The sequence below is a fragment of the Erinaceus europaeus genome, chromosome 2 (assembly GCF_950295315.1).
Source record: "Erinaceus europaeus chromosome 2, mEriEur2.1, whole genome shotgun sequence".
In the NCBI taxonomy this organism is placed as follows: Eukaryota; Metazoa; Chordata; class Mammalia; order Eulipotyphla; family Erinaceidae; genus Erinaceus; species Erinaceus europaeus.
Window position 1 is genome coordinate 91,933,949 of NC_080163.1, and position 114,449 is coordinate 92,048,397.

The 114,449-nt window shown below is 35.9% G+C and overlaps 1 protein-coding gene and 1 non-coding gene across 2 annotated transcripts; both read right to left on the minus strand.

Moving 5' to 3' along the window:
• Nucleotides 1–11,664: 11,664 nt before the first annotated feature.
• On the minus strand, nt 11,665–95,503 carry LOC103114806 (probable ATP-dependent RNA helicase DDX60). The gene is made up of 38 exons (XM_060171615.1): nt 95,239–95,503; nt 93,029–93,098; nt 90,656–90,845; nt 90,028–90,369; nt 88,657–88,779; nt 87,279–87,449; nt 85,670–85,828; nt 83,266–83,407; nt 81,552–81,707; nt 79,825–79,927; nt 73,304–73,416; nt 71,466–71,632; nt 70,584–70,836; nt 67,815–67,992; nt 65,423–65,429; nt 65,050–65,184; nt 63,826–63,975; nt 59,242–59,361; nt 58,658–58,753; nt 53,822–53,937; nt 50,140–50,279; nt 49,254–49,363; nt 49,060–49,164; nt 47,939–48,064; nt 44,377–44,504; nt 41,986–42,144; nt 38,650–38,794; nt 35,779–35,925; nt 34,900–35,004; nt 33,864–34,064; nt 30,444–30,548; nt 30,155–30,299; nt 27,100–27,221; nt 18,917–19,064; nt 15,418–15,560; nt 13,889–14,040; nt 12,635–12,697; nt 11,665–12,535 (listed from the first exon to the last, which is right to left on the minus strand). The coding sequence occupies exons 1-38, from the start codon at nt 95,501–95,503 to the stop codon at nt 12,427–12,429; spliced, it is 5,409 nt and encodes a 1,802-aa protein (XP_060027598.1). The 3' UTR covers nt 11,665–12,426.
• Nucleotides 71,036–71,142, minus strand: LOC132537162 (U6 spliceosomal RNA). Its single transcript, XR_009548625.1, has one exon. It is a non-coding gene; the product is annotated as a U6 spliceosomal RNA (small nuclear RNA).
• Nucleotides 95,504–114,449: the final 18,946 nt, after the last annotated feature.

The following is a 114,449-nucleotide window of genomic DNA, read 5'->3' on the forward strand; positions in this document are numbered from 1 at the left end:
GTATAATAGAAGATTAAAAATTAAAATTATTTCATTAATACATTTTCTATTTAAATGAGTCATTAATTCCCTACAAGAAGATAATCTGTTTACACCTGTTCTTAGCATTTTTATTTTGAGAGCAAAGAAAGCACACTATATGCTATTCTCTTGGAAGAATTTTCAGAATTTTAAATTAAAAAATTCAAAACAGCTAGTGAGAAGCCCGGCTGTGGTACACCATGGTTAAGTACCAGTGCACAATGATCCAGGTTCCAGCCTACTGTAGTGAGACATTTAATAAACAGTGAAATAGGTTTGCAGGTGTCTTTGTTTCTCTCTTCCTCTATCGTTCTCTCTCCTCTCTCAATTTCTTTCTGTCCTATCAAGTATAATACAAAAGGAAAAAATGGCAACTGGGAATGGTGGATTCTTGTGGTTTTTTTTTTTTTTTTTTTTTTATTTCCCTCCAGGGTTACTGTTAGGATTTGGTGCCTGCACTATGAATTCACTTGCTATTATTGTTGGATAGGACAGGAAGAAGGGGAAGAAAGAGAGGCACCTGCAGGCCCGCTTCACCCCTTGTGAAGTGACTCCACTGCAGGAGTGGAGCTGGGAGCTTGAACTGGAATCCTGAAGTTGGTTCTTAGTTTCCTGCTATGTGCACTACCAACTGACCCCAGTAATGGTGGATTCTTAGTGGCACCACCAAGCCCCAGTGATCGCCCTGGCAGCAGAAAGAAAAACAAACAAACAAAAGATACAGTTAGTGAAAATTGAAAGCAAAATGCAACCTGTTATATGATTGTGAGGCTTAGACATATAAGCAACTTGGATGTCAAAACAGCTGTGTGTCTTTGTTCATGAATGTATGTGTATTTGGCAATATAATTTATCTCTAACTAATTTGTGTGTTCAAGTTCCTACTTTCTCAAGCAGACAGATCAGCCAGGCATAAAATCAAAAGGAAAATAAGAGAATTAAATGAAGACATAGGAATAGTTTAGACCTATTAGACATTTTCAGAACTCTTCATCGCACAAAAAGTGGAATATATATATATTTTTTTCTCAAATCCACATGGGACATTCTCATAGAGTATATGCTAGAACACAGAGAAAATAAAACAATGAATTCAAGTACATTAAAATTATGACAATAATAGACTACTTAACAATTAATGAATAATAAAGAAAATTAAAATGTTCCTGGAAACAAATGAAAATGAAGACATAAGGTATCAGAATATTTCGGATACAGCTAAAGTAATATTAAGAGAAAATTTATAGCTATACAGACACACATTATGAAATAAGAAAAAACTCAAATAATCTAACCTCACACCTGAAGGATTTAGAAAAATAACAAAGGAAACTGAAAGCAAGTAGAAGGAGTGAAATAACAAAAAATCAGAGCAGCAATAAACAACATTGAAAACAAAAAATCTCCATGCAGATTAATGAAGTTAGAATATGAGGTTAAATCATTTTGATAGATTTCAAGAGGCAGGGCTAGGGACCAGCAGCAGCTATGTTTCTCTCTTCTCCTCTCCCAGGTCAACTAGGAATACCAAAGGAGACACCTGGGAACTCAAGAAGACAGGATTACAACTACTTCAGGAACCCACCAAATCACTGGTGAGAGCAAACACGTGTTGCTCCTGGACAGAGAGGACCCTAGGGAGAGATTAAGTGGCTGCTAAGAGACCTGCAGTTTACCAGTTGAGACACCACCTCCAGTCTCAAAAAGACAGCTGAAGAGAGAAGGTGACTCCCCTAAGACACAACAAATGCAAATGTGAGTCTCCATTGCTATTGCCCTCAAAAGCAGTAGCAGCAGAGGGGAGGCCCTGTGCTGACACCAAGGGACAGGGAACTAACATGGAAACTCAGAAGATCTCTACCTCAGGGGCCTAGCAATGGGGTTGTGAGAGTCTCTTTGCATAACCACTGGATGATCTCTGCTCCACCCTGTGTTATCTTTTGGTCAGGAGTCAGTGATTAAGCTAAGAAGCCTATTTATAGTTTAAAAGCCCTCAGACTCCCATAGCCTACTGGGAAGAAAAAGAAAAAAAGAGGCTTTTAAGCCACTGTGCTCCAACTCAGGGATTAAAATAATATTGAAACAACTGTCAATTTTCACAATGGTGAACCCTTTAATTACCTTTCTTAGACACAAGTCAATCTAGGCAAGAGTGATAAGTAATTTGAAAAGTACTGAGAGAGGGACCTCATTACATACTATATAAAATGGTTAAACCAACAAGAAGAAATATTGGAGAAATGAAGCAGGACAGAGTCCAGCTAAAAGCCCCAAAAGGTTGAAACACAAAATAATGAGGTCAATATCCAAACACTAGTGAGTAAAGAGTTTGAAGAATTTTCATCAGAAATGCAGAAACAACCAATGAGACTCTGGAAGAAAACACTAATTATCTCAAGGTTATTAGCTGAAAGCTGAAATAGCTGAGGTAAGAACACAACTAGCTGAACAAGCTAAAATAGTATCAGAACAGGATAACAAAATAGATGAACTCCAAAAAATAGCAGAGAGAATAGAATAAACAGGGCAAAAGACAGAATTAGCAAGAACAAGGATGAATTAGAGACAACCAAAAAAGAAACGAGATCGGGAGTCAGGCAGTAGCACAGCGGGTTAAGCGCAGGTGGTGCTAAGCACAAGGACCAGTGTAAAGATCCCGGTTCGTGCCCCCGGCTCCCCACCTGCACGGGAATCGCTTTGCAAGCAGTGAAACAGGACTGCAGGTGTCTATCTTTCTCTCCCCTTCTTTGTCTTCCCCTCCTCTCTCCATTTCTCTCTGTCCTATCCAACCAACAACAACGAGATCAACAACAACTACAACAATAAAACAACAAGGGCAACAAAAGGGAATAAAAAAAAAAGATTAAAAAAAAACAACAAAAAAAAACTTAAAAAAAAAAGAAACAAGAGATCTCAAAAAGAGATTAAGAGATACTGAAAACAACAACAGAGACCTATGGGATGACTTCAAAAGAAATAATATAGGCATTATTGGCTTACCAGAGGAAGAAAGAGAGGGAAGGGAAGAAAGCATTCTTCAGGCCATAATAGCTGAGAACTTCTCTAGTCTAGACAACATCAAAGACATAAAGGTTCTAGAAGCCCACAGGGTCCCAAACAAAAGAAACCCAGACTTAAAGATACCAAGACACATCATACTTGAATGGAAAGGAATAAGGATAAAGACAGGATCCTGAGGGCCGCAAGAGAAAAACCAAGAGTCACCTAGAGAGGAAAACCCATAAGATTAGCAGCAGACTTTCCCAAACAAACACTACAGGCCAGAAGAGAATGGCAAGATAACTATCGAGTACTCAATGAGAAAGGCTTTCAACCAAGAATACTGTATCCTGCTAGATTGTCATTCAGACTAGATGGAGTCATAAAAACCTTCTCAGACAAGCAACAGTTAAAAGAATCAACTATCACCAAGCCTGCCCTGAAAGAAGTTCTGAAAGTTCTCCTATAAACAGTAAGACCAACATAAACATGACATATTAAAGAACACTCTAGAAATCTATAAGAATGGTGTTAAAATATCTTCAATTTTTGATATCAATAAATGTCAATGGCCTGAATTCACCTATAAAAAGGCACAGAGTAGGAAGATGGATCAGAAAGCACAACCCAACAATATGCTGTCTACTGGAAAACCAGCTATCTCAACAACACAAACACAGACTCAAAGTGAAAGGATGGAAAATTATCATACAAGCCAATGGCCCACAAAAAATTGGCAGGAGCAGCTATTCTCATATCTGACATGATAGACTTGAAAATAGATAAAGTTAAAAAAAAGATAGAGATGGACACTACTTAATGCTCAGAGGATCAGTCAATCAAGAGGACTTAACAATTATTAACACTATGCACCCAATAAGAAGACATCTAAATACATCAAACATCTACTGAAAGAGCTATGGCAATATACTGACAGCAATACAGTCATAGTAGGGGACTTCAACACCCCAGTCTTTCAACTTGACAGATCTTCCAGGCAGAAAATCAGTAAAGACATGAGGGAGCTAAATGAGGAGATAGATAAATTAGAACATTTTCAGAGAGATACATCCCAAGAAACTGGAATACACATTATACTCAAGTCCACATGGGTCATTCTCAAGAATAGACCATATGTTAGGCCACAAAGACAGCATCAGCAAATTCAATAGCATTGAAATCATCCCAAGCATCTTCTCAGACCAAACTGGAATTAAACTAACACTTAAAAATAAAAGATTAGTAATAGCCCCAATATGTGGAAGATGAGCAGTACACCACTTAACAACTACTGGGTCAAAGAGAAATTAAGGATGAAATCAAAATGTTTTGAGTGTTCAATAAAAATGAAGACACAAGATATCAAAATATTTGGGACACATTTAAGGCAGTGCTGAGAGGGAAATTCTTAGCTATACAAGCACACATTTGGAAACAAGAAAAAGCACAATATAAACAGCCTGAATAAACAGCCTGATTGCAAATCTTAAGGACCTGAAAGATGAACAAAGAAACCCTAAAGCAATCAGAAGGACAGAAATAACTAAAGTTAGGGCAGAAATAAATAACACTGAAAATAAGAAAACCATACAAAAGATCAATGAAAGTAAATGTTGTTTCTTTGAAAGAGTGAACAAAATCAACAAACATTTAGCCAGACTCACAAAAAAAAAAAAAAAGAAGAAGACCCAAAAGATCGGATCATAAATGAAAGACGAGATATCACAACAGACACCACAGAAATTCAATGTATTTTGTGAGGCTTCTATGAACAACTATATGCCACCAAACTAGAAAACCTGGAAGAAATGGACGATTTCCTAGATACTACCAACTTCCAAAATTAAGTAAAGAGGAACTAGATAACATGAACAGGCCCATCACAGCTAATGAAATTGAAACAGTCATCAAAAGCCTCCCCAAAAATAAAAGTCCTGGACCAGATGGTTTTACAAATGAACTCTACAAAACCTTCAAAGAAGAACTTTTACCTTTAATTTTAAAAGTATTCCAGAAGATTGAAGACACTGGAATATTCCCTTCCAGCTTCTATGAAGCCAACATCACTTTGTTACCAAAAGCAGACAGGTACACACAAAAAAAGATAACTACAGACCAATATCTTTGATGGATATAGATGCTAAAATATTGAACAAAATTCTAGCCAACCAGATACAGCAGTCTATTAAAAAGATTGTTCATCATGACCAAGTGGGGGTTATCCCAGGCATGCAAGGTAGGCTTAATATATTTAAATCAATCAATGTGATCCACCACATCAATAAAAGCAAGACCAAAAACCACATGGTCATATCAATAGATGCAGAGAAAGTCTTTGACAAAATATATTATCTGTTTATGATCAAAAAACTACAAGACATGGGAATAGATGGAAAATTCCTGAAGATAGTGGAGTCTATATGTAGCAAACCTATAGCCAACATCATACTGAATAGTGAAAAATTGGAAGCATTTCCCCTCAGATCAGGTACTAGACAGGGCTACCCACTATCACCATTATTATTCAACATAGCGTTGGAAGTTCTTGCCATAGCAATCAGGCAGGAGCCAGGAATTCAAGGGACACAGATTCAAACTCTCCCTATTGCAGATGACATGATAGTATACATAGAAAAACCTAAGGAATCCAGCAAGAAGCTTTTGGAAATCAGCAAGCAATACAGTAAGGTGTCAGCCTACAAAATTAACATTAAAAAGTCAGTAGCATTTCTCTATGCAAACTAAATAAGAAGAAGATGAAATCCAGAAATCAATTCCTTTAATATAGCAACAAAAACAATAAAATATCTAGGAATGAACCTAACCAAAGAAGTGAAAGACTTTTATACTGAAAATTATGAGTCACTACTCAGGGAAATTGAAAAAGCCACAAAGAAGTGGAGAGATATTCCATGTTTATGTGTTGGAAGAATTAACATCATCAAAATGAGCATACTACCAAGAGCCATATACAAATTTAATGTTATCCCCATCAAGATTCCCACCACATTTTTAGGAGAAACAATCTTGAGAAGAAAAACCAGAACTGGAGGAATCACACTTCCAGATCACAAATTGTATTATAGGGCCATTGTCATCAAAATTGCTTGGTACTGGAACATGAATAGACACACTGACCAGTGGAATAGAGTTGAGAGCCCAGAAGTAAGCCCCCACACCTATGAACATCTAATCTTTGACAAAGGTGCCCAGACTATTAAATGGGGAAAGCAGAGTCTTTTCAACAAATGGTGTTGGAAAAATGGGTTGAAACATGCAGAAGAATGAAACTGAACCACTATATTTCACCAAACACAAAAGTAAATTCCAAGTGGATCAAGGACTTGGATGTTAGACCACAAACTATCAGATACTTAGAGGAAAATATTGGCAGATGTCGGGCTGTCTTCACGAGCGGAGAGAGACGACTGGGGACTCATGGCTGGGTTGTACACAGTATCTCTTTATTCATGCAGGATCAGCACAATCTAAACCAAGCTATGCTAAAACTAAACTAAAAACTAAACTAAACTAAAAACACAATCCTATATGTACTTGCCAAGTAGAGCGGAAACAGGATGTGATGCAGAGAGGATGGAGCGAAAAGTGACTGGTACAAATCAGCATGTACTACAAGAGGGGGCGGAGCAAAAAGACATCATGAACCAGCGGGGATTAAACCAATGCCATACAGGCATGTTGGTGCTTAGTTATGTAAATAGAATAGTGTTAAGCAGGGGGGATTAAACCAAATGAAACAGAAGGGGTTTTTAGAAACAGAATTAGAAGCATACCAACAGCAGAACTCTTTTTGTCATAAATTTTAAAGACATCTTCAATGGAATGAATCCAATTACAAAGAAGACTAAGGCAAGCATAAACCTATAGAACTACATCAAATTAAAAAGCTTCTGCACAGCAAAAGAAACCACTACCCAAACCAAGAGACCCCTCACAGAATCAGAGAATATCTTTACATGTCATACATCAGACAAGATGCTAATTATCAAAATAAATAATAATCTTGCCAAACTCAAAAACAAGAAACCAAATAACCCCATAGCAGCACAATTTGTAATAGCCATAACCTGGAATCAACCCAGGTGTCCAACAACAGATGAGTGGCTGAGCAAGTTGTGGTATATATACACACTGGAATACTACTCAGCTATAAAAAATGGTCACTTTACCATTTTCAGCTGATCTTGGATGCACCTTGAAAAATTCATGTTAAGTGAAATAAGTCAGAAACAGAACGATGAATATGGGATGATCTCATTCTCAAACAGAAGTTGAAAAACAACACCAGAAGAGAAAACACAAGCATAACCTGAATTGGAATTGGCGTATTGCACCAAAGTAAAAGACTCTGTGTTTTTTTTGGGGGGGAGAACACAGGTCCAAAAAGTATGATAAAGGAACTAGTGGGGGATGTATTGTTATATGTAAAATTGGCAAATTTTATGCATGTTGAAACTATTGTATTTACTATCAAATGTAAAGCATTAATTCCCCACTAAAGAAATTTAAAAAAATTAAAATAAATACATTTGATAATGCCCTGACCAAACTCACTAAAAGGAAATGGGAGAGGATCCAAATAAACTGTATCATAAATGAAAAAGGAAAGATCACAACAGATACAACAGAAATCCATAACAATTAGGCAAGTTAATCTAATAAAAATTATTCTGATTGAAAAAAAGTGAAACTGATACTATTTGCAAATTATATGATTGTATTATAAAATTTCCTAAACAACCTGGTAGAAAATTTCTGGGAATTATTGAACAGTACAGTAAAGTGACAGGCTACACATCAATATACAAAAAGCAGTGCCTTTCCTCAATGCAAACACTAAACTAGAATACATGCAGAAATCAATCTCTTTTATTATAGCAGCAAAAACAGTAATAAACTTAAGAAGAAAGTTAAGAAAAATAATGAAAGAGTTGTATACTGAAAATTATTAGTTATGCTTCAAGGAAATAGAAAGAGATACAAAGAAATAGAAAGATATTCCATGCTTGTTAATAGGAAGAATTAACATCATTAAAATGACCATGCTTCCCAGAGTCACATCCAGATTTAACATCATCCCCATCAAGATACCACCAAATTTATTTAAAGAAATAGAATAAAAGCTACAAAAATTATTTGAAACCAATAAATTCTTTGGCAATTGCCAAAGAAAGAAAGAAAATAGGCATCACATTTCCTGACCCTATACCATACTACAGAGTTACTATAATCAAAACTACATGGTATTATAAGCAAATTAGAATTACAGACACATGAAATTGAATTCAAAGTCCCCAAATGAGCCCCTCCCTACATTATTGGTTAATTCAGTTTTGATAAAGGGTTCCAAAACATTAAATGGAGAGACTGTTCAACAAGTGGTGTTGGGGAAATTGGACTGAAACACACAAATGAATAAAACTGGACTACCACATGTCAGCGTGCATGAAATTAAACTAAAAGTGGATCAAATACATGGACATTAGACCATAAAGAGAACGTTGGCAGATAACTTCATTTAAAAATATATTTATTCATTTATTATTTGATAGAGACAGAGATAAATTGAGAGGAGGATATAGAGGAGAGAGACAGAGAGACACTTGCACCCCTGCTTCACCACTCATGAAGCTTTCCCCCTGCAGGTGGGGAGCAGGGACTTGAACCTGGGTCCTTGTGCACTGTAATGCATGTTGTTAACCAGGTGTGCCACCACATTGTCCTGACAGAACACTTCATGACCTATGCTTCAAAATAGTCTTCAAACCGTCACACTTTAATGATGGTCCTTTTAGTCACTACAAGGCCATCCCATTATCTAGGGTTCTAGTCAGGGAATCTTTGGATATTATGGGCCTAATAGATCTAGACCTAATAGATCCCTCTCTTCGCCACTGCAACAGGAACATCATCATAAGCCCTCTTGTGGGCCTCTATTGGACCTTACCTTCAATGTAGGACAGCAATGTTAGGGACTACCCCAATCTCCAAGGGAAGTTAGGTCAACCTACTCTGCCACTCAAGGAAGACTGATCCTGAAATGAGTGCTCCCTAGAATGTTCCTAGAGGTGACCATAGAATGCAAGCTCAGACTGACAGTGATGCAGAGGCTCCTGTGTTAAAAATGAATGGATATGAACCCTAATTCAGATTGATGGTGGAGTTATTGCTTCTACAATTGCTTCTCCAAGGAGCATGGACATTTTCAGGTTGATCCATACCTCCAGTCTGTTTCTGTCTTTTTTTAGTGGATAGGGATCTGGGGAGGTGAGATTTCAGGACACATTGGTGAGGTTGTCTACCCAGGGAGATCAGGATGGCATCATGGTAGCATCTAAATGTTGATGCTAAAAAGCATTAAGATATAAAGCAGGACAAATTGCTTAATAATCAGGAACCTAAAGGTAAGATTAGGGCAGATGGAACTTAGGGTCTTCATATGGGAAGAAACTAGAAAGTATATTATAGGTATATTCCAATGGGTCCATGACTTTACTAATTTTTGCCTGAGTCCAATAGCATACTACTTATCTGTTAAAATGATGAAGTCGAGAGTCCCGCGGTAGTGCAGCAGATTATATATATGTGGCACAAAGCACAAGGACCAGCATAAGAATCCTGGTTTGAGCCCCTGGCTCCCTACCTGCAGGGAAGTCGCTTCACAAGCAGTTAAGCCAATCTGCAGGTGTCTGTCTTTCTCTCTCCCTCTGTGTCTTCCCCTCCTCTCTCCATTTCTCTCTGTCCTATACAACAACAGCGACATCAATAACAACAATAATAACTACAACAATAAAACAACAAGAGCAACAGAAGGGAATAAATAAATATTAAAAGAAAAAAACTTAAAAAAAAAAACATGATGAAGTCTTCTCCCTTGCATCATGCTGGATAGAACTTAAAGACCTAATGCTAAGTGAGGTAAGCCAAAAAGGGAAGGACAAATACCAAATGACCTCACTTATAAGAAGCTTCTATTAAATAGATACATAGAGTGAGAACACAAGTGAAATGTTGATAGAGCATAGTATATATTGCATTAAAACAATGGCCTCTGGAAAAAGAGATGAAGGAGGGGATATAGAGAATTTGCATAATGGAATTATACTCATGTGTCAATGTCTGCACTGTAAACCATTAGCTTCTTCTCAATCAAAAGGATTTTAAAAAGATAATTCAGGAGTCAGGCAGTAGCGCAATGGATTAAGCGCACATGGCACAAAGCGTAAGGACCAGCCTAAGGATCCCGGTTCGAGCCTCCGGCTCCCCACTTGCAGGGAAGTCACTTCACAAGCAGTGGAGCAGGTCTGCAGGTGTCTATTTTTCTCTCCCTCTCTGTCTTACATTCCTCTCTTAATTTCTCTCTGTCCTATCCAAAAATAATTACAACAGCAACAATAATAACCACAACAATAAAACAAGGACAATAAAAGGAGGAAAAAATGGCTTCCAGGAGCAGTGGATTCGTGGTGCAGGCACAGGCACAGGCACAGAGCCCCAGCAATAACCTTGGAGACAGAAAAAAAAAAAAAGAAGAAAAAGATAATTCAAAGCCACACATAAGATAACTAAATGCAGCCTGATATGATTGTGATACTCAGGCAAATAAGCAACTTGGAGGTCAAAATAGTTGTTAGCTGTTTGCCTGTATTCGATAATATATGTGTATTTGGCAAATATTCTGTACAAAGACATTTTTTGCTAGCAAATTTGTGTGTGTTAGTGCCTGACCTGTCACTTGTTTAGACATATGAGAACCATTACTTTTTGTTTATGTCTTTACTTCATAATATCAGTATCCAATTCTTTTGTAAATTATTTCATATCCTGTATCATCATTAGACTCTGTGCTTGAGTCTCAAGTTTCAAGAGATCAAAAGCAACAAAGAATACGATCACTGATGTGTTGGAGGAAAATTTATATATTTTAAAGTCCTTTATTTAGTTAGTTTTAAATAGTATATTTATTTTATTTCAATGAGAGAGAGAAAAAGAAAGTGAGATAGAGACTCTGGCTTATGGTAGTGCAAGGAATTAAACCTGGGACATGGTAGCCTCAGTCATGAAGCTCTTTATATAATCATTATATTATCTTTACAGTCCAGAATTCATGTTGATGTTCCAGTTAAGTCAGGTAAAGGTGATGGTAAAATATAGACAATAAATCTACATGAACTTGTGACTTTTATAGGAGCACTTTATTCCACAAAGACTTTTTTATTTTTTCAGTAACGTATATGTAGACCATCCTGCATAGATCAGCTGATCTCAGGAGAATCAAAATGTTTATCTAGGAACTGCTTCATAGGAGAAATAGTTAGTACGGTATACTTATTACAGAATGGTTGGGTTCATCCTGAAACACTTGAGAATAACTAGACTTCTGAGATCACTTTGAAGATTTTACCTTGAAGCTATGTTTTAAAACAGTATATGCTTAATATTTTAATTTTTACCTTTAAAATCATTAAAATTTTAAATCAAAACCAGAAATTTCTTAAGTCATTTAGCATGGATATTAGACTAGATAAATTCTGAGAAGAAAAATGTTGAATGTTCTTTTATGAATTTAGATATTTACATTAAAATTTTCCATAATAGGACTTATTTCTATAAACTCTTAAATTGTGAGATCTATTCTTTATCTAGGTAATACACAATTTCTTTGGTATAGCATAAGTCAATTAAAATATAAATCTAGACATAAATAAATGGGGAGTAGTGCAGTAAATAGAAAGACCTGTCTCAACACAAGTAATGGGCAAGGGTGAGTAAGGGTGAGGTAAACACATTGAGGATTGACTTTGAGATTTGCAGAGTTTGCAGTAGTCAGCCAGAAAGATCTTTAATGTAAATGGCTAAGAAAACTAAGTTGGGAAGAATCAGGAGTATTTTTTGTGGTAGTGGAAGAAAAAAATTGAGAATTAGTGAACGTATAGTGTAAACAGACAACTGACCTTGGGATGTATATATGTATGTATGTATGTATGTATGTATGTATGTATGTATGTATGTATTTTCATTGGTGTATAGTCCTAGTGAGACTAAAATTAGAGTTGACAGTTATCACATACAGTTGTTATGGTAATGTCTCCAGATAGTTTTCAGGAGGAGTCCAACTATACTCAGGAATGTATGGGGAAGGGAGAGACCTAATTAAAATTTGGTCAATAGGGTTTGCTTTCCTGATTGGTCAGCAGGGGGGTCTGCTTCAGCAAATCATTCATGAGAAAAAGAATAGGCATCTGGAAGGTATGCTGAACATCCTTGTATATCAAGGGCATCAGCTTCAAATCTAAGTGATAAAAATGTTTGGTTCTCTGTAAATAGCCACCCCCTGAAATGCACAAAAAAGCAGTACTCTTTATAGGAGCAAAATTAACATTGTCAATATCTTCTTTTTCTCCAAAGTTTTGCACTGAATGTTTCACTTAGTTGTTTAAATGCTAGTACAACATTGTCATCTTCATCATCACATAATTCACTTAATGAAACCCTGTAAAAGATAAAATGTTAAACTTTTGTCAATCTTATTTATATTTAATGATACTTAGTGGGCTACATGATCTTCAAATACAGAAAATGTTTACTGTACCTGATGGACTGAATCACTAAAGTAAAGTCTCTGATTAAATTAAAGGCATCACCCATATTCAACCTATTAAAAGAGAAGACAAAGTAAAATTTTATACATAAGTCTGTTTTTTGTAGTGTTCTTATTCTACAGTAAAGGGAATAATGAATTACCTGAATTACTGACCTTTCCAAGAACAAAATTAATCCAAACACAGAATGACTGTAAAAAAAAGTGTTGGGGGTGGAGCCAAGATGGCGACTTGGAGACAACACCTGGTGTGAGCACTGCAAAGAAGCTGCTTTCAACCTGGGATTATCAGTGAGACCATCAGGTTCCAGATGCTACTGTGATGCCAACCGGACTTCCCTGGGCAGGGCAGATGACCCCACCAATGTTTCCTGGAGCCCCACTTCCCCAGAGCCCTGCCCCACTAGGGAAAAAGGGAAATAGGCTGGGAGTATGGATTGACCTGGCAACACCCATGTTCAGTGGGGAAGCAATTATAGAAGACAGATCTTCCACCTTCTGCACTCCATAATGACCCTGGGACCATACTCCCAGAGGGATAAAGAATAGGAAAGCTATCAGGGGAAGGGATAGGATATGGAGTTCTGGTGGTGGGAACTATGTGGAGTTGTACCCCTCTTATCCTATGGTTTTGTCAGTGTTTACTCTTTTATTATTTTTTAAATTATCTTTATTTATTTATTAGATAGAGACAGCCAGAATTCAAGAAAGAAGGAAGAGATAGAGAGGGAGAGAGACAGAGAGACACCTGCAGTCCTGCTTCACCACTTGCAAAGCTTTCCCCCTTAGGTGGGAACCTGGGGCTTGAACCCTGGTCCTTGAGTCATAGGACATCACTGTGGAAACTAGGTGTGGCATCTTTAAGTGTTTTATCACTTTCTTCTCCTCTTGACTTGAACTTCCACTGTTCTGATTTGTGTCTCTGAGAACTGGATGCCAGATGTCCTGAGTTTATGTGTTATCATTAAGATGATAACCCAAGAGTAAGTACTGGCTTGTTAAAGGATTTCTGCAAAAGGGTATGGTGTATGTAAGCCAAATAGCTATTTTGTACACATCCATGCCCAAATACTCATTCTGGCAAGTGGTTACTACAGTCTTCTTGTCCAGGCCTGAGTCAGAGGGAGGGGTCAGAGAGAGAGAGAGAGAGAGAGAGAGAGAGGAGAAGGGGAGGGAGAGATCATTACATAACACAACATTTAACACAAATATCAATAAATAATTTTAAAATATAAAATGTCATACCAATTATCCAAGGTCAGAGCAGAAAGGGAACCATTTTTGTAGAAGTTCAATGCATATGCATTCAGTGGAAATTTCCTGTGATACTGATCATATTTATTCATATAAAAGAAAGGGACATTCCTGATAGACACATTAATTGTACGTAACATAACCTGAGAAGATAAATTAGATTTATAGAAAGTTAGTATTTTTAAATGTCATTTAATATATTACTAAAATTAAATGTTGTATTTAGGTAACTTAATCAACTCAGAATAGTTTAATAAATTATGAAATATCAAAATAATATACTAAGGGTCTCAAATAAATAAATCACTACAAATTACTATAATTTGTTTTAATAAATAAATTAGATCTCTAATTTATTTGCTTTTTAGACATCACAACTATACTATAAATACTTCCTATTTCCATTTTCCTTGAAAAACTATTCTTTAGTTTACAAGCACATATTGCTTGTAACATAACAATAATACTGTTTATTCTTCCCACTTCTTAACATATATTTATTTTTTTTCTGTCACTTTGAAGATAATTATCTAATTTTGGCAATGACACATTCAGTCATTATATATATATATATATATACATATATATATATATATATATATATATATATATATGTTTGGATAGATAGAGAGAAATTCAGAGAGAAGGAGATATAGAGAGAGACAGAGAGACACCTGTAGCCTTGCTTCACCACTGATGAAGCTTTCCCCTTGCAAGTGGGGACCAGGGGCTTGAACCTGGGTCTTTGCATACAGTAATGTTCCGTCATTTTCTATAAAACATATTGATATTCTTTTTTTAGTATTTATTTATTTATTTATTTATTTATTTATGAGAAAGATAGGGGAAGAGAGAGAAAGAACCAAATATCACTCTGGTACATGTCCTGCCAGGGACTGAACTCAGGACCTCATGGCTGAGAATCCAATGCTTTATCCACTATGCCACCTCCCAAACCACTGTATTGATATTGTTTCAGGGATTAGGTTCACTATTTCCAGTCATGGGCTGTAAACAATGTGATTTATCTATTATTTTTAGAATTTACAAATGTCTGATACAAATTTCTTTTTATTTTATCTAAAGCTCTTTTACTTTAGTTAACATTATATTGTAATATTATCTAAATTTGAGGCTTTTAGTAGTAAACTTAACGTAGTATATTCTGTTTTCTATATAAAATTATGAACACACAAAACTTAGATAATGTTATAATATAATGTTAATTAAATTAAAAGAACTTTAGACCAACTCAAAAGTATCGTCAATAATATCTGTACCATCTGCCAGAAATGCTCACTCTTGAGAATCATTTCAGGAACTACTGAGTTCAGAAGGCACTTGGACATTAGGGAAGCCCTGCGGTATACCATCTGAGCGCAGTCTGTGTTGGCCTTCATTTTTTTTTTTTGATCCCTTAAATATATTTCGTGATAGTGTAAAAGAAGTCAATTGTACAGTGAATTTATCTTAAGTGAATACATAGGATAAAAGAAAGTGTCACATCAAAATTCACATACATCATTTACCGCATTGATATCAAATAAATCCTGATCAGTTATATTGGACAGGCAAGCAAATGGGGAAATACCAGTTCTGCTTTCAGTCCCAGGCATCAAATGAGAGATCAGCTCTGAATCTTCAAATTCTTTTCCTGAAAATTCTAATAAATAACAAATTGGACAGTCAAGTTAGAAACTAATTTTCTTATGAAACGTAAATGACTTAAAGCAAGTCATACTGGCTTTTACTATTATTACTAGATTAAGTCCTAAAGCTTTTTTTTTTCCTAAGCATGTAGTCAGATCATCACCGAGAAGACATTTTTCCTAAACAAAGCTAATTCTGGGAGCTGCTCATAGTTCTATTACTTATAGTCTATGAATTGTTGCAAATGGGAGACTGCATGTGAACACAGAAATTAGATGATATCATTTACAAAATGAGAAACATGCTTTACCGAGTATCAGTGGATCTTAGGATACCAAGTCAAATAACAAAGTTATTTACATATTCTTTAGAATATTTTTCTTGTTAGGCTGGCCAGATAGCTCACATAAGTAATATAACTGCTTTGTGCTCAACAAGACTCATATTCTAGCCTGGTGTCCCCTATACTGAATTTAACACTGATGCTCTGGTATCTTTCCCCTCTTTCCCTGTATTTCTCTCTTTTTCTTTCTGTGTGAAAAAGTCAGTGCAGAGTAGTGAAACTCAAGCAATGACAAAAAAAAAAAGACAAAATAAAGTTTCACTATGGGAGATGACTATGGAGTAGAAGTTCTTTCAGATTGTACTCTGTATAAAATAGAGGGAAGAATCACTTGAAAATTCAATGAAATACAACCAGGATCTCTCCAGAAACTCACTAAGCCACAGCCATCAAGTTGCAGATGCTACTATCATTTCATCCTGAACTCTCTGGACAGACAACCCCACCAATGTGTAGCTCTGCTTCCCCAGAGCCCTGCCCCACTAAGTGTTCTGGTAGAAAAAATAGTGAACAAGGATACAAAGAGAAAAAATTAGAGGTAGAAGCAAACATATAGACAAAACAACAGTGTGGACAACAGGGCTGGGGTACCAGCAGCACAGCTATATGATTGAGTTAGTGGTACTTGTCTCGTTCTTTCACTGTCTGTCTCATAAAAGCAAAATAAATAGTTTTAAGATTATTTATTTACTTTTTTTTTTTTTTGCCTCCACGGTTATCGCTGGGACTCGGTGCCTGCACTATGAATCCACTGCTCCTGAAGGCTATTTTTCCCATTTTTTTTTTTTGCCCTTGTTGGGCTTGTTGTAGTTGTTATTGTTATCATAGCTGTTGTTGTTGTTGGATAGGACAAAGAGAAATGGAGAGAGGACGGGAAGACAGAGAGGAAGAGAGAAAGATAGACACCTGAAGACTTGCTTCACCACTTGTGAAGCGACCCCATGCAGGCGGGGAGGTGGGGGCTTCAACCTGGATCCTTATGCCAGCCCTTGGTGCTTAGTGCCACGTGCGCTTAACCCGCTGAGCTACAGCCAGGCCCCCTACTTTTGTTTTAAGCAGGGTACTATTCAGTTCCAGTGGTGCCAAGATTGAACTTGAAACTACTGTTTTCCCAGCCCCAAATACATACATCTTTTATTATTATTATTGTTTAATTTTTTTTAATTTATAAAAAGGAAACATTGACAAAACCATAGGATAAGAGGGTACAACTCCACACATTTCCCACAACCAGAACTCTGTATCCTATCCCCTTCCCTGATAGCTTTCTTATTCTTTAACCCTCTAGGAGTATGGGCCCAGGATCATTATGGAGTGCAGAAGGTGGAAGGTCTGGCTTCTGTAATTGCTTCCCCGTTGAACATGGGCGTTGACAGGTCGATCCATACTCCCAGCCTGCCTCTCTCTTTCCCTAGTGGGGCAGGGGTCTGGGGAAGTAGGGCTCCAAGACACATTGGTGGGACTGTCTGTCCAGGGAAGTCTGGTTGGCATCATGCTAGCATTTGGAACCTGGTGGTTGAAAAGAGAATTAACATACAAAGCCAAACACTGTGTAGTTAGAGCTGTATGTGTTTCTTCTAGAGACTGTAGGAGAGAAATTATTTCCTGGTTTTTCCAGATTCTATAGTCTGCTAAACACCCCTTTACATGTGACTCTAAATATTGGAAATAAAAGACTAATCATGCCTGTTAGCTGTCAGAGCCAATAAACAGAGAGGAAGATGGGGGTGGCAGTGGGGAAGGCATAGAGTAATACAAGGTCTGAGAAACTACTTAGAAAGTGATTTGCAGAAGCAGCTTACTCTTGGAATGTCAAGTTGCTGCTGCAGTACCCAGGAATCTAATAAAACTGCCATTTTTACTATTGAAACCTCTGCAATGTTTTTTGTTTGTTTGTTTGTTTTTGTATACAAACTTTGATACATTTTCAAAGTTGGGCTAGATGGCATACCCATCTCTTTCATTGATTTGAATTTCTCTTTCTTTCATTTAAAAGCATCCTTTATATTACACTAGTTATACCCAGATAATGTAAAATTATCTCCATTACAAGGCTGGTTCATTAGAAAACAATTAAATCAATAATCTTAGCTCTCCTGTTATTACACAATGCATTTACACATTCTCAGGATTAAGATTCAGACATAGAAATTGCTCCTGAAAAGTAGAGTAGATAGATAATATATTCATATCTCCAACTCCCAGATGTAAGCAATTGCCTAGGAATACTTAAATTAATTTTTACCTTCACTTGATTCATTAATACTAATTTCTCCTTTCATAATTGAATGAGCTGGGCTGTTCATTTGTCATTTGTCCTTCATAAGCTTTCTACATTTCAATATAATAAAATATAAATTAATATGAGTCAACTAAATCTTGATTTACTACTAAATTTTTTTTCTCTTAACCTCTTATAAAGGTAAGAGTAAGCAGAATTCAGCAACCTTCACATTTCTTTGTTAATGCTTCCCTCCCCTCAATTTTAACCCTAGAGAACCAAGTATGTTATCTATTATATGCTATTTTCCTTTTCATTTGTTCTGTCTTTTCATCAAAGCCATGAGCAATGTCTTGACTTCTCAAAGTGTCCAATAGTACTCAAGAAAATACAATGTATACATGGCAATTAATAAATGCACCAGTTACTTATATTCCCAATTTACTCGGAAATTAAATTTTAAGAGTGTCACTATCTACTAAATGACAAATAGCACAAGAGAAAGTATATTTTAGAATAAAGATAGATAAAAAAAAATTGATTTGTCAGCTCTTAGTGACACTAGAAAATACAGAAATATTTCAAGATTTAGTGTCAATTCAGACTCATGGGGGCTCATCTAGTTCCAGATTAGACATTTTTAGTATATATTTTCTACAATATAAATCTGGGAAACTATGGTAGATCCATAAATAGCTTATTATTTTTTGCAATATATATGTTTTAATTTTCTGAAGATTAGATTTACCTCAAAACATTATGTATTTTTACTTCACATTCTATTCATGCCCATTCAGAATCTTACCAATTTCTGAGAGAGGTAGTTGATATTCTTTTTTCATGTCAGCCAAGTTAGAAATTGTTAGGAGGAAAGAAACAAAATTTTTTTGAATTCTGTTGTTGTATTCCTCTACCACTGTAGCAAAATCTTTGGGAAGATTATCTAAAATTACCTAAGAATAATGAAAAATATTAATTACATTATTAAAAACAATAAGATTACTGAATTCTGTGAGACACAAGGTTGTAGTATCTTTAAAAGTTTTGATGACAATATATCTCTAAGTATATATTCTATTATGTTAATCAAAGTATAAATACAATAATTAAAATCACTCACTGAACACTCAAACACTAATTGGAAGAAATATATTTACTCTATGTTAATAGCTGCATTATTCACAATAGCCAAAAGAGTGGAAGCAGCCTAAAGTCCATCAACAGATGACTGGCTAAAGAAATTATGATACATATACATATATACGCATCATAGATTATTACTCTGAAATAAAAAAGATGATATTGTATCCTTTGGGACAAAAGAGATAGAACTGGAGGTGATAACGCTTAATGAAATAAGTAAAGAGATTAAAGATGAAAAACAACTATAAGATGGTTTCAATCATATGTAGAATCTAAAGATCTGATTTACATGTACCTGAAAAAAAAAAACCCAGAAAAAAGTCATATGTAAGACTTGTGAAAACTATGGTAGTGATCTTTGAGAGGCTGGATGGTGGGGATATGGAACTTCCTTAGTAGGTGTGGTGTAGAATTATACATTGTAATCTTAAAATCTTATAACAAACTATCAATAACAAATAAAAACATTTTAAAAAATCACTTACTGATACTACCATTAAAGGTTATAGATTCAGTGTATATAATTTCCCTACATTGAAAACTCTTCTCTAAAGATTTTATATATTTATTGTAATGAAAAAGAGAAACCAAAGGATTAGCCATTTCTAGAATATGCATTTTATAAATATAGTTTGCAAGTGATGACTCACTAAACTATTATTAATTTAATAATTTTCTAGTTTTACTTTGTTAGTAACCAATCATTGCTTCTGTAAGTAACAATAATTAGGAAAATGAATGCTAACACATAACGACAATTTTCTGTATGTCAAACACTATTTTAAGTACACTGTATATATCAGTAATAAGGCAATGATCTGAAATAGGTATGTTGTATATTCTAATTTACAGATAAGAAGGAGTACTGAGTAAAGTGACTTATTTAAAGATATTCCTGTATCAAGTGGCAGAGTTGGGGAGGACCCCAGAAATCTGGTTTCGCTTATTTTTATTTTTTTAATTTATTGACTAAACACAGAAAAAAAGAGATGGGAAAATAGAGGAAGGAGAAAGAGACAAACCTGCAGCACTGTTTCATGACTCATGAAGCTTTCCCTCTGCAGATAGGGACTTGGAGCTTGAACCCAGGTTCTTTTACATTGTAACATGTGCATTCAACCAAGTATGCCAGGAATATGACTTGAAAGTACTTTAAGATTTGACTTCCGGAGGCGGAGCTACGAGCAGCAGATCGCTTTCTCTCCTCTCCTCTCCTCTCCCGGATCAACTAGGAATACCAAAGGAGACCACCCGGACCGAAACAAGACAGGACTAGAATGACCACAGAAACCCAGTAAATCACCCGTGAGTACAAACACGCGTGGCTGGTGACAGAGAGGAGAGAGGGGCTTAAGGAGAGATTAAGTGACTGCTAACAGTTCGACAGTTTGTCAGTGGAGACACCACCTCCAGTCTGCTCCACCAACAAGGGGACAGCTGAAGGGAGGAAAGGACTCCCCAGAGACTCACCAAGTACAACTCTGAGTCTCCATTGCTACTACCCTCAGAATCTGGAGCAGCAACAGGGAGGGACACCGGGGCACAGAGATCTAACCGGGAAACTCAGGAGAAGACCTAGCTGAAGGGCTGTGAAAGTCTCTTTGCATAACCACTGGATTATCTCTGCCACACCCTGCTTTATCTCTTGGTCAGGAGTCATTGATTAAGCCAAGAAGCCTATTGATAGTTTAAAAGCCCTCAGGCTACCATAGCCTACAGGGGGAAAAAAAAAGGCTTTTACACCACTGAACTCCAACTCAGGGATTGAAAAAACTGTTAACTTATATAAAATGGTTAAAACAACAAGAAAAAATAATGGAGACTCGAACCAGGACAAGAGTCCAGCTAAAAGTCCTCCAGAGGGCGAAGCACAAAACAATGAGTTCAACATCCAAACATTAGCTAAGGAAATAATAACAGGAGTGAGTAAAGAATTTGAAAAAATTGTAATCAGAACTGCAGGAACAACAAATGAGAATATGGAAGAAAATTCTAATAATCGCATGGTTATTAGAGAGCTGAAAGCTGAAATACCTGAGCTAAGAAGGCAACTAGCTGAACAAGCTAAAACAGTATCAGAGCAGGGCAACAAAATAGATGAACTCCAGAAAGCAGTAGAGGGCAGAGAGAATAGAATCAATGAGGCTGAAGACAGAATTAGCAAGATTGAGGATGAATTAGAGACAACTAAAAAAGAAGTAAGAGATCTCAAAAAGAGATTAAGAGATGCTGAAAACAACAACAGAGTCCTATGGGATGACTTCAAAAGAAACAATATACGCATTATTGGCTTACCAGAGGAAGAAAGAGAAGGGGAGGAAGAAAGCGTTCTCCAGGCCATAATAGCTGAAAATTTCTCTAGTCTAGACAACACCAAAGACATAAAGATTCAAGAAGCCCAGAGGGTCCCAAACAGAATTAACCCAGACCTAAAGACACCAAGACATGTCATACTTAGATTGGAAAGGAATAAGGATAAAGAAAGGATCCTCAAGGCTGCAAGAGAAAAACAAAGAGTCACCTACAAAGGAAAACCCATAAGATTAGCAGCGGACTTCTCCATACAAACACTACAGGCCAGAAGAGAATGGCAAGATATCTATCGAGTGCTCAATGAGAAAGGCTTTCAGCCAAGAATACTATATCCTGCTAGATTGTCATTCAGACTAGATGGAAGCATCAAAACCTTCTCAGACAAGCAATAGTTGAAGGAAGCAACCATCACCAAGCCTGCCTTGAAAGAAGTTCTGAAAGGTTTCCTATAAACAACCAGACCACCACAAATAGAACATATATCAAAACACTCTAAAACTCTACAAGAATGGCGTTAAAATATCTTCAATCTTTGATATCAATAAATGTGAATGGCCTGAATTCACCTATTAAAAGACACAGAGTAGGAAGATGGATCAGAAAACACAACCCAACAATATGTTGTCTACAGGAAACTCACCTAACGCAACAAGACAAACACAGACTTAAAGTGAAAGGATGGAAAACTATCATTCAAGCCAATGGCCCACAAAAAAGGGCAGGAACAGCTATTCTCATATCTGACATGATAGACTTTAAAATAGATAAGATTAAAAAAGATAGGAATGGACACTACTTAATGCTCAGAGGATCAGTCAATCAAGAGGACTTAACAATTATTAATATCTATGCACCCAATGAGAAGCCATCTAAATACATCAAACTTCTACTGAAAGAGCTACAGCAATATATTAACAGTAACACAATCATAGTAGGGGACTTCAACACCCCACTATCTCAACTTGACAGATCATCCAGGCAGAAAATCAGTAAAGACATAAGGGAGCTAAATGAAGAGATAGATAAACTAGAACTATTGGACATTTTCAGAGTCATTCATCCCAAGAAACTGGAATACACATTTTACTCAAATCCACATGGATCATTCTCAAGGATAGACCATATGTTAGGCCACAAAGACAGCATCAGCCTATTCAAGAGCACTGAAATCATCCCAAGCATCTTCTCAGACCACAGTGGAATTAAACTAACACTTAACAATCAACAAAAGATTAGTAACAGTGTCAAAATGTGGAAGCTCAACAGTACACTTCTTAACAACTTCTGGGTCAAAGAGGAAATCAAGGAAGAAATCAAAATGTTTCGAGAGTTCAATGAAAATGAAGACACAAGCTATCAAAATATTTGGGACACAGCTAAAGCAGTCCTAAGAGGGAAGTTCATAGCTATACAAGCACACATTAGGAAACAAGAAAAGGCACAAATAAACAGCCTGATTGCACATCTTAAAGACCTAGAAGAAGAACAACAAAGGAACCCTAAAGCAACCAGAAGGACAGAAATTACTAAAGTTAGGGCAGAAATAAATAACATTGAGAATAGGAAAACCATACAAAAGATCAATGAAAGTAAATGTTGGTTCTTCGAAAGAGTAAACAAAATCGACAAACCTTTAGCCAGACTCACAAAACAAAAAAGGGAGAAGACCCAAATAAATCGGATAGTAAATGAAAGAGGAGATATCACAACAGACACTGCAGAAATTCAACATATCATGCGAGGCTTCTATGAACAACTATATGCCACCAAGTTAGAGAACCTGGAAGAAATGAATGATTTCCTAGATACCTACCAACTTCCAAAACTAAGTAAAGAGGAAGTGGATAACATGAACAGGCCCATCACAGCTAATGAAATTGAAACAGTTATCAAAAATCTTCCCCAAAATAAAAGTCCTGGACCAGATGATTTTACAAATGAATTCTACAAAACTTTCAAAGAAGAACTAATACCTCTACTTTTAAAAGTCTTCCAGAAGATTGAAGACACTGGAATACTCCCTGCCAGCTTCTATGAAGCCAACATCACCCTGATACCAAAAGCAGACAGGGACACAACCAAAAAAGAAAACTACAGACCAATATCTCTGATGAACATAGATGCGAAAATATTGAACAAAATTCTAGCCAACCGGATACAGCAGTATATCAAAGAGATTGTCCATCATGACCAAGTGGGGTTTATCCCAGGCATGCAAGGTTGGTTTAATATACGTAAATCAATCAATGTGATCCACCACATCAACAAAAGCAAGACCAAAAACCACATGGTCATATCAATAGATGCAGAGAAAGCCTTTGACAAAATACAACATCCCTTTATGATCAAAACACTACAAAAAATAGGAATAGATGGAAAATTCCTGAAGATAGTGGAGTCTATATATAGCAAACCTACAGCCAACATCATACTCAATGGTGAAAAACTGGAAGCATTTCCCCTCAGATCAGGTACTAGACAGGGCTGCCCACTATCACCATTACTATTCAACATAGTGTTGGAAGTTCTTGCCATAGCAATCAGGCAGGAGCAAGGAATTAAAGGAATACAGATTGGAAGAGAAGAAGTCAAACTCTCCTTATTTGCAGATGACATGATAGTATACATGGAAAAACCTAAGGAATCTAGCAAGAAGCTTTTGGAAATCATCAGGCAATACAGTAATGTGTCAGGTTATAAAATTAACATTCAAAAGTCAGTGGCATTCCTCTATGCAAACACTAAGTTAGAAGAAATTGAAATCCAGAAATCAGTTCCTTTTTCTATAGCAACAAAAACAATAAAATATCTAGGAATAAACCTAACCAAAGAAGTGAAAGACTTGTATACTGAAAATTATGAGTCACTACTCAAAGAAATTGAAAAAGACACAAAGAAATGGAAAGATATTCCATGCTCATGGGTTGGAAGAATTAACATCATCAAAATGAATATATTACCCAGAGCCATCTACAAATTTAATGCTATCCCCATCAAGATCCCAAGCACATTTTTTAGGAGAATAGAACAAATGCTACAAATGTTTATCTGGAACCAGAAAAGACCTAGAATTGCCAAAACAATCTTGAGAAAAAAGAACAGAACCGGAGGCATCACACTCCCAGATCTCAAACTGTATTATAGGGCCATTGTCATCAAAACTGCTTGGTACTGGAACATGAACAGACACACTGACCAGTGGAATAGAATTGAGAACCCAGAAATGAGGCCCCACACCTATGGACATCTAATCTTTGACAAAGGGGCCCAGACTATTACATGGGGAAAGCAGAGTCTCTTCAACAAATGGTGTTGGAAACAATGGGTTGAAACATGCAGAAGAATGAAGCTGAATCACTGTTCACCAAATACAAAAGTAAATTCCAAGTGGATCAAGGACTTGGATGTTAGACCAGAAACTATCAGATACTTAGAGGAAAATATTGGAAGAACTTTTTTCTGCATAAATTTTAAAGACATTTTCAATGAAACGAATCCAATTACAAGGAAGACTAAGGCAAGTATAAACCTATGGGACTACATCAAATTAAAAAGCTTCTTCACAGCAAAAGAAACCACTACCCAAATCAAGAGACCCCTCACAGAATGGGAGAAGATCTTTACATGCCATACATCAGATAAGCGTTTAATAACCAACATATATAAAGAGCTTACCAGACTCAACAACAAGACAACAAATAACCCCATCCAAAAATGGGGGGAGGAATTGGACAGAATATTCACCACAGAAGAGATCCAAAAGGCCGAGAAACACATGAAAAAATGCTCCAAGTCTCTGATTGTCAGAGAAATGCAAATCAAGACAACAATGAGATATCACTTCACTCCTGTGAGAATGTCACACATCAGAAAAGGTAACAGCAGCAAATGCTGGAGAGGGTGTGGGGTCAAAGGAACCCTCCTGCACTGCTGGTGGGAATGTCAATTGGTCCAACCTCTGTGGAGAACAGTTTGGAGAACTCTCAGAAGGCTAGAAATGGACCTACCCTATGACCCTGCAATTCCCCTCCTGGGGATATATCCTAAGGAACCCAACACATCCATCCAAAAAGATCTGTGTACATATATGTTCTTGGCAGCACAATTTGTAATAGCCAAAACCTGGAAGCAACCCAGGTGTCCAACAACAGATGAGTGGCTGAGCAAGCTGTGGTATATATACACAATGGAATACTACTCAGCTGTAAAAAATGGTGACTTCACCGTTTTCAGCCGATCTTGGATGGACCTTGAAAAAATCATGTTGAGTGAAATAAGTCAGAAACAGAAGGATGAATATGGGATGATCTCACTCTCAGGCCGAAGTTGAAAAACAAGATTAGAAAAGAAAACACAAGTTGAACCTGAAATGGAATTGGAGTATTACACCAAAGTAAAAGACTCTGGGGTGGGTGGGTGGGTGGGGAGAATACAGGTCCATGAAAAATGATGAATGAAATAGTGGGGGTTGTATTGCTAAATGGGAATCTGGGGAATGTTATGCATGTAAAAAAAAAAAAAAGAAGTAGAAACGCAAAGCAGAAATTGACTGAGTTTGGAGTATGGCACCAAAGTAAGAAAGTAGAAGTATACTAGAGTTTGCAGTGAGTACCTCCCTAATACCTCCTCTCCACTTTTACAAGCTTTGGGTCCATGATTGCTCAACAATTTGTTTGGCTTTGTATGTTAACTCTCTTTTTAGTCACCAGGTTCCAGGTGTCATCAGGATGCCGGCCAGACTTCCCTGGATTGAAGACACCACCAATGTGTCCTGGAGCTCAGCTTCCCCAGAGACCCATCCTACTAGGGAAAGAGAGAGGCAGACTGGGAGTATGGACCGACCAGTCAACGCCCATGTTCAGCGAGGAAGCAATTACAGAAGCCAGACCTTCTACCTTCTGCAACCCTCAATGACCCTGGGTCCATGCTCCCAGAGGGATAGAGAATGGGAAAGCTATCGGGGGAGGGGGTGGGATATGGAGATTGGGTGGTGGGAATTGTGTGGAGTTGTACCCCTCCTACCCTATGGTTTTGTTAATTAATCCTTTCTTAAATAAAAAAAAAAAAAAAAGAAAGTACTTTAACATAGTCCATGTTCAATCTATCTACTTTCCTAATGATTATATTTCACTGCCATTTAACAAATATTAGAATTACCAGAATAACATTTTCAAATAATTGTTAAATTGAACACTTACTATCTTCTAATTTCAAACATAACTGTTCCTTGAATATTATTTTGTAATTAAATGTGATTTTGTTTGAGAACATCCTTGGTGAAATAAAATGAGACAGTCCTATTACTATCTTGCAATCATCTCTCCCAGGAATAGAATTTCCATTTTTAAAACAAGATTTCTATGTTGTTTTCCTCTGCGAACTCATTGTACATATTAAGAACTGACTAAGGCACAACAAAGAATAAAGTCATGAATAACAGAAAACCTGGCAATTGGGAAAGTATGACAGCACTGCATGCTGTAATAGAAACATTTTGCATTTACTTAGAATTGCAGTATACAGTTTCCTTACCAATGTATGAGTGGATTTCTTTGCAAAGTTATTCACAGAAGGAGAATAATATCTTCTTCCAAAAAGATTTGCTAACACCACCACTAATTTCTCCATAACTTCTTCAGAAAACGTCTTTTGGCCTATTTAAAAAACAGTAAGTTTTCAAAATATTAGGTAATAAAATCCATCATGCTGGAGAAGGACTTGTAGACCTATTTCATAGGAAGATGAGAAATTGTGTCTTGGTATCTTGGGCAGGATAGATAGCATAATGGAGACTTTCATGTCTGAGGCTTTGAAGACCCAGGTTCAATCAATCCCCTGTATCATAAACAAAAGCTGCTTAGTGCTCTGGTAAGGAAGGAAGGAAGGAAGGAAGGAAGGAAGGAAGGAAGGAAGGAAGGAAGGGAGGGTAGAAAAAAGGAAGGAAGGAAGGAAGAAAGGAAGGAAGGAAAAAAGGAAGGAAGGAAGGAAGGAAGGAAGGAAGGAAGGAAGGAAGGAAGGAAGGGAGGGTAGAAAAAAGGAAGGAAGGAAGGAAGAAAGGAAGGAAGGAAAAAAGGAAGGAAGGAAGGAAGGAAGGAAGGAAGGAAGGAAGGAAGGAAGGAAAAAAGGAAGGAAGGAAGGAAGGGAGAAAGAAAGGGAGAAAGAAAGGAAGGAAGGAAGGAAGGGAGAAAGAAAGGGAGAAAGAAAGGAAGAAAGAAAGAAAATTGTGTCCATGTGACCACTGTCCTACAAATCAATATTTCCCCAGTAAAACAACTTGGAAAAAAATCCGTCATTCTAGAAATATATTGAGTTTGTTCTTAATAACTGAACTTAAAATTTCAAAATAAGAAAGATTTGAAAATGTCACTTTTCAGATGTTTGGTAAATTTTTAATAAATCACAGTGCTGCTTATCATGTTGCAAACTGATTGACCTGTCTACCCCATTGGCATAGATAGTTTGTATACTTGAAATCACTCATACCTAGAAGAATCTGAAGGAAAAATAGAGGGAAAAATATGATTTATTGCTGGTCTTTTTCTGGTAGTGATTTAATAATAGTTAAAAAAAAAAGTAAGTGTGAATGGGTAGCTAACTCTGTTATATCTAAGAACTTGCATGTCCAAAGCTCTGAAAACTACAGGTTCAATCTTTGGAACCACCAATTATATGCTATAAGTGATCATTGCTCTAGTTTTTCTCTCTTTCTTTCACTAGAAGCAAATAAGTACAAATTTTGAAATGAGTAAATAACAAAAATCTACTGTAAGAACTTGAGAATAGGCTACTATTGTTTTATACTACTGGAAAAACGCAGAGCATGAAAAGTGAAACCTCTAACTCCCCATAAAGAAATTTAGAAAAAAAGAAAAGTAAAACCTCCAGACTTTTTAAATAACTTTGACTGATGCTGTTATCGCAAACTGTTTTCAGTTACTTTATTCCTTAAGCATATAGTACATTAATAACATTGATTTATGAAATATGTGAACTTCTGTGAAGATACCTGCTAATGATCATTTCATGAAAAAATATAGGGTCTTATTAATTAAAAACTTTATGGTTTAACTGAAAAAGTATTCTAAGAATACAGAATATTTAAATTATTTTATATGATTTTAGCAATAATTAGAAATTATAAAGATTTATAAAAATATAACAGTAGAAAATAAAATGCAAATTTCAGCTACCAGTTATCTTCATTTGAATTTGTGTCAGATGAATTTATTTATTTATTTTTAGTTTGCATTTTATTGATTTTAACGAATACAGTGAGCAAGACGGGTATCAGAGAACTATTTTCTTTGGCTTATGGTGATTCTGTAGATTGATCTAAGGACCATGAAGCGTCAAGTATAAAAGTATTTCCACAACCATTATTCTGTTTTTCCTGACCACGACTTTCTTTCTCTCTCTGGGTGATGACATTGTTATAATTATAGAAAAAGAAAAAGAAAAACATTTTATAAATATTTTAAAGGACTTTATTACAAATTACTATGTTACAAAGAAATTATACTCCTGTGGTTTGCATTGAGCACTGAACTGCTACCTTCATATTTTCCTATGATACAATGAATAATTAGACTATAAATATGATATCAAAGGTGGCTTTACTTTTAGCACAAGTATAAATTATTTAGGGAGTAAAGGCACACACCAAACATAGAGTGTGGGCTTGACCTTGAGAGGTAAGGGAAAAACATGACATTGAGCTGTGTGCAGAATAGAAATATATTTATAATAAAGAAAGGAAAGAATACACACTCCGGTCAGATCCTGAGTGTAACTCACAGTAAAAAAAATTCAGGTCTATATTCATGTCAATGAAAATAAGTGATTTACATATATTATTTCAACATATATACACACATATAATACTTTGTGATTTCAAAAGAATGATAGTTACTATTTAAAGTGTACAGTTTATACATCTGAAGCATGTCCAGTGGTCACTAAAACTATTCAAATGATAATTCTATACAAATGTACATGCATTTAGTATTTTATAAACATACTTAATGATAAAAATAGTGTTTAAAATTTCATAGTAGTGATATAAGTAATATAAACTGACATGAAAAAATGTGCAATACAGAAAAGACACCTCAAAAAGGGCACACCATTCACAGTGACTTCTCTTCTGTGGAAATTGTGACTACATGTAAATAAAAGTGTGGTCCCAGGGAGTCGGGCTGTAGCGCAGCGGGTTAAGCGCAGGTGGCGCAAAGCACAAGGACCGGCATAAGGATCCCGGTTCGAACCCCGGCTCCCCACCTGCAGGGGAGTCGCTTCACAGGCGGTGAAGCAGGTCTGTAGGTGTCTATCTTTCTCTCCCCCTCTCTGTCTTCCCCTCCTCTCTCCGTTTCTCTCTGCCCTATCCAACAACGACAACAACAATAATAACTACAACAATAAAACAACAAGGGCAACAAAAGGGAATAAATAAATAAAATAAATATTTAAAAAAGTGTGGTCCCTGTTTCATGTATATGTATGTATTTGTTTACATGTATATATAATCAGACGTACATGCTTGTACATGCAACTTAATGAGTAGAAGTTTAGGAATGAAATATTTTCTTACCATCTACAACGACTGGAATACACAATTTGTGAAATAAACCTTTCACCAGCAAGCTCACAAAAACAAAATTTGCAGGTTCATGATAGTGCAAATGAGAAACAAGTCCCGAATATCCAATAGGTATACATTCTTGGTTCAGGTATCCCTAAAATCAGTTTTAACATGTTAATCCCACTGTCTAGATCTCAGAAATATAAAATAAAGCATAATGAAGTAGATTCCCATACAATCTTAACTTAGTGAAAATAAGTTTAAATATTACCTCTGTTATCAAAAAGTAAAATCTTACCTCTGTTATCAAAAAGTGAATAGAATATATAAAATAAAATTTCATCATGCAATTTATCTTGGGTTGCTTGAAGGAAATCAATGAATATTGGAGAACTGATAATGCCTATATAGCAAAATATCAAGTTAGACATTAAATAAGATTGATAGTGAAATTTTCAAAAAATATATATATATAATGGTTATTTTACATATCAAATTATCCATTACGTGTTTTACATAAATTTTAATTGTAGTATTCATTAGAGGTAGCATTCCACAATGTTTTCTATATATAATTTATTTTTAATATTTATTTATTCCCTTTTGTTGCCCTTGTTGTTTTTTATTGTTTTAGTTATTATTGTTGCCATCGTTGTCTGTTAGGACAGAGAGAAATGGAGAGAGGAGGGGAAGACAGAGAGAGGAAGAGAAAGATAGACACCTGCAAACCTGCTTCACCACTTGTGAAGAGACTTCCCTGCAAGTGTGGAGCTGGGGGCTTGAACAGGGATCCTTATACTGGTCCTTGCTTTGCACCACATGCGCTTAACCCACTGTGCTACCACCCGGCTCCCAATGTTTTCCACTATATGTGAGTATAATAAAGATGTTAAGGCAATGGTTTGGATTCAAACCCCTGCCAACATGTAACTCTGTAATATAAAAATAAAAATATGTTAAGAAATATTTAGAAGAGAATATGATTAATTACAAATCAATGAATAAAACATACCTGAATAACATTAAGGTGTGAAAATATAGATCCAAGAATTAAAGACATTTGTTTTTTACATATTTCTAACCAGTCATTTCTGTGAATTTTGTAAAATTATTTTAGACTAATTACATTAAAAAAGTTGATCTCACTCATAAGAAAAACTTGAGAAAAAAAGAACAGAAAGGGAAAGGGAAGAAAAACAAGTTAAAACTTGGACTGCAAATGATGTATGGCACTAAAGCAAAAGACTCTGGAGAAGGAGATATAAGAAGGGGGCTGGGTTAGGGGGACTTCAGAAACCTAGTATATGATGCGATAAAGGCACCCAAATTTGGAGTTAGAGTGTTTTTCAAACACATATTGCAGGAAGTTGAGAAATTGTGCTAATGTACCAACTGTATTGTGATCAACTAATCCCCCCAAAAAGAAAACAAATAAATTAATTAATGTCTATCAACTGAGGAAATAGAAGAAAAAGCCTCAGCTTTCCTTTACCTTCCCTTTTTGTTTTGTCTCCTTCCTTCTTTACTTCCTTCCTTCCCTCCTTCTTTCTTTCTTTCTTTCTTTCCTTCCTTCCCTCTGTCCCTCTCTTCCCTCTCTTTTCCCTCTCCCTCCCTCCATTCCTTGCTTCCTTTCTTCCTTTTGTTCTGTTTTCCAAATACTTCACTCTAGACTGGCTTTTTCAGATAGAAAAAGAAAGAGGTGGTATCTTAGTGTTGTCTTAATTTGCATTTCTCTGACAATCAGTGACCTAGAGCAGTTTTTCATGTTTGTTAGCTTGTTGGATCTCCTCTGTAGTGAATGTTTTGTTCATATCCTCTGCCCATTTTTGGATGGGGTCATTTGCTTTTTGGTGCTAAGTTTGCTGAGCTCTTTATATATTTTGGTGATTAGTTTCTTGTCTGATGTCTGGCATGTGAAGATCTTCTCCCATTCTGTGAGGGGTCTCTCTGTTAGTTTAATAGTTTCTTTGGATGTGCAGAAGCTTTTCAATTTGATGTAGTCCCATTGGTTTGTTTCTGCTTTAGTCTTCCTTGCAATTGGGTTTGATTCATCAAAGATGTCCTTGAGGTGTAGGTGGGAAAGTGTTTTACCAACCATAACCATAGGACTTTTCAAAGTTAACCCAATTACCAAATAATGTGATGATAACATTAACTATCGATTATCTTTTTGAACCCTAAGACAGCAGGAACCTCACATCTCCGCTATAGAGCCCCTACTTCCCCCAGTCCTGGAACCCTTGCATAGGGCCCACTTTCCCGTATGCGTCTCCCAATTCATACCAAATAATATTGCATCCGCCAATCACAACCTAACCAACGCAACGATTGCCACCTCAACATGCTTCACCTCAGGCTGTGTCCAGAGACTTCACGAGTGGAATGACAACCCTTCAGCTTCATTACTCGGGTGAGACCTTTCCTTTTATAGTACACTCTAATTTCATCTCAGGTGGTTCACTTTCTAACAAAGTCCCATAACCTAGATATACACCAGTTTCTGTGAGAGAGAGCTTATGTTCACACGTATCCATAAACTACTGCAAAATATATACCTGAAAGCATAAGTACACTAGAGTTTGTAGTGAGTACCCCCCTAACACTTCCTCTCCACTATTCCAAGCTTTGGGTCCATGATTGCTCAACAATTTGTTTGGCTTCGTATGTTAACTCTCTTTTCAATCACCAGGTTCCAGATGTCACCAGGATGCTGGCCAGGCTTCCCTGGATTGAAGACCCCACCAATGTGTCCTGGAGCTCAGCTTCCCCAGAGTCACACCCTACTAGGGAAAGAGAGAGGCAGACTGGGAGTATGGACTGACCAATCAACGTCCATGTTCAGCGAGGAAGCAATTACAGAAGCCAGACCTTCTACCTTCTGCAACCCTCAATGACCCTGGGTCCATGCTCCCAGAGGGATAGAGAATGGGAAAGCTATCAGGGGAGGGGGTGGGATATGGAGATTGGGTGGTGGGAATTGTGTGGAGTTGTACCCCTCCTACCTTATGGTTTTGTTAATTAATCCTTTCTTAAATAAAAAAAAATGTGAAAAAAAAGAAAGAGAGGGAGTAGGGGTGGGAAATGATACTACAACACTAAAGCTCCCTTCCATGCAGCGGAGGCTGAGTTTAAGCCTAGGTAATATTTATGGCATAGTAGATGTATCATGGCTGTGAGATATCTTGCCAACGCAAAATGTTCTTTTCTCATTAACCTTAACCTGTGCACCTAACCTGGTGCTCCACTGCCCGGCCCCTAATTCTTTTCTAAAGTATTAAGACCGTAAGAAATTTTATTTATTTATTTATTTATTTATTTATTTATTTATTTATTCATCCATTCATCCATCCATTCATTCATTCATTCATGATAGAGATAGGAAGACAGAAAGAACCAGACATCACTCTGGTACATATGTTGCCAGGGATTGAACTCAGGACCTCATGGTTGAGAACCCAGTGATTTATCCACTGCTCCACCTCCCAGACCAGGAGCATAAAAAAATTTTAAGAGCAAAATACTGAGCTTCATTTCCCATTTGTTTTAAAATGTAAAATTTGAGGCATGTTTTTATGGTTAATAAAAACATTGTAAAATAGAATTGAGTGTTATAATGTGTGTAGTGCATTATTGTATTCACATCAGCTTATGTAACATTATAGAATTTTAGCTAACATAACTATGCATATGACAATTATTTAATAATGTGAAATTATACCTTTGCTTTGGCATCCTCTTTGTCATCTGCTTTGGCAACTAGAAGCATGAGTCTAAGAATCAAGGATAAGCTGAGAGGAAACTGACCCTTCAGTTTGGGCACATTAGATTTTAAGAGTCTTTCTATCTTAGGTAATGGAATACCATAGAAAAAAACATTTCCAATAAGGTCTTCTCCACGTCTTCCTGCACGACCTGACATCTAAAGAAATAACCATGTAACTTGTAAATAATTTCAAATGTTGCCACTATAAATGATTACTTAACTTGCCTACATCATTTGTAACATTAAACTTTTAAAAAATCCTGAAATAGGTGATGGATGGTGGCACACCTAGTTGAGTGGGCACATTACAATGTGCAAGGACCCATGTTCAAGTCCCTGGTCCCACCTGCATGGGGAAAGTTTCACAAGTAGTGAAGAAGTGTTCCCCCCTCCCTTTAGATTTCTGGCTGTCTTTATCCAATAAGTAAAGATGATAAAAAAAAATTTTAAATCCTTAAAGTTTAAAAAAAATCCTGAAATAATTCCTTTTTGGCTTGTATTTTAGTATTAATAAAGTTTAAAACAATTTATTTTGTAAATATGTTATTAAAATGTATCACTTTTTAATAATGCTATATTTATGACCATTGAGAAAGGGCCATATCGGCCTTATTTACAATAACATTTCCATTAACTGAACCAAAAATTTGTAGACACCTAATTTATAATCCATGGTACTTAGCACAAGCTAGATACTCAAAATATATGGTTATTGTTTCATGTTATTTTTACTTTAATATTTATCAAAGCAAGAATTCTCAATAAAAATAATTTACTTAGCTAATTTATGATAGTTTATAATATCTTAAATATATTCATGAGATGTTATATAGTTATATAGCATGAGTTAATTTTCCAGGATCTTTATAATGATCAGTTACAGAATAAACATAGTTTATTTTTTTATGGCCTACAGAATGAATGTTGTAATTCTTGTGTATATATATATGGAACAAGAGTCCTGCAAATATATATATATATATATATATACCTGCCGAAAATGCAAGGCATCCAAAAAAGCAGAATCTTCTGTAAAAACAACAGATTTACATGGCATATTAATTCCCAAAGCAAGGGTTGAGGTAGCTGTTACCACCTATGGATTAAGGTAAAAAAAAGTCAGTGAAACAAACATTGCACAGACTGTATAGATCTATAAATAAGTGCTAAACTTTGATTTATCTATACCACAAGTCATTTTTCTTGATCAAAAAGTTTAATGTATTGTGTTTTGTGAAATACGTAAAGAGATGAAAGACAGCTACCAGAGGGTTTCGCTCATATGTGGAATTTAGAGATCTAATTTGCAAAAGCTTGACAACTACCAAATAAACAAAAAACAACCAAAGAAAACTATTTGTAAGACTTATGAGAAGTATGGTGGTTATCCCTGGAAGGGTGAGAATATGGAAGTTTGGTGGGAGGTATGGTGTGGAACTATACATTGTAATCTTACAATCCTGTTAAAAATTATTCATAAAAAATAAAATCAATAAATTTAAAAAGTTCAATGGAATATAAATATCACAAAAACGCAAACTTTTTTCACTATAAGCCAGTCTCAAATAGATTTGAATTTACTTTCTTAATTTTTCTTAATATTAAAATTATTTAGTATTTTCAGATTGCATACAATATGATGTAAAATCAAAGGCATTCAGTAAGTATTCAACTTTATTTTTTGCACAGGTAAATGTAATCGTTCACACACATAGGTGCATACACAGTAACAACACAAACACACATGGCCATTATTCAACCATGAGAAATGCCACCATATGTCACAACATGAGTGGACATTGAAGGCACTATGCTAAGTAAGATAAATCTGTAGGAATCAAAGAGATGCTTTTAGAAAAGTCTCACAAACCTGGATGTGCTTCAGTCTGAAAAGCGTCTCTACAACTTGTCTTTGCTTGTATTCCATTGAGGAATGATGATAGCCAATACCCCTTCGTAACAGACGATATAGCTTGTAGCTTTGTCTTGTTCCTCTCAGTCTACGTAAGATCTTTATATCAGTATGAAATACCAGATTTTAGTATCAGATTAAAACACACATCACTCATTTAGACAATGATGCTACATTTTTTAGTGCTTAGAAATCATTATAAAATGATAGACTGCTCAGAGTTATAGCTCCAAACATATGTGCTTGGGCCTCAGACGCTTCGAGTTTAATCACTGGCACTGTCAATTTACAGTGAGCTTCTTCCATCCTAACCATTCTCTCATAAATAAATATTTTTAAATAAATTTACAGATTTTGACACATTTATGTAAAAGAGAAACTGTGCTTTAGAACACAGAGACTATTTGAACTATCAACATAAGATGTTTGAAATGTGGTGTTTAAATGGAGCAGTTCCATATGGCAAGGCATTCACGCATAATTTCTGATACAGGCAAATGTAATGCAACTTGGTGATTCTTTCATTCATTTCTTCAGTGGGAAGAGTTTATTTACCCCTATCCACTGAATGGTAGAATACTGACATTATTTCCAAACATTTTATTGCTACTTACATTTCTAATGAACTAAGTAGAGAAGAGAGAGAGAGAGATAGAGAGAGAGAGATAGAGAGGATAGCAGAATAGCACTGTCCAGCTCCTGGGGATTGAATCGGGGACCTCAGATTCTTAGGCATGAAGATCTCTTGCATAATCGTTATGCTGTCTCTCCAGTCAATTTTGTCCTACTTTCCACTGGTTAACAGTATAAAACAAAAAAACAAACATGACGTTTTTGAGGTCAAGCAGTGGAGCACCTAGCTGGTTAAGCACAGGCATTATAGTGAACAAGGAACCAGATACAAGCCCCTGGTACCCACCTGCAGAGGGAAAGCTTCACATGTGGTGAAGTAGAACTGCATGTATATGTCTGTTTCTTTTCCTCTCTATCTCATCCTCCTCATCTCTCAATTTCTCTGTTTCTATTCAATAATAAATAAATAAATAAAATATTTTTTAAAAGCCTGAAGTTTTCCTCAGTCTGAGGAAATCAAGAAATAAGGCTATAAAGGGTCTGATCTCATGTACCTGTAGGTACATCTAGATGGTAAAATCATGCCCATTCATCAAGTTTCCCCTTTGTCCTTCTCTGTTTCTTTTCTCTTCTTCATGTTTCTCCCTCCCTCTGAAACTACACGTCTATTTCAGCACATTCCTTCTTTCTTTCTATATGTCACTATTAGTATTTATATTTCTCTTTCTTTCCATTTTCCTTCCTCTTAGTCTACCTCTCTCTCCTCTATAATTTAAGGAAAGAATACAGCATAAACAAGTAATAACTACCATCTTTTTCTGACTGAAATTGAGCACCAATTGTTTAAGGAGTAGATTCATGTTATAGAATTAAGTTTGGAATGAAGTGAGAGTAAAGAATAAATATAGCACAATAATGACACCATGGGTTCCACATGGAAGAGCTAGGTAGATACAGAATAGAGGAAAAAGAGTTTCCTGAAAACACACACATCTTAATTTTGAGATTGTGAAGTTTTGAGACTTTGAAGTAAGTAATGTTAAACTTGTTACTAAGAAAAGGGACTTTATATGTGATTCTTATATCTATCTACACATAAAGGAATAGATAAAATTAACTTCAATAAATGAAAATAAGTTGACAAAGCAAAAAGGCTGCAGTGGTTGAAGGTTTACCTTTACATTAATATTTAAGTTATTAGTGATAATGATATAAACTTACAAAAATCACCTTATTGTTTATAGGCTCCAAATTTATTCCTATCTGATGTTTTAGATTACCATTGTGTTGTACATCTTATAAGTCATATACTACAGTATAGATGTACACACACACACCCTGTGTGAGTTTAATTTTGTTGGTCCTTAAATGTATGTATGTATGTTTGTATGTATATGTTTGTATGTATGTATGCATGTATGTATTTTTGTCTCTAGGGCTGTCACTTGGGCTCAGTGCTGGCACTACAAATCCACTGCTCCTGGAAGCCATATATTTTATTTATTTATTTTTAATTGGATAGGACTGAGAGAATTTGAGAGAGGACAGGGAGATAAAGACAGACACCTGCAGACCTGTTTCACCACTTGTAATTTGATCACCCTACAGGATCCTTGCTTGGTCCTTCATTTTGTACTATCTGCACTTAACCATGAGCGTCACTACCAAATCCCACCTTAAATATTTATATAAAGCCTTTGCCTCTAGCTTTTCAAAACGAGACTATATTTTATGAAAGTTTCCTTAAAAGGTAATTAAATTTATAAATAAAATAGTTGTAAAAAAAGTGAACTCTAACCCAACATGAAGAATTTCAGAGATAGAAACATACATCAAGAAGAAAACATGAAGATACAAAGAGAAAAATAAAATCCAAGGGCCAGGCAGTGGCATACTCAGTTAAGTGCATATAACCATGTATAATGAGTTCTAGCATCTAGTCCCCACTTAAAGGGGAGAAGCTTCATAAAGAGTGATATAGGTGTCTCTTTCTCTCTCCCTCTCTAACCCCCCTTCCTTCCCAATGCTCTCTTCCCAACCCTTTCTCTCTCTGAAATCTGAATATGAAATCCAAAGGGACCAGAATGCAATAATAGATCCCAAGGCCCTTAGGAGAAGGATCCCGCCCTGCTAACACACTGATATTCTATCCTTCAGAATTGTGAGAAAAGTTATTTAAGTTATATATCCTATAGTAATTTGCTACTTCACCCCTACCAAATCAACACATACAACAAAAGTATTTTTTCCTCTTACCTGAGTATCCACACTTGTACGAGCAGCATAAGTACAGTCTGCAGGAATATCGTTATATTTTTTCAACATTCTCTTTATTTCCTTTATTTCAGCAAATCCTAAAATCAATCTTTGAATCCTAGCACCTGTCCCTGAATTTGAGAAACTGAAAACAAAATATCCTGTAAGCCAGTGAATAGCATGTTGATCATTTTGCATTTCTTTATATTTTAGGTTTGAGGTCATAGGTGTAAAAACTAAAAACACAAACACTAATGTCCCTATTGGAAGGTATTCGTCTGGTTTTAATTACCCCAATTGTCTGTGTATCCACTTACTTTTAATAGCACTTAAATTTAATATGTATTTAACAGAAAATAGGAAAAAATTCTAAAACACACATCACAAAAATTTTCTGGGGTTAGGCTGTGGTGTTCATGCTAGAGTGCAGATACTACCCCAGTTCAAGCACCTGTTCCCCACCAGCGGGGAAGTCTCCACTTCATGAGATGTGAAGCCATGCTGCAGATATCTTTTTAGCCCTATCCTCCTCCTGTCCCCTCTCAATTTCACTTTGTCTTTATTCATGTTTAAAAAAAATAAAAGGTCTTTGGGAAGTAGTGGAATCCTGGTGCAGGCACTGAGCCCCAGAAATAACCCTAAGGTAATAACATTTTAAAATCTTTCCATGGTTCATAGAATTGCATTTCTGATATTAAGCTGCTTAAAAAAATCATGTTTCCTTAAAATTGCATATGAATTTAGATTTTTAGATATAGTTAGAGAAGTATAGAAAACTTTATTTTAAGGACTTTTGTTTTTACTTTGTTTGGGTCTTAAAACTAAGCTGGGGGAACTTTATGTAAGATAACAAAAAATATACCAAGAAGAGCCTGGGTATTTGTCAATCAGTAAGCCATTTCTTTGGTAAAATGGCTTTCAGAGGAAAAATGGGCAGCCTGCTAGATTCAGAAAAGGCCAGTTTTCAGCCATCACTGGTAGAAACTGAGCTCTGTTTTTTGTTTTTCCTTTTCAAAAAAAATCAGCTGTGTGCATTTTCACTCTTTTTAGATGTAAACCTAACTTATAAGAGAACCCCATCCCAGATGTGTACTAGAAACAGAATACGTTAACGTAACACATTCTTATATTCTGTTTCTAGAGATTGCCACCTCAACATGCTTCACTTCAGACTGTGTCCAGAGACTTCACGTGTGGAATGACAATCCTTCAGCTTCACTACTCGGGTAAGACCTTTCCTTTCATAGTATACTCTAATTCCATCTCAGGTGGTTCACTTTCTAACAAAGTCCCAAAACCTAGATATACACCAGTTTCTGTGAGAGAGAGCATATATTCTCACGTATCCGTAAACTACTGCAAAATATATACCTGAAAGCAGAAGTACACTAGAGTTTGCAGTGAGTATGCCCCTAACACTCCCTCTCCACTATTCCAAGCTTGCGTCCATGATTGTTGAACAATTTGTTTGGCTTCGTATGTTAACTCTCTTTTCAGTCACCAGGTTCCAGATGTTATCAGGATGCTGGCCAGGCTTCCCTGGACTAAAGACTCCACCAATGTGCCCTGGAGCTCCACTTCCCCAGAGACCCATCCTACTAGGGAAAGAGAGAGGCAGACTGGGAGTATGGACTGACCAGTCAACGCCCATGTTCAGCAGGGAAGCAATTACAGAAGCCAGACCTTCTACCTTCTGCAACCCACAATGACCCTGAGTCCATGCTCCCAGAGGAATAGAGAATGGGAAAGCTATCAGGGGAGGGGGTGGGTTATGGAGATTGGGTGGTGGGAATTGTGTGGAGTTGTACCCCTCCTACCTTATGGTTTTGTTAATTAATCCTTTCTTAAATTAATTAATTAATTAAAACGATTGATATTTTTCTCAACAGTAGCTAAGGTAAATGTTAAGAATTTTGAGTGAGGTTATTATGAATTGTGCTGCTATAAAAATATATATTTTTGGATAGATGTGTTTGACTCCTTAGGATATATCTATAGGAGAGATATTACTGGGTCATAAGGAAGGTTCATTTCTAGTCTTGTGAGGATTCTCCAGAGTGTTCTCTACAGGAGTAAGATGAATTTACATTCCCACCAGCAGTGTAGAAGAGTTCATTTGTCCCCACAACTTCTCCAGCATTTGTTATTGTTGTCACTTCTGGTTCCTGATATATGACATTCTCAAAGGGATGAGGCAGTATCATCATCCAGGGACCTAGTCAGGGAATCCTGGTAGATTCATAAATATGATGAACCTAGACCTTTAATAGATTACATTTCTCCATCATCATTGATTATTTCCATCAGAAACAACATCATAAACTCTCTTGTGGGTCTCTGCAGGATTTTGCCCTCAATGCAGAACAACAATAGTAGAAAGTTCTCCACTCTCCGAAAGGAGGTTGGTATAACATACTCTATCACTCAAGGAAGATGGGTCCTGAAATGAGTGCATCCTAAAATGTTACTAGTTATGACCACAGAATGCGAGCTTAGACCTACAGGAATGCAGAGGTTGCACAGACTCCTGTGCTAAATATGAATAGACATGGGCCCTAGGTCAGATCAATGGGGTTCACAGTTAACAGTATTTATATAATTTTCCAATTTTTAGGAGCTACTCTCTGCCCTGATCCAGCTTTCTAGTCCTATTCCCAACCCCTACACCATCTTCCCAGGCAGTATTTTTAGCCTACCTTCATGTTAGCTGACAGACTGAGGCAAAAATTAGTAAAATCATGAGCCCATTGGAATACACTAAAATAGACTGTCTAACTTCTTCCAACATGAAGACCCCAAATTTCATCTACTATATTCTTACCTTTGGGTTCACAATTATTAAACAATTTCTTCTGCTTTATATTTTAATGATTTTCAGTCACCAAATTGCAGATCCTACCATGACGCCAACCTTGACTTCCTTGGGCAGACAACCTCACCAATATTATTGGAACCCCAACTCCCTGGAGCTCTACCCCACTAGGAAAAGATAGAAACAGGCTGAGAGTATGGATCAACCTGTCAATGTCCATGTCCCACAGAGAAGCAATTACAGAAGCCAGACCTTCCACATTCTTTATACCCAGAGGTATAAAGACTAGGGAAACCTCCAATGGAGGGGATGGAATATAGAATTCTGGTAGTAAGAATTGAGAATTGTGCCCTTTTTATCCCACAATCTTGTCTATCATTATTAAATCACTAAAAAAAAAAAAAATCTTGACTGAGGATGGGATTCACATCATCACATTATGGAAACAAGTTGTAATTATAAAACAGGTGAAGACACAAGTTTTATTAAGTATTTAATTCCATGATAAAAATAAAAATACTCACACAGCAAAGTTTCTCCTTTGACACCTTCTTGCTTTCCACAGTTTCTTATACAATACTTTCTTTTCTTTTTCAACATTTGGGCTATTGTGAGCCACTTGTTTATATATCAATTGTTCTAGAATGCGTGAGGCTAATATTTCCACTGTGTGAATATTGAATCTAGATTTAAAACATATTAAAGTATTAAAATACATATTTATATTGCTATAGATCCATTCTCACTAATAATTTTAGCAACAAAAACATTTATTAGGTTAATATCAATTTATGCTTCCATAAATTTGACCCCTTGGATTCTCAGCTCAAGATCATTAATTAAATTAATTAATGGATAAAGACAGAGAGAAATTGAGAATGGAGTGGGAGATACAGAGGGGAAGTGTCAGAGAGACACTGACAGTCCCACTTTACCACCTGTGAAGCTTTTCCCCTACAAGTGAGAAGCAAGGTGCACACGGGTCTTTGAACACTATTAATATGTTTACCTAACCAGGTGTTTCATTGCCTGGCCCCAGATTTATGATTATTTTGTACTTAATCATCTTTTTTATCTTTATTTATTGGATAGAGACAGACAGAAATCAAGAGGGAAGGGAGTGATACAGTGGGAGAGACAGGGAGTCGGGCGGTAGCGCAACAGGTTAAGCGCGTGTGGCACACAGAGCAAGGACCAGCCTAAGGATTTAGGTTCGAGTCCCCCGCTCCCACCTGAGGGGAGTTGCTTCACAGGCAATGAAGCAGGTCTGCAGGTGTCTAGTTTTCTCTCCCGCCTCTGTCTTCCCCTACTCTCTCTATTTCTCTCTGTCCTATCACAATGACGATATCAATAACAACAACATTAATAATATCTACAACAACAATAAAACAAGGGCAACAAAAAAGGGGAAAATAAATAAATAGATAAAAATTTAAAAAATAATTATAAAAAAAGAGAGAGGGAGAGAGACAGAGAGACACCTGCACCACTGCTTCACCACTCGCAAAGCTTTTCCTCTATAGGTGGGGACCAGGGGCTGGAACCCAGGTCCTTGCGCATTGTAATACGTGCGCTCAACCAGGTACGCCATCACTCAGCCCGACTCAGTTTACATCTCCCCAAGATAGTTGTCAGCATACTTAATTCATCACTAAATTACAGTATCTATCTACCATAGGATACTAGGTTCCTAAATCTCTTTTAGACACCTCCCACCTCTCCCATTTGAGGGACAGATTATGTTTTATAGTTAATAATAGACTATTTTTTCTGAACTTCACCGCTAGAGATGCAAAACATCACCTCATAAATACTATAACATCTTGATCATAAAAGTGTTATGTTAGTGAATCTTATCACTTTAAGAATATAAATAGGGCACGTGGTAGGGGCGCTCCTGGTTAAGCACACATATCACTATGTGCAAAAAAACCTATTTTCAAGCACCTGCTCCCTGCATGTAGGGGGGACACTTCATGAGTAGTGTAACACGTCTGTAGGTATCTTTATCTCCCTCTATCTCCACTTTGCTTTCAAGTACTCTCTGACTTCTCATATTGAAAGAAAAGAGAAAGGGGGGAAAAAAGGGGGCCACTGGGAGCGGTGGCTTCGTACTGCTGGCACTGAGCCCCATCGATAACCCTGTTGACAATAAATAAGTAAATTTTAAAAATATGTGCACATATTTATGTATATATGTTTATATATATCACAATTATTACTAATTTCTTAAGGACAATTATATCACATTGTTTTCCAGCTTCCTGAGTTCTTGATCCAGAATCAATTGTGTGGTGAAATAATCTGAATGTGAGCTCATTTTTTTCATTGCAGTCCAATAAATTATTTCCAAAGGAAAATTATTACTTTAAGCTAATAAAAACTAGTTGTTAATTATTTGATGCTGTTATTAAGACCCATCAATATTTCTTTCAATGTTCTAAAGGGAAGAAAGAGAAACAAAAAGCCAGATGACTTTTAAAAATATTCATTTATTTATTCCCTTTTGTTGCCCTTGTTGTTTTATTATTGTAGTTATTATTGTTGTTGTTGATATCATTGTTGTTGGATAGGACAGAGAGAAATGGAGAGAGGAGGGACAGAGAGGGGGAGAGAAAGACAGACACCTGCAGAGCTGCTTCATTGCCTGTGAAGCGACTTCCCTGCAGGTGGGGAGCCAGGGGCTCCAACCTGGGTCCTTACGCGGGTCCTTGGTCTTTGTGCCACACGTGCTTAACCTGCTGCACTACCACCCGACTCCCAACTTTCTTAAAACTTATCCAAAATCTTCTTAGTTCCTTATGATCCTATTATTATGCACCAGAGATGTTATATTCTTTTTCAATTATTTCTCTCAAAAATTCTTTACACTCATACAATAATAAGCCAAACACTTTGCATAGAATATTACTTACAAAAAAAAAATTGCAGGCAGTCTACCCATTTCTTTGAGTTTTTCCACAAAGCTGGGAAACATTCTTCGCTTTTCACTTTCTTTACAATCAAATGTTTGGGGTTTAAGGTACTTAAGTAACTGACTCACCTGAATAAAAACAAATTATATATCATAAAATATTTGCAGCTGTAAATAATAGGTAATAAAATCAGCTGTTTAAGACTAAACATCAAATTATCAAAATTCAGTGCATTTTTATGGAGGGAGCTGGCAACAACATCTAAAACACTATTTTTTAAAAACATAGAACCACAGAAGACTTGAATGATATATTTCTACAGCAAAATCTATGTAAATCTAGGTACAGCAAATCTAAATATCTATAGCAAATGTATTTGTACAGTAAATGTAAATATCTACGTATAGCAAATCTATGTAAATTCATGGCATTGTACAGGCTTTTGTACAAGGGATAGGCATGGAAAACACTTTCTTCACTCTTGCAGGCAAGGAGGCTATGTAGAGAAACCAAAGTGTTGATGAACTCTCCCCAGAACCATTTCCCTTTTTCTTTTTCTTTTATTTTTTTCTCACTAAAGAAACAAAAAGGTGGAGAGTAGCTAGCATAATGATTATGCAAAGAGACTCTCATGCCTGAGGCTCCGAAGTACCAGGTTCAATCCCATGCACTACCATAAATCAGAACTGAGCAGTGCTCTGGTTAATTAAAAAAAAAAAGAAAAGGAAAGGAAAGAAAAGAAAAAGAAAAAAAGAGAAAAAGAAAAATGTGATCACATTCACAGTGTAAATTTATAACATTAATTAAAAGTCATATGAGGGGCATGGCATGCAAGAACCGAGATTCAATCCCCAAGTCCCCACTACATGAGGAACACTTCATGAGCCATGAAGTAGAGCTGCAAGTTCCAATCTCTCTCTGTCTCTGTCTCTGTCTCTCTCTCTGTATATTTCCTCTGTTTCTCTTTGTGTCTATCCAAAAGATAAATAAATAAAATCTTTTTTAAACTTTAAAAGAAAGTCATATGAAACCACAAAGGGATGTTAAAGAGACAATTTTTAAAGACTCCCATCTTGTTCTCTCTATATATAAAGGAGTTAGTCACATAGACCTCCAGATATGACTAAGTGTCTGCCACCTAAAACTCTGGAAAAAGGTATGGCTTAATGATTTTATCTCAAAATGTTACAAGAGACATTAATGTCAAGCTCTGGTAATTCATTTCTCATTATAAGACCTGTTCCAGCTTTATGGGATGCATTATGATAAGAGCCCCATAAGCCATACAGATAACTAGAACTCTTTTCCCTAACAACACCACTTCTCCATACGAATACTGATCCCTAGTTTAAGATTAAAATAATTTTTCTGAGACATGAATCTGCCCTGTTTTCAGGTTTTGTATCATCTGATTAAACTGGGTCTAACCAAGCCTTGCCTCTAGTTTAATTTGCCTTCCAGTTAGGAACAGATTTTTGACTTAACCATTCAGGAGTGGGTGTGTATCCTGGCTGATTAGTCTCCTCAATTTCTAAAGGTCAGAGGTCATAGTGTTGAATCAATGAAAGAGTATAAGATGATAAAAATATTTAATATCATTAGAAAACTGCATCATTTCACTGAAATGAGGTATGTAGAGAAAACAAGCAGGTATACTAAGTAATAAAATAAATTTTTGGACTAGAAGATTATTGACTGGTTACCAGAAGAAAACAGAGAAGGATGGTGGGTAAGTCATATGGAAAGAAAATTGTATAGTGAAATGAAAAATTTGAATTGTAATGGATAACTGAACACAGAATATAGACATGCTAACTTTCAACCATCTGAGACTTATATAATGTTATAATAAAAATTTACTTCAATAAAAAAGAAAATATGTGTTGATTCCCACATGGAATGAGATGACACCAGTGGTAGATTAAAATCCTGTTGGCATTACTTAATACTAGGCCTAGCAAGAAATAATCACATTTGAATCAAGACTTAAGAGTCCCAAAAGGTCAAATTTATTTGATAATACATGTTTGTATATGTGGATGTATATTACTTTCCTTTTAAACATCCAATGAATCAGTCTAGGTAACCTTGGAAATATGCAATTGAGATATTCTAGTACTTATTTTCAGAAGTAAGGAGAAGAAGCATAATAAAATCAAGGAATAGAACCAAAGATAAATGCTACTAAGAATTTTATCTATTTACAGAGTTTTTAAATTTTCCTTTGTGAGAAGAGGAACTGCCAGGACATTCACCTACCAACAAGCAAATAAGGAAAGAAAGAAGGAAAGAAAGAAAGAAAGAAAGAAAGAAAGAAAGGAGGAAAGAAAGAAAGAAGGAAAGAAAGAAAGAAGGAAAGAAAGAAAGAAGGAAAGAAAGAAAAATCCTTTGCGAAATATTGGAGATGAAAATCATTCATGACCCACTAGTGACATCCAAAATCACTATTTTTCTTATTTTTTTCTTTAGTTATTTTTAGGTTTTTTTCTTTTTATTATAAATTGGGGACACATGGGTACAATTAAACATCTCCCTGTTAAGTCCTAATTTCTGTGCAAAGCAATGACCCAACTTGAGTTCTATTGTCTCAAATACAAATTCAAAGTTGCAACACGTGTGGATTGTTCAAAGCTAGAGTTCAAGTAATGAGTCTTTGGATTTTTCCACATCAAACTAACCAAATTAAGGTAGAATTGGTGATGGAAGGTTATATCCAACTCCACACCCTTAGGAGTTTATGTGTGATTTTCCTGAGAATATATAAAGCATCTCAATTAATTTCATTTTAATCTTCTACTTGTTTTATTGTTTAAGAATTATTTATTTTGAAGAGTCCACAGTGAATGAGAGGGATAGGAAATAAAAGAGAGATCAAAGCAATGCTTTTCTCTGGTATATGAAATACTAGGAATATAATCTGAGGCCTCTGGAAAAATAGCATTTCCAGCCTCCACACTTGAAAAAAAAAAAAAAAGGCAGGTTATTTACATGAGATGAGCCATTCTTAGGGAGTTGGGAACTGGTGCTTCTAATCCCACCTAGACACCTGGGAAAGTAATAGGTGATTAACTTGAGGAATCTGAGTGGCAACAACCTGGGAAATCAAAACTTGCAAGAAAGAATTAAAGGGCCTGCAGGCTTGAAAATGTCTATCTGCAAGAAAGAACGAAAGGTCCTTTGGGCTTGGAAATGGACAATTCCAAAGCACCATATCTACACACCTGAGAACAATGAGAAGTAGTTTACACAGGGATGTGGAATGAACTTGTCTGACATACAAGACCACCTAGGAGAGCCCTGGAAATCCTTTACAAGGTGACTTTAAAAAAATAAACTGGGGAAGTAGATTTAGCCTAACACCTACTCCAATTTAAGCAATACTTATAATTTTTATTTTTAATAATCTGTATATTACAAATGAGGCTATGGGGTTCATATGGGCCAGAGGCCTGTGAAAATGAAAAGAAAAAAAAAAAAAGAATCTGGCGCCTCAAACTTGTGTGTTCTAAACTCTACCACTAAGTTATCTCTCCAGATTAATCTTTTATTTAAATTGCTTTACCTTGACTTTGTCTAGTTCAACCCAATGCATCATTTCATTTTTTAGTTCTTCTTCATATTTCTTGACATCTGCCTTCATGATGACCAATTTATTTTTAAAGTAGCTGAATTCTTCAGGTTCTAATTCCTTAAAATAAAATATTAAAAATTCCAATGAAAATTAAGTTATCACATTCTCTAACTTTCTCCAGATATATCAAAATTAAGTGGATAAATCAAGCAGTCAATGTCCATTCCTATTCAATTACAAAGTTAACTGCATATAGGGTAGCAGTTCTGTTCTCTACATAAGGGTTGAATATTATTATATTTTTATTAGAGTCTACCAACACAAAAATACTTTAATATTGTAGTTAGCTTTCTTAATTATCTTTATTTATTGGATAGAGACAGCCAGATATCGAGAGGGTAGGGGAGATATAGAGGGAAAGAGAAAGATACCTGCAGACCTGCTTCATCACTTGCAAAGCTTTCCCTCTGCAGGTTGGGACCAGGGGTTCACACCCAGGTCCTTGTACACTGTAACATGTGCACCACCACCCAGTCCCTGCAATTAGCTTTAGAGATAAAACATCCATATTCTAAAACATGTATATAAAATATTTGCCTATGATTAGAAGGCACTATTCTAAGTACTTTATAAATGATACAGTTAAACTTCACAGTAATCCTACAAAATTGATATTTTCTTTTAACAAGAGAATCGCAATTGCATAGAAAACTTAATTAATCCAGTAATCCATCCAAATCTGGAGCATTGTGAACCTGAAGTTTATACTCTTAACAATAACAGATGCTATTCTTTTTTTTTTTTTGCCTCCAGAATTATTGCTGGGGCTCAGTGCCTACACTACTAATCCACTGCTCCTGGAGGCCATTTTTTCCCATTTTCATTGCCCCTGTGCCCTTGTTGTTTTTATTGTTGTTATTGCTATTGTTGTTGGATAGGACAGAGAGAAATCGAGGGGGGGAGAGAGAAAGATAGCCTATTCCTATTTATACCTGGATAAATATTATTCTTTAATTTGCTCCTTCTTGATGGAATGCCAAAAATATATTTTAGTCATAGAGCACACACACACACACACACACACACACACACACACACACACACACACAAACCTGCATTCTTGGCCAACCTGGCCAAATGTGAACCATAGCGTCATAAAGCAGTATGCTTTCTCGAGGAGAAAATCCAAGGTCTACAGGAATGCCATGTTTTATAATCTAAAATTCATAAAATAAAAAATTTACTGATCTTATTTGAAGATTTTTAACCATGCAGGTACCCATTTCCCAATGTGATTTATACTTACATGATTTACTGTAAGTGCAGCACATGGGTGATAGTGGTCAATGATAAACTCACCATCCTTTAGGGAACACACATACTTTTCTAGATCATTGTATCTCTCTTTGTACCAAACTGTAATTACAAAAGTGAAATTGTTATCAACTTCCCTTCAAAACAATGATGTAATACAACTTTTCATTTACAAGAATTCCAAGATAGAGATGTTATGAATGAGTTAAATTCTAGGAGCAGTGTTATCTGGATTGGAAAAAAAACCTTGAAAGAGAAATCAGTGTACTATATAAACTATACTATTTCTGCTTTTGTCCTTCTTCACATAATATTCAATTACGATCTTTTATTTTTCTTTGGGTGAACCTAGACTTCATGTATCCTTTATTTTCACCACTTAGAGCTGCATTATTATTATTATTGTTGTTGTTATTATTATTCAAATAGTGTATATATGGCCAGACACCAAACATCAATGCTTTCTCCACTGCCACAACACCTCCCACAAGCTACCAGAACTCAAATCAGAGTCACAGGCATGGCAATGTAGGTCCCCTAATCGGTGACGTAACTCTACTATTCCTATCACTTTTTTTTTTCCAAAGCAGGCAATTCATATTATTTTAAAACAGATCAACAGATTGTTTGGGGGAAGTCCTGGGTCTTCAGGTTGACTGGATCTGACATTATAATCTGTGTAAATTTCAACACAGATTAAAATCTCCTAAGAATAATTTATTTATCTTATTTCCTAAGTAAGTGAAAATAAAATTGATTTCAGAGGAACTAAAATAAGACCAAATTGTTTTACATATATAAATGGCATAATACATTGCAAAGATTTATTGCGCCCAATAATTTTGTGCTCTCATCTTCTATGTTAAGATATTCCTTACCCAGTCTAACTCTGTATGATGACTTTTTTATTCCTTTTCTTTGTTGCATTTTTGAACCTTTCGAGGCATTTTGGAGTGGACCAGAATTTTCCATTGTGCTCTCAGCATGCTGCCAGTATTTTTTGATTAACACCAACCATCTGTTTTTTGTTTTTTTTTTCAAAAGAGAGAAAAGTATTATAAAGTATTATTGCCACAGAAAAACATCTATGATGTCATTTATTTTCCACAAAAATTATTTAAAGAGTGATTTTATGAGAATTAATATCTCTAAATTTTTAACATATTAAAAGTTGTGTCAATTTATTATCATTTTATTTAATTATGTATAATTATTAAATTATTTAATTAATTCTTTTATACAATCACCAATAACTAATACTTTAAGGTTCTTCATGAAACACATGGACAAAATATAGCTGTTAAACTCATATCCAGGGCTTCCTGGACGTGTGGCCACAGAATAACTGGTAACTGATCTTCTCTCCCTGCCAAAACAACAAAATAAATCTACATAATCTACAGCTGAAAGATCTGCATCCTCAGGTGGGTGCTCATGCACGGCTGGGACAAAAAGGGGCGTGGGTTGAAAAAACAACACCATCAAATCAGAGCTATGTCCAGCATGGCACTGAATTGCACCATTTTGGCCATTTTGCTTTAAGTGAAGCAAGCAGTGAAGGTTGTTTCTAGTGTCAGAAGAAAAGAGAAGGGAGCTTTAAACTCTCAGCCTTTGATTCAGGGGGGTTTTAGCCTTCTGAATTTAGGGCAATGGCACAATGAAAAACAGACAGCATTTATAACTACAAGATAGCCCAAAACAATCCCCTCACCCCACCCACTCACTATGGATCATACAGACAAGAGAAGCCTAGCAATCACAATAGCACCACCTGCTGGCCAGCAATAACCAGCACAATACATGTGGAAGCAGAGAAACTAAACAGCTAACCATACCATATCAGTCAGATAAAAATGAAACCGACCAGTCAACATCCATGTTCAGCGGGGAAGCAATTACAGAAGCCAGACCTTCCACCTTCTGCAACCAGCAATGACCCTGGGCCCATGCTCCCAGAGGGATAGAGAATGGGAAAGCTATCAGGGGAGGGGATGGGATATGGAGATTGGGTGGTGGGAATTGTGTGGAGTTGTACCCCTCCTACCCTATGGTTTTGTTAATTTATCCTTTCTTAAATAAAAAATAAGTTAAAAAGGTAAATAAATAAAAGACTGAACCTGGACTTGAGTCCTCACTTTGGTTCCTTTGTAAACTCAAAAAAAAAAAAAATGAAACAGAGGGAATCCAAGGAATTACAGATTTAGAGAGACTCTCAGAGATAGACTACATAATGCTCATTATGAAGACTCTGCAAGAATCTAAGCAAGACTTGAAAGAGCATTTTGCTATGGAATTAAAACACACAAGAGGGAGTCTGGTGGTAGAGCAGCGGGTTAAGTGCATGTGGGACAAAGTGCAAGGACCAGCGGAAGGGTCCCATTTGGAGCCCCTGGATCCCAGCCTGCAGGGGAGTCACTTCACAGGCGGTGAAGCAGGTCTGCAGGTGTCTATCTTTTTCTCCCTCTCTCTTTTCTCCCCCCCCCCCATTTCTCTCTGTCCTATCTAACAAGGATGTCATCAATAACAACAACAATAATAACTACAACAACAATAAAAAACAAGGGCAACAAAAGGGAAAATAAATTTTAAAAAAACACCAGAAGAACTCAGAACAGAGATTGCTAAGAATCTTCAAAGCTTCGAAGAAGAACTTCAACCAGAATTCACTAAGCAGTTAGGAAGCATGAAAGAAATTTTTCAAACAGAACTCCAGGGAGACGCTCTGACTTCAACTCATGTTCAGGTAGAAGGCTTAGGAAGTAGACTCATACATGTAAAAGTATTTCCAATCTAAAAGATACAACTAGTCTACTCTTCCAATATAAAGATAAGAGAGAGGAAAGATTCAGAAACAATGAAGTGACTCTGCAAAATTGCAGACTCCATCAGAAGATTGACTATAAGAGTGGTAGGTATATCTAAGGAGGAGGACAAGGCCAAAGGCCCAGAGTCCATTTTCAGAGCAATTTTTAACTAAGAATTTCCCTCACTTAGGAAACCCTAAGAACATTCTCATTCAAGAGGCAGAACATTCACCCAGATTTATAAATACAAAAAGACTAACACCAGGGCACATAATTGTAAAACTATCAAAATTCAATGACAAGGTAAAAGTTTTTCAACTTTTTTGCTCTACAAAGGTAGAGCTATGTGGCTTTCATCAGATTTCTCTTCACAAACCCTAGTAGCAAGGAGAGAGTGGGATGATAAATATGTTCTAAAGGAGAGGTAATTCCAGCCATGAATCTTGTATCCTGCAAAATTATCCTTAAAATATGAGGGAGAAATAAAGGTTTTCTCAAATATTCAAAAACTGAAGGAATTTGCCACAATCAACCCCACCTTACAAGAACTATTAAATGGAGTCCCACAAGAAAGAAGGAAGCAAAGGAATACACAGGCTGAGTGGGGTAAACAAAAGTAGAGTAGAACTAAGAACACAATAAAAGTAGGAAAAAGCAAGCAAATAGAGGAGGGAATTAAGTGGTTACCTAGGGGGGTAGGAGATGGGCACAGACTTTTGGTGTTGGGAAAAGATGAAATTATAAACCCATTGATTTATATTCTAAATCACTCTTAATGTGACATGTCAGAGAGGAAATAGATGTAATACTTCAAGTTTTCTAATTGCCTTAGCCAATAGGTCTAAGTACAAACATTTGCTTTAGCCTAAGAATTCAATACATCATATTTGTAAGATGATCAAACTCTGACACTGGGCTAAAACTGTTCAAGGAACACCCATATCCACTATACTTTTTCACATTTTGAAAACTTTAGAATTATGCATAGGAAAATAATAGCATAATGAAATGCTAGTCCTAAATTGCATTATGTCATCCTTATGTGTATATATAAGCATATTTCCTCAAGAATCTAAAGATTATAATACATAACAGAATATTACTCACAAACTTTTTATTATTTTTCATATACATATAAATTATTGGATAGAGACAGAAAGAAATTGAAAGTAGAAGGAGAGAGAGGGAGTGAAAGAGACAGAAAGACATTTGCAGCCCTGCTTCACCACTCATGAAGCTTTCCCCCTTGTAATGTGCATTATAATGTGAAGGGGTGCCACCATCTGGCCCCTCTCACAAAATTATTTTTTTAATTTAATTATTTATTTATTTGGGTGAAGCAAAGACAAACTGAGAAGGAAAAGATGTTAGAAAGAGCGACATCTGCAGTGCTGCTTCATCACTCATGAAGCTTCTCCCCTGCAGGTGGGGATGTAAGGCTTGAACCTGAGTCCATGTGCATGGTAATGTGTGCATTCAACCAGGTGGACCACTACCTGCCCCCCATCACAAAATTATTAAGCTTTTAATTAAGAATGCAACTTTTATTTAATCAGAGAATGAGAGATGATGTTTCCTAATAAAATATAGCCAAATTAAAAATATGTTACTTGAAGCGATATTTGCAATATATGTATATGTATTTAAACATACATATACATAGTATATATCCATATATATGTTAAATAATTGGTAAGTGGATAGAATTAACCCTCCATCAATAGAAATCATGATGAATATAAAACAAAAGACTCACTCAGTAAGATGATCAGGATTACTGATAGTAGCAGAAAGTGCCAAAAAGGGACATCGAATCATAACAAGAAGATGTTCCCAAACTTCTGCTCCAATTTCTCCCCCAAGACAGTGAACCTGAATATGTAGTTAAACAAATTCGGTACAGATTCAATGAAAATAGCTCCTCAAAGGTTAACCAACATAGCCCTCAAATTTTTCATATCCACAAAGATCTGAATTGTCATTCAGGCAACAAACAATATCTAAGTTAATCTTTGCAATTTTAACTTTTGTTTTAAATATCATATATAGCATAATTTTGACTTAAGAAATATCTGGTTTCAAAGAAAAGCAAACGTCTTCATAAGTTACAATTAATTTCAACATTGGTGAAAAACATATATTCCTCTTCTTTAATAATTTTATGTTTTAAGAATTACTTTCCATTATATTCGCTATTTATTTATTTTATTTATTTATTTATTTTGAATTCGGGACTTTGTGCCTGCATGATTCTATTGCTCTTGGCAATTTGTTTTCAGATAGTAAGAAAAGAGAGAGAAAGACACTATAATTTTGCTACTCTTACTCAAGATGTTTCCACTTTGTATGGGGCTCCTATGTGGTGATATGAGGCTTGAACCCACCTGGTGCTTGTGTGTATTTTATTGGTTGGTCCAATCCTCTTGTTAAACTTCTTTATATTTACATATGTGCTTTGCTAAGTATTATAGATTGATGCTGGAAGTTTTGAAAGAGTTTGTAACTTTAATGATGCAGCATGTGCCTTTTAAAGTCTAGCTTCTTTGCTCAAAGTTAAGCTGTAAGATTATTTTGTTACATGGATTTTTATAGCTCTATACCGTCTACTGTATTCATTCTACTCAGTTGGACATTTATTGCCACCATGAACACAGGCCATGTGTGCGTTTTTGGTCTTCTATTTAAACATCTTAAAACTTGTTTTTCTCATACTAGTATATATATATATACATATATATATATATATATATATATATATATATTTAGTCTTTGAATTCCTTCTTTGAGAAAGATTGTCATTTTTATTAGATTGTACCAAAATGATTTCCAACCCAGTACCCACCAGCAGGGCATAAGTTCTTCCCACTTCCTCTGCAACAAATTTGATTCTAATTTTTTACTGATATGGTAGGTGTATCTCACTGTGACTTTAATTTGTATTTATGTCTTTTCAAGGTTATATTGGGAAATTTGGACATTTCATTGTATAAGTATCTTTTTTTCTTAACGAGTTAAAGAAAGCTATAATCTGAATGAGAGTTCTTTGGCAACTGGAAATTATAAATCTTCCCAGTGATTTGCCATTTCACTCTCATTAATATATTAATATTTTATTAATTAAAATTATTAATTTGAATATATAGGCACATCTGAAATATGCACAATGTTATATATATCAAAGATATTTAAATAAAGTAAATATATTAAAATACTGTTCTGCAAATCTTCAAAATCTTTATAAATCTCACATATCTTTTGAAGCTTTATTTTAGAATATTTAATTATTTATAAAGATTTAATGATATTTATAAACAAACATTTATTATGAATTTCATTTCATTTTCTCAATGTGTTGCTTACATAAAATATAACTTTTATAAAATTAATTAAATTATAAGTTATGGAGGATAGCATGATGATTATGAAAAAAAGAAAAAACCTTGTCTGATACTCTGAGTAACCAGGTTTAAATTCTGATACTCCTATAATCCAAAGCTAAGCAGCACTATGGTTATTCTCCTATAATAATAATTATGTTAAATTAATAAAATTACATAGCATTGAGAATTTAATTATATATTCTACTATATGTATCATGCTGTAAACTAATATCACATCATACTACTACATAGCACTGTATTATATACATTAGTGATGTGCTTATATTTTTAAATTATCATATATAAGATGATGTCATATCAATGTATACTAAATTTGGTATATCATAATATGTTATATGAAACATGAAGATATATTCTTGACCTATATACAATTATACTAGAAGCACAAAAAAGACAGTAAAAAAGAAGCATATTTGGAAATACAGAAAAAATACTTCTAAATATTAGGACCAAAAAGGAATCACAAAGAAAATCAGAAGGTATTTTAAGCTGAATCACTAAAAATCAAATAGTTCAAATATTGCTAAAAAGTACTTTAAGACAGTACAGTGGTATGACCTTCAATACATATGTTAAAAAAAAAAAAAACAGAAATGTTTGAATCATACTCATCTCTCTGAATTTACTAACTCTTTAGCACAGTCTGCACTGGAAGCAGAGATATTTGGAAGACTGTGGCTATTTCATCCTCTTTGGGATCAGTGTCGTCCAGAATTCCTCCTTATTCCAGGAGGGTTGAGGATTTGGAGCTTCCAAAAAAAGTGGCCCCAGTCCATGCCAACCAGCAGCATCTCGGTTGCAACTAAGCATACAACACACCAACTGCTCAATCTCTAGGCCAATTCCTATCTGATTAGGAGATGCCAGACAGTGGGAACCCTGTGGATCAACTTGGCACTTCCATGAACTGCCAAACTGCATATGCTACTAAGATTCCATCCAGACATCCCCGTGCAGAAAACCTCACCAATTTGTCCCAACCTCGCCTCTCCAGAGCCCTACTCAACTAGGGAAAGATAAAAACAGGCTGCGAGGGGTGTGAGGGGTGTGGGTGTGTGTGTGTGTGTGTGTGTGTGTGTGTGTGTGTGTGTGTGTGCCTGCACCTGGTTCAGCGCACATGTTACAATGTGCAAGGACTCAGGTACTAGCCCCTGGTCCCCACCTGCAGGGGGGAAGCTTTGCGAGTGGTGAAGCATAGCTGCAGGTGTCTATCTCTTTCCTTCTGTATCTCCCCCTTCCTGTCGATTTCTGTCTCTATCCAATAAATAATTAAAGATAAATCTGCCAACACCCATGTCCAGCAGAGAAACAATCACAAAAGCCAGAACTTCCACCTTCTGCACCCCTAAAAGTATTCTGGTCCATATCTCCAAGAAGGGGGAGAGATGTTAGGGGAAAATGACCAGAGGGGTCTGAGCACCAGTGCCATCAAAACCCAGAGAGAGAAAAGGAAAAAAGGAAGGACATTCAGAAGTAGCAATAGGTACAGGTGTGACTTAGAAAGGAAGAGAAGGCAGGACCATAGAAAAAAAGAGAAAATATATACAAATATAGTTATAGAAATAACAGCCAACCCATATCTGTGACCTTGGGAGAACTATTTTAGTTTCCAGTGAAGGGAATGGGGACACAGAACTTGGGTGGTGAGAACAGTGTGGAATTATACCCCTGTTATGGCATAATTTTGTAATTCAATATTTAACCACTAATAAAAAGAAAAAGTAGTTGTGGGTTGGGATTGTAAAAGAGAATACAAACCCTCATATGTTTTCCTCTAGACTGCTTATCTTGTTTGCTTTTAAATATTTAGTGTTTATAATGTGTATTTTTATTTTAATTATTTAGGTTAAGCACAGGTGGTGCTAAGTGCAAGGACCAGACCAGCGTAAGGATCCTGGTTCCAGCCCCCAGCTCCCCACCTGCAGGGGAGTCGCTTCACAGGCGGTGAGGCAGGTCTGCAGGTGTCTATCTTTCTCTCCCCCTCTCTGTCTTCCCCTTCTCTCTCCATTACTCTCTGTCCTATCCAACAATGGCATAAATAACAACAATAAAAATAAATAAATAAATAATATTTTTTAAAAAGCTAACATTAAAAAATAAGAATGTTTTATTTATGCCATATAAAATAGAACAACTGTGTGTGTGTGTGTGTGAGAGAGAGAGAGAGAGAGAGAGAAGTGAGAAAGAGAGAGCGAGAGAGAGAGAGAGACAGAGCATCACTCCAGTACATATGATAGAAGGAATCAATCTGGTAGTCTCAGCTGTGTGAATCACGTTCTTAGCAGTTACGATATTTCCCAGCCTCTATCACTTCTTTATTTGCTTGCCAGTATTACACATCAAACTAATGCTGGTTAGAAAAATGTGTCATTTTTAGCCAGCAACAGAGCAAACATGTCTAACTTTAGCCACCATGAATCTAGTAGTAGATAAATAACAAATATATCTTAAAAGATAGTTTAGTTGGATAGAAGTCTTTGGCTAAAAGGAAAAATGTCTATGGCAATGAGTCATTAGCGAGTTCAATGATTTCTGGATTATCTCTGTTACTATCATACTTAGTATAGTATGCTGTTCCTTTTTTTTCTCATTCCTGACCACTTGTACATTTTTTGTTTATTTGTTTGTTTACGATACAGACAGAAGAGAGGGAAAGAAGCTGCAGCACTGAAACATCTTTCAGTGTGATGAGTGCTGGACTGGAACCTGGGTCAAGCACATGGCAAAGCACTTTGCAAAGAAGCACACTATTCCAGTGAGCTATGCTGTCAGCTCTTTACATTTATCTTCTACCACCAACACATTGCATCTGCTCCTTCCATAAATGGAATTAATGATTACTTCAATAGTTACAATTTTGCATGTATTCATTAAAATCCATGGTATATATTTTATTTTTACAATTATTTATTTAAGATAAAGACAGCAAGATATTGAGAGGAAAATTGGAGACAGTGAGGAGAAAATGAGAAACACCTGCAGCACTGCCTCATCACTTGAGAAGCTTTCCCCTTATAGGTGGGGGTTGGGGGCTTGAACCTGGGTCTTTGTGCACTATAATGCATTTGCTCAACCAAGTTCACCATCACTGCATGGTGCACATATTATATGTGTGTATGTATATATATACACACATGTATATACATGTTTGTATGTATATAAATACTTATGTGAAATAAAAGGTAACATACCTCATCAAATATGACATACCGCATCCTTTTCACCCACTTTTGATTATGAGGACCTAGCAAGAGTATTTCCAAACACTGGGGCACTGTCACCAATATCTGTTGAACAATTAAAGGAAAATCCCTAGTTTAAAATTCAAGCATTAAAAAATATTTACATGACGCAGTGTTCATACTGACATTTCCCCTAAGACAGCATATTACTGATTAAAAATATAATTAAGAAGCATAAATGATATACATCTCAGTTAAAACATCCAAAAAAGGACTAAGAATATTTCATTAATAAATATTTCCCACATAGCTCATTGAGAGCATAAAATCATGAAAATTTGAGTTCATTACCATTGAAATAAACTGCTTTCTCACACTGAAATTTCGGAAACAAAAATATTTTACTCTATATAGAAAACACAATTACCTGAAAATTGTCCAAATCAGAGAAATCATATAATCTATTATAACATAAGCATATTTTCCAGGGTATCTTAAATTATTATTTGATTTATTCTACATTAAAAACTTAAAGTGCTGACTAGAATGGTATTAATATGTGTTGTCATTCATTGTGCATATGTATGTCGTACCTGACAATTCAAGGTGTCATGACGGTAATCTCTTGTAAACACTCCACAAACCACTTCTCCCTTGGGTAATTCTTTGGTAAATAAATTAAAGACAGTTCCCACCACTTGATTTACAAGAGCCTTAGATCATAAAAGACAGAAACCTACATTTAGTTGTTATTAACATCACAGTAAAAACTGTTCAAAGTAGTTTTGAGAAATTCACAAAGAAAAAAGTACCAAGTTTAAGGAAATATTTTAATACAGAAATTACTTTGTTTTTAAAATATATTTTATTGATATATTATTGAATAAAGACAGCCAGAAATTGAGAGGGGAATAGAAGATATAGAGTGAGAGACACAGAGAGACAGAGGGACACCTGCAGCCCTGCTTCATCACTGTAGGTGGGGACCAGGGGTTTGAACCGAGTCCTTGCACACTGTTATGTGTGTGTTTAACCAGGTGAGCCACCGCCTGGCCCCCCAAAATTACTTTGTATCAAGTGCTTGCTACTTACTTGTCCTGTTTTAACATTTCCTCTGGTGGTGGGCATGGTGTGCAATTATACACTTATTATCTCATAATTTTCTTCATCAATATTGTCAATAATAATGTTAAAAATAAAATAAAAAATAATGTTCATATAAAAAAGGAAAATGAAGTTAACACATTCATAGGAGTAAATGTTAAGGCATTTGTTATATTACCGTCATGTATTGCCAAAAATTAATATTTATATTGTCTTTAGTGCAAAACCTTAATTGCAAGAACCATTACACTATAGACAAAATGGATTTCAATAATGCGGCCTTATGTTTCCATGCAAAAAACATAACTGCCTATATGATGACAGGCATATTACTTAACTTTACTGAGCCTCATAAATGAGAGTTCTAATAGGGTGTAGATACTAGTCCCCACTGTGAGCATTTAAGAATTTCACTATTGTTGGCAACCATTGTGTGTGTGTGTGTGTGTGTGTGTGTGTGTGTGTGTGTGTGTGTGTGTGTGTGTGTGTGTTAAAGGATAAGACACAGGGAGAGAAATAAAGAAGTTGGGTGTACCTATAGCACTACTTCACTGCTTATGAAGCCACTCCACCTCCACTGCAGGTGGAGAACACATGCTTAAAGACTGGTCCTTAAACCTATGTAGCAAGAGACTGGATACTTTAACAATGACTCTTTAGTACTGTCAGACCACCCCATCAGCTGGGGCCCTATCTGGGGAGTCCTGAGGTTCCCAAACAGACATGATTGGCCTAGACCTCGAATAAATCCCTCTCTCCATTGTTATGTCATTCCTATCAATAACAACACAATAGACACTTTTGTGGGCCCCCATAGGACCTTGCTCTCAACTTAGATAAAAAATGATAGAGAATGTTCCATCCTCTGAAGGGAGGCTGGACTACATACTCAATGCTACACCTGAGGAAGATGGTTCCTGATATTGGGGCAGCTTGGAATGTTCCTACTTATGACCACAGAATGTGAGCTCAGATCTATAGGGATGCAGAGGTCACATAGGCTCCTAAGCTGAATATGGTACCCAGATCCCATCAAATCGATGGGGTTTACAATCAACAATATTTATATACCTTTCCCATATTTGGGAGCTACTCTTTTCCCTGACCCTGGTCCTTCTTTCAGCCATGACTTCACCTCCCCAGACAATAATTAGGATCCACCTGCATATCAAATTTCAGGCTCAGGAAAAAAATAAATAAAAAATAAAAAAACACTAGTACAGCCACAGGCTCTTTGGGATATAATTAAAATATGCCTACTAGCTATCTACAAAATGGAGCCCCCCCCACTCTTCATCTGTATTATTCCAGCCTTAAGGACCATAACTGGTGAACAATTTGTTTGGCTTTGTATGTTAACTCTATTTTCTTTTTTCTTTCTTTCATTCTTTTTTTAATATTTATTTATGTATTCCCTTTTGTTGCCCTTGTTTTATTGTTGTAGTTATTATTGTTGTTATTGATGTTGTCATGTCATCATTGTTGGATAGTACAGAGAGAAATGGAGAGAAAAGGGGAAGACAGAGATGGGGAGAAAAAGATAGAAACCTGCTGACCTGCTTCACCACTTGTGAAGCAACTCCTCTGTAGGTGGCGAGCCAGCGGCTTGAACCAGGATCCTTACACAGGTCCTTGCACTTCGCTCCACGTGTGCTTAACCCACTGTGCTACTGCTGGACTCCCATTAACTCTTTTTCAATCACCAGGTTCCAGATGCTAGCATGATGCTGTTCAGACTTCCCTGGACAGACAACCCCACCTATGTGTTCTGGAGCTCTGCTTCCCCAGAGCCCTTCCCCACTAGGGAAAGAGAAAGACTGGCTGGGAGTATGGATCAACCTGTCAACACCCATGTTCAGTGGGGAAGCAATTACAAAAGCCAGACCTTCCATCTTCTGCACCCCATAATGACCTTTGGTCCATACTCCCAGAGGGATAAAGAATAGGAAAGCTATTAGGGGAGGGGATAGGATACAGAGTTCTGGTGGTGGGAACTGTGTAAAGTTATACCCCTCTTATCCTATGGTTTAGTCAGTGTTTCCTTTTTATAAATAAAAAAATTTTTTAAAAGGATAACCTGTGTAATGGAGCAAGTGAGCCACAACCTAGTCCCATCTATAGGGCTATCGCTGGGGCTCTGTGCCTGCACTACAAAACCACTGCTGGTGGTCTTTTTTTTTTCTTCTCATTTTTATTGGAAAGGACAGAGAGAAATTGAGAAGGAGTGGGGAGAGAGTGGGAGAAAGACACCTTCAGAACTGCTTCACAGCTTGTGAAGTGACCACCTGCTGTGTGGGACTATGTGAAAGTTTGGTAGAGCTTAGGGGAGTTCTCCCATCCTTGAATGGAGGTTTGGAAAAGATACCACACTTGTTAGCCTCTCTCTTTATAGAGATGAGCCAAGAGGGAAAAGTATCCCAGACTCAGTTTCTCCTTGTTAGTCTTTCAAGCTCACAGAAAGCCAACAAGCCTCTCACACTTAGTTTCCCCTGCTAGCAGGCCAAATGGTTGCCTGCTTTAGGGTTCACTCAAAGTTCACACATCCACTTCACCTTTTGATCATAAAGGAGAACACACTCTATCATGCACGCCACCAACACCAGGCAATGAGACCCCCAAATTCTATTTGCTTGTGCCCTTTGATATCTGTGAGTTACATAAAGCTTTGTTTTTATTCTTCTCTACCTCACCTTACTGTTTCAACCCCTATGCTTCTCTCAAATACCTTTAGATAATTAATTCACCTGCATCATGGAGACTAATCATTTTGACCTTTATGTATCTCATCAATTCTTGTCATACCAGCCCCTTACCATAGGGGCAAGCTAACATTTAAGAAACCTGTAATTTCTGATATATGTGAAAAATGTTCTTTGTTTAACTCAGTATAAAGACCTGTACTCTTCTCCCAATAAACCAATGTTCCTACCAGAATGTTCCCCAATGTCTCTTTCTGAATTCATGTGGCCTCTAGAACTGGTGAGGGATCGTTGGAGGCTTACCCCCTGGTTGGAGCCACTCCACATGAGCCCCAGCACTGCTGGTGGGGAGCTGGGGTTTGAACCACTTTCCTTGCATGGGTCCTTCCATTTCCTACTATGTGAGCTTAACCCGGTCCATCGAACCCCCCCATCTTTATACCCTTAAATCACGTAACCCTGGAAAACATATCAAGTGGTTGAGGCTAGACGGTGGCACACCTGGTTGAGAGTACTCGATAAAATACGCAAGAATCCGTGTTCCAGCCCCAGCTCCCCACCTACAGGGGGAAAGCTTTGCTGGTGGTGAAGCTGTGTTACAGGTGTCTGTCTCTCTCCCTCTATCACCTCCTACCCTCTTGGTTTGTGGCTGTCTTTACACAATAAATAAAGATAATTCAAAATATGTTTTTAAAATTATCATGAGGCTTCCCTTAATTTTTTTACCAAAGTGGAAAATTTTATCTAAAATTTGTTAGATATAAGGAGGTTTAAGCAAATTAATAAAAAGTAATCAGAATTGTACCATTTACTGATAGTTGTCTATATCTAGACAATACATTAGATGTTTCATATGTATCATGCCACCACCTAGTACTGAGAAGAATATAATGAAGTAAACTTCATTATCTCCATTTTGCAGGCAGGTGGAGAAACTAAGGTGAGACAATAGTTTAAGGTTCCACAGCACATGAATAGTCAAGCCTGTGGCTTTCAGGAGAATATGAGATAGTCTCACTCATAGACAGAAGTTAAAAAATAAGAACAGGAGGTAAATCACAAAGCAGAGCTTGGACTGGAGTTGGTGTATTTCATGAGAATAAAAGACTGGGTTGGGGGGAGGGCTCAGGTCCTGGAACATGATGACAGAGAAGGACCTAGTGGGGGTTGAATTGTTATGTGTAAATCTGAGAAATGTTTCACATGTACAAACTATTGTATTTTACTGTTGACTGTAAACCATTAATCCACCAATAAAGAAATAAACTGTGATTGCAGTGCTAGAACCTATGTGTTACCACCCCATGATTAAGACCAGGAACTGCCATTGAAGAAAGTTATCATCAGTTAAATGGTGTCAAATGAACACAATACCTTTGTTGGAGCAACATATACAACTACTCCTTCATCACTCTCTCTGAGCACTTTCTCCATGCAGTAGTACGAAGCATAAGTTTTCCCTGATGAAGTTGGAGCAACAATCACAGCAGATTCATTATTATCGACAACATCAAGAAGCTCCCTCTAAATAGGGGAGGGGGATCACATTTCATTTTAAAATACACATCTCATGCCAAATTCAATTTAGTGTCAAGTATATCAAAGGTTGATTTGTATTCACAGTTCCTTCTGAGACCCACTAGTTTTCAAGACAGCATTAGGGAAATCACCATTTACTATTATTTGGAAATAGATCCACATTCATTTCACTTTACCCTATAAGCTCCTCACTTAAACTTCAACAAAAAAAATACCCTAATAAGAAGACATCATATTAAACGGTCTGCATGGAAATAAAACTCTGCCCACTTTTTTTCTTGAACTGGGAATTTCAGGAAAAATTAGCAAAATTTGCTGCTCTGTATACTTCCACTTTTATGTTTACAAATTAAGAACCAGAAAATTAATGCTGAGAAAGTGTAACCTAAGAAAAATATACAAATATAGAAAATATTTTATATCATATATTACAAATGGCATATGATATTATGCTGACTTTTGTTTAATAATTTGGAAAATCTGCAAGTACTGGTGCTTAAGGAGATCAAGGAACTACTACCAAATGCTCACTATTAAACAACAGGCACTTTGTTTTAGATGTGAAACTAAGTGACTCTATAATAATCACATAGTAGTTAAAAGAAGTCTAATTGAAGATAGCATGCTCACTTGTTTTTTTTTTAAAACTTCATTGATTTGATTTGATTTGATACAGAGAAATTGAGAGGGAAGGGGGACAGAAAAAGAGCATGAGAGGGACACCTGAGTCCTGCTCTACTATTTGTGAAACTCTCTCTTGGCAGGTGGAGACTAGGGGCTTGAATCCAGCTCCTTGGACTTGTTAACACATGCACTTAACCTGGGGCACCAGACTCTACTATGAAACAGAAACAACTCATTCCATTTCAACAAACTCTAATGTATTCTTTCACCTCTTAGTAAGACATGTCTTAATCAGATATTACTGATTTTCATTGCTATTAATGCACTTTATAAGGCTTTACATTTCCAAGAGTGTATTGTACATTGTAAGATTTGAACCAACAGTTCCACCGAATTTCACCACTTTTCCAGACTGCCAATCATTTTAGTAAATACCTGCCATGTGTCTGGTATAAAATGATGCACCCTCGGGTCTGGATCAGTTCTTTCTTCTCGAAATAAATAAGGACCCATATATGTTAACTGAAACCGGGCTGCTCCCATGTTAACTGAATACTTGGATAAATCTTTCTCTGTACCTGAATCCTTCACCTAAAAGAAACATGACATTATATCAGGTTTTCAGATTAATTTGCAGATTTTAATCTGGACACGGAAGTTAGTCATTCTGAAGTTTGTTTTGCTTCAACAAGTTTACTACTTCATCCTTTGTTCACTATCTTAAACTTTTATAAGCCAGCCTCAAAGTGAACCAAAAATACCCTGTATCCTACTGACTACCTGTGACATGTGGGACACAACCATATACTGTCTTTCTACTATGATTTTAAATTGTTGTTTCTATAACAGTACCATCTCCCTAAGAATATAAATAAAAAGTAATAATCTCATGAATTATTTTACTCAAAAAAGTCTCACCAATTGGTAAACAACACTTGTGACTCAGGAACATACCATCACAATAGTCATATATTTGATAGAGCTCATCTTCCTAATGGTCTGATAACACTTGTCACTCTTTTTTTTAAATTTTTTATTTAAGAAAGGATTAATGAACAACACTTGTCATTCTACTATTAAAGTACTAGCGAAAGGGCATGTTACTAGATGAGTGGCTAAGAAAGCTATGATATATATATATCATGGAATACTACCCTGCTATTAAAAATGATGAATTCATCTACTATGCCTTATCATGGTTGGAACTTGAGCGAATCGTATTAACTGAGATAATTCAAAAGGATAAAATGAATACTATATGATTTTAATTATAGGAAGAATTTTTTTTTAGAAATAAGGACAGAAAGGCAAAACAAACAAACAAACAACAAGAATTGCATTAGGCATAAAGTAAAGGACTCTGAGGAAGGAGGACAAAGAAAGGGGAAAATAGACTATTAGGACCAGGTGTATGATGGTAGAAATGAATCTAAGTGAGAGCCAAAGTGTTTTGCAGAGACCTATCACAGGGAGACTAGAAATTATACCCATATTTCAACATCTATACCACAAATCTTTACACCCCCTAATGTAATGGTTGACAAAGAAATGTAATGGAGCCAAAATATGTAAAAATGGTCAACAAAAATAATTATAAATGGAATTTCCCTAGAATAAATCTAAATTAAGTTGAGACATCTCCCTGGTGATGAATTTTAATTCTTTCCATATGTCTTCAGATATATAGATAACACAACTTACTAGATAAATCACATTTACAGGGAAACTTACCCCTTTAAACTTTCTTTTTTTTTCTATATTCTTTCTCCCTTCTAAATATTGAAGAGATAGTCAATTACTACATTGGAGGTCCAATAAGAAATAAGACAGAAAAATAGACTGCTTTTACAATGTTACAGCATTATAATTTTGAGCAACAAACAATAACCAAATGAATAAAACAAACAAGAGTTTGAATGTGACATATGCTACTGACAATATAAATAAGTCAATCATAATGACGGGTGTGAGGGGAAGTGGAGGAATGCTACTTAAGATTGGATGGTGTCCATCAAGTGCAATAAATGGTTCTTTATTTTTTAAAGATGATATTTCATCTAAAATATTAACAACTAAAAGGATAAACCATAATAATATTAGAAATAGAAAAATTTCATAGAGAAGAAGTACTTGGTACCATACTCTTTTAAAAGGAGTCTTTTCATTAGGAATAGGATGGTTGAAAAGAGAACAGACGTGTAACAGGGATATGTAAACAAGACCTTATTATTCTAAGTAAAATGGATACCTACCATGTGTCAGTCCATTCAGGCTCTTGTAACAAAAGCACCATTGTGGAGTGACTTGTAGCCTCCAATATAGGAATAATAAATGATTACTTATGACTCTAGCTTGATTTTAAAAAGGCCCAATGTGGCTCACACTAACTTAACACCCATGAAGGCGGATGCTAAGAAAGGAGCCTAACCTACTTGGTCCTCTGCCTTTTATTAGTTAGTTACCAAGATCAATCAAACCAGTTTTAAATCAGTTTATATCTGGACAGTTTGATAAAGAGAACAAATGGAGGGTGAAATTTGATTGTGTTGCATCATTGATAAGGGAAGTTTTCTCTAAGTACATTCTACGTCTTTTCTCTTTAGAGCATTCTTAAGTGGACCTCAGCAGATTTTATTGTAGCAATTGCCAGTAAATTATAGAACCCCTCATTCACATCAGGCACCAATTTGTAGCCACGAGCTTTGGTTCTCAGAGTTTTGCCTACATTGGCACCTATCTGTGTTTGAGTGGTTACAGCTCTTTGCTGTCCATGCAGAATAATTAGGTTATGGCTTATACAAGCTTGTGGCCAGTACAGATCTGACATGCTGAAATATTTCTCCTGGATATTCTCCCCGACATTATAAATTAAGTGGTCTATAAACAACAAACATTTATTTCTCACAGTCTTGGAAAAAGAAAGTCCTACTCTCATGACCCAATCATCTTTGAAAGATCCCACCTCTGAATAGTATCATTTTGGGGACAATAATTCAGTATAAGAATTTGGAAGGGGGGCAACAAACAGTTGGGTCACAGGACCTCTGATTTAAATAAAACATTTATTTTAATCAAATGTATACCCATAAAAATCTTAGTTATGTGTCTTTACAGGATAATTAGTGGCTCTTCATTAATTGAATGTGTATTAATTCTTAATAAATTTCATAAAATACCTCATACACACATACATGATATACAATATTTTTATAGTATCTACCTGAGGCCATAAGGAGTGTGCCAAATTGTCAAAGCCAATATATTTTAGATATTTGGCTAATTTTTGTCGATGTGGATTTTTCAAATGTTCTGAATATTTTTCATGGATTATGTGAATCCTTTTCATCAAGTTAATCACTATGCTTATATCTTTGGATTCTGTTGAAATAAATCATTGTCATACATAAGTTAGGAAAGATTCTGATATACAATGTCCAAAGCTAATTTAATATTATTGAAGGACTCAATAAAACATATTCAAGTAATTGACTCACTATAACTGAGACATGAATACTGACTAGTATTACATAGTAGTTAAAAGTGAACTCTTCCAAACCAAAAGAAACCTTTAAATTTGATCACAGAATTGAGGTTATCAGAACAAAAATGAGGGGAGATGAAAGGACAGAGAAGGTTCAATGAACTATGCTGAAAGGACATTGGTACCTGGGTGACATGGTATGATGATACATTTGAAGAGGAGTGAGGCTGTATTCCTGAAGATAAAGCATATGACTTTAAAGTTAGAAAAGCCTTTCTAGGGAGTCCGGCAGTAGCGTAGCGGATATAGTGCTCATGGCACAAAGCACAAGGACCAGTGTAAGGATCCTAGTTCCAGCCCCCGGCTCCCCACCTGCAGGGGAGTCTCTTCACAGGCGGTGAAGCAGGTCTGCAAGTGTCTATCTTTCTCTCTCCATTTCTGTCTTCCCCTCCTCTCTCCATTTCTCTCTGTCCTATCCAACAACTACTACAACAATAAGGGCAACAAAAGGGAAAATAAATAAAGTTTTAAAAAAGAGAAAGAAAAGCCTTTCTAGCTTTAGGAAGTAAAAAAATTAAAAGACAGAGTTCAGGTAAGATATTACATGGTACTTCCTGAACATATTATTGTGTATCTGAAATTCATATTTAACATACCTACCTGTATTTGTGTTAGGAATTTGGAAAGTTTATATCTAAGCTTTGTTTTCTTCATATGTAATACGATTACTAGTGATCGGTCTTACCCTTTATGAGTATTATGATTAAATAAATTAGTCCATACAAAATAAGAACAATAGCAGTAGTTATTATTGATTGTAAGAATTATTATGTTGAGTATTATCTGAATTAGCACTTTTAAAAGATAGCCATTCTGTGTTTAATTGTTTTAATATTACTTTATGGTGGCCACAGTTAAGAGATGAATATTTTTTTTATTTTCCCTCCAAACAAAATTTCATCTGTGGGAGTCGGGCGATAGCGCAGCAAGATAAGCACAGGTGGCGCATAAGGCAAGAACCTGCATAGGGTATGGGTTGGAACCCCCAGCTCCCCACCTGCAGGGGAGTCGTTCACAAGCAGTGAAGCAGGTCTGCAGATGTCTTTCTCTCTCCCTCTCTGTCTTCCCCTCTTCTCTACATTTCTCTCTGTCCTATCCTACAACGATGACATCAATAACAACAATAAAACAACAAGGAAACAACAAGGGCAACAAAAAGGAATAAATAAATAATAAATAATTAAAAATATAAAATAAAAAATATAAAAAAACAAAAGCGGTGAAGTAGGTCTGCAAGTGTCTGTCTCTCTCCCCCTCTCTGTCTTCCCCTCCTCTATTTCTCTCTGCTCTATCCAATAACAACAACAACAATACCTAAAAAATAATAAATACTTTTTTAAAATTCATCTGGAGGGAGTCGGGCGGTAATGTAGTGGCTTAAGCGCACGTGGCACAAAGCGCAAGGACTGGCTTGAGGATTCTGGTTGGAGCCCCAGGCTTCTGACCTGCAGGGCAGTCACTTCACAGGTGATGAAGCAGATCTGCGGTGTCTTTCTCTCCATTTGTCTTCCCCTCATCTCTTGATTTCTCTCTGTCCTATCCAACAATGACGACATCAATAACAACAACAATAATAACTACAACAATAAAAATAAGCAACAAGGGCAACAAAAGGGAATAAATAAAATGAAATATTAAAAAACTTTCATCTGCAGGTATGCATCCATAGCACTGTTATGTCCCAATTTACTAGTTATTTGTTCAAATACTTTGCTGTAAGTGTGTTCTAGAAATCCTTGCTCTGTCATTAATAAGCAGATTATTTGTCCTCCTGGACCTTAATTTATTTTATGCAATATCAGTATAATGGAACTGATCTTAAAGAATTATGAAAATTAAATAATAAAATATAGGAATATCATATGTATAATAGACATGTTAACAGCAGTACTATAAAATACTATACCTACATTTTTAGTGGCTATCATACTATGTCATAGTAACTTCAACATATGTCAAAATCCTTTGAGAAACTGACTGATAAGCCAATTAAACTTTTTATAGCAGTGTTTGTGGTCTTCTACTTGGAATTTTCATATACATACTCAGCTCATGATTAACCTTAAGACTGTAAACTCAATTGAATTTCCAATTCAACCTATCCATGAATACCTATCACATAGACAAATAACTAATATTACCACAAGTTCAGACAAGAGAAAAATGTTTAGGTTATTGATATTACTGCATATTTTGAAGATTTGCTAGGAAATTATATGAGGGAAAAAGAGAAACACGCTCTTTCAAAGGAATATGTGGACCCAAGCACTGAACCTTGAGCCCCAAATAAGCATTCAAGATTCACCTCAACAACCATTTAACCATGTTCTGTGAGTCAGCATAGGGCAGAGAATCAGAATATGTGACCAATAATGTATTTTTCCTGAAATTTAATTTCAAGATTTTTTAACTCAAGATATTTGTATACCTGGCTTGAAACAAAATTCCACCCATAATTTGAAACAGGCATCCAATCCTGCCATTTCAGCCATAAATCTAACAGATTTAACAGAGCATGTCTGAAGAAAATCTTCTAATCTTTTTATGCCAGAATTAGGATTTGCTTGAATTTCCTTTTCAATATGTAATGATAAATTGTTCCATCTTTCTTCTTCTCTTTTCTCTAGTTTAGCTAGTTGTCTCTTTTTATTTTCTTCAATAATTGTTTCTGCACTTTTCTTCTAGAAAAGAAAATATTAGAAAGACAAGAGTGAATGCTTCCATGATAACACTCTTGATATTTCTGAAAGAAACATATTATCTCAGGTCACTAGTTAGTTATTCGGGACACCGAAATAAGACATCAACCAGGACATTAGGAGTCTCAATTAATTACATGAAAATACCTGGGTATTTTTTATACGAAAGCAATTTATTAAAAAATATATGGAACACTTCACAAATTTGCATGTCATCCTTGCACAGGGGCCATCCTAATCTTCTCTGTATCATTTCAATTTTGGTATATGTGCTCCTGAAACAAGCACAAAACACCTATTTTATACAACCATTCCCTTTATCTATCTCCACTATTGCACCCGTATCATTCTGTTTTCCTCATTACACCTTTCTTCATTTTGCAAATGTTTTAAAGAAAGAATGAACTTATTATCTCTAGTAACATAGTTATCTCTAGTAACATATGGTTAGTATTTAGAATGTACTTGACAAGTACTAATTTTAAAGAGATTTTATTTTTTCTAATAACTCAGGAAATCACGAAGGTGCATAACGCTGGATGTTGCTAATGTGTGTTTTTCATGTAGCTGTCAGACCTCTACACACCAGTCTTGCTAGATAAAGAATATACCTGAAAGTTTCTTTTCTTTGGCACAGAAAACTTTTCTGGAGGTGGCAAAGCTCTTTCTTTCCCAATCCTTACTGATCCACTACTTCCTGCCAAAGATTTCCCAAAGATGTAATAAAAGTGATATAATTTCTGTATTTCCCTTCTTCCTTTGGCATCTTTGGATTTGGCTGTTGGAAATAAATTATTAAAATATGATTTCAATGTTATTTATACTGGGTTTCCATTCAGAATCATGTGAAAGTTCTGACAAATACCCCTAAAATTTTTTCATTAATCCAATTATAGTTCTGTTAGAGATTAAGATGTAGAAATTAAACTTAACTGTATCACATCTGAGTGTCAAGGAAGATCTAAATCAGCATTTATTATTTGCATACTCACTATTTTTACTATATGGTAGGCATATGAATATATGCCCTCATTTTCATCCGCTGCATGAACACCCAAAGAGAGGAAGCAGAGAGAAAACTCAGCAGGTGAGCGCATACACACATCCCAGGTATCTGATTTGGAAATAAGATATCTAAAATATTTTTTTTTAATTTCTGCCTTCAAATAAGTTTTCAAAAATGTGCTTGAAACATTTTAATAAATCAAACTATAGTAATATCATTGCATGAATTCTGGAAACAATACATTACTAACTGGCACATTTTTCTTAATAGTATAATAATAAGCAACACAGAGGGGAGTTGAGCGGTAGCACAGCGGGTTAAGTGCATATGGCACAAAGCTTAAGGACTGGTGTAAGGATCCCAGTTTGAGCCCCTGGCTCCCCACCTGCAGGGAAGTCCCGTCACAGGTGGTGAAGCAGGTCTGCAGGTGTCTGTCTCTCTCCTTCTCTATCTCCCCTCCTCTCTCCATTTCTTTCTGTTCTATCCAACAACAATGACATCAATAACAACAAAATAATAACTACAACAAGAAAAAACAGCAAGGGCAACAAAAGGGAAAATAAATATTAAAAAATAATTAGAAAAAAGAAACACAGGGACTCACCTGGTAGCAATATATCTTTTCTCTATGCTATTTGAAATCCCAATAGTAGAAATCTCAATTGTGTGCGACTAGTAATTTTTCCTATACTAAGTTTACCAGAAATTCTGAATTTGTTTAGCAGAAATTCACATTTTAAGTTGTTTTCACAATAAATACTTATATAATTTAATAATGTAATAATTACTTAATAATTTAGAGCAAGTATTCAATGTAACTAGTAATATAGGATATATTAGAAAATTAGATTAAAGAAAGCATGTAGTCTTATAGAATAACACGACAGTTTTTAAGCAGAAGAACAAAGAAATAAGACAATTTTTCAGATGATAGTAAGAGTTTTACTTGCTCTACAATGACAGAAGAAAAAGTTACTGAAGTGTACTTTTTTTCTATTCTGTGTTTTTCTTTCTTTCTTGTTTTGTTTTTCACCCCATAATGACCCTGGGTCCATATTCCCAGAGGGATAAAAAATAGAAAGGCTACCAGGTGAGGGTATGGGTTACAGAATTCTGGTGGTGGGAAATGCATGGAATTTTACCCCTTTTTTCCTATGGTTTAGTCAGTGTTTCCTTTTTATAAAAAAAATTAAAAAAGAATAAGTAAGGTAATTTTAATAAAAACATGTAATATAATTTTATATAACAACCTAAGAAATGAAATCTTATTTTTCATACTATGTAAACTAGTTTCTTTTCAATTTGATATAGAAGTGTTGGAAATGTTTGTTATTGCAGAAAGAAACTAAATTTAGAACTCACAAATATCAAATCAATAATTTTACTTAGACATATGATACAGCCAATAAATGAGAATGTTTACTAGCTAGAAATTATATTTACCATCACTGTTGCACTTAGTCCTTTCAAAATCACTACTAAGAGGTCTAGAAGAATGCCAGTGTGTGAGTTCATCAAATTCTATTGTAGAATTAGACTGAACAACCAGGTCATCGCTGGGGAAAAGGGGGATACAGCAAATATTAAAATACATATGTAATTTTTAAAGTTTTATACTCTAAACTATAGTTTCAAGGATGTCTATTGTTAATTTTGTAAGTGAGTCAAAAATGTTTGCTAAACTTAATACAATTAATAAAAAAATAACCAAGAAGGGGTTATCCTACCTGTAGAACTGTTATCTCTGAAATAATAAAAATCGCACATTCAGGAATTACTTGTAAAAGTACCAAATAATAATTTTTATAAATATGTACTTATTTCCTTTTTGTTGCCCTTGTTTTTATTGTTGTTTTAGTTATTATTATTGTTGTTATTGATGTCATTGCTGGATAGGACAGAGAGAAATGGAAAGAGGAGGGGAAGACAGAGAGGGGGAAAGAAAGATAGACACCTGCAGACCTGCTACATTGCCTGTAAAACGACTTCCCTGCAGGTGGGGAGCTGGGTCCTCCAACCGGAATCCTCAAGCCAGTCCTTGCGCTTTGCCCCACATGCACTTAAAATGCTGTGCTACAGCCCGACTCCCAAGTACCAAATAGTAATTAAATGTTTATATAGAAGGGTCTGTATGGACTCAAACTCTGAATGTTTCTTAGCTTGAACTGAGGAACACGGAGACAAAATAATGAATTATGACAAGAAGGTGGTGTGATTTTTAAAAAGACAGCTCAAGGAAGATCTTTGCTAAAATGGTATTTGAGCAATGGGTTAAAAGTTTTCTGAGTCAGAATATTTTGGGCATATAAAACAGCAAGTAGGCTATGAAGTAGGAACACAATAGTCAGGGCTGTGTGGTGGTGCACCTGGTTGAGTGCACATGTTGTAGAGGGACCCAGATTTGAGCCCTCAGTGCCCAACTGCCGGGGAAAGTTATGCAAGAAGTGAAGCAGTGCTGCAGGTGTCTCTGTGTCTCTCTTCCTCTCTACCTCCCCCTTTCCTCTCAATTTCCGGCTGTCCTTATCCAATAAATATAGAGACTAAAAAAGTAAAAATTTAAAAAATTAAATACAGTATACAAGATATAGTGCTGGGAAATTATGCAGATGAGGTCATATCCACCATGTTGTCCCCTCAGGGTATTGTCAATTCCCAGTGATAGTTGATAGTATAATCCCAGAGTGCCTTGTTTACTCCTCCCCCTTCCCGTTCCCTCAAGAGCTGTGATCCTATCCCAAAGTGCCTTGTTTCCTAGCCAATCACTTCCCGACTTTCTCCCATAAAAGCCCTTCTTCTTGTGCCCCTCACTCTCTTAGCCCCTTCACCTGCAGACCCGAGGAGGGTTGCTGCATGTAGTGGGAGGTGGTCATTTTGCTAGCTCCACATGACCCTAACCACTGCTCTCTCACCCAACTCTGAGGTGCTCAACTCTGAGGTGCCCATGGGAGTAAGAATTGTGTTCCCTCTCCACTCCGGATCTCCTCTCTCTCCTCCGCGGTGCAGCCAGACAATATAGAAATAAGCCAAGTGTATACCAACAAATGATAAAAGACATGTAGAGTGTGAACACACACATGGATGCTATATAGACATTAAAAAGAAGGAAATTGTGTCACACATATGCCACTTATGGATGGACCTCCTCCAGAGACAGTAACAAAGTGAGATAAATAAAAGACAATAAAACTTTTTATGAGTTTAATGTAGAATCTGAAAAAAAAAGTCAAGCTCAGAAACAAAGAGTAGAACAGAAAATTTTAGGAGTTGACAGGTGAAGGGAATGAGAAGATGTTGATCAAAGAATACAAATGCCAATAGATAAGAAAGATGAATCATAATCTACAGCCTGGTGACTACAGTTATCACCATGATGTATACAAGAAAGTTTCCAAGATATTATGTATAAATAACTATTACTGCCAGAAAGAATGGCAATTATATAAGGAAGTGGGTTTTTAGCTAAATTTATTGTGGTAATCATTCTGCAATATATATATCTATAAAGTCATCTCATTATACACCTAAAACATCCCATATGATAAACCAATTATATCTCAATATGGGTGGAAGAAAAAAAAATAAAGGCTTGCAAAAACAGAAGAGCTTGAGAGATTGGTTGAAAAGAGGTAAAGTTGGTAAAGGAAAGTAAATTGGAAAAAATGAGCCATTTATAAAATAATGAAAACTGTTGTTTTAGGTACACTAAGTTTACATGCCTAGACATGCTTTAGAAGTACAATTTCTCACACCCTCAAAAATATGTTACCTTGGGAGTCAGGTGTAGCGGGTTAAGCACAGGTGGTACAAAGCGCATGTACTGGAATAAGGATCCTGGTTCGAGTCCCTGGCTCCCCACCTGCAGGGGAGTAGCTTCACAGGTGGTGAAGCAGGTCTGCAGGTGTCTATTTTTCTCTTACCTTCTCTGTCTTCCCCTCCTCTCTCCATTTCTCTCTGTCCTATCCAACAACAATGACATCAATAACAACAACAATAATAACCACAATAATAAAACAAGGGAAACAAAAGGGAATAAACACATATTTTAAAAATATGTTATCTTATATATGCTATCTTATCACTACCCCCACAAAAGCAGCAATATTTCTACCAAAGTCCATAGAACTACTTCTCTTTCATCTACACACCCCATCATAACTTTTTGTTAACCTCATTTCTGCAGTTCTTGTTCACAATATTTTCTGAAATTTGTTTGTTTGCCTTTATTTAAATAAATAAATAAATTATTTTCCCTATGGATGAGACCACACTGCATTTTTATTTCAAATGAATGTTTTTAATTTTTCCTGAAGGCCTGGTTCAATGGTAAGAAACCCCTTCAACTGTTTCTTCTTTGAATAGCTTTGTATGCCTCCTAAACCTGATTGGTAACCTAGCAGGATAAAATATTCTTGGATTCAGGCCTTCCCATTAATGACTTCGAATATATATGTCAGTTCTTCTAACTTTCAGAGTTTCTGGTGAGAAATCAGCTGATAATTTTATGCAATGTTTTTAGAAGTGATAATTTCGTTCTCTAGAATAATCTCTTTGTCTTTGGTCTCTGCCTTGGTGAGCATAGGATTAGATATATGTATCTAGGATCTCTATAAATCTCTTGTATCGGGGGGGCAGGATTCTCTCCTAATTTGGAGAAATTCTCAGCTAAAATTTCTTCAAATAGAATATCTACACCTTTCTCACTCTTCTCTTTGTGTTCCATGGCACAAATATTATACTTTTTTCTGTTGTTCCATAACTCTTTTATATTATATATTTTTTTTTCACTATTTTCTTTGGGTGGTTTCCTCTACTGTATTTTCTTGATATTTATTTTTATCGTCAACATATGCTTCCCTGCAGATGTTCCTCTTTGTTGTTTTGTCTTTAGCTCAGTTACTATACTTTTTTCCATTTTAAACATTTTTTTTCATTTTTCATTTATTATTGGATAGAGGCAGAGAGAAATTGAGGAGGGGACAGAGAGGGAGAGATACAGACAGACACCCGCAGCACTTCTTCACCACTCCTGAAGCTTTCCCCTTGCAGGCAGGAACCAGGGACTTAAGCCCAGGTCCTTGCACACTGTAATGTGATCATTTAACCAGATGTGCTACCACCTGGCCCCAGTTACTGTACTCTTTATGATTCTAATCATTGTGAGTTTTTTTCTATAAATTTCCTCATTATTTCCACTGAATTTGTTGTAGTTATCTTCCATAATTCTTCTCAACTCAGTAAGTATCCTTTCAACTGTAGCTTTGATGTCTTACGGGAGACTGAATTAGGAGTTCCTTAAAGATACTGCAGACAATGATGGTGTGCCCTCCTCTATGCTCAATTCTCTGAGAAGACCTGGAGCAGTAATTTGTGTAGAGGCCAGTTTCAGTGGACACTGAGACAGTAGATGGCAGGGACCTAACTGGATAGGGGCCACAGAGGTAGAGAGTCTAGAGGCAACTGGGCTGCATGGATAGGCAACAGAAAGCAGCTGTCAGAGATGAGGTAAGCCTGCAGAAATTGGCTATGGCAGAGGCTTTACAGAATGAGCTGGTTGAACAGAGAATCTCCACAGATATACCTATGTCTAAGGTAGACTTCTTTGGCGGAGTTGTTACAGGAGTGTGCAGTTCAGAGAGAACACTAACTGGTAGAAGGGCAGATGAGTTTGTTAGTCTGGTAGCACCTGGCAACTGTAACAGATGTAGAGGTTAGCACAAGAGCAGTTGCAGAAGCCTCTGGAGTTGAAGCATTAGGAGTCAGAAATGCTGAGAACTAGGCAGGCAGGAAGCTGCAGGGGCAAGATTCTAGCCAAGTGGTATTAAACCAAGCAGGGAGTGAACTTTTATCTTAGTTGTCAGTTTTTGTCCTCAGTACCATTAACTTATATGGAAATATTTTGGCACTGATATCCAAGAACCCCAGAACTAACTTGCTAAATCATACCAAATGACAATTCTAAACTCACACATGGTAAAAGTAAAAATTATGTTAATGTAAATGGCATAAAGGAGTTCTGGGAAAGTTTAACTAGCATCGCCAAACTGTGGGGTATAAACTGCCGGCAGAATGGTTGCTGCAAAATGTTTGCATGTTATTATTTCTGCTTTATACTTTATTTCAGTTGTTAAGGTGTCAGGCTTCTTCAATTTTTTTTTATCAATTAAAACAGGCACTAATAGGGGTATTTTTGTGAGTCAAGTGGCATAATATAAGCTTTTAAAAACTATAGCTGTATTTATTTAAATAAAATGAATCATATTTTTTTCTAAAATGACTTAGTTTTTATTTTTTTTAAATGCTCTGAAATGTCTACCTAGGGGTCATAAAGATGTTTCACTGTTGTTTTTCACACTTAAATTTCATTTAAAAGCATTTTATTTTAATAAGAGACAGATGATAAGCGGATTGATAAGCCAGAGAGCACTGTTCATCTCTGGCTTTCAGTGGTGCTGGGAAGAGATTCAGAAACCTCAGGGCCTCAGGAATGAGACTCATTTGCATAGCCATCATGGTATCGTACCAGATTCACACTTAAATTTCTATTTTTTAAAAATATTTATTTATTTTTATTGTACAGATACAGAGAGTAATTGAGAAGGGAGGGGAATATAGAAAGAGATAGAAACAGAGAGATACCTGTAGCACTGCTTTACTACTCATGAAACTTTCTCCCTGCAGGTAGGGTCTAGGGGTTTGAACCTGGATCACTGAGCACTTTAGTGTGTGCACTTAACCAAGTGAGCCATTGCCTGTCCACCCATGCTTTCTATTATTTATTTATTTATTTATTTATTTTTATTTACAAAATTACGTGTCAACAGGGTTTTAAATCCACACCATTCCCACCACCAGAGTTCTGAATCTTCAGTCTCCCCCACACTTAAATTTCTATTTGCTTAGAATACTTTTTTTGCATGGTGTTATATAGGGACAGAATTTCTTTTCTAAATATCCTATTCTGTCTACTTTCCTTCCTTCATAAGTTTACATTTTTTTTATTCAAACTATTTCCTTACTACCATATTATGCCTCAAGGAAATGTAATTTCCTTTGTTTTTCCTACCTGTTTCTCTTTCTTATCTACAAAAACTTATCTCTGGTATAGGATAAATAAATCTAGCAAATAAAAAATGTTAGGCATACAGATACATTTGAATTCCATGTAAACAATGAATACAACTGAGTAGGTAGACATTGCTTGCTTAGTTTTAATGTAGTATCTATCCTAATAACCACTTTTTATTGAATAGTCACCCTGTTGTTACTCCCTTTCTTTTATTGAAAATATAAGTCTAGATTTATTTCTCCTTGCTAATTTTGTTCATAATTTTGGTGATTTCAAAGTTCAAGTTAAGGATTCATCTGGTACCTGTTTTTTAAAGTTATTTAAGTTGTTTGTATTATCTGTATTTATTTATTGGATAGACAGTCAGAAATCAAGAGGAAGGGGTGGTAGAGATGGATAGAGACAGGAAGACACCTGTAACACAGCTTCACCACTCTCAAAGCTTTCCCCCCATAGGTGGGGTCTGGGGGGTTCAAACCCGGGTCCTTGAGCATTCTAATGTGCTCAACCAGGTGAACCACCACCTGGCCCATAACATCTGTTTTTTAATTCTATATGTGACAATTACTAAACCTTAAATACCTCTTTCATTATGTCTGCAACTTGCCATACCCACTACAAAGAAAGATTAAAGAAGGTAAGTAAGATATTTTCATAAAGAAGGTATGAAAAATGGTAAAGAAGATATCTATATATGAGAGCAAAGGAAGACTTTTTAAAAATGGACTTAAATGTTTAAATTATTATAATCAAGCATCTATAACAAAGAAAAAAGTCATTAAAATGCACCTTCCAATGTGAAATTATAGCCATATATGTATAATAAATACCACAATAAACCCAGCTCACTATATTAAAAGATATGAATACCTCAAAAGCAAAACTTTTCTTTAATTACCTGCTTAGAAAAGGTAGTTCTGACAAAATATCTCCAGCATATTCTTCTACAATATCAGATTTCAGAGGAATTAGTCCCAATTTGTCAATTTTTTGACTTGGTCCTGAAAGCATTTAGAAAGTCAGTAAACATTTTAATAACAAACTGTGCCAATAATTTCCCATTGTGATGTATATTTTTCTGGAACAGCTTAGCTAAATAGAATTTATTAAATAAAAATTGATAGAATCATTGAAAATCAGAATGTCAGAATGTCTAAATTTATATTTCGTATTTTAATCCACAGATTTGTAATAATTGACTTAGTTAAATTTAGATCTAATCTCAAATGAACTTGAATGTATAGTCAAAAAATATTTAAGCAATCTAGAAAAGACAGGTATTTATTCTGAATCACAATGAAAATGCACAACTTTTCTACAGATCAAAGGAAAAAAACATACACAATTAATTTTTAATTCTAAATATATCAAAATACCAGTAGCATAACATAACAATAACATAACCTCTATACCTTTGATTAAATTTTAAAAACTTTAGATATTTTATTTAAATCCCAAATAAATATTTTCTCCATAAATAGTCTGGTTGGGGACTGGGACACACCCAGTTAAGTGCACATATTACCAGTCTCAAGGACCTGGGCTTGAGCTCCCATTGCCCAGGAGCAAAAGAGCCACTCCACGAAAGAGGAAGCAGGTTAAAGGTGTCTATCTTTTCTCCTTCTTTCTATCTCCCTGTCCTTCCTCAATTTCTCTGTGCCGTAATAGTAATTAAAAAAGAAGAAAGAAAAAAGATTGTAGATTTGTAGAGTTTGCACCTAACCCTAACGATAACCTTGGTAGCAAAAAAAAAAAAAAAAAGAAAGAAAGAAAAAAAAAAGTCTGGTGTAATTGGTTAATCACAATCTCCTGAGATATCCTTATGAAGAGTCTTCTTACTATGTACTACTCTGTGCGTATGAGCTTTAGTAAAATTAATATATTGTAGGAAATCTTTACATTTGTATAAAATATTGTACAGATATAACTAAATATAACACATAAAAAACCCTTCAGTATCTAGCTAAGGGAACAAGCAGATATGAATTCAAATATTTTCTCTACTATGAAATATAATTCAAATATATTTGATTCTCTATATAATTCAAATTCAATTCTCTATATAATTCAAAACAACCTTCACGAGACCTTACTTACACAGTGAGATTGATCATATCATAAGCAGGCTATCATGAAATAGAATAGAAGTCATATGAAGTGTAAATCACATTGTCTTGTAATATAGATATTTAATAAATATTCATTGTCTTCTTTATTATGCTCTTACATTGAATAAATGAGCAAAAAAAACAGTGGGGTACTAAAAAAATGCTGAAGATGTGGAAGCTGATAGGTAGGTTTATCCTGTGAAAAGAAAAAACTTGCTACATCTTTCTTATTTGCTTATTTACTTTTGCTGGGACTTCATAGCATACCAAGACAAACCTTTTCAGATGGAAGAGAAAGAACACAGAGAATCAGATAGAAAGATACCGTAGCACAGCAATTTTCCTGAGTGTGCCGGTAGGAAAGTACTAACTCAAAATCTGGGTTGTGAACATGACAGAACAGGCATCTTCCAGGAAATCCATTTTGCTAATCCCAGATCTCTCTTGCAAACAATAATTGTGTTGTCAGACTATTTCTGTTCTGTTCTGAGTGAAGCCACTTTAAAAAATTTAGTACCTCTTGGTGGTGTTCCTTTCTGTGTAAGAAAGGGTTTAGATGTTGTTCTGATAGGCATAGGACCTCCAAAATCATTATCTCCTGTGAGTGTTAAGACTGTGTTCCACAACTTCAGATACTCCCGTGTCAAAGTGTCACCAAATTCCAAGTTGAGCCCTATGTAAAGGAGAAAATACATTTAATTAGGTCTGAATGATAGTGATCACATTTTATTTCTATTTTCATGTGTTTTTTCATAACTTATTCCCACCAACAACATATTACTGAAAACTTAAGCATTTGAATGCATTTTGCTTAAAAATACTAACATATTTTTATAAATGGCATACAACTTGTCATATGAAACAACAATGGCATTGTATAAAGTGTAACTGATTACTAATGTATCTTCAGAATGCTACCCCAACATTCTATTGCCAAAAGTGCCTGAATACAAATGACTTTCACCATGATCACCCATGGTTAACACTGGTGTCCACTGGTGTACATGTACTCCACATGTTAACTCACTTCTATATTTTAAATCATCTAATTGTACTCACACCTTTAAGTGTATATTTTTCAATCAAATAAACATTGTTTTGTAACATTATCTGACTTTGAAGTGTGCATCACTGAAAATCAACCTGTGTATATACTGCATCACCACTAAAAGTCCAGTTATATCCTTTAGAGGATGTACATTGGTTCTTAATACTATGTATCTAAGAGTGGCTGTCTCATTTGGACGTTTAAAGTAGAATTGCTCCTGACACTTCATTCTATAAATAAAGTTATGAGAAAATTAAGTTAACTTGAACATTGATCCTAATGTTTACATGTCTATTTTGTTTTACTCTGAACTCAAAACCAGTTTGATCAGTGGGAGGTCTGTTTATCATTGAATCTGTAGAGTGAAAGCATGTCAATTACAGTTTAGCATGTCAGGCTGGGGGAAGTGTTCAGTGAACAGTACTATGGAATAGCAGGACAGGGCTCCTGTACCATCTTCATATACTCCAACCTCACATTCCTTTTTGTTATTACAGAGACAACACCCTGTGCAAAATAACAAACAGTAAACCTCTGGTATAATTTATAACATCTACAAAATATCAAAGTATGACAGAGCATAATAAACAAATGGTAACATCATACTATTCAACGAGTAGTTTCTTTGCCTTTCTTCTATCGTTTTACTCTAAGTAGCTAATAAAGTATCTTACAATTTGTCTTGGAAAAAAAAAATAAACGGAATTCTTGCAAAGGCCCTCAATGGAACTATTTAGCAGTTGTAAAAAATTTAACTTTTAAAAAATATTTATTTATTTATCCCCTTTTGTTGCCCTTGTTATTTTATTGTGGTAGCTATTGTTATTATTGATGTTATTATTGATGTTATTATTGATGAACAGAGAAACTGAGAAAGGAGAGGAGACAGAGAGGGAGAGAGAAAGATAGACACCTGCAGCCCTGCTTCACAACCTGTGAACGCCCCTGTAGGTAGGGAGCTAGGGGCTCGACCAGGATCCTTACATCAGTCCTTGCGCTTTGTGCCACGTGCGCTTAACGGGCTGCACTATCGCCTGACTCCCTAAAATTCAACTTTTTTATAAAATATTTGCAAAGAATTTCCTACAGCTGCAAATTGATGAATAACTCATTACCACTATTTTGCAGACACAAGTCTTACTAAACATAAAGTAACAACTTTATACAGTTTTTTTAAACATACCTCCATTATATTCTATTTCATAATAGTACGCAATATTTATCCACAAAATATTATCATATAAATCAGGCAGGCCAGCAAAATTCACACTCCAATTATTTTTAGTTTTTAGCTGATTTAGGACAAAAAAGTCACATTTCTTTAGCTGGAGAAAAAGATGTGGGGGAACATATATAATGTTATAAAAACTTTCTGGAATGCATATCTTTTATTTAAGCTTCCGTCAAGAGGATCTTTATACTAACAAGACGATCTAGAATAAACATAAAAGCACAATGCTAGTGTTGCTATATTGACAAAAACAAATGGCTGTATACAAATAACTTTTTTATTGTGTGCTTCAGTTCTTATAATTGCGAATTAACATAATTAATCTTTACTCTATGGCAGTTTACAGCTTTCTAGAGATTATTTTTCAACTCATCACATTCATGAACTCAATAATATTCCTCCAAAATAACAAAGAAAAACATAATTTATTTCAATATAATAATACTAATTACTATTAATCTTATTAATATATTAATAAATGAATAATAATTAATTCAGAATACTACAGTTAGGGGACCCGGCAGTAGCTCAGTGGGTTAAGTACACATGCCATGAAGCTCAAGGACTTAACAATCTTCCACCTGCAGGTGAGTCACTTCACAGGCAGTAAAGCAGGTCTGCATGTCTCTCTTTCCTCTCCTCTGTCTTTCCCTCTCACTCGATTTCTCTCTTGTCATATCCAGCAACAACAATGGCAACAATAATAACAAGGGCAACAAAATGTGACAAATGGCCTCCAGGTGCAGTGGATTTGTAGTGCAGGCACGGAGCCACAGCAGTAACTCTGAAGGCAAAAAAAAAAAAAAAAAAAAGAAAGTAAGAAAAGAAAAGAAAAGAAAAACCCAGAATATTTTTTAATATTTATTTATTTATTCTCTTTTGTTGCCTTTGTTCTCTTATTGTTGTAGTTATTATTGTTGTTGCTATTGGTGTCATCGTTGTTGGATAGGACAGAGAGAAATGGAGAGAGGAGGGGAAGACAGAGAGAAAGACAAACACCTGTAGACCTGCTTCGCCACATGTGAAGCGACGCCCCTGCAGGTGGGGATCTGGGGCTTGAAACCGGATCATTACACCACACCGGTCCTTGGACTTTGCATCACGTGCGCTTAACCTGCTGCGCTACCTGTGGACTCCAAAAACCCAGAATATTACAATTAAAGATAACAAAATTAACATCTAGGTTAAGGCTAAGCAAGTAAGAGTACATTTTTTCCATACCTGAGGTCCCATACCAGAGGAGTGATTTGATCTCTCTTGCTCTCTGGATTTTACTCTCACAAAAGTAAGTAAATACATATTTAAAAGTAAGGAAGGAAAATTCATGGATCTTTCATTGTCATTGCTAAAGAGTTATAGTTAAAATTGGTTATATAATTTTTGATCAACATTTCCTCAATAAAGTGATTTAAAAGTTATCTACTTTATCATTATTGGATTGAAGACTTAAATAAAATCCATTCATAGATAAGGTGGAATTTATAAAACATAAAATGGAAATATCATCAGCCTTCATAATACTATTGTGTTAATAATACCAACAGTGGGTTTTACTTTCATACAACTATGATTTATGTGTTTCTATGTTTCTTACAAAGGTACTGCTTCACATTTACTTAGCTCAAGATTACTTTTTTCTCATGCTGTGCTAATATTTAATGGGAATAATCCTACTCTTAGCAGTCATAAATAATATAATATAATATTTGGTTAAAGCTTCTTCAAAATGATATTGCAACAGTTATACAAAAATTTCATACTAAGAATCACTATGTCAATTACAAACACTAAGGATTCTTAAGGTTTAATGATAACAAAAATATGAATCAAGTATAAGAGCACTATATATATATAGTTGTATCATTTTTATATAGATATTGTAAGTATTGTTATTTCTTCAAAACCATTAAATAACTGGAATTCTTATGAATACGCATCATTTTACATGCAGTTGAAGTATTATTTTTTTATTTTATTTTTTATTTAAGAAAGGATTAATTAACAAAACCATAGGGTAGGAGGGGCACAACTCCACACAATTCCCACCACCCAATCTCCATATCCCAGCCCCTCCCCTGATACTTTCCCATTCTCTATCCCTCTGGGAGCATGGACCCAGGGTCATTGTGGGTTGCAGAAGGTAGAAAGTCTGGCTTCTGTAATTGCTTCCCCGCTGAACATGGACGTTGACTGGTCGGTCCATTTGTCAGGTACTTATATGTGTATCACAGCTACCTTTCCAAAAACATGTTGTTTTCCAGGAACAATTTGAAAATGCATACAGAAAACACATCAGAAAAAGCAAGTGGTGTCTTTCTGAATTCTGCCTTACTGAATTTCCACATGGTGCACCTACCATTCTCAGAAATGGTGAAAGCGTTTTGTCCCAAATGTGAGTAATGATCCTGCTTTGAGCTCTTCGATGTAAGGGTAAATGTTGCATGAAAATCACACTGAGACAGAGCATTCTGCAAATATCTGCTGCTTCACCCAGTGTGGGTGCTTTCTTCAAGTTCTAGTAAAAATGTGAAATTATGAAGGTATTAACTCACACACAGGCAATGTAATAATCCAGATAGACAACAATATATTAAAAAGTGTCCTACCCATAACTTTACCATATGATAGCTTTGTTTATTATAATAGCTACTTTATTGGAAATAGAATTTTCATAAATGTGCTATTTTTATAATAAGAACACATAGTTAAAACTGAAAATATTTCTAAATAAATAGGATTTCTAAGCACTTATTGTATCCAGTACATTCATTTTGTAGAATGATAGTACATAGTTGCTAGTTTGGTGGTATGACTAAGATCTGTTCATTTACAACCTTAAAATAGCAATAAAATGAGGGTGATACAGTTTCTTATTTTCACATGTTTTCCTGTGTACAATACAAGGGCTGAGTAAACTGTCTAATCTGCATAGTAAAACAACATATTCTAGCAGAAGTAAGCAAAAACTTAGATTTGCATTTCTGCTTTGCTACCAGTAGGAGCCCATCTTTTTAGCTCTTATTCAGCTACAAAATAAAATCAAAAGAAAACATATCTTGTAGAATGAATGTAAGATTTAATGGACATGTAGATAGCTGATAGCAATGCCATATAATAAATAGAAAAAGTTACTTGTTACTAATAACAATATCACCATTGTTATAGGACTCCTAACAGGAAAAAAAGGGGGGGTTCTTAGCAACAAGGTAGCTGACTAGTTCTCCAGGTTCACCACAATCTTTTTTTTTCTTTTTTTTTTTGCCTCCAGCACTATGAATCCACTTCTCCTGGAGGCTATTTCCCATTTTGTTGCCCTTGTCACCCTTGTTGTGGTTGTTATTGTTGTTATAGACGTTGTTGCTGTTGGATAGGACAGAGAAAAATCAAGATAGGAGGGGAAGACAGATAGGGGGAGAGAAAGACACCTGCAGACCTGCTTCACCGCCTGTGAAACGACACCTCTGCAGGTGGGGAGCCAGTGGGCTTGAACCTGTATCCTTACTCCAGTCCTTGCGCTTTGCGCCACCTGCACTTAACCCCTGCTGGGTTTACGACAATCTTAACCACTATCATCCACAACACCACTTCCAGTAGTTTTTACAAAATTTGTGTCTTCTGTGAGTTATATCATCATCTATATCTTGAAATTGGACTAAGAAATTCTCAGCTATAGTACAGATATCCTGAGAAAAAGAATGAAATGAGTAATAGTTTTCCTGTGGTCTGAAAAGAGATGATAAACTCTGCAGAAAACAAAGATTAACTTGTTTAGTGAAGAAGCCTTCATGTTTTCATAAACATATGATCAGTATATACATATATGTATACAGATATACATATATATCAATGTTTAGTCAACAAACATTTTCTGTTAGGTGAGAAAGGTACATCTATAGCTGCTAAACATGAACATTACACATATTTAGAAGTAGCATTAATTAAATCAATATTTGAAAGATTCCAACCTGTGTGTTATGATTTTCTGCATCTGCGTCTAGATTTTCATAATCTTTTGAATCATGTAACATTCTTTTATAGAGGCTGAGTGTCACAGCACATGAAATTGAGCAGACTACACTTCTGATATCAGGTCCTTCTGGCCACAGATTCTGAAGTGATGACATATTTTTATGTACCTGAATAAAGTAATTTTTTAAATATTTACTGATATAAAGAGATACAATTCAAAACTTAGATGATATTTAATGCTAGAAACATCTGCAGCACTGCTTTCCCGCTTGTAAAGCTTTCCGCCTGCAGGTGGGGACAATGGGTTTGAACCCAGGTCCTTGCACATTATAACACGTGTGCTCAATCAGGTATGCCACCACATGGCCCAGCGTTTACACTTTGATAAAACTGGAGAATAGGAAACAAAACTAGATAAAAGCAGAAGGAAATGATACAGATTTAAGATATTTTCTTCAATGAGAAGATATATCTCATTCTGAATTTTAAAATATACTAAATACTTAATATATCATTATGTAAGTTACTTGGCCCCATTTATTCACTTAATGTTTTCATTTTGCATCTACATAGGGACACACAGGGGCTTCATTCTAAGATTAATAAAACATCCTAATATAACATTAATAAACTATTCCAGTAGAGTTGAGCTGAGTAGTTCCATGATATAAAATTTACATTTTCAAAAGATTACTCTCATTATCACTTAGGAAGAAAATCATAGGGTATCTAGAATAGCTCCAGAAATACAAGGAGATCAATGTAACCTGGTCTACTACATTTGGTCTATTCAAAAAAGATAATGGTCTCACACTAATGTCATAGAGATAAGGGTAATGAGGAGGTGGCAGGCTCAGGATACAACATGATAGGGACTATGTGTGAATAGGACTTGGGGCATATGGATACAGTTAAATCAAAAGTACCTCTAAAACTTCTGTACATAATCATAAGAATAGAGATATTGTTAACTAATATAGAATGAGTTTGAGATGAAACTTCACTTAGGCTGTAATAATTTTATGATTCCTTTTTTATTTCAAAATGTTATCTGTTTGTTATTTATTAAATGGAAACACTGAAAAATCCATAAGATAAGAAGGGTATAAAGGAAAGGAAAAATAAATTCCTTAGGAATGGTGCAATCAATGAGGCAACGAACCCCAATAATAATTCTTGTGAAAGAAATTTGCATGTTTCCTTCTGCCTCTGTATTATGCAGCTTGGCACACATTTCTTAAAGATGCAAGTAAAAGTATTCTTCCAGTAAATATATGGATGCTGATAAAGAAAATTGTGTCTACTAAAAGCAACAAATCATTGAAAGCACATTTTCTACAGATTGGATTTTAATTTCCAGGTAACAGTTATTACCTCTTTCTGTATGTCTTCAAAGCTTAGTTCCAAATTATTGTACAGTAATATTTTCATGTTCTGTGAATTTTTGAAATTGTCTATTATGTAGTCAAGTAAAGCATGCCGTAGTTGCTTCTCATTCTAAGAAAACAAATATACCTTATGGTTAAATGAAAATACATATTTCAAAAATATAGGTAAACTAAACACAAGGTAAAAAACAATGTTAGTGATCATTCGGTTGCAGAAAATGCCCCCCTCACACCAAATCAGTTAATTTAAGCTAAAGTAGGATTCGCTACTTTTGCTTGGACTATTCGCTGTTGTTTTTAGTATATAAGGAAAAAAATCCTATGCCTTTAATTTCAAGAAAACTGAACATTGAGAAAGTACTTGTTTTGATAATAGTATAATTCTTTTATATTTACCTACTAAATGGATGAAAAGATTTCAAGTAACTTTTTTTTAAAGTACTGACAGGGCAGGGAGAGGGATAATGCAACAATTGCACACAGGACTTGTATATAATTGGTTCTAGCTTTGAGCCATGGAAGTGTTTTCATCTCTGGTAGACACAGACACATTAAGTAAGGAAGTAAAATACTCTCTTTTTCTTTCTTTCTTTTCTTTTCTCTCTTTATTTATTTTTTATTGCCACCAGGATTAGTTGGGGTGCTATGAATGCACTGCTCCCAGCAGCCATTTTTTCCTCTTTTTTTCTATTTTTTTTTTGTTGTTGTTGTTAGATAGGTGCAAAAGTAATTGCGGGAAGAGGTGGAGATAGAGAGAAAAAAAGACACCTGCAAATCTAATTTGTGAAACGTCCCCAACTGCAGGTAGGAAGATGGAGCTCCAACCCAGATCCCAGCATTAGGTGCAATGTATGTTTAACCAGGTATGCCACTACCTGGCTCCCAAAATATTCTCTATCTTACTTTTAAAAGTGAGATGAGCTGGAAGTAGCCCAACACACACACATACACATACACACACACTTTTGTATACATATGTAAATCATATATAAAATATCCATATGAGTATATGGACATATAACATGCAGAGAGGTATGTGTATATGCACATATGCAAGCCTTATGACAGAATTTGCCACTGTGGTGCTCACATATCTTTGACCTGAGTTGTTTCTCCCCATTGAGTTTTGTACATGTAGATAGCCATAACTTTTTCCAACCTTTCAAAATAGCAAACTCAAAGTGTTAGTCTACCTCTCTTACTAAACTACATACAGAATCTTGCACTCTTTCTTTGTGTTATAATTTTCCTTCAGAGTCTTTCCATTCCCATAATCTTCAAATAAAGACATATGATATAGACAGGTTAATTTTCTCCACACCTACATTATAGATTTCTACTGAGCAACTTAACATACCATTTCAAAAAAATGTTTGTGTTCATATTTACTTGAGGCATAGTATCCATAAATTCTAATGAGATCTGATTCCATTCCCAAAGACTGTACAATATTAATTTTATTCTTAAGAGCATGGAGTATAAGAACATTTAAAAATTGTATTTGACGAGATGTTATTCCTACTTCTGAGACAATTAGGAAATATGGGTAATATTCTGTAAGAAATATCTCCCATTCTGGTGACAGACAATTGGAAAATTCTGTGTGAATAGTAACATCAGTATTGTGCTCTAAATGTTGAATCAGCATGGTACGAAGAGTCAGGAGTTCAGAACAGTTAAAATACAAATTTTCTGCATCCTACAGAAGAATAAACCAAGTATTAATATTAGAGATAAAAACAAAATATTTTCTTAAAAGTTCTATGCAGAAACTTTTGTATTAATATGATGAAGATTTAAGTTCAAGGTGATTAAAATGTGTTTTTCTGAATTCTGAAGAAATAATCAGATTAAAGTCTCATAAGTTATTTTCCAGTCAACCATATGGAGGAGAAAAATACCTAAAAGACTAATGACTGATGAAAATTTCAATGAATTTTTCTCATAATCTATTGGAAGATAATAGAGAATTGAATATGTGTTACCTTAAAAAAGACTATTACAAATTTTGCTTCCTTTTGGATAAAATTATGCAGAAATTGTTCAACTATATAGAAGAAATGAAGAGTTTGTCCTTGCTTGTAGTTCACATTCAAAACACAAGTGATGAATAATGAATCTCCATCAATCAAAAAAAATTCAGACTCAACAAAGTCTTTAAGTAAGCTTATCATGCTGAACAAAAATACAAAGCAGATAATATAAACATTATTGAGTTTTATAGGGCATTTCCACTTTTATTTTACATATTTTCCAAACTGTATTCCATAGGGACTGTATCGGTTTACATTCCCACCAGCAGTGTAGCAAAGTTCCTTTCTCTCCACGTCTTCACCAGTAACTGTCATTTCCTGTTTCATTGATGTAAGCCATTTCTAAGTTGTTAGTTCTCATCATCGTCTTGATAAGTGAAATAAATAAAGAGATAAAAGACTGGATGATTTCTCTACTATGTGCAGTATAAATGACTAAAGCAAAGAAATTTGCCAATAAAAAGAGGGTTACTAGACTGTAATTTTAAAATGTGTGAAGAAAGATGGTTATTGGGAGGAATGAGGGTGGGAGGAGGGCAAGGGGGTTAAAATAACATTTTTATTATGATAGGGAGGGGTGGTCACTTGCATGTAGAGAGTGTGTATATGAAAACACTCCTGAAATCTTATAATTCTGTAAAACAGTGTTAAATTATTAATTATAAAATAATAACTATGTTTGCCTCACAATATAGTCTGCATTCTTTTCATGTGTTATAAACTGTGTTACAATGATAACTTTTTTGACTCTCCCTTAATTTATAAATGAAACCAGGGAACATTTACATAAATGGAATTGATTATTTGTACATTGTAAGTTACTAAAATTGCTTTCCAGAGTAATTGCATAAAACTATGCCTGGGTGGTGGCACACCTTGCTGAGTGCACATGTTACAGTGTTCAAGGACCCAAGCTTGAGTTCCTGTTCTCCACCTGCAAGGGGAAAGTTTTGCAAGTGGTAAAGCAGTGCTGCAGTTGTCTCTTTTTCTTTTTTCCTATCTCCCTTTACGATTTTGATTTCTGGTTTTCTCTATCTGATAAATAAAGATAATAATAATAATAATAATAATAATAAAAACAGACTTCAGGAAATTCAATTCATCATCACTTCCAATATCTACTACTATATAAAAGATAAACTACATACTTCCTTCTAACAGTATTTTTTTGGGTGGGAGTTGGTGAATATATGACAAAGTACTATATTAAAAAAAACTTAATTCTGTAGTGTATAATTTTAGAATTTACTCTGTGTATTTTAACACATAACACAGTAGAGCAGATATTGGAGTTGAAGGGCCTAAATTAGAATCCTGTATCTACAAATTTGAGACTATAAAATTATTTATTAAGTTTATGTTATAATTTCCTGTCCTGTAAGGAAAGAATTAAAAGCAGCTAATCATGGGCCAAGGAGATAGGCTATGGTAGAGCTCTGGACTACAAGATTTGTGTACATAAGGTCCCAGGCTTACCCTCAGTGCCATATATGCCAGATATGATCTGAACAGTGCTCTGATCTCTCTCTCTCTCACTCATGCTTTCTCATTCTCTCATTAAAAAAATAAATAAATAAAAGTGTGCATGTTGTTGTTATAATAGTAACAGAAATATCTATAAAGTAGTTAGAACCAAAGTAAGGCTAGGTCATAATATATATTTATATGTGCCTGTTATCAGTGACATTTTAGAATACTCATGTTTTCTAATTGAATTCAATTAGAAACATCATGCATTAAGTATAAATTATTTTTAAATAGGAATCTGGAGCCAAACACCACAAGGTTTTATTCAACATATCACCTATGGAAGAATAATATTCTTTCTTTGCCATTGTATTCCTTGTTCCAGTACAATAACATGTGTGCGAAACTTTTTGTTGATGAAATTAAATAGCTTTGGCTTGGCGTATTTGTCCTTGGTGATATTATATAATGTTTTTGCATTAGTCAAAATAATAATCTCCTGATATTTACATAGTATTCAATATGGACTATAACTCTAATCCCATTGGTAAGGTTACACTATGATTCCATGGGATGCATTGGATCGACCTTCTCGTGGTGCATCCTGTGAGTACCCATTTATTGGGGAAACTGACAATCCTTCCTAGCCGACTGAATCCACATGGATCCCAGTCACTTTCAAAGCCAGCAACAAGCAGACATCAGGCTCAACCTGACGCTGTTGACTGGCTACGGAAGAAGGGCAAACACTAGAAGAAGAACTATGATTCCTAGCAGGAGGTAATTAAAAGTCATGACATACATACCAAATAAGTTAATTCAAATGATGTAAACTTTGAATAATTTTGTGGTACTTACGTAGATTTAGACAGAGTTTTCCAAATCAATGAGGAAAGTTCCCTAAGAACTGCCTTACATTCTGTTAATCCTTTAAAATCAAATAACAAAAACTTCATGTTAAATTTTAAAATAATTAAAATTATAGCTTCTTTGGTAAATTTAAGTATACTTATATATATTTTTTGCAATATAACATATCCATGATTCGATTCATCTTTGAGTTAGATACACCAACACTTATAATGTTCCCATACTACTTAATATAAAGTAATAAAAAGAGTTATGAACAAGATAAGCCAACACTCAGTGCTTTGAAATAGAATTATGTTTCAAAATGATAAATTATGATTTTCAAATTAACTTAATAGATATACATAATTGAAATAAGTACACAAAAACAAAAATATACAGAGAAGTTTTCTACTTCTAAAATTAATTTATATGGAGATTATATAACTATGTTGATATGTCTGTCTTGAAATGTTTCTCTACTAAAGAGAAACTATAAAGTGATAAATTCCATAATTTTCTATACACCTCCCAAATTATAAAATTCTGTGAAGTAAATTTCTTCTCAAAATTTCTTTTCAATAAAATGTTCCTATTAAATGACACAATAAAGAAATTAGGACCTGGATAGGCAAAAGAAAAAAAGTAACCATACGTTCAGCAGGGAGATCTGGATCCACCTATCAACACCCATGTTCAGCAAGGAAGCAATTACAGAAACCACATCTTTCACCTTCCGTACCCCATAATGACCCTGGGTCCATACTCCCAGAGGGTTAAAGAATAGGAAAGCAATTTGCAGATGCTACTGTGACGCCATCTTGACTTCCCTGCATAGATAACCTCACCAATGTGTCCTGAAATCTCACTTCTCCAGAGCCCTACCCCACTAGGGAAAAAAAGAAAAATAGGCTGGGCATATGGATCGACGGTCTGCCAGGATCGACGATCTCCCAACCTCCATGTCCAGCAGAAAAGCAATTACAGAAGCCAGAACTTCCACCTCTGCACCCCATAAAGAATTTTGGTCCGTACTCTCAGAGGGATAAAGAATAGGAAAGTTCCCAATGAAGGGGATGGGAAATGGAACCCTGGTGGTGGAAACTATATGGAATTGTACCTGTTATCTCACAATCTTGTTGTGGGAACTATATGTAATTGTACCTGTTATTTTACAATCTTATTGATCACTAATAAAAAATTTTTAAAAAGGACAAAAAGTACTTAAATATTATGGGATAAAAGGCTTGTGTACTGAAAATTATTAGTTGCTATTTAAGGAGATAGAAAATATATAAAGATACATGTTCATGAATTAGAAGAATTATCATCAAAATGACTATTCTAGTTAAAGCCATATACAAATTCAGTGCAGTCCCCATAAAGTCTCCACCAAATTTATTTAAGGGAATATGACAAAAGCTACAACAGTTTATCTGGAACCAGAAAACTGGGAATTTCCAAATCAAACCTAAGAAAAATAGAACAAGAACAGAGGTATATGCTTCCTGAACTCAAATTATGTTACAGAGTTATTGTAGTCAAAACTCCCAGATAATGGAGCAAAAAAAAAAAAAAGACACAGAGACCAGTGTAATACAACTTAAAGGCAATCAATAAGCCCCCAAACCCATGAATATTTAATTTTTGACAGGAGTCCCAAAACATTAAAGGGAGAAAGATCCATGTGTCAACAAAAGCACTATAAACTGGTAACCCCCCCCAATAAAAATGATTTTTAAATAGGTGGCTCCTACGATTAAGAAAAATATTTTAGGGGCCAAGTGGTTGCACACTTAGTTGAGCACACATGTTACACACATGCAAGAACCCAGTTTAAAGCCCCTGGTCCCCACCTGCAGGGGAAAAGCTTCACAAATAGGAAAGCAGTGCTGTAGGTGTCTCTCTGTCTCTCTCCTCCTTCCTCTCAATTTCTGGCCATCTCTACCCAATAAATAGATAAGAGATAATTAAAAATAAAACCATTTTCACAATGGTGTATTAAAAGATTTGGCTGGGTCTGGCTTTACGTATTTATCTTATTAAATCTTTAGTTATTTAGTATTTCTTGCAAGGAACAAAGACATCTCAATGTAATTTTTTTCATTTTTTGACCCTAGAATTTAACCATTTTATCATGCTATTTCATATTTTTACTGATAAAAGCATCTTGAAATGCCCTAAATAAGGAGAGGAGTAATGTTTGGGTAATGCCTTACCTGATTTTTCTGCATCACAGCTGCTAACATCTGAAGGTTTCTCTCCACTGATTTCAAACTCACATGGTAATTTAAAGGTTGGCTCTTCTACTATGTCTTCTAAGTTTAGAAGATCATCTTCTTCAGATTGATCAAATGACCATAAACTCTCAGTGCTTTCACTGTCACCACAGTTTCCACTTTCAGTATCAGTCTCACTTTCACTGTCACTGTCACTGTCACTAGAGGTTAAGATTTCATTCAATGTAGCAGGTGTAGAAGCCATGGTCTATAAAAATAATGGTTATTTTTCACTTACTTATAACACATCATAGGATAAGATCTATGCCATTCCTTCTTTTCTGTCTAAATTTTCTCAAACCTTAGTTTCCTAATGAAGATGATTCCTCACAATCCTGCAATGAAGGCTCAAAAGGAAAAGTGAAGCTCAAAAGGAAAGGTGAAGTTGCATGCTATGGCAAAACATGTACTTAAAAACATACTTTGGCACAGTGTACATAAAAGTACATATATATTTTCAAATTAGTTTCCATTTTATTTAAATAAGTACCAAGGTATGGAATAAATGGATTACATGATACTTTTATTTCCACTTTTTTGAGAATTCATATTATTTTCCACAGAGTTTGCAACCAACAAACATTTTCACCAATATTATCAATATTGTTGTTTCTTGGTGTGTGTGTGTGTGTGTGTGTGTGTAAGTGCACACATGTTCAATTTCACTGTTGTCAACTGTTTTTTTTTTTCATTTTGATAAAAAGAACTAGAGAGAAAGAGACACCACAGCAAATTTCCTCTGGTGCCATATACTCTCCCATTTAGTGACTTGAGTTTGAGCTGCACATATAGCAAGGCTCACCCCCTTCCAAGGACATTCATTGTCTTTTCATCCATGTCCCTTGTCTGTTTAGGTGAAGTCCTTTCTGACAGGACTGAGGCGATATCTCATTATGGTTTTGATTTCCATTTTCCTGATTTATAACAGAATACCATTAGTCAAAGTTTTTCTGTGTGTTTTATTCTAATTAAGTACGAATGGAAAGTAAGGAATTGAGAATACTCATTATCTAAGCATTGTCAATTAATAAAATTAGAAAATTGTGCACAAAGAATGAGTTGTTGTAGGTATGCATCAGTGAAGACATACTATAGAAGTCAGAATGTCCCAAGGGCAATTTTTGAAATGATCATCTCGTCTTGCCTAGTGCTAGGGAAATTTAAGCTGAAAATAACATTTCTGATGTTATTATAAAATGGTAGCACTAAAAAGATGCTATACTATCTTGATGTCAGTAACCTCTAAGCAAAGGTCCTTGAAGGAGTTACTTGGATGAAAAAGCTAAAGAATCTTCAATCCTAACTAGAAAATAACAGACTTTGCCTTATTGAAAACCACTTAGACTTTTCCTAAAAATGGCCATATTGCAAAGCTATGCTTTTTTCCTCAAGATATGCTCCTGTCCCTTCACTGATTCTAGGAAGTTAACTGAGGTTCATATTTAGTGTTGTCCATGTGGAGTTTATTCTCTGCTATGCAAGGAAATAGTTTAAAAATCAAAATAATTAAAAACAGGTCAACATATAGTTTCAGAAACTGGAGAAATATGCATGGAAGTTGATTTTGAAGTTACTAAATCAAGCATGTAGTGAACTGAATGTATGACTAAAGTGGAATTGACAAGAGAGAATATAATAACCTACCAACAAACTTAACTAAATGGGTTTCCATTCAATAAGACCTATTTTCTCAACTTTTCACCTTTACTGAAATAGATTATTACAGTCTCTGGCATTTGACAAGAAAATATTTAACTAGAAAATACATTTGTTTACCATCCCTATCAATAAAGCAGTTCAAATCTTCTGAGAAATGGTGCCAGTTGTTCTCTAAGATCTGTTAAACTTTCTGCTCTCAGTTTGAATATTGATTGTACTCTAAGGAACATAACATTCCAGAGATCACTGTACTCATTTTCTATATAGATGATATTAGACACTGTAAAGATTTCTCATAAATCTCAATGTCCTGCTGCTACCATCATTTACAGATGCTTGTGCATCTGCACCTTTTTTGCCTCCACTTTTGAATTTTCATTTGTCGCAGATTGAATCCACTCTTCCTCTCTCATGAACCCTATACTAAAGATTGTATCACTCTACCCATTTTCTCTCTACTATTACTTCTTTCCTCAGTGCATAAACATTCACTTTAAAGTTTTTCACTCTGTGACTATTTCAAACCATGATTATATCTTCAATTTTCTACACAGAAGCTTCTGTAATTCATTCCAAAACTTCTCTGAGGAATATCTACAGGGTGTATGAATGTTGACACAGCACAACCTTCAACAAACTGTAATAATTGTATAACTGAGCCATTGAAACATCAGAAAGAGTTGCTGGCTTGAAAATTGGTGCAATTTGAGGGGTGTTGGACTTGCAGACATGAACTGAGTTTAATCTCCCAGTACCATATATGGTGACATCATAATCTGATTCTCTCTTTCAAAATAACAAATAAACAAATAAAATAATTTTAAAATATATAAAAATGTTGACTATTCTACAACAAATCCTTATAATTTCAAAATTTCTGGTTCTGGCTTTATTATGTTCAGAAAATACAACTTCACTTAAAAAACCCACAAGTTGGGAGTTGGGCAGTAGCACAGCAGGTTAAGCACATGTGGCGCAAAGCCCAAGGACCTGCGTAAGGATCCCGGTGCACATGTGGCGCAAAGCCCAAGGACCTGCGTAAGGATCCCGGTTCAAGCCACCAGCTTCCCACCTACAGGGGAGTCCCTTCACAGGCGGTGAAGCAGGTCTGCAGGTGTCTCTCTTTCTCTTCCCCTCTCTGTCTTCCCCTCCTCTCTCCATTTATCTTTGTCCTACCAAACAATGATGACATCAATAACAACAATAATAACTACAACAAGGGCAACAAAAGGGAATAAATAAATATTTTTTTAAAACACACTATTTTATTTTAATGAATATTTTGGGAATACTTACTATTAAAATGTTTATTTTAGTGAGGAATAAAGATTCAGAGAGAGACAGACAGACAGAAAGAAAGACACCAGTTACTGTTCACTTCTGGTTTATGGAGGTACTGAGTATTGAACTTGGAATTCAGATCCTCAAGCATGAAAGTCTTTTATAACCATTATGTTGTCTTCATAGCCTTGAATATTTACTTAGTCATTTCTAAATCTGATCTACTCAATTTTTGTTGGTCATTTACTATCATGTCAGAGAGCACACTGGGTTATTCTCTCAAAAAGATGTAGTCTAGAGAAAGACAAGTTAGTAGATTAATTATGATATATGTAATGTTGATTATATAATAGCTAGTGAATGAAAGCTGTGGGGTAGAAGCACAAAATGGGAATCAATTTCTCAGATGCAACAATAATTTAACTTGATTTTTATTTTTTAAATTTTGTTTTGTTTATATTTGCTTTGACACGATTATATATAAACATATATATATCCTAAACATATATATAATCCTTTATTATATATTATGTGTTATATATAAAATAATTTATTGATTTATTAATTATTAGAAATAATAAATCAATAAAGTAGAAGGAAACAAAAATCAATACTCATAAATATGTGGCATTTCTGTATACAAAGGAGTCAGAAGAAAGGAAAATAAAACACACAATCCTGTTTACAGTCAAAAGCAAAAGAATAAGACACTTTTGGGTGAATCTTACAAAAGAGATGAAAGAACATTACAAGGAATAGTATAGAGAATTGTTAAAAGAACTAGAGAGGGATATACATAAATGAAATAGCATTCCTTGTTCCTGGATTGGAAGAATTAAGATTATCAAAATGGCCATTCTACCAAAAGCAATCTATCATTTCCAATCTTCTATCAAGATTCCAATGGCACTTTTTTAAAAAGGTTATTTATTTATTTGTTCCCTTTTGTTGCCCTTGTTGCTTTATTGTTGTAGTTACTGACATCGTTGTTGTTGGATAGGACAGAGAGAAATGGAGAGAGGAGGGGAAAGCAGAGAGGGAGAGAGAAAGACACCTGCAGACCTGCTTCACCGCTTGTGAAGCGACTCCCCTGCAGGTGGAGAGCGGGGGCTCGAACTGGGATTCTTACTCTGGTCCTTGCGCTTTGCGCCATGTGCGTTTAACCTGCTGCGCCACGGCCGAACTCCCTATCTTCTGTTATTATATGGCATCATTTCACATCTCTCAAAACAGAGGCCATTCACCAGTGATGTGCCTTTTGCCTTCAGTTTAGAGCATTGCCTCTCACCATTCCTATACAGCCCTGTTTCTCCACATAGTAATCACAGATCTGCAAAGACCAAGGGTTTATACTTGTTTCACCTTATCTAAAAAAAAAAAATCATATACCAAGGAATTTTAGCATATTTAAAAATATGATTGCAATCCAATCAGAGGATACTTTAATATCAGTTTCAAAAGAAGTTTGATTTAATTTATGAGCAAAGTATCTTGTTGTAGAGATTGAAATAATCACTACTACTCTGTAGCAAGTTTAATCTTCAAGTTTAACTTAGTTCATGGAAATTAGTTTTGCTTTCTTAAATGGTTTCTAAACATATGCATTCATATGTTCTTACCACATCATTTCTATACAAATAACACCCTATTTTACCTGTGGTCTGAATTCTCCTTTCTCACAGTCCAACAGTCATCATCAAGCACAGGATGTGAAGAGTGAGACTTCAAAGGTGTCCTGAGAAGATTTAAGAGGTACAGACCTACGCTAGTCCTCTAACTGAATCACTGGACTCTGGTAGAATTCTTTCTGCAACAATTCAGTTTGCTGACAGTAAGTTTCATTTCTTAGAGAGAGGTAGGAAGAGGAAGTCCAAGTAGTTTATCACAAACGTTGACACATAATCATTTCTCCAGACAGCACCCTTTATAAAAGTGAAATCAAAGGTCAAAAGCACATACAAGCCTGCCTCACTGTCTTCTGGTATACGCCCTTTATATCAATCACTCCAAGGTTCTGATCATCCCATTAACTCCAGACCTTTCTTTTCTCCTCCTTCTTTTAATTGCTTATTTAAGTTGTAGGAGAATTACACTATGAATATAGAAAATTTTGGGATAGTCTTTTGAGACTCACTAGACATCATTATCAACTCAAAACTCATGATCAGTGTAGACTAGAACCTAACACAACATGTGCTCAAAATAGATCCATTGAATGAAACTTGATGTTCAATGGGAGATAAAACAAAAAGACAAAATGCAAATGCTCAGAATAGGTGCTATATACAGAACTCACTTGTTGAGTCTCTCTAGATTTCAATGAGACAGAGAAATAATTATTACATGCATATTTGTGTGTGTGTGTGTGTAGTGTTTGGTGTAGGCATAAGAAAACTGAAATATTTAATTGCTACTACACCTAATAGTTTCTGATTATACAACCAATACAAGCATATAAGAAATACTTATGAAATTAGCCAGCCATATACAAGAAAACATGTTATGTCTATAAAATTTTTAAATATTTATTGCTTAGACATCATTTTATCTGGGGCTGGGTGGTGGCATAGTAATTAAGCACACATAGTACTAAGTCAAAGTCCTGCACAAGTAGGACTTTTTATCAGGTTCAAGTCTCCTGATACCCACCTGAAAGTAGTGAAGCAGGTCTGCAGGTGTCTATCTTCCTCTCTCTGTCTCTGTCTCCCTCCTCCTCTGTCAATCTCTTTGTGTCCTATCCAATAAAATGGGGAAAAAGTGAACTCATAGTGCCAGCACCAATCCCCAGCAATAACCCTGGAAGTGAGAGAAAAGGAGAGAGAGAGAGAGAGAGAGGCAGATGTTATGTTGTCTGACTACATAATCAATGATATAAAGAAATGAGAAAATGCAACAAAATGTATTTTTAAAATCAATGTTTTTTGCCATTATTTAGAGATTTGAAGTAGTATAATTGAACACCTCTATAAATGTGGCTTTCCACAAAATCACCAAAGTTCCATAGCTATCAACTTATCAAAATAACCTAAACCAATTCTTCTCACCCTCCTCCTCTTTCTTTTTTTTTTTGAATTTTTTAAATATTTATTTATTTCCTTTTGTTGCCCTTGTTATTTTATTGTTGTAGTGATTGTTGTTGTTGTTGTTATTGATGTCATTGTTGTTGGATAGGACAGAGAGAGAAATGGAAAGAGGAGGGGAAGACAGAAAGGGGAAGAAAGATAGAGACCTGCAGACCTGCTTCACCACTTGTGAAGCGACTCCCCTGCAGGTGGGGAGACGGGGGCTCGAACCTGGATCCTTACATCAGTCCTTGTGCTTTGTGCCATGTGTGCTTAACCCTCTGCGCTACCACCAGACTCCTCCTCCTCCTCTTTCATCTCTGGTAATTACTATTTTTTTCACAGTCTAAAAGTCATTTTTGTGATTTTTATTTAATTTCCTTTGAAATAACCCTGGATGTGGGATAACTGTGAATGCATGGTAAGAGCATAGAGGGACTCCCATCATAAAGATGGAGGTCTGAAAAGATACCCTACCTGTCAGCCTCCCCCTTTCAGAGACTGAGCATGGCAGAAAAAGCTTTCCTGACTCAGTTTTCCCTTGTCAGTCTCTCAAGCATCACAAAAACCTACACCCCCCTAACACTTAACTCATTCCCTTGTTACAAACCAAACGGTTGCCTGCTTAAAGTTCACCATCTTTGATCACATACAGACTATACTCCATTATCTTACACTGTCAGTAGAATAATAGTGAGACCCACTCCATTTCCTCATTCCTTGATGACATATATTCCATATACCAATATTCTGCCTTGACCAAAAGGCTCCTCTCTGTCTGCCTCTCCCTTGCTGGTATAATTAACATGTTTTTTTCTAAATACCTTCAGCTAATTGACCTTCTTACCCAATAGCCACTAATCATTCCTGAACTTTTCCTCTACTCCTATCAATTCTCTTCATTCATTAGATCCTTCACCATGAGGGTTCTGACCTTAAAAGCCCATCATTACTGTCACATGTGAAAAATGTCATTTGTTCCCTTCTACAACTTAATCCCTGCCTTCTGTACAATAAACAGATCATTTGTGACTAAATGGTCTCCTGGTCTTTTCCTGTTGTTAGCCACTAGAGTTAACAGGAGAAGCTAGTAATCTGGCTTAGGTCTACTGTGAGATCCCCCACTCAAGTACCAGAATCTGGAGGAAACAAAACAAACAAACAAACAAACAAAAAAACCCTCAGGTCTACATGGGAGTGTCAGATACATGGTGTAGCATTTATTATTTCTGTCTCTCTGAAAAAGAATGAGAAAAATTGCCCCTAGGAATGCCACAAAGCTGGCACAAGACAGGTCCAAGCTCCACATTAAAACAAAGAAAGAAATACATGATAGAGGACATCTATATTCAATAGGGTCCAAAAGGGATGTTAGGAAGAGCAGAAACTGGGTTATAGAAAAAAAATTCTGGGGGCTGAGCCAAGATGAAGACTTTGGTGAAGCAGCTGCCTTGAGCTTCAAAAAGCAGCAGCTTGTTACCTAGGATTCTCTGGATAGGGTAGGATACTAGGCTGTCTGGGGGAGGGTGAACATGGACTGGTCAGAGTGACATCAAAATTCAGTCTCATAACTCACACTTTGGCTGACAAGTGGAAGCCAGGGGTACAAAGGAAAATCTTTTGATTATTTCTGACCTCATCCCCCCCAACCCTTGAACCAGCCCTCAGGGGCTGGACAGCCCCTTCTAGCAGGCTTCCTGCTGAGCTATTTTCTTTACCAAGACTCCAGGCTCACCAGGGATGTCATTCCAAGCCTTTCACTTTTTGTTTAACATCTCTCTCTCTCTCTCTCTCTCTCTCTCTCTCTCTCTCTCTCTCTCCCCCTCTCATTTTTTTTTTTTTTTGTGGCTGGAGCTCTATTTGAGTGACAAAATACCTAACCTATCAAAGCCTTATCCTGGCCTGGGAAAGACTATCTGGAGGTTTCTTTTGTTGTTGTGGTGGTTTTTGTTTGTTTGTTTTGATACTTCTTACAATTGGCTCTCTTTGCTCAGGCTGCCTGCTGCCAATCTGGAGTGGTACAAGATGCAGACTGTTAGGGTTATTTTATCCTATATTATTTTATTAATACTATTATTATATACACGGTCCCTTTTCCATCTTCCTTCTTCAGATTGACCAAAATTAACTGTTTTTTTTTTCCATTGCTAGGTGACTGGATGGCCTATCCATTCTGAGAGGAACTTGTTTATTTCTACCTCTTCCCTCCACTCTCCTTTTTCCCACCTTCCAGATAACTTAAAAAAATAAACTTTTTCCTTTCACTGCTCTTCACTTTCTTTTGTTTTTTTTATTCTTGTCTTCTTTCCTCCATATTTTGTCTTCTGAATTCACTGATACTCACTTGTAAATTATTTTGGGGAATAAATCCTACTTGGAGTGGAGTGTGTGTGTGTCTGTGTCTTCTCTACTTCCCTTTCTCCCCTTTCTATCCCTAGAATTTATAGTGGTCAGTAGATTTGAATAATTGTCTATTCTTGCTTACCCTTTTTTCCTCTTTCTTTTATTTTGTTGCTATGTTTTCATGGATTGGAGGTGTTGTTGGCTAACTGATATTGATGGAACTGCATCAATCCTTGCTTCAGTTGCTGTTTTTGTAATTTCTGAGGTTAGTGACTGTCATAAAGGTCTTTAGTATAGCATGGCTTGTACTCAAAACACAACAACTGAAGAGTGACAGAACAGAAAAACAAAAATCACATCAATAGATCAAGAGCAAATAAAACTGCTACCACAGTGAATCAGGACAGGAGCCCAAGGAAACCCCAAATCAGTCAGAAGTAACCAAAGATAAGAAAAGTATGCAAGCAATAATAAACTTATTAATCACAGAAATGAAGACAACTATGGAGGAAAAGGCTATCAGAATTAGGGAAGCAACAAATGAGACCCTCAAAAGATAATACTAGCTACCTTGAGGTAACTAGAGTACTGAAAGGTGAAATAGCTGAGCTAAAAGGCCAATTAGCAGAACAAGTTAATACTATAACTGAACTGAAAAAAAAGAAGCTGAGGGAAAACAGATTAACAGAAGCAGAATAAAGAATTAGCCAGACAGAGGAGGGTGCTAGAGAAAACTAAGAAAGAGGTAAAAGAGCTCAAAAAGAGATTGAGAGACACTGAAAACAACAACAGAGACATATAGGTTGATCTCAAAAGAAGTAACATTCATATAATTGGCCTACCAAAGGAAGAAAGAGAGGAAGAGGAAGTAAACATTCTAGAGAAAATTATAGAAGAAAACTTTCCAGAACTAAACAACAGAAAGGACATTAAGATTTAAGATGCCCAAAGAGTCCCATGCAAATTCAACCCAGACTTGAAGACAACAAGACACATCAAAGTTACAATGAAAACAAGTAAGGATAAAGAAAGAATCCTGAAGGCTGCAAGAGAAAAGCAAAAAGTCACATACAGGGGAAAACCCATAAGACTATCAGCAGTCTTTTCCATGCAAACTCTAAAAGCTAGAAGAGAATGGCAAGGTATCTATAGAACCCAGAATGAAAAAGGGTTTCAACCAAGGATAATATATCTTGCTAAACATCCACTCAAATTAGATGGAGGGATCAAAACCTTCTCAGACAGTCAATAGTTAAAGGAGGGAATGATCACCTAACCTGCACTGAAAGAGGTACTAAAAGACCTCTTATGAACAAGAACATCACTATAATACTTGCCATATATTAGAGCAAATAAAGAATTGTTTAATAATGGCATTACATTACATTCAATCCATAATATCAATAAATGTCAATGGATTAGATTCACCCATTAAAAGGCACAGAGTGGGAGGATGGGTCAGAAAACACAACACAACCATATGATACTTGCAAGAATTCCATCTAACACAACAAGACACACACAGACTTAAAATGAAAGGATGGAAAAATACCATACAGGCTAATGGACAACAACAACAACAACAACAACAAAAAGGCAGGAACATCCATTCTCATTTCTGACACCATACACTTTAAGTTAAATAAAGTAATAAAAGATAGGCGAGGCCAATACATATGATTAGAGGATCCATCAATAAAGAAAATTTATCAATTATTAACATATATGCACCCAAATGAGGGACCATCTAAATACATCAAACATCTATTGAAAGAACTACAAAAATAAAAATACATCAACAGTAATACAACAATAGTGGGAGATTTTAACACCCCACTCTCACACTTAGACAGACCAATTAAGCAGAGAATCAACAAAGAAACAAGAGATTTAAATGAAGAGATGGACAGGCTAGACCTCCTGGACATTTACTGAGTTTTTCACCCCAAAAACTGGAAACACATTCTTTTCAAATCCACACAGCACATTTTCAAAGATAGAACACATGTTAGGACACAAATACAGTATCAGCAAATTAAAGAGCATTTAAATCATCCCAAGTAACTTCTCAGACCACAGTGAGGTAAAGTTAATATTTAACAACAAACAGAAAATTACTAAAAGACACAGAATTTGGAAACTCAACAACAATACTGCTTAAGAACCATTGGGTCAGAGAGGTACTTGAGCAAAAATTCAAATGTTCCTGGAAACAAATGAAAATGAAGACAAAAGTTATCAAAATATTTGGGATACTGCTAAAGCAGTATTGAGAGGGAAACTCATAGCCATACAATCACATATTAGAGAATTAGAAAAAGCTCAAATAAATATCCTTACTGCATGCCTTAAGAACTTAGAGGAAGAGGAACAAACTAACCCTAAAGCAACCAGAAGGATGAAAAGCACTAAAATTAGAGCATAAATAAACAACGTTGAAGATAAGGGAACCATACAAAAGATCAATGAAGCCAAATGTTGGTTCTTCTAAAAAGTAACCAAGATTGACTAACCCCTAGCCAGACTCAATAAAAAAAGGGGGGGAGAAGACCCAAATAAATAGAACTGTAAACAGCAGTGGAAATATCAAAAATGATACCACAGAAATCCAGGAAATTATGTGAGACTTCAACAAAGAACTATACTCCCCCAAGCTAGAGAATCTGGAAGAAATAGAAGAATTCTTAGAAACATAAGCCCTTCCAAAACTGAACCAAGAAGAACTACAAAACCTAAATGCACCAATCACAGACAAAGAAATTGAAACAGTTATAAAGAATCTTCCCAACACAAAAGTCCTGGACCAGATGGCTTCACAAATGAATTCTACAAAACCTTCAGGAAACAACTAATACCTATACTTCTGAAGCTTTTCCACAAGGACAATGTAACAGGAAAACTCCCTTCCACCTTCTATGAAGCCGACATCACCCTAATACCAAAAAGCAGATAGGGACACAACAGAAAAGGAAAACTACAGATCAATATCTCTGATGAACATAGATGCCAAAATATTAAACATGATCCTGGCAAAGCATATACAGCAGTATATCAAAAAGATTGTTCATCATTACCAAGTGGGATTTATACCAGGGATGCAAGTATGGTTCAACATACGTAAGTCAATCAATGTCATTCACTACATCAATAAAAGAAAAACCAAAAACCACATGATTATCTCAATAGATGTAGAGAAAGCCTTTGACAAAATTCAACACCCATTCATGCTCAAAACACTAAAAAAATGGGAATAAATGAAAAATTCCTCAAGATAGTGGAGTTCATATATAGCAAACCTATAGCCAACATCAGACTCAATGGACAGAAGCTGAAAAATTCCCACTCAGATCTGGGACTAGACAGGGCTGTCCATTATCACCATTACTCTTCAACATAGTGTTGGAACTTCTTGCCATAGCAATCAGGCAAGAGAAAGAAATCAAAGGAATACAGATTGGAATAGAAGAAGACAAACTCTCACTATTTGCAGATGATATGATAGTATACATAGAAAAACCTAAAGAATCCAGCAGAAAACTACTGTAAGTCATTAGGCAATATAGTAAGGTGTCAGGCTACAAAATCAATGTAGAAAAATCAGTGGCATTTCTTTATGAAAACACTAAATCCAAACAAGAAGATATCCAGAAGTCACTCACATTCACTGTTGCAGAAAAATCAATCAAATACCTAGGAGTAAAGCTGACCAAAGAAGTGAAAGACTTGTATACTGAAAACTATGAGTCACTCTTCAAGGAAATAGAAACTGATACCAAGAAATGGAAAGACATCCCATGCTCATGGATCAGAAGAATAAATATCATCAAATGAATATTCTCCCCAGAGCCATATACAAATTTAATGCAATACCCATCAAAATTCCACCAAGCTTCTTTAAGAAAATAGAACAAACACTACAATCATTTATCTGGAACTTGAAAACACCTAGAATTGCCAAAACCATCTTGAGGAAAAGAAACAGAAATGGAGGCATCACACTCCCAGATCTCAAACTATATTATAAAACCATCATCATCAAAACAACCTGGTATTGGAACAAAAATAGGCACACAGACCAATGGAACAGAATTGAAAGCCCAGATCTAAACCCCCACACCTATGGACATCTAATCTTTGATAAGAGGGCCCAAAGGATTAAATGGAAGAAGAAGGTTCTCTTCAATAAATGGTGCTGGGAAAACTGGGTTGTAACATGCAGAATAATGAAATTGAACCACTTTATCTCACCAGAAACAAAAATCAACACCAAATGGATCAAGGACCTGGATGTCAGACCAGAAACTATCAAATACTTAGAGGAAAACATTGGTGGAACACTTTCCCACCTAAACCTCAAGGTCATCTTTGATGATACAAACCCAATTGCAAGGAGTACTAAAGCAGAAACAAATCAATGGGACTATGTCAAATTGAAAAGCTTCTGAACAGCCAAAGAAACTATCACACAAACAAGGAGACCCATCACAGAATGGAAGAAGATCTTTACATGCCATACATCAGACAAAAGACTAATAACCAAAATATACAAAGAGCTCTGCAGACTTAGCAACAAAAAAGCAAATGACCCCATCCAAAAACTGGCAGAGGACATGAACAGAACATTCACTACAGAAGAGATCCAAAAGGCTAACAAACACATGAAAAATTGCTCCAGGTCACTGATTGTCAGACAAATGCAAATAAAGTCACCATTGAGATACCACCTCATCCTTGTGAGAATGGCATACAACAAAAAGGACAGCAGCAACAAATATTGGAGAGGCTGTGGAGACAGAGGAACCCTTCTGCACTGCTGGTGGGAATGTAAATTGGTCCAGCCTCTGTGAAGAGCAGTCTGGAGAACTCTCACAAGGCTAGACATGGACCTTCCATATGACATAGTAATTCCTCTCTTGGGGATATACCCCAAGGACTCCATAACATCCAACCAAAAAGAGGTGTGTACACGTATGTTCATAGCAGCACAATTCATAATAGCTAAAACCTGGAAGCAACCCAGGTGCCCAACAACAGATGAGTGGCTAAGAAAGCTGTGTTATATATACACAATGGAATACTATGCAGCTATTAAGAACAATGAACCTAACTTCTCTGACCCATCTTGGTTGGAGCTAGAAGGAATTATGTTAAGTGATCTAAGTCAGAAAGATAAAGATGAGTATGGGATGATCCCACTCATAAACAGAAGTTGAGAAAGGGAAACTAAAAGCAGGATTTGACTAAATCTGGAGTAGGGCACCAAAGTAAAAACCCTGTGATAAGGGTGACAGTGGATATTTAGCTTTCTGGGGTGGCAGGGGGGTGGAGTGGGGTGGGGTGGGGTAGGTCAGTGGGAAATACACAGTCTTTTGGTGGTGGGAATGGTGTTTATGTACACTCCTGTTAATTTGTAGTCATATAATTCACTAATTAATATGACAGGGGAAAACTGATTGAATGTCTCAAACTTTTTAAAGCACAAACTGAGTCTTTTTAATATATAGGCTGAGTCTTTAATATGTTGACTCTCTCAAAAGCCTAGACCAGGGAGAACAGAAGCAGTTGGTGGCACAGCTATATACAAATAATGTCAAAGGACATAAATTATGGTGATGTTGGGTATTATACAGCAAATCCTAACAAAGGGATTTTTCAAAGTTAACCCAATTAACAAATAATGTGATTATAGCAATAACTATCTATTGTCTTCTTGAACCCTAAGACAGCAGGAACCTCACATTTCCACTATAGAGCCTATATTTCCCCAGGTCCTGGAGCCTTATGGTGGGGCTCACTTTCCTGCATGCTTCTCTCAATTCATACCAAATAATATTGCATCTGCCGATCCCAGCATAATAAATGCAAGGAGTACCAACTCAACATGCTTCACTTCAGACTGTGTCCAGACACTTCAGGTGTGTAATGACAACCCTTCAGCTTCATTACTTGGGTGAAACCTTTCCTTTTATAGTATTCTCTAATTCCATTCCATGCTGTTCACTACCTAAAGAAGTCCCAAAACCTAGATAAAGAGCATGTCCGTGAAATAGAGCATATGGTCACACGTATCCATAAACCAGGACAAAATGTATACCTGAAAGCAAAAGTACACAATAGTCTTGAGTGAGTACCCCCCAAAACTTCATCTGCACTATTCCAGCCTCTAGGTCCATGAATGCTCAACAATTTGTTTGACTTTGTATGTTAACTCTCTTTTCAGCCACCAGGTTACAGATGCTAGCAAGATGCTGACCAGACTTCCCTGGACTGAAGACCCCACCAATGTGTCCTAGAGCTCTGCTTCCCCAGAGCCCCAACCTCCTAGGGAAAGAGAGAGGCAGGCTGGGAGTATGGATAGACCAGTCAACACCCATGTTCAGCGTGGAAGCAATTACAGAAGACAGATCTTCCACCTTCTGCAACCCACAATGACCTTGGGTCCATACTCCCAGAGGGATAAAGAATAGGAAAGCTCAGGCAGGGCATGGGATACAGAGTTCTGGTGGTGGGAATTATGTGGAGTTGTACCCCTCTTATCCAACTTTTTTGTTAATGTCTCTTTTTTTTTAAATAAATAAGAAAAGAACAATGAACCCATCTTCTCTGATCCATCTTGAATAGAGCTAGAAGGAATTATGGTAAGTGAGCTAAGTCAGAAAGATAAATATGAGTATGGGATGATCCCACTCATAAACAGAAGTTGAGAAAGAAGAACAGAAAGAAAAACTAAAATCATGATTTGACTGAATCTGGAGTAGGGCAACAAAGTAAAAATCCTGGGGTGAGGGTGAGGATAGATGTTCAGAATCCCGGGGTGGCTTGGGTGGGGGTGGAATGGATACAGTGTTCTGGTGGAGGGAATGGTGTTTATGTATATTTCTACTAATTTTTAGTCATATAAATCAATATTTAATTAATATGAGAGGGGAAAATTGATAGTATGTCTCAAACATTTTAAAGCACAGACTGAGTCTTTTAAATACATAGGCTGAGTTTTTAATATGTTGACTCTCTTAAAAGGCTAGACCAGGGAGAACAGAAGCAACCAGTGGCATGGCTATATACAAATAATGTCAAAGGACATAAATTGTGGTGATGTTGTGTATGACACAGCAAATCCTAACAAAGGAATTTTTCAAAGTTAACCCAATTAACAAATAATGTGATTATAGCAATAACTATCTATTGTCTTATCCCTAAGATAGCAGGATCCTCCCTTTTCCTCTATAGAGTGTATATGTCCCCCAGTCCTGGAACTTCTAGGGCAGGGCTCAGTTTCCTGCATGCTTCTCTCAATTCATAGGAAATGATATTACATCCTCTGATACCAACCTAATCAATGCAATGAGTATCACTTTAGCATGCTTCACTTCAGAGTGTGTCCAGAGACGTCAGGCATGGAATGTCAACCCTTCAGCCTCATTACTTGGGTGAGACCTTTCCTTTCATAGTATTCTCTAATTCCATGCTAAGTGGTTCACTCACTAGCAAAGTCCCAAATCCTAGATATAGAGCAGGTGCCATGAGATAGAGCATATGTTCACATGTATCCATAAATTAGGGCAAAATATATACCTGTGTTGTATGCTTTACATTGGGTAGTTCTCCCCCTCCAAGAGAATTGGATCAGTCCAGTTAGTTTCGCGGGCCCACTTGGCCCCGCCCCCAAGGAACCCCGCCAGAGTTCGAGAGTTCCGGAGTTGGAGAGGGACCCCGCCAGAGTGCCAGAGTTCCAGGGTTACTGAGTTCGAGAGTAAGAGAGAGTGCTTGCGCCACTGCAAAGAGACAGCAGAGTTCTGTTTGGTGATTAGTTTGTCTTAGTTTATGAATCGTTGTTCCTGAATAAAGAAATACAGCTTCCCTGCCCAGCCGTTGTCTCTGTTACCCACCCGTGAAGCCAGCCCGGCCAGCTAGAGCCTTCCAAATTTTAACAACATACCTGAAAGCAAAGGTACACAATAGTCTGTAGTGAGTCAGTATAAAGTTACTAAAGAAATAGTATCTAATTAGTCTTAGATACCCTCCTCAACTACTTCCTATTACAGTTCTCTAAGTCATTCCAAAACTAACCTTAGCAAATCAAGGACTGAAAAAGCTGAATAAGGGCAAGACACTGGAGTACTTTAATGACGACTCTTTAGTCACTATCAGGCCACCCCATCAGCTGGGGCCCTATTCGGGGAGTCCTAAGATTCCCAAACAGACATGATGGGCCTAGATCTCAAATAAATCCCTCTCTCCATTGTTAGAGGTCATCTCTATCAGGAACAACAAAATAGACCCCTTTGTGGGCCCCCCATAGGACCTTGCCCTCAACTTGGATGAACAATGGTAGAGAATGTTCCATTCTCCAAAGGGAGAATGGACAACATACTCTATGCTACACCTGAGGAAGATGGATCCTAATATTGGGGCAGCTTGGAATGTTCCTACTCATGACCATAAAATGTGAGCTCAGATCTACAGGGATGCAGAGTTCACATAGGCTCCTAAACTGAATATGGGCCCCAGACCAAATCAAATCTATAGGGTTTATAGGCAACAGTATCGATATCCCTTTCTCATATTTGGGAGCTACTTTCTTCCCTGATCCAGCTTTCAGTTCCTTTTCCAGTCATGACATCATCTCCCCAGACAATAACTTGGATCTGCCTGCATATCAGATTTCAGGCTCAGGAAAAAAAAAAAAAAAAAACTAGTTTAGCCACTGGTCCTTTGGAATATAACTAAAATATGCCTACTAGATATCTACAAAATGGAGGACCCCCCAACTATTCATTTGCACTATTGCAGCCTTTAGGTTCATGATTGTTCAAAAATTTGTTTGGCTTTGTGTGTTAACTCTCTTTTCTGTCACCAGGTTCCAGTTGCTAGCATGATTCCGACCAGATTTCCCTGGACAGACAACCCCACCAATGTTTCCTGGAGCTCCACTTCCCCAGAGCACCATTTTACTTGGGAAAGACAGTAGTAGGCTGGGAGTAGGGATCTACCAATCAATGCCCATATTCAGTAGGGAAGCAATTACAGAAGCCAGACTTTCCACCTTCTGCATCCCACAATGAACTTTGGTACATACTCCCAGAGTGATAAAGAATAGGAAAGCTATCAGGGGCAGTGACGGGATAGGGAGATCTGGTGGTGGGAATCGTGAGGAGTTGTACCCTTTTTATCCTATGGTTTTGTCAACGTTTCCTAAATAAAAAAATAAAAACAATGGTAGAGAATTTTTCATCCTCCAAAAGGAGGTTGGACAACACACTCTATACTATACCTGAGTTAGATTGGTCCTGATATTGGAGCAGCTTGGAACGTTCCTACTGATGAACACAGAATGTGAGCTCAGATCTATAGGGATGCAGAGGTCACATAGGCTCCTAAGCTGAATATAGGCCCCAGATCACATCAGATTGATGGGGTATACAGTCAACAATATTTATACACCTTTCCCATATTTGGGAGCTACTCTCTTCCTTGATCCAGCTTTCTGGTTCTTCTGCCAGCCATGACATCATCTCCCCAGACAATAATTAGGATCCACCTGCATAGCAGATTTCAGGCTCAGGCAAAACAAACAAACATACAAATAAACAAACACTAGTATAGCCACAGGCCCTTTTAAATATAGCTAAAATATGCCTACTAGCTATGTACAAAATGGAGACCTTCCCCAACTCTTCATCTGCACTAATCTAACCTTTAGGTTCATGATTAGTCAACAACTTTTTTAGCTTTATATGTCAACTCTTTTCAGCGACCAGGTTCCAGATGCTACCATGATGCCAGCCAGACTTCCCCAAGCAGATGACCCCACCAATGTATCCTGGAGCTCTGATTCCCCAGAACCCCGCCACACTAGGGAGAGAAACAGGAGCAGGCTGGGAGTATGGACCGACCTGCCAATGCCCATGTTCAGCGGGGAAGCAATTACAGAAGCCAGATCTTCCACCTTCTGGACCCCATAATGTCCCTGGGTCCATAATCCCAGAGGGATAAAGAATAGGAAAACTATCAGAGAAAGGCATGGGATACGGAGTTCTGGTGGTGGGAACTGTGTGGAGTTGTACTCCTCTTAGCCTCTGGTTTTGTCAGTGTTTCCTTTTTAGAAATAAACAAATAAATAAATAACAAAAAAATCCTAGGTTTTGGAAGCCTTGCCAACATTCCATGAGATTTTCTGAACTAGATACAGATCACTGTTGAAAGGATAACATTAAAGTGAAGAAGTGAAGCTTATCTTAAGCTAGTTATTGACTCATGCATATAGATCTCTAAATTTCCCATATTGTCCAGTTATTCCTTTCTGTTGATAAAAAGGTATTTTATAGAAATTTACAGATCAAACCAAGTCAGAAAAAAACCCTGTTTCTTTTAGATATGTTATCTTACACAAAATTTCCTGAATACAACACAGAAAAAATAAAAAGGAAAATTCAAAAAGACTCTTCAAAAAACGAGAAATTAAACTTCTTAAGGACCTCCTGACTTGAGGAATGGCATGGTAGTGTATTCTCTCAATTTCCTTCTTGCTATCCTTATATTCTGGTCAAGGTTTTACAGACCCCTTTCACACAAAACCAACAGTCCTAGATAATGATAACTAACATAATAACATATCTAAGACTACCCTCTATACCTTTCTCTGCCCAGTTAAAGGATGCAGAAAAGTATGATCTAATTGCAGGGATTTTTTTCTTTCTATTTGTAGTTTATGACTTCTTCCAAACACCAATAGGAAAAAAAGCATTAGCTCTCCTTCACTGCAGTTTCAGCAAGGCAGAACAGGAAGTTAATCAACCATTTCTT

Excerpts from the sequence above, each read along its gene's own strand:
- LOC103114806 (XM_060171615.1), bottom strand. The coding sequence starts at position 95,503 with ATGGCTTCTACACCTGCTACATTGAATGAAATCTTAACCTCTAGTGAC. Across the intron at positions 48,065-49,059 it reads CAGGTTGGCCAAGAATGCAG|GAATTAGAACCTGAAGAATT; the intron begins GTTTGTGTGTGT and ends TTTTATTTTAAG. Across the intron at positions 42,145-44,376 it reads CTGCCTGCAATTTTTTTTTT|ATTCAATATTCACACAGTGG; the intron begins GTAAGTAATATT and ends TTTTAAATCTAG.